Source organism: Hippichthys cyanospilos, chromosome 3, assembly GCF_059441005.1.
Source record: "Hippichthys cyanospilos isolate Australia breed blue-spotted pipefish chromosome 3, RoL_Hcya_1.0, whole genome shotgun sequence".
Lineage (NCBI taxonomy): Eukaryota > Metazoa > Chordata > Actinopteri > Syngnathiformes > Syngnathidae > Hippichthys > Hippichthys cyanospilos.
This window is the reverse complement of record NC_142371.1, coordinates 8,285,001-8,405,241: the sequence shown is the minus strand read 5'-3', so window position 1 is coordinate 8,405,241 and position 120,241 is coordinate 8,285,001. Positions and strand designations below refer to the sequence as shown.

The following is a 120,241-nucleotide window of genomic DNA, read 5'->3' as shown; positions in this document are numbered from 1 at the left end:
AGCTCCCAAGGAAAGAGAAAACATTTCGCCCCCCCCCCCCCCCCCCCCACACTCGACGCAATGACTATATATAACAATTTCATCTCTAAAAATTGTATTATATCTAAACCGGTATCCATTTTACCATTAACAAAAAAAGCAACTTTCAACAACTGTTATTTTTTACAGCGTTCATACGGGTTACAGCTTTGTCTAAAACATAATCAAATAAATAAACAAATAAGTGAAAGTGATTGAAAGAAACAAAAACATATGAAAATTCTTAAGTTATTGCAATTACACTTTTCATGACAAAAATAAAGCCTTTACCCAAGGGTCACCCATTTGTACCGTATCAAAGATGCACCGCCCCTCCTGACCCATTTGTACTTCGCACTTACTCCGGTCCACTAGGGGGCAGGAGACTAACCTGTAAAGTAATAAACGGCGGAACTCCAGCGTTGATGCTATTGCTAACAAGGCGGCAAATGTGTTCACTACGGTTTTCTCATCCGCTTTTTTTGACCTTATAATTACGATTTTGCATTGTTGTCATGGTCTTTTAAGAAGTACCGCTTTGGTTAACAAGCAAATAATACAGCTCGATTCTTACCCTAATTTTAAGATAATGAGGGGGACCACAACCAACTACCATTAAAATTGTATATGCTAGCTAAAGCATAACCTTCACAAGAGGAGATCCTTCTTCGTGTAGAGAGAACCGCGATTGCAAACATAGGTAAGCAAATAAAACGCATTTGAATGTATTCGTGAAAATAAATGAAGCTTAGCTGGTAAACAAAACTTGTATTATGAATATAAGCGGCGCAGAAATGGATGGCCGATGACTTCAACTGTATATACATTACACGTTAAATGAATGTAAATAAAACACCCAATCACATGGTATGAGCTAATGGACTTCTGTAGCTATAGTAACGTGCCCAATGTACCTTGTGCGTCCTAGCTATGGCGATCAAATCAGGAGAGGAACGTCTGAAGGAGATGGAGGCGGAGATGGCTCTGTGAGTACCGCTTACTAGTTTTGAAATGACTCCGGAGATGCAAGCTTGTCAAGCTTAATCAAATCTGTTGTTCTAGGTTTGAGCAAGAGGTTCTTGGTGGAGCTGTGCCCCTCTCAGGAAACCCACCTGTCATGGAGGCTGTACCTGTAGCCCTGGCTGTTACAGCGGTACCAGTCGTTCGACCAATTATTGGCACCAACACCTACAGACAGGTTTGTATTCTTTCAAAAGTTTTGAGCGAATGCCATGCCTCGTGCAACAAGTTGCAAAGCATGACATTTGTCTATTTGTTTCCACATTGACCAAAGAAGCTTTCAGAAAGCCATGCAGTTCTAAATAAGACTGATACCATAGTAACACCCGTCAGATTAGGAGTGTCCTTTTGAGAGCTCTGGTCATCATCTGCATATGAAAATATGCATTCTCACTTGTTTTTCTTTCTTTGTCAGGTCCAGCAAACATTAGAGGCCAGAGGGGCTTTTGTTGGACCACCACCAACTTTTGTTGGACCAGGTAAATATAATTCAAACAATAGGGGAATGTCATTGTAATTTGTTGTTCTAAATACTACCGTTGTAATTATTTGATCAAGCTTCACTGCCCAAGTAATAACAAGTAACGAATTGGTGAACGATAAGATTTATTTTTAAACGCGTGATTAATCAACAAGCGATTATTTTTAATAATTGATTACATGTTTAGAGATCTACAAATGTTCAAATCCTGAGAAATTCAGCATCTCAACAGTGTCGGCTTTCTTTTGACGTTTATGAAAGCAAACGGATTATTGTGGCGTTGAATAAAAATAAGGCGTTTACAAACATCTCCTTTGAATTTGAAAACTAATTATATATATTTTATCCAATATTGTGATGTTACTCACTACTCGAGTCCTTTCTTCATTCTTCATTCTGAAGTGAATGAAATGGTGAGGAGTGAAAGAAGTCAAAAAGAGGCCATTTACTGACATTGAAATAAACGGGAGTTGCCAACTAAGCAAAAGATGTGCAAAAGACACACTAACCCTCATTCCTCCTATTAAACCGGCCCTTCTAACTCATAACACGATCGTCTGCTCCCAAACACATTTTCTACACTTTGTAACTAATAAAACTGTTTACTCAGACGACTCGGTGGAAAATCTCTCCAACACCAGAATGAAAATGATAGGAAAAACATGATGAGTAGGCCGTGTATTTACTTTTGCGCTACGAGGACCTATTCTTGTCAGAATGCCTATTATTGTATATGCTCGCGGGGGGGCTGAATAAGTAAGGAATTCTTTGATATGCATCAATGGAAGTAAAATAACACTTGAGGGTGTTTCAGGTGAGAACTTGAACATTGTAACAAAGTTAAAAGCTTCCGAATGTTGAATTTCAATTTAAGTTGTCAACATGAAGAAATTTGAATATTCAGTTAGGAAACTATACAAATAGATAAACTATATTTGCATACAGTTCTATTTAGTTTTTGAAAGAGTCTTAACTGTAACAAACTGTTTGCTTGTTGACTGTACATCAACTGTTTTGATTTGTCAGCCACGGTGCCTCCGGTACGCTCTCCCCCTCCCCCGATGATGAGGCCGGCCTTCGTTCCCCATATTCTACAGCGACCAGGTGACATTCACCCCCTCAAAACACTTTAACTACTCCAGTGTTTCAATGAACCGATCCCATCCTATTTGCGCGCGCGTGCTCTGATGTCGCAGTGGCACCGAAGCTCCAGATCATGCGCCCTCCCGTAGCCCCTCCTCTGCCGCGCCCGCCTCCGCCTCCACCCATGATGATCCCGGCTCCCATGCAGAGCCCAACGTCGCCGAGCGCCGCGCCGCCCGTCCAGCACATGAGCCCTGCTCCTCCCGTCACTGTTTGTATTCGCCGCTTTACTTTTACCGTCTTGTTTGTGCACCTTCGGCTTCTCCTTGTTAGCTTGTGGGCGCAACGCATGACGCACCATATGGTAGTAATGATAACTAACTGCTTGAAATTTTATGAAATTTTTTTTTTCGCCTTTCTGATGCTTTTTGTGACGTTTCATTCGGTCGTAAAAGTTTAATGCCGTCCACTCGGCTAGCTAAGAGGCATCATATTCATTTGGGGTAACAGCATCTGTTGATATCACAGCTCTTCGTTTGCTTTGTTCAGGCCAGCGACGTGATGCCCATGGTTTCGTCACCGCCCAGCAGAACAGCAGTCTCGACTACCATCAAGCCCCCTTCGGTCTTCCAAGGGGCGCCGGCCGTTTACTCCGCCCCGCCTGTCACTATTTCGCTCCGGAAAAATGACATTAGGGCTCAGCGGCAAGCCAGAATGGTACATGGTGCTGTTGAGTCACTATAAAGCTTCTAGCAGATATTAACTTGCGTAAAATCTATTTTATCGTCAGTATTTCATTGCACTACAGGCCCAACAAGCTAAAAAAAGAAAGAAAAAATCCCATCCCATCCCATCCCTATTACTTACTGCCTGGTATGCAATTTTTAGTGATGTCACTGCAAAAGAGGAGCTATTCATATCTGATTTTAGGGCTGAGCTGTATTTTATCCCCGCATGCTAAAGTTGTCTGTCGCCGTGTCAGGAGGAGCTGGCGGCGCGGGTTGCCGAGCAGCAGGCCGCCGTGGCGGCGGCGGGGCTGCTGGACAAGAAGGAGAGCGAAGACGGCGGATCAGTCATTGGACCCATCATGCCCGAGCGAGAACCGGTGCGCCACGAGGTAGCCACATGCACACCTCCATGAAATGAAGGACTTTCAGCAAACTTTTGAGCCACGGCCACGCACTGGGAGCTAAGCTACTTGAAATGGTGGAATGGATTCCAGCCCGAGCGGCCCTTAGTCCCGCTACAAAGTTCAGCCATCAAGTCCAAATCTTGAAATCCAGTTGAACAAGTCTAAATTTCCTCATTTACCCAGGAATCTTTTTCCAGCCCATGTGTGTCTTGTGTATGTGTTGAAGCATGTAGAAACGTCCACAGAAGACAAAAAGAGCAAGCCCAAGTCGGAGAAAGTGAAAAAGTGTATCCGAACGGCAGCGGGGACTTCTTGGGAGGACCCCAGCCTGTTAGAGTGGGAGCCAGGTAGAGCTACTTGACGTCACGAGCATGACGTCAAGCTTGCTCCGTCTCACCGTGTCGCATGTCTCTCTCTGTTTTAGATGACTTCCGTATCTTCTGTGGTGACCTAGGGAATGAGGTCAATGATGACATACTGGCCAGAGCCTTCAGCAGATATCCGTCGTTCCTCAAAGCTAAAGTAAGTTTACGCGCTCGTCAGCTGTTCTTTTTCGAGGTTGCAATGATTCTCCGACATGCAGCGCAGTCTTGGAAATCCCCATTTCAGTGGTTTAAAAAAAAAAAAAAGTCCTGGCTGGGTCAGTTTGACAACTTTTTGTGATGCCTTTACACCTCTCCAAATCAGGTGGTGAGAGACAAGCGCACAGGAAAAACAAAAGGCTACGGCTTTGTCAGCTTCAAAGATCCAAATGATTATGTGCGAGCCATGAGGGAGATGAACGGTAAGTGGCTTTTCTTATGCTCCATATTTGTCACCTTCACAACAAAACAAAAATAATCCACTGTCCTTTGCTCAAGTGCAAAATGTTGTTCCTCCCAACCCAGGAAAGTATGTTGGCAGCCGCCCCATCAAACTGAGAAAAAGCATGTGGAAAGACCGCAACATGGAGGTCGTGCGAAAAAAGCAGAAAGAGAAGAAAAAGCTGGGCCTTAGATAGTTTTCCCAACATCTGTCTTGTCTGTGAACATAGATGCATTTCCCACCTCCCCCTTTTCAATAAATCTTAAACATGCACATCTTCATTTTGTTCCTCCACTGTATATTTGCTTAGAGCACAATCTCATCCATGGTGTACATTCTTCAGCTTATTCCAAAATTGCAGTTTGTACAATTCCTCCGGTAAAAGTTAAGGCTTCGGTTCAATACGCTGAATAGTAAGTAGTCTTTACAAATGTGCAGCTAATCACTCTCAAAGCGCTTTTTCCCGCTTAAACATAGATTTCCATCTTTTATTTACACATCGCTGACATCGAGTGGCATCCTTGTACGTCCATAACGGCCCCTTTACAGAAGATCCCAAAAACGGCATGTTTGTTCGACCACTAATATTGCGGCATAAGCAGCTAGCCATTTTCAAAACTTTCCATCGGTCACTAAGTTGTGAGAATAACACCCATGCCTGGACTGACCAACGTACCAATTCACCAGATTTTGACATAAATGGTTGAAGCTTGACAATGGCGATTTGTCACATTTTTCCCTTCATTAACGCGATTGTAGTTAGAAAATAAATTAAAAGTTCATTATTGGATCTCTTTTCCCAACAACTTTTCTACAGCTGTCCTTGCACTAAAGATGACATCATTGACAGCCACGCCATCGTAAGAAGAACCGGTCAGAGAAAGTGACAGATCGTTGTCCTTTATGAAGCTGCGCATGTGCTCTGAAAATGGAAAAAGACAACACATTCAGATTGAAATACTGCAGACGTACAGAGCAAAATAAGCAACATCCTGACTTGACTTCATACATACCTACTCTGCGAAAGTGCCCCTCATAATATTGAGGTATACAATCCTGATGAGAGACATGCATGAACATAGCAATTGAAGAAACATGTAGGCCAAATAATAGGAAGAAATACAATCAACGGAGAGTGGGTATGGTCATACCTTATGGAGAGCGACCCGACTCCAGCTGGGTTCCGAGGCCACTCCCAGGTGACGGCGCACCGCCTCGGTGGCTCGCTCTAAAAGACGCTCCTCTGTTACTGCGTCCGAGGAGCCAAAGGCTTCTTGGAACCAGGCGCCCCCCATCATCACCTAGACAACAGGCATGGCCGCAAGGTGGGTGTCAATCCACCGCTGTCAAGAGGTGAACTTTCTTCCAAAAACCGCTGCTGTACTGTCTGCTAACCATAGGTACATTTTCAAAAAGGACCATGCATTAGCATTGTAAAAAATCTCAAATACTCATTTTAGCAAAAGACGACAAAGCTTTGAACTGTACAGAATCTCGAGCTGCTGTGAGTGAAGATAAACTGGGGTCGGAGGTTATTTTTTTGCAAAGATTGGAAATGAGACTACATCAAAGTGCCGTTTCGTTGAATGGGTCATTTCAAAGTTAAAGGAACTTTTCTGAGCGGTGGAAGCTAACCAAACTAAAGTAAGCAGGTCAGGGGGTGCCAATACTATATCAGAGACCAGCGATTACCGTCAGTCTCGTTGTGGGTCCTTCAGATCTGTTGTGCTGAGGGAAGGGGACAGAGTCATAGACCACGCCCAGTAAACCCCGATCCTCTGATGATGGAACCAGGTGCCCAAACCCCTGATGAGAGACACACATTCATCACTTCACCAAGTGTGCACGTTTTTGTCTTGTATTCTAGATTTTGAGGGCTCCAATCCAATTTTTTTGAGGACATTGGCTTTTGCACTTTGCTCTCCTTACATTGAGTTGCCGTCGCCTTGTCTGCTTTTGTGAATGGAAATTGGCTCACTTCTGGCTGCAGTGTGAATGTAGCCTAATATAGGTAGACAAATGTGTGCGAGTCTGCGTGTGTGCGTGCGTCGTAACGCTACTCACAGTCACAGGAAGGACAGAACCCTCATACTGCAGATTTACAACAGCAACCGTGACAGAGCAGATGCTTTGTAGATTTTGGATGAGAGGCTGACAGGAAGATGGCAGGACAGACGAAAGCACTGAGGGCACAGACACACAAATTTGTATCGGAAAAGGTCTTCTCTCAGTAACACACGTTGTTATGAAAACCAGAGATGGGATTTTTGACAGCGAGACTACGGAGCCCGTGTCGGCCAAGTGAGACAAGTTACTTGAAGCGACGCCTCAGAAGCCTTTCTCAGTAAGTCTCGTGATCACGCGATGATAAAGTATGAGGTTTTGATTGACAGATTTCCTGGCCAGTCGTGTTCAAGCTGTTGACCGCTGAGAACAGTGGCGCATTCTTCGAGTGACACTGACATGCGATTAAGAACCGCAGCTGAAGCAAAGCATTGAGGACAAAAGAAATCGATGGGAAGATGTTACCTATAGCGCTTTTGTAATAAATTGAAATTTCTAGTGTAAACTTTGCTTTCTTGTTATTATGTTTGGTCAGCTACAGGCGCCAACCGGCCCTCCGCGTTCCCCAACTCCAGCCAAAGGATGGAAATTGGAAGGGATAACAGTACAGTCACTGTATAAGGCTTCATAAATTTAAGTAGATAATAGATTTAAGTACATATGTGTACTGCAGTAATCTTGGCTCAAATATGTAAAGTATAAATACATTTCACATTTTAACATTTCTGGTACACACATATGCATACATGAAAATTGCCGGGGGGGGGGGGGGGGGGGGGGGGGGGATCCTACTTTGAGAATTTTACTTTTTGCAGGGTTGTTTCTGGCTCCCGTTAACTGCAAAAAATGAGGGAACACTGTAAATGAATTTATAATTAGGAGGCTTTTCAATCTTATTATCCTAAACACACAGTCTCCCCATATCAGAATAGTTTGACCCACACTGTCATATCCCCTCCTAGAAAACAATGAAGTCAACGCTTACTTTATGAAAGGTTCTTTAATTTGATCCCAAACGACACTTTATGCTGAAAGTAAACTTTCTGCACAAATCCATATTGATATTTTCCATTTTTTTAAATTATTTTTATTTTGTGGCTTATAGCTGCTATGACTCTATCTGATCACCAGATGTCACCATTATGGCTATTTTACAACGCTTCGAGGCACTGAATCTTCAAAATCAACACGGCAAGCACATCAAAATTTTCACAAGGCTTTATCAACCCAACTCAAATAAAAATGACTTTTTCATTTAAAAAAAACTTCTTTACAAGAAGTAAGCAATTTGATCCCATCTTTGTGATCCATTAACATGAGATTTTTTTTTGAGGGGGAGGGGGCAGGTGTTACTCTAGATCAGCAAATTTCCTTCAGTTTAGTTTTTATAACATTTCGCACAGCAACACTTCCTTGAAATTGGGCTTGTCAAATGACATGTTGTTCTGACTGACCTTGAGCAGGCAGAGAAGAGATGATGTGGTCGGCTGTTATGATCCCGTCCTCCAAATGGATCTGAACACAAAACACATTTTGATTCAAACTATACAATTGGTTCTTCAGCTGCACAATCAGGATCCAAGTTCAATAATTGATGAGGCGAACTGTCAGTGTTAGTTGGCGGATGTTATTTATATTCATTCCACTTCTCGCAGCGACACGCAAAAATAGCTAAAATACAGTCTTGCATACTTAACGCTACATTCTGCACGTGTTACAGCAGTGTGGCTTTGAACTAATAGAGTCCAAGTACTAGACTGACATGTCTGCAGTCTTGACCCGTCTCCCATTGAAAACATGTGGAGCATTATAAAAGGCAAAACATGACACTGAATACCCCAGGCCGTTGAGCAACGGATGCTGTGCATCAAGCAAGAATGGGACAAATTTGCACCTCACTTCCCCAACGTTAATTGAGTGTTGCCATGTTAAAAGGTGACAAAACAGTGGTAAAGAAGCCACTGCCCAAACTTTTTTTTCATTTGGATAGCGTTGGAAAATGAGTAAATAGTTTAAATATAACAGTGATAATAATAAAGAATCAGTTTGAAAGACAAATCTTTATAATGTTGAATTTAGGTATAAAAGGATTTGGAAACCATTGTATTCAGTTTATAATTTACATTTTACACAACGTCCACACTTCATTGCACTGAGGTCAGTATATACATACAGTAAAGTCAAAGGAAGCCAACGGAACGTGGGGACATAGCAGGATAATAAAAAGAGGAGAATGTGTGTTTCTTCTCTCACCGTCCAACCTGCAGCTGCAGGGCTGATGCGTTTTACAGGCGCGTTTCGGTGTAGCTGCACCCTCCTGCTCCTTTGGAGAAAGTCCGTGATGGACTCCGGGAGTTCTTCCAACCCCCTTCTGAGGGACCACTGGGCCCACGACTCTTTTGTAGATCTTTGGCTCAGAGGACCGGGAGAAACAACTTGGGAGGGTCCTGCAGGTTTAAGCCAATAAAACTTTAACATTAGATTTCCTGCAAATAATAAAGAAAAATGGACGGGAACACGTGGCAATACCAGAGCCCAGGAGCATGCCGAGCGTCACGGAACCTCTGCGTTGCTCTGCGTTGTAGAGAATGGGAAAGCAAGAGCGCACACTCAACTTCCGGCAATCTCCCGCAAACACCCCCCGACACAGACTGTCCACAGCAATGTCTGCAAGCTAGTGCCACACACACACAACAAAGAAAAAAAACATACACAAACTGTCATTGTGTAAAAGTGCTTAGTGTGTACTAATGGGACATTGAGAAGACAATATGGTTCATACATCAGCTAGGATTGGCACTTGGACATTAGAGAATTTAAATGGGTTCCTTTTATCCTCACCTCTTTTCCAAGTCTTCGAGACACAAAAGAATGGACAGATTCGTCATCCTCTTTGCTTTTCTTGGCAAATATCTCTGTGCCAATGCTGAATAGCAGGGGGCGTGAGAAAGGTGGCACTGTCTGAAGAAGGCCACTGGAAAACAGCAGCACAAAAGAGGAGAGTAGAGTTCATTATATTTGGTGTAGGTTATTTTTTTTTTTGATGATACATTATATGAGGGCTAAAGCCTCCTATTTGTAAATGTAAGGTTATAATTTATTATAGAACAAAAACACATTGTATAAAAGAAATTGTGTTAGCGGTTAGCAGTTTTGTGTGTTGTAACTCTAATGGTACCTCCATTATTTATTTTTGCTTTTTTAATTTTGAACGAGTTATATTGGTTACACAAAAGCAAAGCTTAAGAACTTTCAGCTTTTGTTTTATGGTGGCCACATTGGGACAACAGTTTTCATGTTTTGCCTGAAGTAAGACCCCATTTTCCATAAGGACCAGCGCATAGTATTGTGAAATCCTGATCTCTTGGTTGCGCGCATTTAGACTGAATTACATTTCTGTTTCCAGTGGCTGTGTGATGGATAAATAGTGATGGGGTCATGACCATAACTCTAGCTAAATAATATCATACTTTTGATTCTGTTTCATGTCCGGTCAACAGCTTGATTATTCACATTATCGTTATGATTTGAGCATCAATGTTTTCTTACTAGTTGACCAGAAACAGAGCCCAAAAAGCATCAGTCGGAAATCCCTCCTTGTCGTTGAGTTCACACCACCAAGTGAAAGCTGGGCCATGGTTGATCTTTGGCTGTTCATTTTGGTGTTTTTCTACCTTCTGCCATGATAGCAGTAATCACTCTTAGACGTTCAAATCAACTGCTGTATTTGTCACAAATGGGGAATCGGGACATACTGTACAAATGCCATATAGCAATCAGCACATTTGTACTTATTTGCAACCTTTCTCAAAATTGCATAGTGCCAGTCAAAGCGATACAGACCCCCTCCGATGTTCCATCAGAAGGGTTATGGAAATATTTTATGAAGGCTGAAAAGTTTCTTGGTGTTGCTTTAACAGTCAAAAAAAGAGTTCAAATTATTATTTTTTAATATAACAAACTTGGTATTCATACAAGGGTAAGAAGACTTTTTTAAAAATATTTACAGTACATGAAAATAAATGGTAAATGGAGTGGATTTATATAGCGCTTTCTACACCATAAGGTGCTCAAAGCACTTTACAAAGGCTCACATTTAACAATTTGCAAACACATACACAAAAACATATAAAATATAGACAATACGTTGCAAGCAGTGTTTTACCTTATTCCTGAAGGCATCCTATGAAGTTGTTTGTTGACATACAAATATCTGTTCTTGGATGCCTCGTGACTATAGGTGACAGGCAGGATCTCCCCTGAAAGACCCAGGTCCTCTACCTAAACAAACATACACTATGTATTGACATGGTTTTCCCTCACAGTTTACGTTTGGTTAACTTGTACTTCATCTGCTAATAGAACACCTTCCAAGACTGAAATCCCTAATGCCAAAGGAATGACTACTGGATAATATCCCTCCAAAGCATTTTATTTTTAGAAAGGTTACACCAACACACTCATGACTACATTTAGGCTTACCATATTAAGGGTATTTCGTCCCACTGCCCCAGCGGGTCGAATCCCTCTAGGTCCATGTTCAAATACCCCTCCATCAGACCTCCTGGTGGACCACAGCCAACCTCCAAAACGACTGCTGGATTCGAGTAAAATGACCTTGGGAAGAAAAACACACAAACGCTGTCAATGGCTGAAGAGAATCTGCAAAAAGAGAAAGAAGCATAAAAATCTTGGAAATTATTTTGTGGTTACCTTCGCAACCTGGGGGCTTTTGCAAAGATAGTAAGATGCCGCCAATCCCCCAATGCCCCCTCCGAGGACCGCAACAGTCCTCATTTGCTGAATGACAACACAGTTTAGAAATAGTAACACTTTGAAGAAAAAGCACGATGAATGAGGGTGTTGTAACGAGGCTAGTAACTATGAAAGGGTGCGACGAGCCTGCTGGTGATGATATGGAGCAGTTTGCTTATCGGATGTTTCAGTCTGTCGCCGGGTCATGTCCAAATACAACGGAAAACCCGCAGCAAATTTTACCGATGACACCTGTTTGACTGTCACTGAACATGTCCTAATAATAACAAATTAAACATCGGCGTTGTCTTCATTTGGGCTAGAACTGTACTTGTGAAAGCTCTTTTTAAAGTGCCCTTTCAACATTACGTGGTTTTACAATTGCGAACGAGTACACACGCACCTTGTTTTAATGTCAGTCCGAGTTGTTAAATAAGCTACAACATATATTTGAAAGTAAACGAATATGAAAAACTAGTCAGAAAACAAATCCATCTGACATACAGGGTACAGAAAATTGATGATTGGGGGGGAAAAAGTCACCTGTCAGACGGTTAGCTTGCCCTCCTAGATTGAGAACGAGACCTCAGACACTCCATGGTGTTTCTCTGTACACGAGAACGCTTGCACAATGTGACAAGATCGTTACCTTGCTGTCATGTGCAAGCGCAGGAAACCGCAGTCACACAGCGTCTTTCTGCTGGCGCCTTTCTTCCTCGTTTTAAATCATGTTGTACCGTAAAAACTTGCGCTTGTTGTCGCCACCCAACGACGAACTACAATTACTACAACAGTAATGCAAAAGTCTGCATTTGACTTTCTGTGAAAACAAAAACAAACAAAAAACATTTGAATCACTCTTTCCATTAATAAAGCCCATGTTTTTTTGTTTGTTTTACAATGTGATTTATGTATAATTATACACACAAGTCCTCCTTAAGAATGTTCCCCATTATCACGAACACCCATATATCGTTCCACGGTGTGTAATAAAAACATTCAGATTTTGATAGTGGTCTGCTTATTACAAAATAAACTTACTCGTAAGCAGTTGAAGATGTGCAGACAGGCTTCGTGCTGACAAGATGTATGGATAGGGTTAGTAGGAATAAAAGCGGAGAGCTGATGTTTGTTTGACTTTGGTGTGCAAAAGTATACTCTTTATTCTTATTATATATCCAACTTTATTTTGCCCCAAACCCTCCCCACCACCCAGCCCCCACAGTGACATTGCCACGTCACTAGCTCGTCACTGTTACAATAGCCAATCAGAGTTCACCTGCAGAAAGAAGGCAACCAAACAAAGAGCAGAAAAAAAGGGTTACTTTCAGTTTGTTTTTTTTTCTTGTTAAATAGTAATAAATACATTGAGATGCAGTGGTTCTTTATCCTTTTCTCTTAAGCAGAAGAGTTAAAAAGTTTTTTTTTTTATAACTTTCTGTTTCTATTCTTTTTATTTCTTTATTGATCTGTGTTGGATCTTTAGCAGCAATCCGGACCAGTTGTCATGGTGATTAGCAGCACAGAGAGGAGGAGCTGTCTGGAGAAGAAACAATACGAGGAACAGGAGAGGAAGACAAGAGGATGTGAAGGAGATCCCTATGAGTGCCAGGAAGGCATCAGTGTCCTGTCACCTTCTCTTCCCTGCACCTACCTTTCTCCCTCTCTATACACTGTCACAACCAGGCTGACCGTGAGAGAGGAAAGACAAAACCAAACAAAAAACGCATTACACACGAGAGAAAATCCAAGTGTCCTGAATTACCCACGTTGACTCTCATCTCTCATGTTAAAGAGATGCATATGTATGTGTCTGTGTGTGCCGTGATCGCTCCTCTAAACACTGTAAATGAGAAGATACAAATGTTGCAATTTGTAAACATGAAGTGTGCTCTCCTTCCACTTTCTGCCTCTGAATGGAGTGAAACAGAAAAGCCAGGGCCCTCTATATCCTCTTCATCCTCTTCCTCCTCCTCTCCAGGCTCAAACAACCAATAGAACACAGAACTCCTCAAACCACAGAAAAAAAAAAACAAAAGAAAATCAAATAATATTAAACAACAATAATAATATTAATAAAAACAAACTTGTCACAATCATTCCTTTTCAAATGACAGTCGCAACAAAAGACAAAAAGTAAAACAGGATAAAAAGGAGAGTTTTCCCAGCATCCTCCTCCTCTCATGCAGTACAGACTGTCTCCTTCAGCACAAAGTTAATGTCTTTGTCTCTGAACTCTGGCTGTATGTGTGTAGTTGTCGTAGTTGTAGTTAAAATTGTATGGCTTTAGGGCATGGTTCAGGTTTTATCAAGAGTTGGCTGGCCCCTCGTCTGAGTCCGGCCTCCCTCTGCCCCCTGCAGCGGGGTTATTGTTGTTGGAGGCAGGGTAATAGTCCTCAGGGGGCGGGGCTTGCGGCCCAGGGGCGCTGGGGGCCGTCCGAGTCCGGAAGGCAGACAGTCCGATTGGCAGAGTGAGGGGTAGGGAGGCGGAGCCGAACTGAGACGCCTCCATGGAAGACACCGCCCCGAGGTGGTGCAGCCCTAAGGACACGCCCACATCCATGCTGTCACTCATTTGGGGCGAGGATCCCTGCTGGCCTCCCCCGCCGCCGATGCCCGTCTGTCCGCCCTGTCGAAGGCCACGCCCGCCGTTCCCATGGTGGGAGTAGGTGGGGTGTGGATGATGGGGCTGGTCCAGGAAGTGGCGCTGGTGTTGTTGGGAGGCAGCCGGCTTGTGGAGCAGCAACTGGGTGTATGCTGGGTCCTGACCCCCACCTCCACCATCACTGCCTGGCCACATCCTCATCTGCTGCTGGGATGGAGCCTGGCAGGTGCATTGGGGGAGGAGCAAACACAATGGTGAGTCACAGACGTGGCCAGTTGGCATCAGCGTCACTGGATGCCTTTTCCAAACAACACGAGGTTAAACATTAAGATGAATGCTGCAGGTGTGACAAATGAAATATATAATGAGTTTATGTTACGCATTAGACAAGATACTAACTAGTGGGTTAGCAGCTGCATTATATAAGAGCAGGTTTTTGGCTCTTCACCAAAATGTAGTACTGTAATCTTACTTCACAAAACATGAAATGGCATTTAATACATGAAATGGCATTTAATAAACTAACGGTTTCTGAGGTTGGCCTATTGCAGTAAATTTAAAGTCATTTCTTTTTACATTAACATGTTCTACGTGCCAGCGCTAGTTTGAACATGGACCTCTGATCAAATATCAAATAGAAAAAATCCGCCACTTTTTCTCCATTTCAGAGGGCTCCATTTTGCCATTTGCTGTCAACCGAAAATGACATCACAGACGTGCAAGTCTCAGGTAAAAAACAATCATTGCTCAGCTTCCTAACATCATGACAAAACTCATAAGAAAGGGTAAGCCATGTAGCCCCAGACATTGTTTCAGGGTCACCAACTCGTATGGCCGAATTACATTTCATGTTGTTAGTTACTTAACCTTTGAAATAAAGTTGAACTACCAACCTTCTACACTTACCTCATAAAATAGTTAACAGTAAATACTGTGGTCAACTCAGTGACACTCTTGTTTTTAATTCTCAGAAAAAAAAAAAAAAACCTCCACTCCATTTAATATGTATGCTGTCTATTATTTATGGTTTATATGCAAGTTTTTTTTTTTTTTTTTTTTTTTTGAAAGAGCTAATACCTAGTATGATACACATGAAGCCTTCATTATGCTGTTGTTTGCTTACCTGTGGGCTCGTCATCTCATAGTCCGAATGTGTCACAGCAGAGTTGTAATATCGGTTACTGTAGCGATAGTTGCGGTTGTCATTAGAAGAACCACTGGAGCCACCTGTAAATAAGAGAGCAACTTCAATGGCAAATCAATTTGATTTGGCTTTCCATGCCTATTGTTGGGCAGCACTGCAGTGATATTGGTTAGACCATCTGCTTCACAGCCGAAAGGTAGTGGGTTCCAATCCTAGCTCAGGCCTTTTTGCATACTTTGCATGTTCTCTCCATGCTTGTGCAGGTTTTCTGCAGGCCCTCCAGCTTCGCATGCTCCAAAAACATTCAGGTTAGATCAGTTGTAGACATTACGTTTGTGACGTATTTGATTTTTGTCGTTGAAAATTTCTCTTTGTTTCAAATCTATACACTACGCGTAGATTGTGCTCATTCAACCTACATGTCATCGAAACCCAAAAATGGGGAGCGGGGGCTCTGGGTGGGAGAAGAGGTCATAGACTACTTTGTGGGTATGGTAATAATTTAATTTGCCAACCTGAGTAGATGTGTCCGAGCCCTGACATATTACTTGCATGAACACTGTGCCATGTGAATTTTTGTTTTGTGCTATAAGTCCACTTTGACATATCAGACTTATTTATAACAGAAGTGTAAAAAAAAAAAAAAATCAATATTTTTAAAGTCATGTGCTGGAGTAACGTAGTCTTAATTGTCCACAGACGTTTATCTATGTATGTGATCAGTAAGTGAGTGGTGACAGTCCACTGTGTATCCCAGCTATCTCCCAAAGTCAAATGGGACAATCCTACACTCAGCCACAACCCTAATGAATAAGACCGAGTCTAATGAAATCCTGTAATGTGTTTGCTCGGCTATTACACAAAATATCCATCCAGCCATCCATTTTCTATAGCCGCGTATCTTCACTAGGGTCGTCGGCTTGCTGGTGCCTAACCCAGTCGCCTTCAGGCAGTAGGCGGGGGACACCCCAGACGAAACCCTTCAGATACTTTCTAGTACAGGTTAGGTTGCACTATTTTGCTGCGGTTAGCTAAGAGAATCACTTTTCTAATCTCTTCTAGTCTATAGGTCAAGCGTGATGAAGAAACATAGTGAAGAACATTTGAGGAGCAGAATGTGCACAGTATGCTTACCAGAGCTAGAAACAGAGCTAGTAGTGGAGGTTGAATGGGAGTGGTCCATGGCAGGAGAGGTGGATGTTGATGAACTAGTGTTCGTTCCTTCATCTGTGGTCTTCTTGAAGAAGTTGTGCTGCAGGGCGTAGAATGGCGTGATGCGACTTTTGGGGTCATAGTCCAACATGCGTAGGATCAGGTCTAAGGGAAGACACAAAGAAAGCATGTGACAAACCTGACACACATGCTGGTTGTTGACCACTCAGATTAAGGACAATTGATGACAAAAAGCTGTGAAAACAATGCCGTTTGGTGGTAGCGAAGGAAATTGTAAAATGTATTTTGATAGCGTTTCAGTAGAGGAAAAAAAAAAAACCTAACCTAACAGGTGAAATTTTGACAAGACACGAGGAATCAAATTAGAAAACAAGAAAAGTCTAATCCCTATTAAAATGATCATGTAACAAACACTGTAGTATTGCCCCACTAACATAGTGAATGTGAAATATTCCCTATAAAAATAAATAGGAAGCATATAAACTTGAAGCTGAATTAGTTGAAACTAGAGTATCCAATTGCGTCTATTTATTGCACATAAATGCATGCCAATTTTTAGCAATTGAAACCGTATGGCGTATCACAGTGCAGTATTAGTCTCTGTATTTCAGTCTAAATTTATTGCTGGGCAATGACTCGGGCTCCAGGAAATAAGACGATCACTGATAGCTCTGAACCAGTGGCTCACTGCTCAACATTTGTGGAATCAAAGTTCATGGAGTTCAAATTTGAGTTGAACAAAAATTCTCATCGGGAAAGTTTGAACCAGTTGACGAACAAACCGACTTTTCTACCTGCTGGATTCATTTTCACTTGAACGCATCTGAAGAAAAATACAAGTCAGAAGCAGCAATATGTCAATGTACTAACCTTAACACCAATTAACCTGTGAAGATTTACCTTTAAATTTCAGGTAGTCACAGGGGGCATGTCCTGGTTCACCTGCTCTCCGCCCCCCTGGACCTCCAGTCTCTACACCCAAAATTTCATGTAGACGCCGAGTAGCTGGGGGCTTGTACTCCTGAAAACGAACACGCACATAATTAGAAACAATGCAAGTGATGATGGCTGAACATGCATCCATCCATCCTTTCACTGAAGGTCATTTTCATTAGGGTCGCGTGCGTGCTGGAGCCTCTCCCAGCTGTCATTGGGCGAGAGGCAGGGTACACCCTGAACTGGTTTCCAGCTAATCACTGCATTAACACATTTTATTTCTCGACTCATTAAATTACAGAAATCATGAAGGTTCACTGAGTTCCCAAACTTGACATGTGCAGTTCCAAAATGACTTGAGGATTCAGACCTAAACACATCTTAGGGCCTCTAAGTAAAAGCAATTTCCCTCTCAATGTTGAATAATGTGCGATTATTTTTCAACCCAAGTATTTTGAACACGCACAGGTAATAAATTTATATTACAATCAAACATCATATTTATAAAAATTACATTTATATTTCCAATTAAAAGTGAATCACCAACCCCCAATTAATTCAACCTAGAGTTGAGAACTGTGCAGTCTCGTGAGTTTTGTTCAGCAGATTGTACATTTCAAAATTAAAATGATCTCAACAAAAGAAACATTTGTACAGAATGTTGTGTGTGAGCAGGGTTTATTGGAAAAATGTCAGAGTGGTCCTGAAATGCGATACCTTCTTGATGTCTTTGTTCTTCTTCACTGTCCACAGTCCATCCGATAGCTTGTCAAAATACTTCCTGGCTTTAGGAGCCGCATCTAACATGTGGCTGGGAGGGACCCCCAACACTTCAACAATTTTGTTCATCTGGTCAACCTAAACAAAGGAGCACACTTTTACTATGTGAGTATTTTAAATCAGAAAAACATCTTGAGGACAGCGATTATACTTCAGCTCTTAGGACGAATTCTGAGATGGCATGGCTCGATTTTTTATTTATTTTTCTCGCTGAACAGTTTTGTGATTCTTTGACTCAATTTAAGGATCAATTTTCAAAATTTGCCGAGTTTTTTTTTTTTTTTCGCAGGTTAAATCCAGGGAACTGAGGCAACATTTTTTTCACTAAACAATAAAAATATGACATTAACAATCATTATTTTTGCACTTATTGTTTTATGCATCTTTTGCCTTTTTTACTGTTTTGAGCTTGACATGTCCAACTGCATTTGACTGCACCATACTGTATGTCTCGATTCGTAGCTTGCCAATACTTGTGCCATAATCACACAATGACAGTGTAAATGATGAGCAGTTTCTTAGTGTCCTTAGTCAGCAAATGACTATGATTATTTAATGACGGCATGTTGATGATGGTAGCTATGTCATGTGATGGCAATAATAATTTGAATTCGTTGGCCGGCTCTTGATTCTATGGTTTAGCGACATTTACTTCGCTAACAGTCATGCAAATCCGCATATTTCGAGCCTTGGGTGGCATTAAAAAAAGTTGCAATAATTGTGTCTAATACAGATATGAACCTCATTGGAGCCACTGAAGAGAGGTTCTCCTGTGTGCATCTCTACCAAGATGCATCCTAGAGACCACATGTCAATTGCCAGGTCATATGGCATTCCCAACAGAACCTCAGGGGAGCGGTAAAACCTGCTCTGGATATACTGATAGATCTGATGGGAGGATGAGAAAAGAGTGGAATTAGTAAACCATGCAATGTGTATCTCAATAAAAGTACTGACAAAAGGCATTTTGGCAGCATGGTTGACAAATATGTTAAAATCATTTGTTGCGGTGATTGCTTCTCACCCTCTGCCCAAGCTGGCAGGACGATCCAAAGTCGACTATCTTTATGGCAGATCTCTTGGGATTACACAACAGGATGTTTTCTGGTTTCAGGTCGCAGTGGATAATTGACAGTTCTGGCGTGGCCAGGAATAATAATGCTGTGCACAAAGAATTGTTTGGGTTAGTAGTGAGTAGATATAAAAGATGATGATAATAACATTGATGACTACATGAATGACTAAATCAGTTGCGGTTTTACTCTTGGGGTGTGGTAAAAAGAGACCATTTGAATTAGATGCAGGGTGTGGAAAAATGTGCATATTGCTGGTATTGGGCCAAAACCTGAGAAGACACAGTTTGGTCAATTTCATATTTCTTCCAAAAAATATGTACTATTGATCAGTCCACACGTGTTTTTTTTTTGCATGATCTAAAGTGTTAAAAATGGTTTGCTCTCTTTCATGATTAAACGTTAATGGCTGAACAAACTTTTCATTTTTGGGATCTCCTGAAAAACCATGATTTTGAAGATACAAAGATTCTGCCCAACATCAGCACGAGCCAACATTTTTCCACCTTTTGGTATTATTGTGATAAATTATCATTTCTCAGAAAAAAAAAAAATGAAAGGCAAATGCAGGATATAGGTACTGCATGTAGGTGATCCCAAGCTTTTTTGAGGTGTTGGAGGATGTCTGCACTCTATTTAGTGCATTCTACATGATTTAATCTATTTACACAACCAGCATCAACATCTCAACAAGCTATGACAATAAAGTAACAAAGTTTTTTCCGTCAAGAAATCTCCTGGGGGGAGAGCTAGATTCAGAGTGCAGGACAGGACTTTAATAACACAAAATAGGATAACTCCAATGCAAAAGGGGTTATGGCACAACTTCACAGCTTACTGTTAGAAATACATGATGTCATGGATAGGATGGGTTTCACAAAATGCAGGTTCTGGCCACATATGACCATTGCAATCACAGATTGAGGATTATTGTCATTGCCTTAAAATCTTTACACGTACAAAAAGCCCATATACTGGTAAGTGGGTGTGGTAATTGTGAGGATCTGGAAAAAAGACATTAGCTTGAGTTTAACTCCCACCAACTAGCATGTTCCTCTAAGATTACCCATGCAGTGCTCACTACAGCGTCCCTTGCCTGACATTTTAGTCAACTATATTTTTAGGCTGACCCAACAACGGGCCAAAAGCCAGTTGGCCGATAGAGACACTGGTGCACTCACTGCCCTGGTGTGTGTCTTTGTGCCTGTGAGTGTGCTCTACTGTCTAACTTACCTGTACAGAGCTGCTGTGCAAATTTCCGGGTGAGGTTAAGGGAGACCCCTCTGAAGTTGGTGTTCCTCAACAGATCATACAGATTGTAGCTCAACAACTCAAACACCAAACAAAGATGGTTCCTAAACATAAAGTGACGCTTCAGGTGGACTACACACAGAAACGGACAAACACACAAACACAGAAGGGAGAGAAGTCATTGAGTGACATACGAATAAGGTCAAGCAGATGCAGGAAAATACTTTCCTCTGTGAAGAATATCCTTCAATTTGTAGGTGACACAAACAAGTTTCAAGACTTTCAATAGCTGGACAAAACGCTTTTATTTGCCCTCAATTACGTTTTCAACTTGTTTTATCATCATCAGATGCAGATGGAATTGGGTCTTTTGCATTTTGCAGAAATGTTGGGGGTACACGTAACAGTAATACATTACATTTATGCAGTAAGTGAAGTAATATAACAACCTGCTCATATTATTGTAATATTAGGGTCTTGTAAGTCTTGTAAGTAAATAAACATTCTCTTGTAAAAAAAACAAACAAACAAAAAAAACAGTGTGTTGCTAATACAGTAGGGTACACATGGTGGCAATATAAATTGTTCTTGCCCTGGTGTGTAAATTAATGTATGATTAATCATTTCATTTATGGAGTACAGTCTATTTATTTACTGGACCAAATATCAGTTCCGCTATCCATCCATCTATTTGGTGCAGCCACCTATCCTCACTAGGGTTGCTGGCTTGCTGGTGCCTATTCCAGCAGTCTTCAAGCAATAGGTGGGGGACACCCTGGACTGGTTGTCAGCCAATCGCAGGGCACACATTGACAAACAACCATTCACACTCACAATCACACCTAAGGGCAATTTAGGACTGTCCAATACACCTACCATGCAAGTTTTTTTTTTTTCAAATGGAGGAGACCGGCGTAGCTGGAGAAGACCCACGCAACCACGCGGAGAACATGCAAACTCAACAGAGGAAGGATGAATTCAATCAGAGACCTCTGAACTCTGAGGCAGACGTACTAACCAGTCTTCCACCGTATTGAAATACAGCTTCTTAGAAATACAAGTATTATTTAAAAGTAGCAATCGCCCAAAAGTTGAAACATTTCCGATTACAGTTAAAGTTAACTTTACCAGCTCTGATTGTAAATTTTGCATTTTCTTTTTAAAATGTCAAAATAATTAAATGTATTCATCCTTGAGAGAAAAAGTAACTTTAAAGTACCATATTTTTCTGAGTACAAGTCGAGTTTTTTTCTCTCAATTCCAACCCCCATATTAGGGGGGTTGACTTATAACCGCATAACCAGACAAATTTTCTCCACATCTGTGTTTGAATAATAATAATTCAAATGCAAAAAAAGTAATATCGTATCATGTACAAGGCCTAAAATATTAAAATGATATATGCTGCACCTCTAATTCGATACAGTACGCATCCGTTTTAGATTGTTTGCACAGAACATTGCAAAAATGCACTTTTGTCAAGCGCAGCCTAATTGCCTCTTTGTTGTGGACAGCGAGGCTGCGTGGCTAATTATTTTCAGTGGACTTTGACGCATTATGAAAAGGAAAAGACATCTTGACTTGTCCGCTCAACATAAAAATGCAAGAGCAGTGGCACGCATGGATGTCAGCAGGTGGGGGGGAGAAACACACAAAGGGCAAACTTCCAGGCTCTAATCTCACCACAGTCATCACTTGGGTAAAGACACCTTCAGCAAAAAAATTCTGGAAACCTCCATTTTAAACTAGTAGCACAGGGTCCGAAGATGACTACCCATGGAAGAATAATGAGGATATTTGAACAAATGACGAGGAAGAAGAAGACCACCTTCAGGAGTTATAGATACATTGAAAATGGAGAAGGTATTTGATGTGTCAGACAATGATGATGACTTTTAAGACACATTAATATTCAGCTTTATCAAAAAATGATTTGGCAACTTGTCCAACATTGCTAAACCAAAAACAGAAAACATGAACTTTTTTTTTTTAAAGTGTAGTAAGCAAACGCATACTAAAAATGCATCCATAAAAGCCTATAAATACACAGAGCTGTGTCCCTCCCGTTCAAACTTTCAGACTCACCTATGTAATATTTCATCTCCGTATCATGCTTGTTCATGAGCTCTAGCAGGCGAAGTTCAATCTGCGCCTGGTTTAGAAATGCCTTTTTGTTCTTGATGATCTTGATGGCAACCCATTCCTGCTCGTGGTGGTCGTAGGCCTTCACCACCTGCGCACAAATTGTAAATATGAGCTTGGGCGTGTCATAAGCTTGATATCCCGCACAATTATCCAGGGGCTGATTAATGAGACTTTCGGAAATGAATGTATAAACTTTGTCCTCACATGTCATGAACCACTTCATACAGTCGACAGCAGGGATCAACATGTATGTTAATTAAGTGGAAATTCTAAACTGTAGGTGTGAATGTCTGTTTCTTTGTGACAGGTTGACTATTGATCCATCATGAATACAATACAATAAGTGGTATAGAAAATGGATAGAAGGATGGATGTTCGATTGATGGATGGATGGATGGATGTATCGATAGATAAAACTGTTTCCAGAGATTTAGCTTCTGTTTTTTCATATCACAAGGTACAAATTTTGAGATTTCACAGAGAAGTTACTCGAGCCCTCACCTGTCCGAAAGAGCCCTTCCCAATCAACGAGTCTATCTCATAGCGGTCCAGCCACTTTTCTCCATTTTTAACGATGTAATCATAATTGTCATCATCATAGCCATCATTGTAGACTTTCCTCTCCTTCTTAGTACTGCTATCTTCAGGAGGAACCTGCTGGGCCCGCCGCTTCTTCTTTGTATAATACACCTGAGGACAAAGGAAGCTTAGTATCTCAAAGCACGATAAGTTAAGTTAATTATTTTCTCCTTCTGCATTGCATTAATAACAAGTATTATTCATTTTATGGTAGTATTTTATATTATAACATTATTAAATCATTTGTTTGATACTGTTTAATTTTGCATTAACTTTAGTTGAATAAAGTGTTTAACATTTCCTGTTTTGATTAGGTTTTTGTAAGCATCATTCACTGTTAATAGTGGTTCTCTTCCTGATTTTTTGATTGATATGAAACTAGTTTGCATTATCAACCCAATTTTAATAAGTCAGAACAAACAAACATGAATTATATGAATAAACATGGGGAAAATAATTCAATTAGAACACAGCAACCGAGGCAACTACTCTAGGCATGTACAATATGTATGTACAGAATTTAAGTAGTGATCACATTTGCTTCTTGAGCCCAAAAATCTGAAATACAATAATAATAAACAAGTTTTATTTATATCATAAACCAGAAATATAAACAAGAAAACACAAAAAGTGGAGGTGAATATGTACTGTATAGGTTTCTATTTCCGGTCTCATACCTCATTAATGTGCTTGTATGTTTTGATGAGGTCTACAGAGAGTTTCCGCAATGGGGCACTGGCAGGGTCTCTGAAACTAGGGGGGATCCTCCGCTGGAGTATGGTCATATCAGACAGCACCTGTGAGGAATAGCAACACGTTATCACTCAAGTCATGGAAAAAGCATAACATTAGTCTTCAAAAATTTTTTTCATTTTTATTCAATGTTGGTTCACCTCTCTATACAGGTCAATGAAAAGTAGATCAACAGGAGCCATCATTTCATTATTTTGAACAAGTGAAATGAATCAAATGTTCTATTCTAATACTAGTTAAGCACCAAGCATGAGTTGTCATCATTAGCCTGTGAAACATTAAGGTAAGGCGTGCAGTCTACTTTGCAGGTAACAGGTAAGAGTGAGTGATATGGATTAAAATGCAAATCTTGAAACAGATACATACACAACGATAACGATATACATACTGTATAACCCAATACTCGATTTTTCCATATATAAGAAACTACTGTATATGAAATCTTGTTTCTTATGCCCATGTAAAGTAGTGGACCAACAGACAGAAAATGGTATCACAGACTGACATTTTTTTTTTTTTTATAAAGACCTGATCTATGCTATTTTATTGTATCAGAGGAGAACAAAGACTGTTGATGTTTATCTACCATTACTATATCAGGGTGGATGGCTATCACCAGTTTGTCAGTCTGGATCACCTTGATTCTGGGACCTCTAATCCATACTCGGAACAGATGTTATGGTACACTATTCCTGCTACCAGATTACGCCACTCCATGTATGCCTTGCTTGCCAGCATCTTACACCCTTCTGTGATGTGTTGGGGCTTCTTAGTACAGCCTACACCGAGAATGGTAGACCCCGGCCTCTATTGATCTTGTGTTTAGGGCATGTTCTTGTGCTGCCATGATTGGCATTTCAATGTCAAATATAAAAGATATATCACTATATCACAACTCTAGTAGCATGTACTTACAAGTGATTGACATAGGCCATTTCCAAATCCTTGTTCATTGACACTTACAGTATAAACACAACTGTCAGTGACGACAAGTTTATGTTGCATCATGAGACCAGTGAGTCTTATAGAATATCATTATTAGCAGCAAGTAGACAGAAGCATAATTAATTGTAGTTGTACATCAAATTTTAGTTTTACAATTAGTTTTCAAATTATGTTTCTGTTTGTAAAAAATAAATTAAAACATATATTATGTTTCCCTCCCAGAAAAATGTACAAAAAGCCCTCTAGAATCACATGGCGTTGGGGAGGGACTAGGCATATACAGTAGCCTATGTCATATTAAAACAATGGTTCTCTTATTTTAATGCAGAATTACAGCCTTGAGGCGCAATGAAAACTAATACATTGCTGCTCAATAATAACACTAAATGATTGGACTAATCTGAGCATGTCTGCCAGTACACCAGGAGAAACCCAATCATTAGCTTTTTGTAAAAACACATATTCCTACACAGTAGATTTAAAGACATACAAAATGATTGGAAGAACAAGAGAGAGGACTCGATTAAACGCAACCTAATTTTCTATTAAAATGTTATGAATGTTCAGGAAGTTCTTCTATAAGGAAGAAAACACTGCAGAACCAAGGAACACAGCAACCGCAAGGACCCTAAGCAGTTTTTGAGACCAACCTTTCAACAAATATATGGGCGTAAACTGCACGGTAATTCTGACTGAAAAGACAGCAGGAGTAAACAAGATTCCATATGACCGTGAATGTCAGTCTTGTCAGTGATGGTATTGACTCATGCCATGTTCCTCTGCCAAATATATTTTTGGCAGGACAGGACCACTGCATTACCTGCTGCTGTTCGGCCATGGAGTGGATGGAGCTGAAGGAGGGGTGTGTATGTGTGTGCTGGCTGGTCATGGCTGGCTCAGCGAGGGAGAAGCCCTGGGCAGTAGAGGAGGAGGAGGAGGAGGAGGAGGAGGAGGTGGAGGTGGGCGGACATCCTGAGCTGCTTACACCTGAAGAAGAGTAAAACAAGAGACATGATTTAAATAGGGAATCCCCAACATTGTAGTCATTCAGTACGCTTCAATGTCATGAAAAAAATAAAAACAAGTAAAGAGTATTTGTGTTTAGAAAATTAATTAAAAAACACTCATAATCTGTATCTTATTTTTGTTTTAAGGCAGTGCTTGTCAATTAATTTTTTGCAAAGCCCACCCTCCAAGGAAAGAGACACTCCCCCATTCCGCCACTCCCACTCGCTGCGGTGATTATGAATGAAAGCATTATTTATTAAAAATGTATGCCAAAAATTGTATCTTTTTAAGATAACCCACTTAAATCAACTTCCAGCAAACAACTTTACTTTTTACAGGTTTTATAAAGGTTACAGCATATTCTGAATCGAAAAAAAAACAAAAAAAAAAACAGCTTACAGTGCATCAAAGTGACTAAAATAAAAAAAATATCAGTCCTTATTCAAACATTTTTGACCAACTAAACCATTTGATGCGGAAAGAATAAATAACAATGAATGTAATTTGATCAGAAACATTAATATCAATATCTTAAAACATTTTATCCTGAAGAACATGTTGTTGACAGCAGTAGTTAAAGTTTAGAACTCGCACTTTGAGGCTGCCTCTTACTGGCTTAAACCTGGAAATGGATTTTTCGTCAGTTGAAAGCTTCAATGCATTTGATAAACCGTATCTGGCGACTTCAGCACTACACGCAATTCTGCACCGAAACCAGTGGCCGAGACTGGCCACTCGTAAAATAAACTTTTGAGTGTACAATGGAAGCGAGCATAGGACAGTTGATCCTGTTCCAATTGACTGGTGACTGTTTTAATCAGAGGTCTCCCTATCGAATATTCATATTGGACATCGGTCCGATCGGCAAAAAAGGATCGCGTTATATTGCTACACATCTCAAAATTCCAATATCAGCATACATTCCAGTTTCCAGTCCATTCCAGTTTTTGCTCTTTTACTCCCTCATGCCTACTGTTGCTGTCTATCAATTATTGTTTGAATAATATTATTTGCTCAAGTCTCTTCTAATATTTCTTACTACAAAATAAATAAAAGCATCCACCATTCGTGTTGATATCGTAATAGATCAATATTGCACGGTACTCTTTGCTGCACAGTCGGTATCAGATCAGAAGTGAAAAAGTTGCAACACTACTAGTTTTGATGTAGAAGCAAAAGCAGACAGGGCAAGCAAGCCCGAGACAAACCAGGGGCAGGCTGTTCTAGAACCGTTGATAGAAAAGTGCCTTATATCTCCTGGCTGGTTTGGGAGCACATTAGGATACCTCAGAAGAGAGAGCTGCTAGCTGAAGTGGCTGGGGGACAATGAAGTCTGAGATTTTCTTCCCTTTAAGATCCTGCTGTTGCAACCTGACCTAGGATAACCTGAAGAAAATGGATGGATGGATAGATAGATGAATGAATGATTTTTTTCAGACCTGATGGCCCTAATTTAAGTTGCGGCCCACGATGAAAATGACTTAACACCCCTGCCATTAAATAGTACTGATTTAGTACAGCTAAACAGATACTGCTCATTAACGTAGGACATTAGATTTTTATTGTTTGTGAAATGTTCTAATTGTATGGTCATATTAGTGGTATTTACTTTTTAAAAGACGGTGAATCATTTGAACTTTTTTCGTGTTATACAGTACATATTGTGTGGTCCTTGTGTGAGTCTGCTACTTGATACCCATGAGGCTTCTTTTCTGATGCAAAACTGCAAATACAGTACACTAAAATTATATTACGTTTTAAACGTGTCGATGCCTAATTTTGATCGTCCATCTTAGTTGTATCAGTTGTTTTGACGGAACTAGATTTTTAGTACAACTCAAGCGCAACTCATTTAAAAAATCGTGTTGATATTCTGCAAATGTGTACTACTGTTTGCAATAAATAAACATGTTAATTAAACAGATAATGCTAAATTTTGTGATCAAATCATGGATCTGTGATTGTTTTATACTTGCTAATGGGTGACTGGTCCATAAAATCCTCATTGTTTAAATAATCTTTTACTGTTTGTGTCAAAAACTAATTCCTTGTTTTTTTTTCTCCAAGAAAATACCAAATAAATTGTGCCATACAATTAATTCACACTTTTAAAAAGAGGTCAAAATGCTGGAGGAAAAAAAGGAGTACTACTACAAATGTCATAAATTAACTGAGGTAAGAATGGTGCTCTTGCACTTCCAAAAGTACGACTAGAACTATGCACAGCTTCAGAGAAGCAGAAGGTCTGCTTCGAAAACAAATTCATTGAAACGTTAAGGACCTACTTTGTAAAAGTAATTTTTGACAGCGTTGGCAAGTAGTCGGTTGTCAAGTGTCCTGCTTCCAAAAAAGAAGGTCAGAGGAAGCACACAGCAGGCTATGCTGGGCCATTGAGGCCAGAATTAGACCTGCATACACCCAGATTGTAAACCTGAGCTGCTGCGTGTTAAAAACTTTTTTTTTTATGTCTACTTAGAAATAGGAATTGGATTCAGTCAAAATCAAACCATTTTGTAATGCAGCTTAAATGCTCAGTTAAGAGTTATCATAACTTAATTGCCCTTTTTCCCCCCCAAAGGGCTCAAAGTTATGAATTAGTCATTTATAGAAATGTAAATTTAAAATATATATAAAACCATTCAGCAGTGGTGAACAGCAATACTGTATGTATTCATTCACATGCATTCTGATCTTGCATGAAAATGCAGAGAAAGAATTATCCAATCAGTGTCTGAGAGTCACTGTTGTGCTGCTTTGGGTCCTGGCCTGCTTACAGACGTGACACTGCTGAAGAGAGAAAATATCTGCCTAGTACTGAGAAATTGGCACCGTGTCTTTAAGAGGCTGAAAAGCACTCACAGAACTTCCTCACTCTGACATCCCCCTTCTTGCGCTGCCATTGGTTGGGCCCCTCTCTTTCTCCGTCAGCTGATTGGCTGCTGGTATCTAAGGGCTGGCCGGCCAGCACTCTATAAATAAACTCTGTGCTGTCTCAGCAACCAGCCTACAACACTCATTAGCTACTTCTCTTCCTCCTCTCCCCTGCTATGCATGGAGCTTCCAATAGCAGGGCTGGCTCTCAGTGGCAGGCTGCTACACTCTCCCCTAGCAACCCAACCCACCCTACCCTACAAGCCACTCTTCTCCTCCCCCTTTCTTTCATCATCATCCTTCCTTCTTTCTCAAACATCTTCTCGAAGTCTGCCCTCTCGCTTTATCCTCATCCAAATCCATAAAAGAAGTGATTCCTCACTTCAGTCTTCCCTTCTATACAACTTCAAACAGCATTTTTTTTTCTAAAATAGTCTCCACAGGTGCTGTGAAGATGCACAAGAATGCGACACTATTTAGGACACCATCGGAAAGCCACTTCTGAAAGTATGTCAACGCACAGAAGTCAGAAGCAATGTTTTCATTAGAAAAAAAAAAAAGTAGCTCGCCGAGTACCCTCCATCATGATTGACATTACATACTCTATAAGTGTTCATACAAAAATAAACAAGGCAGAATTTTATTAATATTACCGAAGACAATAACAATATACAGTGAGTGTACCACTCACACAGAATATCAAACAGATTTACTTCAATAGTGGCTACATCAAAATGCATTGTGTATCAAAATCAAACAAAAAATAATGAGAGAAAAACATATAAAAGGCTGTCTGAATCACTATGAGTAGAAATCTACACTTTATCCAAAATTTTAATGCCTACTTTATGGAGAAGCAGAAAACAATTGTTCCTCAAATAAGTGGGTTCTTGGGGCTGCCCCCACAATTCAAGGGAAATTCAACCCAAAAAAGTTCTATACAATAACATGTTCTATGTATTCCCATTAGTCTAAACACAAAATTCTGACAAATATTGCAATTGTGGAAAATGAATAAAGCAGCAAATTCCATTCTTTTTTTAATCTCTCTCAGGGAGTAGCCATTTTACCACTTGCTCAAGGGCTCAGGTAATGACCAATAACTCCATTGAGTGTGAGTCCTGCTTTCCAGAAAATGAACAAGTTGACAGATAACACTACCTTGTGTTGATGATGTATGGTAACAATCACAAATGTAAATGGAAGTTTATAGTTTGGAAAGTTTTTACAATTTATTTCATCGAAGGACATGGCAATGAAAGTAAGAAAGGCCTTAATAATTTTTATTTTTTTTATTTATTTTTTTTCCCCCTCTGTTAGCACCTGCTCGGTTTGCTCTTGTTATAACACTGTCTTTGCTTGGACAAAAGAACCATGACGAGCAGTGCGCTATCAACAAATTATTTTAAACCAAATGATAACGGTCAGCCATTATCAAGCAAAGATTAAAGGTCATGGAAGAAAAAGAGAATGGAAGCTTTTAACCATATTACGATGTTAATTTCTCATCATAAACACCTCTGAAGTGACGTTTATCTTTATCGGTGCATTTTTCTAAGAATTCCTTGCTTCTTCTTCGCGCTCAGCAGCGGCCCCGCCCGAACAGATAAGGGACGTCCGTTCTTGCGTCTCTATGTAATATCTCATAGCACCTCTACACCGCCTCCATACTGCCCGGTCAGCATAAAAACACGCCGACATGATGTGTTATTATTTTTTGACTTTTTTTTTTTTTTTTTCACAGTCGGCCAACTAAACAACAACGTTTCATTTACTATTTAAAATGATTTTATTCTAGAACATTTCAAAGTGGCAACAATGTGTTTGGAAGCACACAATTGCACAAACATTTTTCTTCTGCTACTAAACTCGTAGGTTTCTCGGGGTACTGTTTACATGTACTTTTGAGTTTCTTGACTTAAATCATAGCTGTGCAATTTTATATAGGTTTTTTCTACTTTGGAACAACGTCATTAAGGGGCAGAGGCAACCACACAGTAGGAGGCGCGGTTTCAGTCAACAAGACGTTTCACTTCCTGGTTAGAAATGTCACAGCCCCATAAAAACTCATATTCCAACAGAAATTAAATCGACAATGTGCCAAAGATAACATTTCATTATTTATATGCATACGTATATTCAACTGCAGAATGTTGAAAAAACTATGATACAAGGCCTTTAAACGAGTACTGTATTGCCCACGACCATCAGCCGACTTCTCTCCAAAAAGTGCTAAACTCTTTCATCCAATCACAAATGACATTTGTTTACCTTCATGGCCTTGTAGACAATTGCAAATGACAGGACTCATGAATAATTTGCTCAGCGCAATTGTAGGCTTAAAATAATATATATTTTTTCTCTTTTCCAGTACAATTAGCAGGGCTCCTCTCCATTTGGATTTTCAAAATTCCATATCCTAATTTCCAGGCTTCTAAGTATTTTCCCCACATGTAAATAAAACATATACCGTGTTTACACGAAATTCTGAACAGCAAATACCTCTTAATGCAATGTGAACATAGAATTTCTATGCAACACAGGAGTCAGGACAAACTTTGGTCTTAACTTTGGATATAAAATTAACCCTTTGAAAAAACAACACACGATGGGCCTTAAAAGTCACCGGAACATTGCAGTTGTCATGGAATTAATAGTGACCTGAAAAATTACATAGTCAGGACCAAGTGATGAACGTTTCTGTAATGTTCCATTGAAATCCCTTCAGCAGATTTTGAGTTTAAATTCAAAGTATAAAAGTTTATTGACAACGATGGATGGTAGTAGATCACATGAACTAGAAAGTGTCCAACACTTAAGTAAAAGAAATGACCAGACTGCATGTGGGAAGTATCAAAGTGAGAACCACCAAAGAATTCTTCTTCACACATATGCGCGCACACACACACACACACACACACACACACACACACAGGCTGCCTATCAATAAGCTAATAGAGGTAGGATGGTTGCTCTCACATGGACTGTGCTTGACCTGGCATAAAATATGATCTTGGATTGATTATAATTACTTAGGAAAATAGATAACAAAATTTGTAATTTAGAAAACTGTATTTTGGAACAATCATACTATTGTGGAAACATAAACATTTTCCATACAATATTTTTTATTTTACATACTATTTAAAGGGAGTATGTGTAATTTTTCGCACGTGCCTGTGGGAGCTTTAGGGGCATTACGGTAAATGCAGCAATATACACTCGTCCTCTGGCTGTCCGTAGCTACAACAGACATGGCAACCTCTGGAGGAGTGCCACCCCTCTATGTAATTTAATTTAATGATAACTAGACCGACGATTATATTTAAAACTTACTATTGGTTGCTAAAACCACATTTATTTGCAAGTTTTTGAAATTTATAATTAAATGTATTCATTTTTAATCAAAAAGTCTAAACAGTGTCACTTTAATACCTGGAAACTGATCAAATGTTTTGCTACATTGCCATACTTTTCAAACTTGACTACCACACTGGGAATTGCTGAACTAGATTAAAGAAAGTAAAACATTATTCATCAGGCCAATAGACAATACACACATACAATCGCACACTTAACAATTAAAATGATAAAAGCACAAAAAAAAACAAAATCTCACACTCATTGAGCAACACCTCAAATGAAGACAAAGGGCAATCCAACTGAAGTGTCGGACAGACCAGTGTTTCCCAACTGCTGAGCAAAGTAAACTATTTTGGATCAAACACGCAAAAAAATGAAAAGTTGCTATTTGCGTCCCGTTTATGAAGCATACACCACATTTTTTAAAAGCAATTAATTAACTGCACTGAGTCATCAAAGAGACAAAACGAGAGCAGAAAAAAAAATCTTAATTCTGTACTTAGTGGGCCAAGTCTATTTTGAACAAAAGCTATAACTGTAACTTGCTGCTAAGGCTAATTTTTAATTAATGCTTATCACTGATATATTACTATATTACATAATATTCTCATATTGTTATTATTCTTATTATTACTACAGTGAAAACTAGGAAAACCTGATGTGCTAGAGAGAAAAACGAAGGTGGATTGGTGCCGCTATGTAAGTCCGTGCAAATTCAATGTAGCGAAACGGTGCATGGCAAAAACCTGCATTTGCTATTAGAGAATATGCATTTGCGAAAGTAGCAAAAAGGTTAATAGGATTAATCATAACAAGAAAGTGATAGTTTTAAAGTGTCCTCATTATTCCTTAGGTGGTAGCCCATTTTGTATCTTGTGTAGTATCTCTAAAAAATACTCTGGACTTTACACTACAGCGCTATCCTTACCTTGCATTTTTCTACATTTATTGTACTCGAGTAAAATATTATAATTACTTCTATTTACTTTCTGGAATTTGCCTTATTTGCCCCGAAGGTGGCCAACAGGAAGATTTCCCATTTCCATGGCAACACATTGGGAATGATTGCTCACAGCAGTCTTTGACCAGGTTGGGGACCACAATGAGGAGGAGGTGCCAGACTAAGTATTGTTCTTCAACATGCTACTGAGGCTCCTCATTGTTAAATAATGAGTTAAAATATTTTGTTCATAAATTATGTCATGTTTGCCATTTTAAATCTTCACATATGCCAACAGAAACAATTATTTTCCAATCACTGAAAGATTTGCAAAGGCCAAACATACTCACCAAGTAAATAGACAAGATGAACTGTACTATAAGGCAACATTCAAAGCATTGAATGAGCAAACAAACATCTCCTACAGTATTTACAAGAAGCAGCTTCCGGCGGCCAAATTCCAAACCCATCAAACCTGAAAGGGTGACGACAAGAGATATGCTATAAAGCCACACAATCAATATTCATAGAGAAATACAGTCTGACTCTGTTCATGATTCCTTGCACTCTAACACATAAACACGATTAATAGATGTTATCTTCCAATTGTAATTTTTTTTATGTTGTGGTGTTAATAAGTATGGGATACACTGATTCAGCTATAACACATTAAATGATCATTCACGCATGAATTTAAAAGTAACTTATTTTAATAATTATACCACAGACTTGACTTTCTGGGCTGTTCCTATTTTCCTGTTCTCCACAACTATTCTCTAAAATGCCACCTTGAGCACCATATAGAGTCCACCAAGTCCACCATTAATCATTTATCATTATTTTTAGTACATTTACATTTGTAAGTTCATAATTGTTTTGTGTTTACACAATTACTGGGGTGCTCTATTGATTTGCTGATAGACTACTTCCATTCATAAAATAAATAAGAAGGCGCAGAATGTGTAGGGGTTGAATCTCTTAACTTTAAGGTCTGTTGTGCAGGACCTGAAAGCAACAGCAGCATATCACTGGTCATGAGAATAATCAAAATTTGATCAAATTAAAATTTCCATTAATCTATAATATTTGTCAGTCCACATATGTGGATGTAATTTTCAAAAATAATAACAAGGGGACCGCCATTGGCATTGTTGGCTAGTCGCTTTTTTTTTTTTCGAAAAACAGCTGCGAAAAAAAGTGCAAACACGTTAAGTGAAGCAACAAGTGGTAATGTGGCACTGGCAACCGTATTTGCTCTGGCTACTAATGGTTAGCATGTATTGCCAACACACATCCAAATCAAAATAAAATAACTAATGAGAACATAAGTTATGTTTTATTTGAACTCGAGGACTTGCACGGAGGAAGGGGGTTAGCATGTATGCCTCAAAGTTCAGAGGTCCCGAGTTCGAGTCCGGCTCCGGCCTTCCTGTGTGGCGCTTGCATGCTCACCCCGTGCACGTGTTGCCCTTCTCTGGGCACTCGGATTTCACATTCCCCAAAGCATGCATGGTAGGTATATTGGGACACTCCAAATTGCCCTTAGGTGTGTTTGTAAGTGTGAATGATTGTTTGTCTATGTGTGCCCTGCGATTGGCTTGCAGTTCAAAATATCCGCTGCCTACCGCCCGGTGACGACTGATATAGGCTGAGAGGATATCCTAGCAAGGATAAGCAGCTAGGAAAATAAATAAATAATTAAACAGATGGATGGACGAATGGACTTAGTCAGGGCCAATAGGAACCTGTAGGAACCAGAGGTGGCTTATAGGCCAGGCAATAACCAGCTAAGGAAAACCATTTTGAAAAGAATGATGCTGATCAGAAAATGTGAGAAAGCAGTGGCAACAAATTGTTTAATCTTTGACTCCAAATACCAAGAAAATGATTTTATTCTTTATAAATTAGACAATATAAAACCATTAATATATTTTAGAACATTAGATGAGAATTGCTACTAGTTATAAGGATTACCAGAGGTTGCTGTTTAATGCTATTTTTTTTCCCCAGACACCAGCACCCAAAAGTAATTAAGTATTCAGCATTGGCAAAAAATGTTCATTTTCTTCTGTTTCATGTTTACCAGTGAGCACATGTTTGGCTAAATGTAGACTATACCATTGAGTAGAGATTGACCGATTGTTTTTTTCATTGTGCTGATCATTCATGATTAACAACACCGATAACAGCTATTTAGAGTCAGTTATTAATTTTCAGTCCAGGCGTTGAAAAGAGTAAAGGCAACTCTAAACTTTTTTCAAATGCATTTAAAATGATGTTTAATGATCAACTTTTCAAATTGCAAAAAGTCTGGGTCTTTTTTTTTTTTTTTTAAAAACCTTAGAGAAGACAAAACATGAATGCTTATTCAAGGAGATCCCAGTATTATCAGCACGCCTTCAAAGGTTGAACTGAAACTAGAGTAATTAGTCACTTGTAAATACATTGCTAGTTTTCTACAGTAAAAGAACTTTTACAATTTTTCTGATCAACTAAAATATACTCACTTATCTTTGTTTCAATTTTACTCTAAAAGATACAGAAAATTTCCTGGGTTAGGAGCATCGGTTATAGTTTTACAGTAAAATTTAAATAGTTCCCACAAGATAACACAGTTTTATATTGATCTTTTATTGGACATCATATTTTTACAAAAGCCTGATGCCGATATTTGTCAAAATGCAGACTATCGCTGTCGATAATTTGGCTCGGCCGATATTGGGCATATCCCCACATTTGAGGATCCAATGGCTCGTCACTGGAGCAGTACCCTCAGAGAAACACCATGATACCATTTACTGTATATGGTAGAAATGCGAGAGTCCTACTATTCACTTTTTTTTTTTCTTTTTTTTTAAGAGGATAATAAAAGCACACGAGGTGACAAGCCATTGAACCCTTAAAATGTACAAATTTAACTTTTTCTGCCAGTGTGAGAAACAGTCACCTGAATTGTGTAGCTGGGAATTATTTTTAAAATTTACATGCTAATACAGCAAAAAAAAAAAAACAAACAAACAAAAAAACGGACCTATTATAATATTAATAAACCTAAGATGGTTTAGCATGTGATAATGCAAAGTTCATTTATATAAACAAAAGAAACGGGAGAAGGATGACAAAATTCTAATGAAACTGTATAGTGATTCTATCCCAAGCTGTGGTCACAAGACTCACTGTCCAGATCACCACTGCCACTCTTTACAGTCTGATTTGTATACAGCCATTCATAAGAGGCATGCCAAATTTTTATGAATGAGGTTGACACATTCTGCATTGTGCCTCTGCTTTTTACATTTAGATATCATTCTTCAGCATTTACTTCAGCATAAAGTAACATTTGTTTAAAATTACAGATCAAATGCATAACAGCTAAATTTAGCCATGAAACTGACTTTGTACTATATACATTTGGCGCTTTGTATTCATGGCCGTGGGTATACATGCATAACATGGCCAATTTGCCAAGAAAGGTCACACAAATGGATTTTAAAAAATCTTTAAATAACTTAAATCCCCAAGACATTGAAATGCAACTAGATTAGTTACCCAATATCAATCAGACCTTGTCTCTGTCTTTTTTTTTTTTTCTCGTCACAAAGCAAATTCACTGACGAGCTTCACCACACAGCAGTGCAGCCTTTGGAAACCGCAGGGGATCTTCCTTTTTAGATGCTCATTCATCACCATGGTGATGCCATGAAAGAGATTTTTGCAGTGTATTAAATATTTTGGGTGAAATGTGACCCGACTTTCAGACTTTTGCTTACACCGATTAGTCATCACACTTCATCACCAACAATGCTTTTGTGCACATCACGGATGATGATGATTACCACTGCTGCATGTAAGTCACAGACAAGGATTACAGCCAGTACGTTAAGTGTGACATGTGGCAGGTTCAAGAGAAAAACAAAGGACCAATCAAATAAATGACTCCATCCGTCCATTAACTACCACTTCATCCGAGGTCAGGTCGCACGGGCAGCAGTTTCAGCAGGGAAGCTCAGACTTTCCTCTCTCCGACCATTTCTTTTAGTTCTCGGGGTGTTCTCAGGCCAGCCAAGAGAAATAGTCTCTCCAGCATATCCTGGGTCGTCTCAGGGGTCTCCTACCAGTGGGAAAAGGCCAGAACACTTCACCAGGGAGGCGCCCGAGGCAACCTAACCAGATGCCTGAGCCGCATCAGCTGGCTCCTCTCAACACAAAGGACCAACAGCTCTACTCCGAGTCCCTCACGGATGACAGAACTTCTCAATCTATCTCTAAGAGGACAGCCCGGACATCTTGCAGTGGAAATTCATTTTGGCTGCTTGTATCCACGATCTCATTCTTCCAATCACAAACCACAGCTTGTGACCATAGGTGAGGGCGGGAACGTTGATCGACCAGTAAATCGAGAGCTTTGCCTTTGGGCTCAGCTCTTCCTTTACCACGAAAGACCATTACAGAGGGCGCATCACATTAAACGCTGCAGCAATCCACCTGTCATCTCCCATTCTATCCTACCCTCATGAACAAGACCCTAAGAGTCTTACTTGACTCATTGTACATTAACTTAAGGGTTGGCAATTTTGATCATTGATGTTTTTATGACTAGTATTTAACTAATTTGGGTTGCTCCAGTATAAACACATATGCGCTTACATATACAGAAAGAACTTCTATAATTTTCTGTACACTCACACACATTGTTTCCTGTCTTTATTTTGGTCACACTATTTGACTGTCACACATGACAAGGAACCATTGAACAGACTGTGATGATGTTGAATGTCTGATTTGGCTTCTGAGGCATACTAAATTTGAATACAGAAGAATACACATACTATTGGATTGGAACCCACAAATGTGTATAATTACATAATCTGTGTTTTTGAAATGGCAATTAATTACATATAGATTTGTACTTTTTGCTGACTGGTCCTCATCGTTGGTGAATAAAGTGGGTACTCCAGTCCACTTTACTTGAGAAAGCCGTCAGATGACTCTGCACACTTTGATTCTGACAGCCTGACAGTTGCTGTTTTGCTGCTGAAAGCAGAGGACCTCACGATCCTTGCTGCTTTGAAAAAAATCGTTGAAGGCAGTGGTTCTCAAATGGGGGTACGGGTACTCCTGGGGGTACTTGAGGGACTTCAGAGGGTAGTCAACAGTTTTCAAACAAACATGCAAAGGAGGACGTTTTGTTTCCTATTTTTCTGTGGACAAATATTTATTTATAATTATTTCTTTGTGAGAGCAGAGTAAACACTTTATGTCAATTTTTTTTGTGGAAAAATATTTATTAATAATTATTTGTTTTTGATAACATCTCTTCTATCCAAAAGAGGACACTTTATGTTGATTATTATATTGTGGACGAACACACACGAAGTTTGAATTTTTGATAAACTTTAATAAACCAGACACTGATTGAATGTTTTGAGTGTTCTATTCATTAATCAAAGTATTTATTTGTTTATTCATTGATTAATTCTACCCCCAAAATGCTTTGCACTGATTAGAGCGTACTTGGCTGAAAACATTTCCACAAGTACAGGAATATCACCGAAAAAAGGTTGAGAACCACAGTTTTAACAAACCAGGCTGCCTCAAATGTGTGTTCTGTGGTTCTGACTGATATCACTTCAGCTTGACCAAAATGAATGGGGAGACAGTTATCTAAAATATCATTAAATATTTAACTAGAAAATTGTTGATTATCAAAAAAATAAGTGAATAAAAGTTTGTCAATTTTAAGTAAGTGGACATTGGTTATTTGGTCTTTTGTGTTTAAATTTGCTTTTCACAGCGAAAAATACCATATATATTTAATTTGTTCATTACAGTCACAGTATTCGCAGCCCTAAAGAAGAAAAATAGTATGCTCCAATTCTTTCAAATCACCTGTGGCAATATTTTGGTTTTCCATTTGAAGACAGTAAATATTGGCAGATATGACAAACACGGTTTAAAAACAAAACAAAACAAACAAAAAAAAAAAACGCAACTTGCAAGAGCTATATACATTTTGTTAAACTACATTGTTATTAGGAAAGAACACAGCTGTGGCTGAAAAATGAAGCTGGTTCTTGGCTCTTTTATATTTACCTTTGCAAACGAGAAAACTAAATCATTAATTTCTGGCAGATTATGTTTACTTCAACTTGCAAAAAAAAAATTAAAATGAAAAGGTGAACTCTCGACTGCGGTTCACAGACAATTTCACCACATTTAAGTTCAGTTGGTCACATAAAATGATTCTCAAAAATTTAATCAATCAGCCAGAACTAATACAGCCCTTTAGAAGTAGGGCTGCACAATGAATCGAATTTTAATCACGATCAAGATATTGGCTGCCACGATTAATTAAGATGATCCTTGGTGATATTAACATTAAAACGTGCCCGCTATCCGCGCGGTTCCACGCGTCGAATGACGGAATTTTGGCAACCGTGTGGAGTCTGCGCAGCCAGATCTTCCGCATAACCTTCCGAAATTTCTTCACCCTCCGGAAAACATGCCGGACGAACCGTTGCCTATGGAAGTTCGACAGTACAAACCCCGGATTCGAAAAAGGAGCTACTAGGACATAAATACCGTACACAACTCCTAGTGAGCACGCAAAAAAAAAAAAAAAAAAAAGGTTGGAAGACGCTAAAGTTGGCTTCACTGCGCCCTCCCTTGCTTTCAGTTTTCAATCCCACCTTAAAAGATGGCAATGTTTTGCATTACAAAAGCCTCTGCTTTTTAATCACCCGAATATATGATTTACCAGTGTGAGATGGCATTGAGTTCCTCACCTAATTCCATACATATACTATGCTAGCTGTCAATTGAGACCCATTTTGAAAAAGACAATTGGCAAAAAAAATTGAATTCAGTTTGAAATGACTGAAAATGACATTTTGACTGCTAATTGATTAAAATTTCCTTAAAAGTAAATAATGTGCTTGGTTCTAAGTAGGCTTTATTTTTTTCATTGGTTATAACTCAAGAAGGTTGGCTGTGTTGCCCTGTGTGCCAAGTTTTTGCCATGTCGTGATTGTGTTTTATGTATTTACTTATTTTAGTTTATTATTATTTGGAAGTATCAAGCATTGAAGCCTTGTTTATATACTGCTTGTTAAAAAAAAAGAGCAATAAAGAGACATGTTTGACCAAACATACTGATGAATAATCGTGATTCATAATTGGGATTTCAATATTGACCAAAATAATCATTCTTATTATTTTGGACATAATCGTGCAGCCCTACTTAGAAGGTATTTAATAGGGCAGAAAGTTTGATGTACATGCTCCATAGATGCTTTTTTTTACTCTGATCTGGCTCAATCCCACGAGGCCACAGCTATCTGGAAGTTGGAAACCACTGGTGCACAGTATGGAAATGTCTAAAACCAATTTGCAACAGTGCAACTTAAAATCAGAGATGAAAGCCAGCATTATGGTTGCTTTGTATAAGAATAACTTATGGTAGATAACTAATACTGTGTGAGTGAACGCCTCACATATCAAAAATGTTGCGTGTGTGATGTGATTTGTTTTCACAAAACCAGGCTTATTTAAAAAAAAAAAAAGATGAAAATTGACAAAGATAAAGTTATTTGAATATTGACATGATTAAATCCCTTGATTTGAGAAAGACTTTAAAAGTTTTGGCAAATTCTTTTAATGGTGCAGATCATCCCTTATTTTCATACATTGATTTAAATCTTTAGCCTACTGGGAAAGTAAAGACCTTAAAGGGACAATGTGTAATGGTTTTTGAAATACAAGGGATGCACTCAGATTTGTGAGCTGCCACCGATACAAATGTTGCTTTTTTTAACTCGATGCCTAATTTGTTATTTTTTTGGTGGATAGATTTAGTCTTTCTGTCATACATCCCCTAATTGCTTGCAGACTGTTTTATTTATTCATTTACTTTTAATTGAATTGGTTATCAACTATAATCAAGCAGGTTGCGAACTGCTACCCAGGTGGCATACGTGTTTTAGTAAACCTTCTCCTAGCATAATCCTATAAATCCAAGAAGGAAAAAAATATTAAATACATCTCAAGGTTATAACAAATACACAATATTCAAGCTTGAGTCAAACATGACATACACCAGGGGTCAGCAACCTGCGGCTAAGGAGCCGCATCTGGCTCTTTCATCCTTATGTTGCGGCTCTCTGTGGTTTGGGAAAATGAACAATGCTTGGTTCAGTTCGACGATGTGGACGGCGTAACAAGCGTTGCATTTTAATTGCAGTCAATGACGTTAGTGTGATTGGGTGATATAGCGAGATCTTAAGATGTGTTTGGTGTGACAAGACACGAAACATGCCGCGAGACAGCCAATCAGTTTCAGGGAGCTAAAACAGGAAACAGAAATTTAGCGTGACCTTCCAGATTAAAAACACATTTTCAGAACAAGATACTGTATAACTGAACATTAAAAGCTGAAGCTCAAAGAATTCCTAACACAAAATAAATATCTTAATGCACGTGAGCAAGGACGGACAATCTGCTAGTTATTTTCTTGATACCTAAAAGGTAACGACCTTTGTTAACAAGAACACCACTAAGAGCAAGATGACGAACAAAGAACGTAAACAGGAAATACAGCGCGGCCAGATTAAAAGCAGATATTTAAAAAAAAAAAGGCGACACATGTAAGTAAACAATACAAACGGCTATGAGTTTAAATGTTTCAGTTCTGCCTTTCAGGCAAGTTTCAGTTCATTTGTTCTCAACGACTCTTGTTTTGAAGCTATGCCTTATTTTGCCGCAAGCTGTGTAAACATATAGTGTGGTGAACTTGCGAGTGTGGGAGTTACACGGTTAGGGAAGACACGTGTATTAAATCCCTTCATCGGCAACACCTGTATGTATAATATGGTTTGTTAAATTGTTAAGGTGATATTTGAAAGCTAAAGTGACGTATGACGTTCATTTAAGGTGCTCTTTTACATCTGCTGTGAATTTGTGCTATCGAAGAACATGGCTGATTTTGGGTTACCGTCTTCATTTTCAGTTTCACTCTGCTGATGTTGATGCCAAGATGTGCATTCAAAGTTACAAACTATTATGAGGGCGTCTTGTGTCACCACTTCAGAGTTTAGCTTGCTGTCTAGCTCGCACTAAGCCTATACTTGTCTCCACAAACAGTTTCACTTTGCTGTTAAGAAATAGATTGTATTGGAATAAATGAGCTAACCAAGAAATAATATTCAAACAGAACATAAAGCAAATGGTCCGTAATCAACACAACACAAACTTTCAGCAAGTGCACAAAACAAAACTAAAAAATATAATATACAAAACATTGTATGCCCATTCATCACATACACATAAATGAATGAAAATACTGTCTCTAATGTACTAAATAACAGGTTACAAGCATTTGTGACTGATAATGCTCCCGATATGCTCAGAGATGAACCAACTGGCACACATTTTCCCCAAACCTGTAGGCAAAAAGGCCTGTTGAGCTTTTTTTTATCTGCTTGTTGGACCTGCTTTCTCAAGACTGGTATTGACTAAAGTTTCACTGAGTTGGAAAAAAAGCTGTTCACACAGACCATGCGCTTTGCTCTCACGGACTTGATTTAGCCCATGAGCCACTGATTGGGGCTCTCCATTTGTTAAGCTATGCAACATTAAATATAGCCAATACAACAATCTAAAATGTCCTGAAAAAGAAACTTACGGGTGTTCTGATCAACAAATATAAAACAAGTCAGCTAAACCTATTCACAGCAATTGAGGGACACAGTGACAGTTGTGAAGAAACACTCAAGAAAAGTCAGTGACATCACTGCCAACTTCCACAGAGCCGCAGTGACAGTATCACAATCTTCTTGACTGAGAGAATAAATACTTTATACAAATGCAAACCACGCAGCAAAAAGAACTGGAAGGCCATTTTGTACAAAGTTAGAGATGACTCACAGAAGTTATGGACTGATGAGAAAAAAAAAAAACCTCTGCCAAAGTAATGGCAAGTACGGAGAAGAAAAAAAAAAAAAAACATCTGCTCAAAACTCAAAACACAAGCTCATCTGTGAAGCATGGTGGAGAGGTAATGTCATGACCTGAATTTGCATGGCTGCTTCTAGAATGGGCTCAACAACCTTTACTGATGATGTAACTGATGACGGTAGCAGAATTAATTCTTAAGTCCACAACACCATTTACAGAAAAATGCATCCAAACTAATCAGAAGAACCATCATATATGACAGAATTTGATGGCACGGCCCCTAAGGATGGAATAGGTCGACTAAAGCCCAGAAGGTCAGCATTTTACATTTTTTTAGTCTGTCACTCATCAGTGACCCCCACCCCCTTCCTCACCTCCCGCGTCATTGTTGGTAATTGTCCTTAGGTGTGGTTGGGAGTGTGAACGGTTGTTTGTCTCTGTGTGCCCGGCAATTGGTTGACAACCAGCTCAGGATGTCCCCCGTCTACTGCCCGAAGACGGCTGGGATAGGCACCAGCAAGTCAGTGACCCTAGTAGCATATGCGGCTACAGATAATGGATGGATGGATGTAAACTGCAGTAATCTTTATGTCTCAAATATGTAAAGTATCAATACTTTTAAGATTACTGACACCAACATTGGACAATGAAAATATGATATAGAAATTTACTGTTTGGAATTGATTGTTGTACACTGACACTGTAATTATGTTCTTTTGTACTGTTTGTAATATGGGTGTTGTTTAATTATAAAAAACTCAATAAAACCCAAGTTATTACAAAAAAAGTATAAACACTTTTCACATAAAATATATATATATATATATATATATATATATATATATATATATATATATATATATATATATATATATATACATACATTCTGCTACCCACATACACTTGTATGAAATTCCTGCAGGGTAGAGGGAAGGGTGGGATGTCCTACTTCGCAGATTTCGCTTTTCGTACAAGGATTTTGATCCCCATCATATGAAAAAACGAGGTAACACTTTGCATGTTTTACACTTCAACGGTCCGAATATCTCCAAAGTTATACAAAACATTAAGTTGAATCGTTCACATGCCTGACAACCTTCTCTGAACGGGTCTTTCTTTAGAAAATTATGAACCTTTCAACAAAGGACATCAGTTAGTAACAATGTGACACTTGCACGATTAGCTCATCCAAAACAAACCCATGTCCGATGTACTCTACGCTCAACCTAGTAGGTAGTCAGGTGTCCAAAGATTTAGGATTTGGCTAAAAAATTGCGCTGTGTACAGCTAACACACAAACATCCCCACCGTTGATGAGATTAGCAGACAATGGGAGGTGCAACCTGTTGCAGCTGCTTTGTCATACTAATATAAACAAACTGCCTTGTGTAATGATACATTTAAGAAAAAAAAGCTATGTGGTACAAAACATGTGAATTAACAACTTAAAAGTCGAAACACTGATGTTGGAAATATTAGTAAGTAAAAAGTAACAAATTATATCATCTCGACTGTTTGCGGTCTAATGAGGAACGTGGATATTAGAAGAGCGAAGGTGACCTATGGCTGTGCAGACACCTGTTTTGGCCCTTGCTCCTGGTAGCAAAATTTTGATTGACCCTGGTGCGTGCACACAGAGAGAAATTCACTCATCTGCTTTACAATTTTAAAATCCATTATTATTTACTCAGTTGGTCAAGGAAGTTTTGTAAGATCCCCATCTCAAACTCATTGCATAATGCATTGCATTGCGAAACTTACATGCATTACTTTGTTAGTGTTTCTGAATCTAAAAAGTGTGCATGCGCGTGTGTGTGGGAACTGACTTTTATTGTCACGGTGAAGGGAAGAGGCAATCCAGGGTTGTGATTGGACCATTCTGCAAGGGGGCACAGTCTTGTCCTCCACAGATGATGTGATTACCATGGAAACACTTGGCAAAAGGTCAATCCAGAAGGGAAACCCAATCAATCAAATGATTTCAGGTGGGCAGCCTTTGTTGGGGGTCTTAAGTAACCTTCATGAGGTGTTTTTCAATCCCAGAGTTTGCTCAAACAGTTTATCCAACTGACTCAGTCAACCTTGAAATGGTGGGAAACCAACCAATCAAATTAAAAGGCACCGTCTTCTCTAGCTTGTTTCTTTGTTACTGTGGCTTCTAAGGCAACCAATTGGTGTACAGGCAGCTTGTCTATCTTCAGTAAAAATATAAAGGGTGTAAAGAGTTACACTATAGATATAGAGATCTCATTCTACATATATATTTTCTTTTCTATTGTTGGGGGATGTGGGAAATATTTGGTTAGCGTTTGCTTATTTCTTAGAGATGGAAGTTTGAACTGCTCCAGATTGCTGGTAATTTATTTTAGGTAGTCAAACGTAGGTCCTACTATTCTAGAATACTAAAAGAGTTCTACTGTCATGGATCCTAATGGCATGATGGCACAAATATTGACCTGGGTAGGATTAATCCAAAATAGGAAAGAAGCAGTTCATCAGACATTTTTAATTTGTAATCCACAAGGATTTTTCTGTCCAGTGCAGCCTTTAGCAATAAAATCCAGTGCAGCAGGTATTCCCAGGCTTGTACAACTTCCGTCAAAACTGTTCTGACTGATATTACTCAAATTATACATTAGACGAGGTTTGTCACACGTTTCATTGTCTGCCTTGTCTTTTGTAAAACAAAAATTGCTGTAGTTCCTTTGGAACCGGGCTCCCCCGCTTTCTGCTAAATGGGCTGATGGAAGGGGTAGAAGAGAAGGAGGGGAGTTGAATTTCTAGCTTTCTGCTTTTACCCCATCCCTCCCTCTAAAAATAGGTCCAATTACAGGCGCTTTCTGGGGGACTGTGCACTGGTCAGTGTACGACAGTGTTGAGAGAGGTTCTCTCGTCTTAAAACGTTGACACTCACTGTCATCTACTGGCAATATCACAGGCAGTGAAGACAAAGCTCCGAGAAGTCTTCAGGGTAGTGGTCACTTAGCAGCCCATTACCTGGCTACAGAGGAGGGTGGCAGGCCTCTGCCAGGAGAATGAGCCCCTTTATACACCAACAGAGAATAAAGAAAATCCCACGCAATATCCAGAAGGCTGGCTGTCAACTAACAGTTGACGAACTCGAAAAAAACAAAAGCAGTCCACTTCAGCTTGTATAGTTCCACAAAAAAAGTTCCTTAGAAAGAATATCCTTACTCGCACTGCAGCAGCGTGTCAGGCGGTGGTGAACTAGAGAAAAGAAAAATGAGTTTTCGAATCCAGGACTTGGTGCTTAATGCTGAACGCTCCTCGTGTAAGCACACAAGAACGGTAGCGATCAAGCCGCCGGTTGTGTTTCCAATCCGTTCAGCTAAACGCAAATCACTCAAGGAAGAAGTAATCGCAATCGCACTCTAAACAATCGAAAAATACTCCAGGCTCGTCTTCAAGTCCACCGAATGCAGCGAAGTTCCTGAGTTTGCTGTCAGTTACCCTGGGTGCCTTCTTGGCGCGCCTCTATCCTCCGTTTCCGCTCCCCTTTCGTGCACTTCAATATCCTAGCCTTCTTGTCTTTGTGCCTCTTCTGAACATTAAACACGTTTATTTAAGTAGTTTTTCTAATCCTTCGAGTTGGTACCCTTCAAAAAGGCAATCTCCAGTCATATTTCTTGCCCATTCCCTTTCCCTTCGGCCAGTGTTACTCCGTTACAGGGAATCTGTGCTCACATCCACGCTGCTCCCCACCCTGCGTTTGGGGCCGTACCATGTCACAGAGCGCGGGGGGTGGGGGGTGCCAGAAGGAGCGATTTAGCAGCCCCACGTATCACTGCTTTTATTAGTAAGTGTGACGTAATTCAATAAAGCTGACGATCGCGATGAGTATTCAAACTTCAGGTTTAAAAAGAACAAAACTGCAAACTGACTTTGTGGCGCGAAAATTAACAGGACAAATGCATTGGGCAAACGGGACAACAACCCTATATTTGTTCGAAGTAGCCTCTTCCAGATATACCCCTCTCTCCAGTCCTGTCCATTTATAGTAACAACGGAGTATTTTTACTGGAACTTTATATTCACATATATAGATAACATTAACTTAGACCCGTGCCACAATTTCATGAATAAACCCCAACTATATTACAAGCGCTTGCCGCAAATCTGATGACAAAAAGGGATTTTTTTTCAAAATAAAAGTGACTCAAATAAAGGGGAAATTGTAATATATTACAACTTTTTTGAAAACGAAATTCAAAATGATCACGTGAGATATACCATTTCTGAGAAACGCCTGGAGGTTTGACAACTTAACGCATCAGGTTTCCATTAGTGCATTCTGTATTGGCGCTTTTAAATAAAAACTACAATGGTTTTAGAACAAACCACGAGCATGGGAAATTATAAACGATTGTAATAATAAAAGCGGCAAGAAATAATACACAAAGCCCCTTTTTAAATTCAGTCATCTAGGTTGTTTCTACTTCTCTGTACTTAGGGTGGGGGCAGCCTCACCCTCACTCAGCACGCGCCCTCCCACAAGCTCTGTTGCTACCCGACGCCATGGCAGCTGTAACGCTATTGGCTACAGAAAGTGTAGTTCCCGGCTGTGATTGGACACCGAGTTGGACTGTGGGAGGTGACTTGGCTCGGTTTCCCAGTGTCTCTTCAAACGGCGCGATGCAGGAATGACGCGGAAATAGTTTGAGGATGTCAGGTAGAAATGTAAAGAGGGGCGCTGGGGGTGGGCAAACTGTCGGGGAGCAGCGAGGAGAGCAGGGCAAAGGGCTTCAGAGCGAACATGCTCACTAAGTGACTACAGCTGAGATGTGACTTCCCCCTCACCAACCAGCCAAAGCTAAAAGTTGTTCCTGTTGCTATCCGAGCATTCCGGCTATATCAGGCACAATGCTGCCTGGGAACAGCTCAGCGCACCAACAGTGTCATAAACCAGCTGACAGCTCCCTGGCTTAAAGGGAAATTCACCCTCAAATACAGATCACGTTGCATGGAGAAATGTGTGTCAAATTCTTGTTGATTCAGTCGCAATTTTGTCACACCGATCTTTTCAATCTTTCAAACATAAACAGTCGCTTTAAAGTGGAATGATTTGCAAGATATTGCAAGAGTCTCACCATTAAAAAAAAAAAAATCATTGTGGTGATTAATTTATAACTAACCTTTAAAACCTGAACAATCAAATGGCATTATCCTAAAATGACTATTACTAGGTAATTAATAAGGTCATGTATGTAGAAAAATCTTATTTCCTGCTTTCTGTTTACAAAGACCAGCGTTTTATCTGCCAATTCCTGCACCTTTCTTTTGCAAACAGCTTGAAACACGCACAATCATAACACTCCCGAATACTGACACACAGCTGACCAGTCATGGCTAAATTAAGACTACATGGACTAATAACGTGCTATAATTACAGATTACATTTAAAAGCAAATTTTATACGTAGCATTCAATGCCTATTCAAAATACAGTGGGAATCATGCACAGAAGTATCACATGCGTATGAAACACTTAAAGCCCAGATCAGACTGACACAGACGTCCATAGTTGCACAACAATTTGCCAAGTGTTATAATTACTGAAATTGTATTCCTTTCATGAAACTCTATTTCGTTTCCTAATTTACTCATTCCAAAATATAAATACAGTACATATATTTTTTTTTGCTAGACAGAGCAGGGGTACCTTGTTAATGGCTTTGAAGGTAATATAATTGTTCATTTGATTATTTATCACCTAGCAATAGTTTACTGTATGTACTTTTGTATTTACACAAAAAGCATGTTGCCACACCTAATTTTGTTTGTAGATATGATTACTTCATTGCATATACGATACCACATCCTCTCGCCAAGTATTTCTTTCACATGGGCGGATACGTTTGCCGTTCCAAACCTAAAAGCAGATGAGCAACAGGTGGCATAGTGTGTGAGTGTTCTTGGTCATCCCGTGGCACAAACACATAGCTAATGGACCTGGAGCCTATCCCAGCTGAATTGGGGCAAATGACAGGATAGGCCTGATTTGTCATCAGTCAATGACAGGGAAGACATGAATAATAAAAAAAAAATGTATATTTATGTATTCTGTATGTTTATTTAATTACTGCTCATTTAGAAAAAAACTAATATTTATTCATACTTAAAAGAAAAAATATATACAACTTTAACACAAAATAGAAATAAATGTTCCAAACAATTCAAACGAATAAAAAAAAAACAATTAGACATCTTTATGGGAATTCATTCCAGATACTTTATATCTACGAATTTTACATGAGCAATGAATGCACTTTTCTATTTTTTGTTCATTTCCGATAAATACGTAAAACAATGATCTTATATGGCTATATTCTTGTTCATTGTGAGCAAACTAATTTATGATGTTTAAAAATCAAATCTGAATACTCTCCATTATTGTAAAAAATAAATGCAATCTGAAACTAATGATTAAGAGAACAGCATATTAAATCGGGACAGTGCAGGCTTAGGGTGTTTGTTTAATAATAATAATTATTATATATATATATATATATATATATATATATATATATATATATATATATATATATATACACACACACACACACACTGAGTGGCTTTTATTAAATCACATTCTGCTGTACTAACGGTCAGACAGCAGAGATTACAACAGTACTGTGTGGAGGGAAGCAGACTCTGACACTCACGTGCCTTGCAGCAAATTTCCACCCGGCAACTATACGCTGTACCATGGCAACAGCTCTGCCATTGGTCCCCGGTGCGTTTTCAAATGACCAATGGGATGGCCAGCAGCGGGTGATGCTTGTTGCTAGGTAAACACGATGCAGAGGAAAGATAGAGGAGCGGAATTACCATGCTGCTACTGCAGGGTGCTTTCAGAGCGGAGTGGAGGGGCGCTTTACACGCGGATATATCATCCTCTTTCTCAGCACTTGGCGGTGCCAGAGAGACAAAAACAAAACCAAGGAGGTATGACACAGGCATTGAGGAACCAAATATAGGACGAGTTAAAGGCCTCGGGGGTTTCTGTTTCGATGCATTAGCAGCATTGTTTGAAATGCTCTGTGCCTATGCGTGAACAACGATCAGGTAATAATGATTCTTAAGTGTGCAACAAAAACGATTTATTTCTTCTAAGATGATCATTCTAATAAATTAAGTATAGACAAAAATGATTATTACATAACCCCCTACGGTCCAGCAATTCCACAGCAACATGCTCTATTTCATTATTTTCTGAGAAAACATTTTTTCTGTGATTTTATAGAGGTGAAGACCCCAATTCTAATTTTATGCTAAAGGAGAAATATTATTTTTGCTATGCCTTTAATTAGAACGGTTTTAGTATATCCCCTCAAAAAAAAAAAAAAACTACAAAAAAGAGTAAAGCTCTCATTTCTTATTTAATATGTCAATTTAAAAGTTCTTGAATGCAAAAAATTAGCTTTAGTGGATGAACGACATGCATCTCAGACCAGCCCAATGAGTCAGCTCAAATTCTGATATAAAAAGATAAATTCAGACTGAAGTTCATCATACCCATTGAAAATAGTCGAAGCTGACAACAAATAGAATTTGAAAGTGTATGCATTAAAACACTTAATTATGCTAGATGATCTCTTCTCTTTTTATATGACACACCTAATAAATTTGTTGCACACGTCATAGTTTTAATAACTACAGATTTGTGAATAATATATTTTGAGTAATTATTTTTTTAAAATAAACAATGGAAGATAATGTGGCAGGCTAATGCAGAAAACTGTCTTTAGGAAGCATACGCCACCCTAACCCTGAGATTGTGCAATCATGATGTACGTATTATAACCTATTGACATACTTCTCAGATGTAATCTGTGATGCCAAATAAAACAAATCAGCACATTACTTTTAGGATTGGTCACATAAAACGGATTCCTGCAATCTGAAATGTTTGCTCATTTTCTGTACGTATATGGAACATTTAATTGATGTGTATCATATGTATGGTCTCTTTTAAACCCATCTGTTCAATTCCTCACAGGTTAGGGTTAGGTTTAAGGTTTTATTTTAGAGAATAGCAAATGGCTGCATATCTTCGCGATGACTTTTTATCAGAAAATAAACAAATGTAAAACAAATAAGGGGGTCAACATTCAGAATGGGAAAGGCAAGTCTTGGTATCATACAAACTGATCTGTGTATTTCAAAAACATAGCGTGTACTGCAATACTCCGCATGAGGTACACATGAACAATGCATGCTTATGACAACTGGAATTTGAATATTGTATTCCTATACAAGTCTGTCATCACGTTTTTGGGAGGAATAAGTCAGGCAAGCCCGAATATGAGATCAGTTCAACTGCCACAACAATTGCTTCCTAGAGCCAACTTCAAAATAAAAGCCAGGGTAGGCATGAATATTATTGTTTACTACTGTATTACTTATTTGGCTGTGATTTTGAAGTTGCCCCTTCTGAAGATCCCAGATCATTATTACCAGGGCTAATTCATCTTACTGTGTCAGAAATAAGGTTGGTGCTACTGTTAGCATGACAACCAAATTTGCCAATATTGCTATGCTATTACACTAAAAACAAATTGTTATTGTTTTTTTTTTTTTTTTTTTCTTTGCTTGCACTATTTGTGCACATCAAAAGAAAAGCAATGTGCGCATGACATTCTGTTTTGACTTCATTGAAGATGAAGAGACTATGGATAGGCTGAATGTGACCCACGGGCCCTATATAGCTTAAATGGCAGTTTTGTATTAACCCGGTTGCACACTGAGATAGCATTGTTTGGCACAAAAAAAAAACAGGGGCCCAGATTCTGCATTTGTGCAATGAAACTGCAGAGCCTAACTCACTACGAGAAGCTTGCAGTGTTCAGTTGATTACCGTCCCCATCCTACTTAGTGCCTGTTGTAATAGAAAAGCAAAGGAAGGCAATGTGGTGTGGTGCCGGGCATGGTGTGGCGCAATAACAACTCGATTATTCTGAGATATACTTTTTAAAATCCAATTTATTGTAAATAAATAAATAAATAAATAAAATAGGTCATGTCTTAATTTGTTTTATAAAACACTTATGCTCATTTCAGACCAAAGACTCTTTTGTTCATCAAGACTGTTGGTCCATGTATAAAATAAGAGGGTATCCAGCCTTATACTGTATTAAACGTTTTCCCCTATAATCTCTCAGCTATATTTGACTTTTTTTTCCTTATTTTTACTATGCAAAATCATTTTATGAAATAAGAACTATGTTCTACTTATCTTCATGATGTATTTGTGTTAAAGAGTGAAAATATTCTCAAAGTGTAATTTAAAGCACATCCTTTTCATTTTAACCATGAAGAGTGAATTACAAACAAGCTAGCCCACGTCCACATCGTTGAAAAAATAAAGCAAAGAAAGAAAGCCAAGAAACAGACGTCTGACTATGTAATGTTGTCAGACGTCAACTCATAGTTAGCAGCTAGGAGCGGCTAGTTTCTGCCTGCAAACACAAAAGTAGACTTGAATACTACATTACATTTGTACATATGATGTACATTTGTGGATGTTACAATGATGACATCAATAACTACCATTTTTTTAGTGCCCTAAATTAGTGATGAATAGGATTTGTGTTGCCTTTGGGAGCAACTAAGTAACAGCAATTAAAAACTAGGATAAGTAAAGCAAAAATGGTGGGATGACATCTCAAGCTAGTTGCTAGCTGTCACACTACCAAGCAGTCTAATTTAAAATTAAAAACTTTCCATTGCTATTGCATTTGCAGTCATGTTTCATGGGGTAAGCTTTTTTTTTTTTTTTAAGTTAGCCTTTCTTACAGATTGTTAATTAATGTAGGTACTTTCATTTATTTACAACTTATTTAAACTTTGTCTACTTTTAGAAGAAAGAGCTTCCAAAATCCTGCACAAGACTTCATTTTTTTAAGTCAGAAAATTATGACCAGAGATATTCAAGTTCAAAGGTGACAATTAATGGTACTCTTCACTAATACTTTTTACACTGGAATCAAAACAAAAAAATGACGGTTTTTCCATTGTGACAAAAATCTGCCGTAGGATGGGTGATTAGGACAAACAGCGTCTCAAAGTACATTCTTCAGCTTGATTGACTAGATAGTCTTCGTCCAGATAAATGATAAGAAAAAGATAAGTGAAGACAATACTGAAATAAAAGCTCATATTGTGGTATATTGTTGCCTTAACTGCCCCATGGAGGTATGGTTTGGGGTGTATGTTGAGGTGGTGCTTTTGCGTGACAGACATCAGGTGATGTTCTTTTTGTTCTTGATCTTCGCCAGAAGATGATAAAAAAGTGATCAAACATATATACGAATGATATTTGGAGGCATGGGGTAGCCTTACAGCGCTGAATTCTGGTTGTGAAAATGACCTTATTCTGTGAAAATTATTATTTTTGAACGAAATAGATTTGGACAAAGTGTTGTATTCAAATACAGTGGGCCCCCGTGTTAAGAGGTGAATCCGTTCCGCTGTTGGGCTCGTAAGGTGAATTCACCGTATGGAGGGTAGCCCAAACCTATGTTAAATAGCTAATGCGTTTAGAACCCGAGGTAAAAACATAAAAATTGTACATACATATTAAAAATTGGTACATAAACAGTATAGTAAGTGCTATGGATATATGGTATACATGTATACAATCAGAAAACATCATAAATAAAAAAATATAGAAAGGATTTATTTACCTTTGAGTGTCCCTTGTTATGCCCATATCCCCTAATAAGCCTAGGCTAGCCTATATTTCTTAAATATCTTAAATATTTAGAGCTGGCTGCTCTAAATGCCACATCATCCTTCGCACTATGTACGTAATATATGTAATATCAACAGCGGTCAGAGGCGGCGCCAAAAGTTCTCAATGTCGCAATCACGCAGTGGCCGAGACCCTGCTAAATATTGTGCTGACGATGCTGCGCTATCGTTAGCTTAGCACTGTAACCACAGTTCAACAGCTGTTAAGTGGAGCAAGCGCTGGACATACCAGTTGTCCCAAGTTCTCGCTTCCGCCTTTCTACAAGCCAGGTGAGGGCTCTTGCTTGGTTCTGTTTTGTATTGAAAGCTCAGCTGGCCGTTTTGAATCGCTCCCGGTGACCGCAAAGTGGCCGCCATGATTAATTCCTGCCCCCTGTGTGAGCCGTTGAATGTTCCCGAAGTTGATTGGCTGTCGCAACGCGAAACGCGGAAAAAGTAATAAAAAAAAAAAAAAAAAATTAACTTAACGCGAAAGGCAAAATTTCGCTTCTCGTGACCGGGGGCGGCCATTTGCAACGCTCCATTCGCAACGCTCCATTCGCGTCCATCGCGTCGCCCGACATGCATTCGCGCCCAGTCACGCCAACTCCATTGACTACAATACAAAACTCTCCGCTTTTTCGCCATGTTCCCGTTCGGTGTGCACGTACCATTAAACTAAATCATCTCCAAAACATTATTTAGGGTGCAGCCCACACGGCCCGGTACCAGTTGATCCACGGACCGGTACCGGTCCGCAGACCAGGGGTTGGGGACCACTGACTTATATGATCCATGAGGGTTTTAAAGTTTTTCTGCCTCGGTTATGGAACGATTGACTATGTATTGCTCATGTTGCCTTCATGTGAACAAGCATATTTTTTCTCTTTTTCTCTCCATCTTCCAATCTGCAGATCAAACTGTGGCCTTGTCTACACGTAACTAGGTCTAATTAAACCCACATATTCTCCTCCACTTCATGAGTAAAAATAAATATCTAAATAAATCTGTCCACATGGCTTTTATTGGAAGAAAAAAAAAAACGATGCTACACAAATCCACATAGTGTGGTTTTATTTACAAGCATGCCAAGCTGCTAGGCAACCGTAGTGTCACCAAATTCTGTCCAATCAGAAAGAACATCTTTTTCTTAACATCACCGGAGTCGGTGTCATTGGAGGGAAATGCTTGCTTCACAGAAACGCAGATCTGGAGAATTTGGCAAGTCTCCACTTTGGCGGGAGTTTTTGATGAAAAAAAATGGGCACATAGAGCAGATAGGGCAAACCAGAGACATATACTGGTTTGCAGGAACCCCTGCTATGTGTAGGCTATGCCTGAGTGTGTGATCTTTACAAATCACAGAAATAAATAATCCAATGCACTACTAGTACACAACAGTTGAATGAGCGATGTGACAGGGTTTAAACAAAAAAAAAAAAAGAAAGAAACATGATCAAAGATGAAACAAGTTGGAAAAGTCACTTCAACCAGAATAAACCACAGCAAGATTTGTGAAAATCAAATGAAGCTTTCCAGAAAAATTAAGAGTTACATATGGGTAAATGTCTTTTTAGGGGAATGTTTTTTTTTTGTATTATGTTATTATTATTATTATATATGCATGTAATCCCCATAGTCCTGAACCGTCATACTCCAGTCTGAAATGGCTTGTGTCTTGCATTTTTCCAGGTGTTTCTTTGCAATACACCTGATTCGAATGATTAGCTCAAATGAGGTCTGCGGGAGCTTCATAATGATCCCTATCAATTGAATTAGGTGTGTTGCAAAGAAAAACTTGGAAAACATGCAGGACATAGGCCTTTGTAGACTGGAGTAGACACTTCAGGACTTGATCAAAGTCAAAGTAAAAAAAAACAAAAAAACACATATTCACAAATAAACAGAGTAACTTCATCATTTCACAACGGATCTCTGAAGAACATCACACGATTTACTTGTAATGTACTGAATTAACCCCGAATCCTCACATTTTGACAAAAAAAAAAAAATAACATGACTTTTTTTTTCCCAAAAATAAAACAACAAAGCTAAGTGAATAGAACTTCAACATAATATTAGAGAGTAATTTCATTTGAAAAAAAAAATGAAGAACATTTGAAAATATCAACCTTGGTTACCACGGTAACATAAGATGCTAATAAATTTACATGAATTCACTAGTACCGTTATTACTTGTAAATTGATTTGGTTGAAACTAAGTTGTTAGCCACCTACCAACAAAGCTAATGCATCCATATTTGTTAACTGGACATGATGCTATAGGTGCCAAATTGTAAGAGGCCCACAAAAAGTTTTTGTTCATTAACTTTGACAAAAATCTTGCGTAGTTATTTTGAAGGGTTGAAAAATTGGGGAAAGTCTCGTGAAAAAGCTGTGAATATTTAAAGCACTTTTCTTGAGCTTATTGATCCATGCTTACATTTTATTTAGAAGTACTGTACACCACTTGTATGACAGTAGCTTATAAATGGCTATCCTTGTGCTGCACTGAATCTGTAAACTGAACTAACTCACTGTGGACTAGAAGTATACGACTAAACTGCGAGCGGTGTATATGTAAATGAGTGTCCGTGCACGATCTAAAAACGGATTGGTGAAAAAAAATTATCAATCTGTGGTGCGTTCAAAAATTTACTCATGCACTACTCTTGAGTGCAGTACTACTCTGTAGTGCAGTGTGTGCTCCCCTTTAGTTAATTTCCCAATGTGGATTGTGTTCTCAACCAATCAGCAGACATGCTTGACCTGTTACTTGCTGCACTGCTCAACGCACAGGCGCACTGGGTTTCCAGTCAGAGCTTCATGTGTGCGTACCGTCACTCTGTTTTCGGTGCATTCTGAATTTCTGGACTGTACATTTGAGCAATGCACTGAATTTCCGGAGTGAAAACTGGAGAGAACCAGTGCGCACTTGTGAGAATATTTTCTACCACACACAAAGTTTGTTACACTGATTTTGGTTAAATTAACCATTTAATTGTTCAGAATTTGACCAATCTGGTTGGCTAAGGGACTACCACTTTTACTGGACAGCCAAACAATCAATGAAATATGTAACAGAGTACATTTAGCTACCTAGTTTGTAACAGTTTGTAGCATTACGTACATACAGGGATGTGCTGGCCATTGAGAATTCCCAAAGCATGGATGTAATTTCCAAGACAGCCATTGTATTGGGGGCGAGTGATCAATGTAGTTACCCCAGAAAAAGTATGTGTAGCCTGATATGGGAAGCGTACAAGCATTAAGTGAAAACGGCGCAGAATTAATTGTTTGTTTTCATGAAAAAACATGATGAAACTGTTTGTTTTTTGTGATTCAGTTCTATAAGCAAGGTTTTACAAAAAGAAATGAAACTAAGTGCTGTACTCGCATCCGCCAGTTGACTCACAATGCAATCAGTGATCACTCACACAGTAGGACATCTCAAACATTCATAGAAACACTCATTCAGCACTGAACAACAATGTTTACTTTATTAAGCAGAATAAAAGAAGTACGGTACATGGAAAGATGTGTAATTTATTCGAAGCACCAAAATCAGACCAGCCACGTCAACTCATGTTGCCGGGGCAGGGGTTACAATATTTTTCAGGATTAACCACATTGGCACAACACTGGTCAAGGTGGCTGCAACGCCAGAACGGGCTCCATTGTAAACGATGGGACTCCGGCAGGCGCGTCATCTTTACTTACTATGCTATACACGATATACTGCTGAAAGTGGGTCTCTGGAACAAGCGTAAAAGCAAAAACAAACGAAGTGCACTGCTTTAAAGTCCTGGAGAAATGGGCAGAGGTGAAGAGGCGGAGCTATGGGCAGAGATGAAGAGGAGGAGCTGCCAGAGAACTTGCGATTGAGTACAAGTGAGTGGCTACTTTCTTAATCAGATAGACGTGAGTTTTTAGCATACATTTTCAATACAGTGTACACACATGTGTCAGTCTGTGTAAAGTGTTCTGCTGGAAAGTGTTATACTTTTAAAAACTTAAATTTGTTCCAATTTAGCATGAGCAAGTATTAAATTGGTATTTTTTGTGGAAGACTAAAAGAACATAATTATCATGATTAAAAACAGAGTATACTTTATATACTTATAGTTATATGAGAGTGTACTTCTGTTATAGTAATTTTTGAGAAGCAAACTCCTTGACCCCATCTTCGTAGCTGTTAAAATTTGAGCCAAAAATATCCACAAATGAATGGATATGGTACAAAATTTCCCTAATATTATGTTTCAAACGTCGTTGCTTGCCCTAAAAAAACACAAGAACAGTGTAGGCATTAGAATAGATCATGAGCTTTAGTTAGCAATTGTTCTCTAATGAATTGATATGGTATAGGGCATACCAGTGGTGTTTGAAGTCCTAAGGGTCTGTTTTTTTGAGAAAATTCCACCAAAATGGTGGCTCCTTGTCACTTCGGTATTCAAACACAGCTTTGGCTGACCAAAGGTTATGGGGGAAATAAAAAGTTACTGAATTAAAAAGTAAAGCACACGCAAATAAACGATGAATAACAATACTCATTTCTGTTTTTTCCATTTCTGTATTTTGTGGATTGGTTGGAATACTTGAAAAAAATACTCAGTGCATTCATTTTAGCAACACATTTTTGGCTAGATTCACACTGCAGCCTGAGGTGACCCAATTGCGATTTTTTTTGCCCCTATTCGACCTGTATCAGGTTTTTTGATGGCAGTGTGAATGATACATATCCAACTTTTTTCAAATGCAACCCAAGCTACTTGGGCTAGGTGCAGGGGTAGGGAACTCGAGCGCCACATCCTGCCCCGTTTTTGATGTGTCTCACTTTCGACACACCTGACTGAAGTGTTCAGGATTGTTATCAGGCTTCCTCAGGGCTTGCTGATGAGCTGATTATTTGAACCAGGTGTGAAAAGCAAGGGAGACATCAAAAATAGGCAGGATATGGCTGTCGAGGACCCGGAGTTACCTACCTCTAGGTTCATACTGCAGCGTAAAGTGACCCAATTGCTATATTTTTTCGCCGCTATCTGACCTGTGTCTGATCTTTTGATGGCAGTGTGAACTACATACAGTATATCTGAATTTTACAAACATGACCCCGGCCACGTGGGTATATGGTACTATATTTGATATAAAAATGTCACAATTCTGTGCTCAAAAAGGTAGAAGCAGATTGGTGAAAAAAAAAATGCTGGCTGCTCTAAAAACCACATCATCCTTCTCACTATGTATGTAATATCAACAGCGGCCAGAGGCAGTGCCAAAAAAACAAAGATCAAGCTCAAACATATGAACTGTTAAACTAAATAATCTCCAAAACATTATTTCGGGTGCAGCCCACGCGGCCCGGTACCAGTTGATCCATGGACCGGTACCGGTCCACGGAACGGTGGTTGGGAACCACTGCTGTATACAACTACTAGACTGCTCAGTGTGTGTTTTGAAGGTTTATAATTGGCAACTAGCGTCTGTATTAATTTGAATGAGCATGCCCAAAGGTTGTTTTACATGTCAGATTCACAGTAAACCAAAGCTGCCAGTGACAAATAAATATATAGAAACATGAACCTTTTGCCTCTTGCTTGCAGGAGTGCATATAGCCACTCTGGGAAATAACTGATAAGACTGAAATTGTACTATTTTACATGCAACCCAATCAAATAGCCTAGAGTGAATTAGAGAATATGTTAAGTTCATTTACCTCCTATAGCACAGTAACACTGTAAAAATGACTCGCTATGACTACTACACCATGACTGTAGTGCAAAAATACAAAGCAATAACAAAATTATGTACAGTTGCGGCGCACCTCAACCAATAATATGGTGCATGGAAGTTTATCTTTTTTTTGTTGTTGTTATTTAAGTTTTTTTCATAATTGTCTGCCAACAGCAACATCCTCTCTTTAACAGACTGAACATGCCTGCATGTTTAGTCCCAAAATATTTATAGAAAATGGATGAATGGATATTTTCAACACAAACAGAATACTGTTAGTTAAATAGCAGTTCAAAATCGAAATCAATACTTCAATAGCATCTTTTTTTTATCTCCCTTTGTTTGATAGATTATTTTAGTGAACATAAAAACACAGTGCACATAATTCATATATACAATCAGAAATACAGAGATAAAATTATATAGACAGTGTACTGTAAATACAATTTACACGTCACAAATTTACCCAAAATTTTATACATTCTCTTATTCAATTTAGAAATAGATGTATTTGTAATAATATATTTTTAAAACTCTTCGAGCACAGCCATTGATTAACATCTTTTCAGTTCTATTTAATAGTTGTTTCATAAATTGAAACCTCGAACAGATACACACATTTGCTTATAGGTGGCAAGCAAAAAAAAATAATTAAAAAAATACAGATAAACCGCACTGGACTATAAGCCGCAGGACTCAAATCATAAGGAAAAAGTCACGTCTTATAGTCCAAAAAATACGGTAGTTTGTTTTTAATTGAATGCTAGTTTGTTTCTCTCCTTAGTGCCATTCAGTTGGACAGGTGTGAACACGCCAAATTAACTCTGGTGTTGACCAAATTAACCGCCTGCAAGTGGCGGTTTCGATCTACAAACACACAATTAGTGCTTCAGGTAAAAGATGGACCTTAGACTGCTAAAGACATGCTGATCCTGATTTTTGTAGGCTATTTATTTTTCATCAATAATATACATACATATATATATATATATATATATATATATATATATATATATATATATATATATATATATATATATATATATATATATATATATATATACACATATATACACACATATATATATATATATAAATATATATATATATATATATATATATATATATATATATATATACATATATATATATATATATATACATATACACATATATATATATACACACATATATATATACATATATATATTATTATTACATATATAGAATAATTATATATATATATATATATAAATAATTATTCTTCATGTCATATTATAGCCATGTGGCTTTGCTCCTTCCAGAGTTGTAGTTTGAGCCACCTGGCCACACACATTTGAGTAACTTATACGGTTTTGATTCAATTGTCATATGGGGATGAAAGCTCAGAACAATTACAAATAGAAAAAAGTAATCAGTTACTGATCCCTTGATCTTTACATTTTAAAGTCTTACAGATTAATTTTAGATTTGGAGGCCATAGTTCTACAACAAGTACATTCTCCTTATGCTGGTTTCAGACAGAAACATTTAGGATTATTGATGGATTGAGATGCCTTATTATTGATAATCATTGCCATTCACAAGGCAAGTAAGTTTGTATGTAAGTTTTCAAGTTTTGTTTTTGTATGTCCTGGGGCTGTTTGCTACAGCTGAGAGCAAAATGGAGACTGACTTACGCTTGAAAATGACATACTAATAATGTGTAAGGTATACAACGAAAAAGATAAAAACATTTACCAAAATGTAATCTCTCTCACAAACTAACATTGCTAGTGGTCTCATCTCAAATGATCCAATCCATCCATTATTTTTACGGTTTATCCTCCCTCACAAGGGTCACGGACATGCTGGAGCCAATCACAGCTGTCTTTGGGCAGTAGGCGGAATACACCGAACTGGTTGCAAAGCCAATCGCAGGCACACAATGACGACGAACAAACATTCAGTCTCACAAACACACCTAAAGACAATTTAGACTATGCAATTTACCTACCATGCATGCACTATGTGGAAAGCAGGAGGAAACCAGAATACTTCAAAGAAAAAAAAACAAAGCAAAACACAGAAGCATGGGGAAAATATGCAACCTGTACACAGGAAGTGAAGGCCCGACCCCCGCATGTGGGGTGGACATGCTAACCAATCTTCCATTGTGCAACCCTTTCCCAAATTAATCAAATTAAAAAGTTAATATCAAATTATGTGAGTTTGAGTTTTTATTTTCTATACTGCTTGTTCTAATCGGGCTCACTGTGCCCTGGAGCTAATCCAACTGAATTTGTGTGACTGGCAAGGCACAACCTGAATCGCTTAAGTGCTGGGTGATATGGCCCATATTTTATTTTTGGCTCATATTTTATTTTTATCTCAATAGTCAAGCCAGATATTGTGATAACAACACAATATCAATATTATTACCACACACACACACACAGACATACAAAATATTAATCGAAATTCCTTGTTGGGAAATACTGCCTTTGAGTAACAAGGTTACAAAGTAACAAAATCTCCACTTTGCAGCAGTGTTCTGTTTTCTTATGCTTAAATAAACTCGTCTCCTTACTGGCCAATAGACTTGCAGAGATTTTATTTTACTTAAGTCAAGATTTAAATCCAGAAAATATATCAATGGCAGAGAGAGGGAGGAGAACGAGAAAGAGCGAGAGAGAGAGCGAGAGGGAGAGAGAGATCTGTTGCCAGGCGAGAGACTTGTTCAGCGGGAGACCCACAAATATAGTCCCAGTAAGGACAGGTGGAGGGGCTCCGTGAGACATCCCACTTGCCCAAATTACCACCACAGGAAGACAGATTGACACATTTGCAGTGAGTCAAATGAAGTGAAGTCATGCAAGATGAGAAGCTAACCACACTTGAAAAAGAATCACCTAACAAAGTAGCTGACATGGGTCACAGTTTATGTGGTATATGAAACACTAGTTTCTTAGGTAGCTCTAAATGGTCAGTCTTGCAGATACATGTAAGGGATAGGCAATCAGATCCCAATGATTCTGGATGTGCGCTTCAACATATTCAACACAACCTACAACCAATTGAAATGCATACAAGCTTTCAAAAAAATAAAAAAAACAAGAACTTACTTTATGTGTAAGAAAGAAAGTAAGTGGGCCTCACCAATACAGCATATTCAGTATGCAGTTATCCAAAACAATGGCACCCCTGTGCTTGGGTCAAATAATGCACTACTTCTCCTAGTAAATTGTAGCAATTACAAATTCTTCATCATTAAATTGGAGCATTATCCAAATTTTATATTACATATAGTATATTGGGCTGAGTGCAATAAAGCTGGGCCTCTGTCAGAGGTCATGTGTCTTATAGCAGGACAATGACTAAAATGAATCCAGAATGACTTGAGATGACGCAGGGGACAGTTTTGTCGTGGCCAACAGTGAGTCCAGATATACATCCCATAGAAACGCTGTAGAGTGATCTCAAAACAAGAGTCCATGAAACCATTTACAGAAAAATGCATCCAAACTAATCAGAAGAACCATCATATAACAAGACAGAATTTGGTGACACTACTGACGCCTAGCAACACCTCATGTTACAGGTAGGGAACATACTGTACATCTCAACAACTCCTAAGAATGGAATAGGTAGACTAAAGCCCAGAAGGTCAGCATTTTACATTTTTTGATAGTCTATCAGTCATCAGTGCCCCCCACCCGCCTCCTCACCTCCTTTGTCATTGTTGGTAATTGCCCTGAGGTGTGATTAGGTGCGTGAATGGTTGTTCGTCCTTTTGTGCCCTGCGATTGGCTGGCAACCAGTTTAGGGTGACCCCCGCCTACTGCCCATAGTCAACTGGGATAGGCACCAGCAAGCCTGCAACCCGTGAGGATAAGTAGCTCTAGAAAATAGATGGCTGGATGGATACGTTTTATGAAGCAGACAGCAATGACACACACACACACAACACAACAAAACTAGTGATTATTTGTGCTGGTGTGCCTTTCAAGGCACATGACCTTCTAGTAAGCTACATCAGCTCTGACTCCAGCTCCTGTTGGCCTTACCATGCTGGTATTTCAGTGTTTGCATCTGTTTCATGCACCTTGTGAGTGTTTTCATTTTGTATTTGTGTGTATGTTTTGTCATTTACGGCTGTGTACCCACATCAGATTGACACCCCAAGATTGAATCCACTCCACCAACGAGAGACCTGCTGTGAAATACATCACTAATACAGTATCAGCCCGACACTGCTTGGTACCTTGGTTGACAAGGTACTAGAAATAGTATGTTGAACTTGTTATGCCTGCTTTTGCCAATGGAATCACATCCGTTACAAGTGCAGCTTTGCCAAGCTTAAAAGGTACTGCCAAGACAGAATGCACTAGTTAAAAAGATAATGACATAAAAGGTAATTTTTTTATAGTTAACTCATATTTTCACATTTGTGAACCAAAATATTAAAAATGGGAGGGATGAGGAATATGTGTGACCGACTCTACCTTCACATTACAGTTCAAATTTGGGTTCTTTATTATTCTTAAACTTTAATAGTAAGTTATTCTGTGAACAGTATGACAAATAATACAGGGCAAAAAAAAAAAAAGATTTAATTGCTGATCGCATTTTACCTCAGAGATTCCACTGTACAGTATTATTCACACCAGGAGCCAAGTTACATGATGGTTTATCTTTAAAAAAAAAAATACAAAGGACGGAATGATTACTACGACTAGTGGTACACTTTCAAATTTCAAATTCTTTGAGATATGATTTGAGAATTATATATATATATATATATATATATATATATATATATATATATATATATATATATATATATATATATATATATATATATATTAAAATGAGATTTTATTGAGTAGGCTGCAATAAACTATCTATGTGTAAATGGACTTTCGCTTTTCAACCTTGGGTACTCAAAGCGCTTTACTCTAACTAGTCATTTACCTACTGATGACACAGCATCAGGAGCAACTGGGGGTTCAGTGTCTTGCTCAAGAACACTTCAACATGGTCAGGGGATCTAACCAACAGCCTCTCGGCTAGGAGACTACCACTCTACCATCAAGCCATGCAGCCCCTGCAGTGTGTGTGGCTTGGTGGAGCAATGGTTAGCACGTCCGCCTCACAATTGAAGGACCCAAGTTCGAATTCCCCAAGCCCGCATTTGTTCTCTCTGGATACTCTGGCTTCCTTCCACACTCCAAAAACATGCATGAGATACTAAATTGTCTTTAAGTGTGATTGGGTGAGTGGATGCTTGTTGGGCCCTGCAATTGGCTAGCAACTAGTTCATAGTGTCCCGCACCTAGTGCTTGAATCAGCTGGGATAGGCACCAGCAAGCCTGCGACTTCTGAGGATAAACGGCTATAGATGATGGATGGATGGATTTTATGAAGCACAGACGAGACGTTGCTGGAAAGCTTCAAGAGAAGTGTCGATAAGCAAGGCCAAACCCCTTGAACTCAGCTCAGTCACTCTTGACATCTCTCCTGCCCTCTCTCCTGTTCTTTGTGTAGAGTAATGCCCGCAACTTAGAAATACAGTACAGAGTGTAGATGAGAGTGAATGTTTTTTCTCGTTTCTCTTCAAAATAGGAGACCAATGAAATAAAACGGAGTATGCAAAGGGGGCAATAGCAAGGTAGGGCTGAAAAAGTATACATTTGGGTAGCTAAGAATGTCCCAATAAACATGTATTTCAATATTTCAACATTTTGCTAAGAGGAAGAACCTGTGTTCTCGGTGAAAACTCAGTGAGCATCGGGAAGGGCCAGTACATAGCAATCTGTCTTCCAACAAGTACAAGGACTCACGAGAAACCATCTCCCGGCTCCTCTCCAGGGCAGGGTAGGGGCTGGAGCTGATGCGGTGGCTAAGCTAGCAACTAGCATGAACTGCCATAGATGAAATGCTGCGGATGTGCAGAGGACAGCCGGAGAGCCGTGCGGCTTATACGTGACACATCAAGCAGCGCCGAAACACCGAATCAATCATGTATGCCATCTTCAGCACATCACCACTCATATTAACCATCATCTGTCGCTCGAACGAACAATTCCACATTCCTTCCCCCGATTTGTTCTGCCGGCAACCTCTTCCACGCCTGGTGTCGTGCGTTACAACTTAAGGCAGGTCGCGGTATCAACTGAAACTTGCCTGGACACATACATACACGCACGCAAACACACGGGCGGTTACATCTGACTATTTGCGTCGGTAACCACTCGCTCAGTCCTCACCGGTAGGCGAACCATTAGAAAGTCTTACAATTAACGACATGGAGGCGGCGTTAATAAAGCTAATCTTAGAGGACGCCGCATGACGTGAAATCTGGGTGACAGCCATTCATCATGCTACGCTTCTCTGGTTCCGTGGTTACGTGAGCCTGTCAAGTCCGAGCAGCTAACGAGTTTTATTGTCCGAAGCAATATGTTTTATCGCAGCCAGCCTAAACATGACCCTTCTGATGAGCAGTGGCAGAGATGACAAGAGGCCGACTGAAAGGGACCAGTATCGTGATGCTACCGATTGCTGAGAAGCCCCTCATTGATCGTCAAGCCTCGTGCACAAATATTCAAATGCGATTAAGAACCCGTCAGCCCATGGTCCGTTCAGGTGTATGATGGAGAAGAAGAAGAGAGAGAAAAAACAAGAGCGGCTATTGCTTACCTCAGGCGGCGTGTCGAACCAAGTTCCGCGTAGCAGCCATGTTCGGAACCCCACTCTCCCTCCGTCCACAAGAGCAGAGTCCCCCTCCCCAGTTGCCCGTCTTCCGCCAGAGAAATCCCAATACGCGATAGAATACACCAACGATAAATCCCAACGATATTGATTTTCGGCTAATTTTTATTCTTCGGAGATCGACTGGAGCGTTGTCAGTCAGAAAGGGACTGTTAACCGGCGCAACTCATTTAGCCGTGCTTTGGGGGAGGCGGGCAGCCCACCACCTCAACCACGGACACCGCGAACCCCTATTCTGTCAGTTTGTCTATGTAAGCTTCTTGGCCGGTTCCTCGGAGAACACATGCAATGTAATCATTCCACGAGCATAGCGAGAACCACTTGGTTCGTCAACTCCGTTAGCTTATTTGAGTTAGGTGAAAGGCTAACATTGGATAGCTATTAGCTGACACGCTAGCTAATGATAAAACAGACATTGGAATTAAAGTGGAAGACAGCCTGCACACTCCGTGCTGCTTAGCCTTTGGGGGTTAGCCAATGGACTTGTCAAGCATAAAAGCAAAGATTGAGGAAAAACTTCCCTTAATTTTGGAAGGCACGGCTAACGCTAGCTGTGGGCTGGACAGCCCCTCCGTGATGTTAATTTCGGTCGAAGGAGAGGGGCTGCAATAGGGGCGCACTCCCGATGCCAAGCAAGCACGGTCCCGCGCGCTCCAAAGAAATTTCCCACAAAATGGCTGCCAAAACAAATCCACGGCGGATACTTGCAGGATTCCAATCAATTACATCGCTTACAAGACGTGTTCCCTATTTTTTTTATCAATTCACAAAAGCGATCAGGAAAGTGTCATGGTCAATTCTAAGTATTTGAAAAAGTTTGGAGGCTAGTAGAAGCCTGCTCGGTTCATGTCGCAAATTGAAATTTAAAACCAATCAACACGTCCCCGGTGTCGGAGGTCATATTGTCCCAAAATAGGGACGTTGTGGCCTTCGGTTTTGTTGTCCGGCTCTGCTGTAATGACGAATAAGGCACGATTGTAATGTTCGTCCTCTGTACCCACTGAGACCTACCAAACCAACTTGCACTGTAAACACTGCATCAACATTCCACTACAAGGAAACACGTTTTATTTACAGCGGGGAAAAAAAGTCTTGACAGTCTTACAAGATTTCAATCATCAGAGATTGACAAATCAAACATGGTTATGCACATGGCTGTCTCCAGCTTTATTTTGGTTAGATGACCTAATAGTTGCCAACCAATGACTTGCTAAGGAAATTAAATGTTTTGTCACCTTGTCAACAATGGGGTGGCATTGTCTGTAACACCCTAATTGGTCCGATATTACATATAGTTCCTTATATCTTGAAAAGGCTTAGTGAGGTGCACCTAGTATATTTGTCGGCCCATAAGTCATTTATAACTTGTTACTATAATCTTTCTATTACACTGTTCTGAGTATGGTTTGTGAGATCAGAAGCAAGGGACTGAAGGAAACCAACTGATAAAAGTATTCAGAAAAGGTACCAAAAAATAAAAATACTGCTCACACATTAAAAACAACTTCCGACTGTCCAAAACTTCGATTTTTCAACCCTGAACAGAGCACAAATATAAAATGTGTGTATCTGCAATTGTGAAATGCAGCTCAATTCAGATGAACACAATTTTAAACCAACAGGACAACAAACTGGGACCCAACTGTTATGTAATGTCTTGACAGACAGTTGAGTAGATGTGCACGGATGAGATTAAGAGCCAGCAACATAAAACAAAAACAAAAAAAAAGTGTAATTTGAAAGATGGTGGTTGAACATTTTACAGCTGCCCCTGAAGTCCGTCAACATCTTATTTCTTCTGTTTTGGTGGAGGTCTGAGGAAGGACAGAAAAATGCAAATCAGCATCAGTATTCATATAAAGACAAAAACATTAGTGTGGTATTTCTGTAAGCATACTAGATTTGTCTATTTGTTCTTAAGACTTTGATCAAGTTCAGATCACATTCATTCCTAATTAATGCAGAAATCCAGATAATCCTAATTCACATTTTCTTGCAACTGTACGAGATTGCAACTATGAGATTATTATCTATAAAAATTGTATTTGTATACCTAAACCTATATCCTTTTTAATTTTAACAAGAAAAAAAGCAATATAAAGTTTCAACAACTTTTTTTTTTTTTTTACATCTTTTTAAAAGGGTTACAGCAGAGTCTAAAACTGAAAAAAGTGCATCAAAGTGCCTGAAACTTAAAAAAAAAAAAAAAAATCTTATTTTATTGCAATTACACTTCAGATGACAAAAACAGAGCCTTTCCCCTGTGGTCATCCGCGCCCCCTCTGGCATCAGCTCGTGCTTTCCCAACCTCCTGTCCTTCACTCCTTTCCCCCCTCCCCAGCATAAGAATCGGAAGCTATTATTATTATTATTATTATTATTATAATTTAGAAATTAACATGCCGCTGACCGGCAAGCCATTTTTATTGTCCTGGACTCCTGTTGTTACCTCCTGCCCTGATGCTAGACATTTAGCTTCTTGATGTGATGTGTACAACTGACATGGAAGCTTGGGTGATGAGGCAGTTTTGGTAGAGTGGGTCAACCTGTTTCAGTCCGGCTGTAAAGAAACATTCTAGAGAACTGATTCCTTCTAAAATGTCTGCTGATTCTGGATAATGCTTCATTGCATCAAGAATCATATCCTTTAAGAATTTCCTTTCATCAAGGTTCCTTACCTTCTAACGAACACCACCCTCCGCCTCCAGCCCATGGGCCAGTAAGTGATTTAGAATTTTAAGAAACTTCCCTGCTAAGGCTTTTGAATGTTGACTCACTCAAAATGTTTCTTTTCTTTTTCTTTTTTTAGGGGGGTGGGGGTTGGTGGCATAAATTGGATAATTTACATAAGAAAGTCAAAAACAAAATATGAAAAAAAATATTCACTATCCGAATGCATTCCAGAACAAATTCATTGTGTCTCAAAAGACCACTGTATTTGGTGAGTCTGGAAATGTTTAAGATTTGTCCACCAGATGGAGCTGTTAAAATTAGTAGCTTACAAAAAAACCCGAGTGCCATAATGTTTATTGTTCTTCTTTATGCAAAGTACTTAGTGTAACGGCATGCTGGTCAGGTACCTGTAGATGCCCACCACCACAGCGTGATCTCTTTCATAGGGCTCCAGGGTGAGCTGCTCCTGTGGTTTCATATTCTCTGCAGTCATCTTCTTAACTTCTGAGGCAAAGACCGCCTCTGGTGCAGCTGTCGAGTCTATACAGTTAGCCTGTTTACATAAAGTTGAAGAGTGTCTAAGTGTTAGATTGGATTAGTTATATTGTGCTTGTTAACTTAAAACTCAATAGGATTTTGAGTCGCCACCTGACCATGACGTTTCAACTTTTATATTTTTAAATTTACTCAAGCAATAGGATATCCGTAGTGTCAGCAAGAGTAAGTAGTTCAAAAATTGAGTAGATTTAAGTAAGTAATTGTTTGCAAGAAATGACAACTAGCTAGACGTTTCAAACTATAAAGAAAAGCTAATATGTATGATGTTTAATAAAAACTCATTTCTGCTGGATGTGTTCATTAACTTATTACAAACAACATAACTTATTCAATTTTGAGACAAGAGGTTATTGAGGTACCTTAATGGAGATGACAAAGTGTCCGCCATTCTTCAGGAAATTGTGAGCATTCAAAGCAACAATCCTAGTCTGGTCCGGCTGAGCAACATCAGCAAAAATGACATCCACCATGCCTATAGCAATAGCAACAAAGCATTTTTTTAAAACACTTATAAACATCACTACACAAAATGTTGAGGGGTCTCACAGGGAGTGACATTATACATTTATCTTTATCTGTTTCGAGCATGCGTGCAAGAATAGAGGCAAAGTAAATAGTCAACCAACTTCAAGCACAGATAGAAAGAGGGATGCAGTTGCATACGTTTCCAAATTCAAAAGGCACAACGCTGTGTGTGTAGTATCTATATCTTACGAGGAAACCACCCGAACCTCACAAAATCTGTAACTCAAAAATCTATATTCCACTTGCAAAAACATGACAACTTGGAAGCTCAAAGCCCTAGAACAGTCTACTTACCAACCAACATTCTGTACTTGTGTGGGTGACGCGCATCTTCAATGATGGGAATGATGTTGGTGCGTTTCTTTGCCACATTGAGCAGATCACGACCAGATCTGTGAGAAAACTCTACTGCATACACCAGCCCCTCCTGAACACAATATTGTATGCATATATGATGTTATATATTGTTTTGGTACATGGTAATTACATCCGCAGTTAGTGTTACGGACGATCTTCTGAGTGGATATTTTAGTTAGTGTCTTTTCACCCATTACTGAAAAGATTCATGTGCAGAAGACAAAGGTTGTTTTGGTCTTTACATTTTAAGCACAAATTAAAAATATGTAATAGAAACAATGGGGACAAATAACTAGATTTAATTTAAATTTTGAATTCATCAGGGTTTTGAACCTGAATAATGTTAATTTGTTAAGAAGCTTTAGTAAATACACACTAGCTTGTTAGCCACCATGATCCCAGAGCATGACCCGTTAGCCATATCACGTCAAAGGATAAAAGGACAAACAAGTTTTTGCAAGTGGCACCGTGCATTTTGTCTGACAAGGAAGACATCCTGTCACCCGTTTGTCAGTCAATTTTGTAATTTTCAAATTCATTCATGTCTACAAAGTCCACTTGTTAATTGTAGTTGGGGAAATTGACTTCAAACGGCAAAGGCAAGGACCAAAGCTGCAAAAAGTGAAGTGCGAAGTGGCGAGGGAACATCATATATTCACATGTCCATTAAGCTGCCAAGATCAGTCGACCAGCTAGGACTAGTTTGACAAAAAATGATAATTAACCTCATTTAAAAAATAAAGAAATACATTAAAAAAAATAAACAATTGTTGTTGCAATACCTTGAAATGGACATAAGTTTAGTGAAAAAAAAAAAAAAAAACGCTGAATTTGAACTGAACAACATTCATTAAGGAATGTTTGATTTCTTTTAGTTTAAATTTGCCAGCTTCAAGTCACTTGTGCGGTTTAAGACATGAAACAGGTTATCAACAATTCCAACATTCCAATTTCGAGGCAAACGACTTGCACAATTTAAAAAAATGCCCTTTGGTCTGCCACTGATCAGGCTACGATGCGGGATCCTGGAGGTTAAATTAAGTTATATTAAACTAAAATGATCAACCTTTCTGTGTTCTAACACGCTGAGTCAACGAGCCAGTGTCTAAGTGAGAATAGTGAATATGGTTTTGCAAACATCTGATCAAGATAAAGCGCTACACAAAGTAAATGGATTCAATTTACCATTAGGATCAAATTTTCACACGTTGGACAATGACTTTCTTTTTTTTTTTTTTAAAAAAAGGTACATAGACAAACCCAATAGCAAATAGCCAATGCAGATCTCGTGCAAGTCTGAGCTCTAACTGCAATGTTGTTCTAGAGACTGACTGTGTGTGCGCGCAAAAAAAGTCCATGCACTCAACACGGATTGTGGCCAAACTGGGTTCCTCATGGAAAATCTGTTTTTAAATGGATAAACTACAGTTTCAAGGGAGAAGTTTTTGTCAACAATTTTTTCTAGTCAACTTGGCTGATTCTCCTCCACCCCGCCAAAGTTGGAACATTCAATTCATTAGTGTACATTACTCACAAATGAAAGCCACAGGAACTAAACTTCAGTGCATCTTTTGTGACAGATTGACGGATTAAACTTACCGGTCCAACAATGTCAGAGACATGAGAAACCGTTGTACCAGAGGCAGCTCCCAGGTACATGACTTTGGCTCCTGGTTTTATATGAATCTGGTCAACTCCTCCCAATATGGCTGCTGCTAGCTTTGAACGGAATGGATTCCACGCTCTGTATTCAATCTTAGTCTCTCCTTCCTAAGAAAGTGTAAAAACAAATCATTCAAAGTAAGAAGGCTGCAAAACAGCAGTGACGACAATGCACATCAGACTCACCTCAACACTCATCCTCTTTTCACCATACACAGATTCTCCGACCACCATGTTCTTGGTCACCAGAGCATCTTCCTTCCCCCTGCAGATGAACACTCCTGAGGAGACAAACAGGAGTTAAGATCATTGATGAGATAAAGGGTATTTACAATAATTACCCAGCCAAATCACTGCCTATAATGATATATTCAGGAGGTTTCAGGTGCTGTTGTAATTGCCATGGAAAAAATACTTAAACAAATACAGCAGGAGTGTACTCATATTTGACAAAGAAATAAAGTGTTGTGGAGGTCTTCATCTCAGGATAAAATATGCACTGTCGGCATGCATGTAAACAGACATGCAGGGTGAAGACTCGACATGTCTACAAACAATCCAAGCAACATTTAGCTCCTGTGATATAAAGCTCATCTCTCAGTCAAAATTAATCATTTTAATATCATGCCCATTCAACTTTTTGGAGCTTTTCAATATGTCACAATGTTCATTTTTCACCTTAAATACCCCAAAGTGTTATCTTCCTTCGCTGATGCATTTTTAAGAATTTTGTGCTCATTGTACTGTACGCTAGAAGCACCCGCTCCGCCCGAGCAGATTAACATAACTTGCGAGAGGCAAGATGACAATAACAGGCCCATGTACCAATTCTACACTGCCTTTGTACTGTACGTGTAAGAGCAAATCCATGCTCACCTCATCTGCAGAGACGGTCACGTTTTATTTTTTAACTTCAGTTTTGATTCTGAGAATGGGGAGGAGAGACTTTGCACTAAGTCAGCCAAGGAAATGGCAATTATTAGTTACACACTTGTTTTATAGTGGTGAAAATGTCCAAGTGGTGAAAGTGTGTGTTTGGGAGCACACGGCGGACAACCAACACTGTACTATATGATTCACCTAGAATTGTTGTCATGAGTCGTCATCTCTCGAGGGGTCTGATTTGGTAGGAGGAACGGGTGTGTGCTCTCTTGACATGTCCTTTGCTTTGTTGGCAACTCCATTTAATCTCCATGTCAGTAAAAACGCCTGTTTATGGCTTCTATATTCATCCGCCTGTGATTCCCATTATTGATCACTACACTGCTGTTGTCGTGGCAGTCGACTTTAGAATCACGGCATGAAAGGAGTGCAGCAGCCACACAGTCACAGGCGGGGTTCAGTCAACAAGCTGTTTCATTTCCTGGTTGGAAAGCCAGTCCCCAAAAAAGAACGTCATATTTCATAAAAAAAATTGAAGTCCTAATGTGTCAAAAATTACATAATTTTACGTGCATATATTTAACTGTGGAAAGTTTAAAATCTCATGAAGGGCCCTTGAACATACTTTTAAATGCCTATTCCTATTTAGACAGAAACGCTGGCTGAAGAAAAAGAGCGGCTGGATGGAGGCGGGATTCTGCAGCGTTAAAATCACAGACAGCAAATATAAGATATTTCAGCGAATAGAGGGTGATGTGTTCCCCTGGCTGCAATTTATAGATAATTGATGAAACCTTGCTTATTTGCAGTTGCGCTCTTCCTCGACATCTAAGGGTGCAAACTAACTATGTTAACATAAATTGTTGTCGTGTGTACATACAAAATCAAATCTGTAGGAAATGTTTTTTTTTAATGTTATACTAGACAAGTTTGAAATTGTATTTCATCACTTTAAGGCCAGTGGGTATAAATACAATTAGAACAGTTTTAGGGTTGTCAATTACTTGCATTATTCAAAGTATGGATCTATGATTTATCTCTTCAAATCATGGGAGGATGACCATCAATTGTACGGAGATAAACAGATGAAAAACACTCATTTATAGCCAGGCTGCTGACTGTACTTAAGTTTATATGGTTACTATGCAGAGTAACATTGAAAGTCAGCCATACAAATAGGGAGAATAACCTTCATGTCTGTGTGGTTCCACCAACACTTTCTTTCCTCCTGCAAAGCCTCCTCGTCCACCACCCCTTCCTCCTCTTCCTCTTGGAGTACCTCTGCCTCCTCCCCGGCCCCTGAATCCTCCTCCCTCTGGAGACCGGAATCCACCTGAAACAGTAACAGCTCATGTCAAGTTTTAGTTATTTAATCATTGAATACACAGAAACTTACAAAAATGTTTTGCAGTGAAGCGGTTGCACTTGAATTTGCAATCCCAAATTCAAAGTCTTACCTCTTCCTCTGAATCCTCCACGGCCTCCTCGATCACCGAATCCTCCACGGCCTCCTCGATCACCGAATCCTCCACGGCCTCCACGATCACCAAACCCTCCTCTGCCGCCACCACCTCGACCTCCTCGGGGACTGAAACCTGTTCAAGAAGCAGAGGCAGTGGAATAATATCAGAAATCACATTTGGATTTTCTATCAAAACTACACCAATCAACAGTCACATATTACCCTGTTAACAAAAGTGACATAACTGGACAAACACAAAATATTATATCCGCAAGAAAATAAACGAAAAAGTTGTAAGTGGATAAGTAGAGATCTAGATTTGTTAATAATGTCTAGCAATGGTTTCTGATTATTTAATATACAGCACCTTTGTAGAACAAATCTCAAATGACAACAGAATGCTGTCTTGCTGATGCCATATATCATAAAAAGGATCAATTATTGAAACAGCACATGAATACGTGTCTTTAACTCAAGGCGATCGTGTTAAGGACACCACATCCACATATGCCTTCCACATATGCCTTGATTCTGAGGACTTACCATTAGATCTGATCATTAAAGGAGGACACCTATATTATCGCAAACTGTTGAATATCGAGGCAGTCATAACGAAACGTTTTAACCTAAAAAACAAAATCACTTCAACACCAAGTGTGTGTGTTTTGATAAAATGTTTAGAACGTTGTCATGTAAATGCAATGAGGCACGATCCATTTATGCCGATATCTGACGATACGAAGAAAATTAAATCCAGTAATCATATAATTGTTCACAATTACCAGTTCAACGTGTATATTCGGGTACGAAGAAGAAAACGAAACACAACAGTTGAAATTGTGCTTTGAGTACTTGACTATAGCGTTGATGAGTGCAACACGTGCGTGGAGGCATTATGCTTTTTTTCTAGCGACAACAAATTCATATCAATATACAATTGCAGTGACTTGTAACTGACAAAGAAGAACATCTGCAGATACTTTAAATTTTTGATTGTAAATATTATAAGTTCCACTGAGCTTGAAGAAAAAAACAGGGCCACGTGTAAATACGCCATCGGATAGCAATTACGCACAAGAAAAACAAAAGAGAACTAGTTTCAAAAAAAGCAACGTAATTTTCAATACCTGGTCTCATAATAGACTACACGTTGCAAACCTCGGTCGATACAGGAAAATTTTCGTCTTGTTTCCCAGTACGTCGGCGAACATTAGCCAAACGAGACCACATGTGCGACTACCGGATGAACATTACTTTTTCCGTTGCTCGACTTCTTCTTCTGGGTTTTTTTTTTTTCCCAGAACTGTTTGGCGGCACTTTTAAGTCGTTACTGCCCCCCATTGACCGCATTGTAGTTAACACGATTATGATGATCATGAAAATAAACACCTCAGTAAATATTTTCCCTTTTGGCAAATACTTTTTTTTCCTGCTTTCTAAAATGCTGTCACATTCAGACTTGCTGTAACGACAACATTTTGTCTCGTTAGTTAGTTAGTTAGTTAGTTAGTTAGTATGACTTTTTCTTTTTGAATAGCCGAAATATTGTTAGATTGATATAACGATGTACAAACAAATTCAAGAGTGGAAATGTGCAAAAAGTAAAATAAATACACATACATACATACATACATACATACATACATACATACATACATACATACATACATACATACATACATACATACATACATACACACACACACACACACACACACACACACATACATACATACATACATACATACATACATACATACATACATACATACATACATACATACATACATACATACATATTGGAAAATCGGACAAATTTGTTTTCAGACTTTTTTTTTTTTTTTTTTGCCATTTGATTGTTTGGTTGAACGAGGTTAATGCTTATCACTGACAGGTACAAACCACATTTAAAACAAGGACATTCGTTGTTAAAAGCTCCATACTGGATAAGAATCAACAAGAACATTATTGTGTTTCATGAGCATGACCGATCCCGGATCGAGCTGAACTGTTTGGGACAAATCGGCGCATGCGCATTAACGATAAGTGCCCACTTGATGACGGAAGTAGTCGGTATGGGCTGACACGTCACGGACGAGGTTACTGAATGAAACATGGCGTGCACCTACGAGAGTTTTAACTTGTAAGTACTGGGGGCATTCTTCCAATATCTCGTTGCTTTTGTAGTATAAGACAATATAGGCGTGATGCATCTGTTTCACTACCTGTATGATTAAGTCACCGAAGTATGGCACGTTGACTTCCTACGTCTGGCCTTGTACTGTTTTAACGCGTACGTCACAGGTTCTGCGACGAAAACACGTTTGACGACAAAGTTTTATTGCTCAATCTTACGTTTTTTGTCTTTGATACCGATTATTTCAGTACATTCCAATATGTTGATGAATGACGCTATATGTTAGTCTTTAGTTAATCCATTTTTGTATTTTCGTTAATCCATGTTTGTATTTGTTTGTTTGCTGATGTCGTTCTCAAAACTAACTACAGGTTTAACCGCGTTTTTCAGTCAGTAATTATTCTTTACTGGCAGAGACTGCCCGTTTTAGTGTTCTAGTTTGTTTCTGTGAAATTACATTCTTTACTAGCTATGTTAGCAACTTTTTTTCCTGCTCATTACAGGCGCACTACAGCTGATAAATTTTACATCGAGCCTTGCGATGATGGCTCTGTGGACGTGTTGGCCATCGATAGAGTGTCAACTGAGATGACGCTCACAAGTAGGCATTCAGTCTGTAGTAACGTTGAAAGCAATGAATGAGTTGAACTTCACATTTACTTGTATTTACGAATTAATGTTTGGATTTTCTGGACATTAACTAGTTGGGTGTCTTGGCTATGGTCCACAGTTAAGAGAGACATTCCTGTATCTGCTGAGACCAGGCCAATTTGTGGACTCATGGGGACAATACGCTTGGTGGCAGGTAGTATATTTAGTTGTAAACTGTGAACTATCTGTACTTATATTCTCATTCTTCCTGGTTGACTCTCATTCTTCCTGGTTGTGTTAGGTATGTACCTGATCATTATCACCAAGAAGAAGAAGGTGGGAGACTTACTGGGCCATGTTGTATGGAAGGCTCTGGACTTTGATATCATCTCCTATAAGAAGACTATACTACACCTAACAGACAACCAGGTGAAATGTCTTACTTTTGCTGCAACGGCCAAACACAATTGTTCCAGATTTTGCAGCAGGCGTAACATGCTGCAAAAGCCTGTTGTTTCCTGTGGTACTCAGTTGTAATTCTTTTACAGATGCTTGACAACAAGACCTTCTTGTCCATGATCAACAATGTACTATATACAGACAGCTTCTACTTTGCAACAGACTATGACTTGACCCACACTCTGCAGCGTCTGGCCAACACTAGTCCTGAATTTCATGAGATGAGCCTACTTGAGAGGGTGCATGGTTTTAAGTTGTTACCTGCCTGTTGTCGCGTCAGTTTTTAGATTGATGAGTTTTCACTGACCTGTTTAAATGAGTTATGAGCAAGTTAACATTTGAATTAATGTGCACTCCTTCTGGACATTTTATTGATCGTAAACAGTACAGTAGTTTTTTTTTCCAGAACACCCCATCACAAATCTAAAGCTTTTAACAAACAGTACCATTTGTTTTCATGCATTTTTTCCCTTTTTAAATTATTCTAAGTGATTACATCAACCCTGATCTGTTTTGCAGTACTTTTTAGAATTGTTTTATTGATAGAACAACCACTGAAATGTTTATCGACATTAAGGGTGAACTTAAACACATTTTGTCAGCAATAGCCTCATGTCAAGGAGGAGTAACTCTTTATACAATTCGGCAAAATGGGAAATCTCTTTTTACCTTTAATTACAGGCAGATCAGCGTTTTGTCTGGAATGGCCACCTGTTGAGGGAATTCATTGCACAGCCTGAGGTAAGACATTTGTAATTACTTGAAATAATAGGCTATCGAGGAGTGATCCTTCTCATGTCACTCATCCTGCCTAGAAACATAACTTGAAGAATTCAGGTGTCAAATGAATGAAAGCCTGTTTGACAATATTTCCTGCTTTTTTTTTTTTAAACAGCTACATAAGTTTGTGTACCCTATTGTCCATGGATGTATCCTTTGTTGTTGTCTGATGGCAACTATTTATTCCTCCCCCAGCCACATTTTGCCAACCGCCTGGCAATTTGCCTTCATATAAACCAACAACTACTGCTTTTGTTTTTGTTGTTACACTTTAAATATAATTGTAAAAATTTGAAGGAGAGACTTGTTGATGCTTGTGATCTGTGAAAGTATAACTCACCTCTCACCTAAGCCACTTGGAGAGCAGGTTGGGTGAGCTCTATCCTTGGCCAATTGCATTGACTGACATTGCAGTTATGCTCTCTTAACACACTCTTTTTATCAGTCATCACCATAAATTCAAGTTGTATCAATGGGAAATTGTTTGACTGGAGTATCATCTCCAGAAGGAGCTGTTTCAGAGCTGGTGTTCGCTACTATGTTCGAGGTAACTACTCTTATCCGCACTGTCATTGTCATTTTGGCAGCAGTCTTTTGGTCTTAATATTAACATTGGCATAAAGATGATGACCGTAAGAACAGCAGCGTGTTAATAACAACTATGTATAGTAGCATGTTTGTACTTTTTTCTTTTTTTGTCTCAGGCATTGATTCAGAGGGCCATGCCGCCAATTATGTGGAGACTGAGCAGATAGTGCAACACAACAGCGCTAAGGCTTCCTTTGTTCAGGTGAGCTGATACTTTTGTTTGATGGTTTTCAATCTTGTGTATGAATAGTTACCTAAATGTATAAAGATGTATACATTATCTCCTCAGACAAGAGGCTCCATACCCTTCTACTGGTCTCAAAGACCCAACCTCAAGTACAAGCCAAAACCACAGATCAGCAAAACAGTCAACCACGTAAATTACCGTTTTGCATTACTGTACACATTAAGAAATTTCATTCTGATAGTCAGAATGACTAGCATATGAAAACTCATAGTTTCTTTTCATTCCACTCTTTATTACTTCAGTTGGATGGATTCCAGCGACACTTCGAATCACAGATTATTCTTTATGGGAAGCAGGTCATTTTGAATCTGGTAAGATAGTAAGATTTAATTTGATTGTGATGCTATTTCTTACCTGATGGTGAGAATTGTTATACAGTGCCCCTCATTAATAACACACATAAGGTTACTAGATTAGAATGAAGAATGACAAACATGTTCTGAGATACGAAACTGCGGTCAAAGAAGAAAGGCCTTTCAGATTTTTTCTTACTCTCCTTTCAGATTAACCAGAAAGGCTCAGAAAATCCACTTGAGAAAACCTTTGAAAAAATGGTTGTCACCTTAGGGAACGGAACCATCAAGTAAGCTTCACCCATTGTGCACATTCCTTTTCACCTTGCGAAACTGTCATCCCTATAGCTTTTTGACATTTTTTCCAGATTTCAGGCTTCAAACTTAAAAGAAAAACATTTTGTTTCTACAAATGAAAAAAAACTGAAGTGCAAAATTATTCTCCCCTTTTCCTTACGGTTTAATGGAGAGTGTTCACAGCAATTTTCAGATCTTTCCACAGATTTTCTACAGCAGGGGTGTCCAAAGTTGGTCCTCGAGGGCCGCTGTCCTGCATGTTTTCCAGGTTTCTTTTCCTGACACACCTGATTCAAATGATCAGCTCATCAGAAAGCTCAGCGGAAACCTGATAACGATCCTGATCATTTGAATCAGGTGTGTCAGGAAAAGAAACCTGGAAAACATGCAGGACAGAGGCCCTCAAGGACCGACTTTGGACACCCTTGCTCTACAGGATTAAGGTCTGGGTTTGACTTGGTCATTCTAGCAACTTTATAAGATTAGTTGTGCGTTCAGTTCAGTTTTGGTCTCATCTGACCGGGGCACCTTATTTCACGTGGCTTCTGTGTCATCCATGTGGCTTCTGGCAAATTCCAAACAAGCCTTTTTATGGCTTTCTTTCAGAAGTGGTTTTCATCTTGCCACTCTTCCATAAAGGCCATATTTGTGCAGAGTTTAACTGACTCTGAGACCAAAACAGTACAGGTGCATTTACTGTACAATACTGAGAGTAGATGACACATGGGGTGGACTCGTCATTTAGATCAACATTGGATCATTCAGAAATCATCAGCGATTTTTTTTTTTTTTTTTTTGAGTCAGTTGGCTGCACTGACAGAATAGGGGAGCAATATTCTTGCACAGCATATATAATAAAAACTTGCACATTACAGATTTTTATCAAAAAGAATACTACTACTATACTATTTAGTGAATTTAATTCCATTTCACCATTGTGTCTTACGTGATATTGATTCCTCACGAATGTTTCAAAATTTTTTATCATTATTTGAACTTCGAAATGTAGTAAAATGTCAATGTTATAGGTAGCCCAATACTTTCGTAGCATACAGTCCATATTGTATGCCTCAGTTTTTCTTTCCTCCTCAACAGTTCTTGCTTTTCTTCAGGTACATAGCGTTTGACTTCCACAAAGAGTGTAGTCAGATGAGGTGGCATCGTCTGCATATCTTGTTGGACATGGTTGCTGAAATCCAGGAGGAATTTGGGTCAGTTTGCTTCCGCTTTTATTTTTGAGAGAACGCTTTCTAACAACTTCGCACAAGAAATTTGGTCAAGCTATTTAACTGAAGTGCTCAATCCAGTCTATGTACACTGCACAGGTGTTGCTTCTAATACAATTTTAAAAGACAAACATTTACCTGACCTGATTGATGGTTAATGGTAACTGAACTATTCCGTGATCAAGCTTGTAACTCAATTTCATTCCAGTTTTCTTAGTTTCCAATTTTGATGTTTAAAGTTTTAATAAAGTAATCACAAAAAAAAACAAAAAAAAACAGGTCATTTCTTAAATGTTACCAAAGATGATTGGGTGAAATAATAAATATAAATCAAACTACTGGAAGCTGGACAGCCAAGACACTCAAAAGGAAATGAAGATAATAGACGGTTGAAAACAAATTACTAAAATATCATGTATCAATTTTATTGTAAATGTGGATGATACATGAATTCGTCCCAATGATGTTGGGTAAAACCTATGAATTAACCACACACTTAAATAGCAAAATGGATTTGGGGTACAGGTACTTCCTGGTGGATTCAGATGGGAAGGTGCTGTTAACCCAAGAAGGAACATTTCGGAGCAACTGCATGGATTGTCTGGATCGTACTAATGTCATCCAGAGCCTCCTGGCCAGACGCTCTCTGCAAGCACAACTACAGGTAGGACACACTTGCTCCAAGCTGTAAATGTTGTTGAAAACAACTGATCAAGAGATACATCTTTCAGCAGTATATGCCAATGACAAGCATGATAGACATGTTTGTACAGTGTACTCTGGATGGTTCTTTCTTCATTTCTGTCTGCGATCTCAAAAGAAGTCATTTTTTTACCAATACAGTAGATAGCAGCACAGGCATGTCAGTAAAACTGTAAAAATGGTCAAGTGATTTGTTCCTTATATGAATGCCATTGAATAAGCAACCCAGTGGTTTATTTAGTACTTAACCGTGTGCTGTGTCACCACAGAAAATGGGGGTCCTCCACATGAACCAGCACATTGAGGATCAAGATGACTTTGAAAAGATATACAAAAATGGTAAGCTGCCGACCAAACAATGCTTTCAGTTTGGCTACTTTTGCTCAGGCATTCACTTTATTCAAGTCCAAATTGAAGAAGTATGGTCTTCCTTTTGACCGATTTTCCTTCCTTCTGTACCTGCAGCTTGGGCTGACAATGCAGACGCATGTGCTAAACAATATGCAGGCACCGGGGCTTTGAAGACGGACTTCACCAGGTCAGTTATTTAAAACACCTTTCATCCATACATTTACACAGCTGTCCTACTAGTCGACTTCACTACAGTGATTCACCTAATGAACAATTGCCAACACTGTAATTTGAAAAGATGCATATGGACTTTAGGGTAATATAAAGATAATGCTTATTCACTATCCATATTGAACTTTATTCTAGCGGAACATTTGTATTTAGATGGGTTTTTTTTTTCTTTCTCAAATAAATGCCCCATTTCACCAAAATGATTCTTATGACCCATTTCAGTCAATGATTTTGTTTTTCTTTAGGACAGGCAAGCGCACTCATTGGGGGCTGCTGATGGATGGCTGGAATTCCCTGATCCGATATTACAAAAATAACTTTTCAGATGGATTTAGACAGGTACGGTATGTCCAAATCAGGAATCACCAAACATTTTGAAACTGCTACTATTTACTGAGCAATATGAAGGGCACCAGAATATGTGAAGATACTGATCATGTTGATAATTTCTCACAAACAATAATTAAGAAACAGCTGCAGTAAATATGTAAATCAAGTGAAATATGTTATGCATACATGTTTGTAAAATTCCTAGAAAATCAATGTTATATTACGTTAACCCATTTCAACCCACAAAATTCTATTTGAGGCTTTATAAATGATTTTTCAATCATTTTTTTCATTAAGTACAGTACTGAATTACCACAATGTGTAGATGAAACGTGTGCAATGTCACATGTTTAGAGAATATTGTCACATGACCAGAGCTGCTTACTTTGTGGTTGCACTTCGAGAGAAAGATGACAACCTCAAAGCTTCCAAACAAAAGGTTCATATAGTATGTTAAAATAAACACAGAACAAAGATTTTTCAAACACATGATCTTTAAGATAATGTATGCATTTGCACTTACTCAAATTGGTTTGGTGTGTTTTCACAATGGGTAATTACATTGTTGTGACCGGTCATAAAACACACCTTTTCATCAACTATTTCACTTTAAACAAAAAAAAACAAAACAAAAAAACGTCTTTATTATTTCAAAGGGTTACCAATGGCATATGATTTCGATGTTTTCATGTCCAGGAAAAAATTGGGCTTAAATGGGTTAAGCTAGCAGCACAGGCCTGCGAGCTACTCATTTGATTCTCGGGTGCTATCTGGTACACGCAGGCACTACGTTGGTGACCCCTGATCCAAATTATTCAAAAATCCAGACTTCTCTTTCCCCAGCCATTTAGTCCAACTTCTGGGTCGTCCCTAGCACCTCCTCTTACAGTTAGTGACTAGGAACGTAGAGTGAGAAGTAAATAAAGAGCTCTACCTTTGGTCTCAGCTTTTTAATCACGTCAGGCCGATACAGAGTCTGCATCACAACAAGCTAGGGCCAATCCACCTCTAGATCTCACGCTCCATCCTGCCCTAACTTGTGAACAAGACCCCATGATATTTAAACTCCTTCACTTGAGGCAGGACCTCCTCCCCAGAGAGAGCATGCCACCTTTTCCTGTCTGAGGACCACGGTCTCAGTGGTTGGTGATCTTCACCCCAACTTGTTTCACATTTGGCTGCGAACCACTCCAGTGAGAGTGGGAAATGACCTGAAGAAGCCCACAGTGCAACATCATCTGCAAAAAGCAGAGGTGTAATCCTGAGACCACCAACTGATTGATAGACAGATTGGGCAAACTTTGTTGTCTTTGCTAATGTAAGCATTGAAATCCTTCAGAATGAGTGAGTCCCCCAAAGGAAGTACTCTCTAGCACACCCTTCAAGGACTCCAAAAAGGGTGGGTACTCTGAACTGCTGTTTGGGCCTTAGGCACAGACAGCAGGCCCGACATGGGCCCCGCCCTTGGCCACCGCCCAGCTCTCCACCCAACTACCTTGGACCCCACAACAGATGGCGAGCCCTTGGGAGTAGGGGCCCAGGTTGCCTCTTTCGGGATGTGCCCGGCCGGGCCCCATGGAGGCAGTCCTGGCCACTTGGTGCTCGCCACCGAGCCTCACCTCCAGGCCTGGCTCCTGGGGGGGCCCTGGGGACCTGCGTTCAGCTCAAGGAAAATATGGTCCAATTATTTTCTTCATCGAAAAGGATCTAGACAATCCCCAAGAAATAGAAATACTTCATCATCAATTGTATTTGCTTAACAAGTGATAGTTTTTGCAAAATGATTGAAACTGTAAGACTCCAACTTATTATACACAACAGTGTGAAAGAATAATGAAGTTCTCGAATATAAATTCAGTTTACCCCTCCCCCCAAAAAACCAAACCAAAAAAAACCACGCATACAAACTCAAATCCTCAAACATTTTATCAAATACAATTTTATTTTGCACAATGTGTTGACAAAGCTTAATGCTTCAGACCTGTATGGTGAAAGTCATTTTATTTTTTTGTTTGTTTTTAACCACAGGACTCAATAGACCTGTTCCTTGGGAACTTTGCTGTGGATGAATCTGATTTGAGTACGCCACTACGTGACCCAAAGGACTGGAAATTTCTGACGGTGAGAAGTAGGCAACTTAATGCAGTTTCATTTTTTTCTTTCTTAGTTTTAAAACACATTGTTTTTATGTTTCTCAGTTGCCGATCATCATGGTGGTTGCATTCTCCATGTGTATCATCTGTTTGCTAATGGCTGGTAAGACAATCATTATTGAAGTTTGAGGGAAAAAAAAGATTGAGTACACCGAACTTTAAATGTTTTTAACATTTTTTTTAAACCGAGTTTAAAATTTTGTTTTCCAAGGGCTGAATCAGAAATCATAAATCCTAGGATGCAAGGGCCATCATATTTGTTTTAACTTTAATTTACAAGGCACAACAAAAGCAGCCAATCAAGCAATTGCATTTTGTTCACATATCACAGTGTAATATGTACCTTAATAGTAATTGTTATATTCCGCTGTAGGTGACACATGGACGGAGACTCTTGCTTATGTTCTGTTCTGGGGAACTGCCAGCGTGGTTACATGTGGCCTCATCCTCTTCAACGGACGGGACTTTGTTGATGCTCCAAAACTGGTTCAGAAAGAAAAGCTGGACTGAATGTGTGCGTGTGGAAAGCAGCTCCGCCCTTGTGAGCTCACCCCCTCATCCTCTGCCAATTCATCGCTTTACCCCCAGCATCATCATCAGGCCTGGAGCCTTTATTAGTACGGTGGGGAGATTCGAGGATGGTGGGGAGTCAGCAGGGCCCCCACAGGGACAACAAGGCGCACAAAACAGACCGTGTGTGCATGGACCTGCTGCTATCCACACAGCTGCAACACAGGCATGAGGACAGTCTGGCACAGGCTGACAAGTAATTAGCGCTTATCCAATGTCACTCCATTTTTGTTTTGGGACAACTGTGGGATTTCACTTTCATCCTACTCTTTGGGATCAAACTCGAAAAAGCTGAAAATCATTTACTGTACGTCAGGGTTACCTTTTTATATATTACTATGGCTACATACACCGACCAGCGACTACATTATGGACACATTCGCGGTTTCATGATATCGTAATAACAAATATTCTGCCGTCACTGAGATTTTAGTGTGCAACGTATATTTGTAGTTGATGGTGATGTCGCTCTGTACCGCATCATACTGCTAATGAATCAAGTCAACCAGAAATGGCCACAATTCTAATAATGAATCAATTCTACACTCAAAATTGTTTAATGACTACCTCTCAAATGTGTCCATCAGAACTAAGCATCGCTTTGGCGGAATGGTCAAAATTACATAGACCATTTATGCTCAATGATTGCTCTACAACTGTAATGTGTGCCCACTACATTACACTGAAAATCAAGTCGACATTTTATTAATCGGTGAAAAAGTAATCAGTGCCGGCTGGCTTTTTTCACATTTGAGCAGCATTTTGCTATCTGATTGAAACCATAATCAATAGTCCTGTGATTTAGGTTTTGCACTTTTTGTTTTTGTTTTGTTTTTTTTTAGATATGGAACTTTTGTCTATTATGACAAGCCTGTTAACATCAATGGCAACTATAAGCATAACTTCTCGATCAACAATGCAACTTAATTTGATTAATTTCACATACAAAGTGACATTTTCTGTATGGAATTCACTGTTCCACGATCAAGAAATTAGAGCTCAGATTTCCAGGTTTTGCTGTGGTGGGTGTACCACCTAATATGCAGAAACTGATTTATTTCTCTAATAGTACTACAAAGTACTTTACAAGAGCGTTGAGCATGTGGCTTAATAAGCCAGTGCCAAAAAGCTCCTTTCTGCCTGTTTACTTGGGTACATACGGAAGACACATGCCCTTTTAACAGTATTCTCACAAGAGATATTAGCCCAACTGTATTAGCCCAAAGGTAAATGCATTCGCTTTTCAAGTCATTATATTCATATTTGTATTTCCTGCTTGTCCTCTTTTTGGTTTTCCAACTGAACTTGGCAGAAAGTTGCGGTTCATGAATCACTAGCAACTATTGACACACATTTTCACGTATAATCTATGTAGGCTGGGCTGTCAAACTCATTATTTAGAGGTCACTGATCTGGACCAATCATGACATAATATGAATCAGCGGCTGGAAGTGTTAAAAAGATGAAGATACTTCACTGGATCTTGTATGTTATGGAATGTTTGTGCCTGTTGCCACAGTAGAGTTATTTAATATTTGACTTCTCTTGTTGAAAGAAATACTTTATGTGTAAATATATTAAACTATGCAAAAAAAAAAACAACCTATAATCAACTATATTTTTTGTTAGGAGGATGAAATTGCAGGTTTGTAGTTAGGCTTAATGCTAAATTTTGATGGATTTTTAAATTTGTATATATATATATATAATTTAAACTTTGATAATGCACAGCTGTGAACCGAAAATTCAATCCAGGTCAGACAGGATCATTCAAATCAGAAAACAACTAAAAAATTACCTAGATCAGCAAAGCTATCATCTGGACAAAAAGTCCATACATATATATATATATATATATACAGACAAAATGAAAGTCACTGCAAGCAATTTTAAGAACTTTGAAAGTGTCCCCTCTTAAGTTGATAAAACTGACTCATTCCAGGAAAGTCCCATGGTTACTTAAGTTACTTAAGTTCAACAGTTATCAGCCTCAGAAACCATGAATCAGGGATGTCCACACTCAATTCTCACGTCCCACTACCCAGCATGTTTTTCAAATTTCCATTAGGGCTGCACCATTATGGCCAAAATAATCAAGATTATTTCGGTCAATATTGCAATCACAATTATTCATCATGTTTGGTCAAATGTCAATTTATTGCACTTTTTGTTTTTAAACTTGCAGTATATACTGTATAAACAAGGCTTGGTACTTAAAAATAATAAAGTAAAATAAATTAAGTAAATTATGGCAAAAAACTGAGTGTAAACCATTGAAAAAATGGAGCCTACTTAGAACCAAGCACATGCTACAACAGACTGTCAGAACACCTACAACAGCACTAAAGTTTTTTTGCAAGAAAAAAAAAAACTGTACAAAAGTACCAGAATCACTCAAAGTGAGTGTGGACTTAGCAATCTGAATGTCGTTTTTGGTCATTTCAAACCCAATTTATTAGAATTTTTGCCAATCGGATTTTCCAAAACGGGTCTCATCTACTGAAACACCTGCTATTTTAGAAAAGAATTCATTAAAAGTTTTTTCTTTTTTTTTTTTTTTATAGCTTCAAAGTTTTATACACAAACCAATCTCTTTAATGCGTGACCACTAGCGCTGAGACTGCGCTTAAAGTATTGAACATATACAGTACTTGAATAATGATGCCTTCAAAACCACCATCCTGGTGTTGCTATCCCAGTGATGTATTTGACAAAGTCGATTATAATGTGTTACTAGACAGACTATAGAACAGTGGGTGGACTTTCAAGGCACTGTGTTACTTGCTGGTAAGGAATATATTTTGTCAATTTGTACTCATCATTCTGAGTGGGGTTCCACTAGGGTCCATTCTTGGACCAGGGTTATGGTCACCTGTTAGGAGCATTTCCACACACTCACAGGGGCCCCACCTCTAGCTTTTTTCCCTTCCTGTATTGTCATTCATGCAGTACGTTGCTTAGCAACCTGTTCAGTCAAACAAAGTGAAGCCGCATTATGCTCCTCACCTGTGAAACAAACTCATTGAATACCTGAAGTATGCTCAGACTGTCAGCTGATGTACTGTACTGTAATAGGTTTACCTCACCTCGTGATTCAGTTATTATTGCTATCACATCAAGTCTCTATCCACATCAACACTGCCACTAAAAAAACACAAACAAACAAAAAAACTCATTAAGGATGCTAAGAAACTGCTTTTCAATAACATTGTAATTGTTTGATATGGCACATGTCTTCCGCATTAGGGTCAGCCCCTGACTCCGTGGTCAAATCTATGCATTATATTTTAATAAGTGCTAATATCCAAACAATGAAGGCTTTCTATTAATCTTAAAAGCTGCCCAATAACAAGAATGATGGGGGTGATATTACATTGATATTTTTTTGCATTATGATAAACAGCCAATCACGTCACTCAGGAATCAGTCCATTGTCTATCAGATCATTTTGGATCAAAAGTTGTTTTGAGTCAAATCAAGTCTGAATCGAATCGTAGACTCAAAATGTTCAAATCATAAAGTAAAAAATTCCCACCCCGCTATTTAGATGACCTCATCGCATTTCAAAATACATTACAAAAACACTATATTACTGAATGTGGCTTTAAAGAACAAATGCGTGATTTTGCGTATTTTGTTCTTCATTGAAAACCAACGCATTCAAGCTCATCCAAACAGGGATGAACAGTTGGACAAGTGAATCCTTTCCTTCCCTGAGTCCCACAGCTTTTCAAAAAATCACAGAGGGCAGAGGAAAAATGGCATCCCAGAGGTTTATTACACACCTAACTACAGATTCTAGTGACATTCAGCAACATTTCCATACAACAAACCAGTACTGGGCCAACTGTCAACAAGGTGGGCTGCGATCTACAATTTCTGGTGTTTGGTGATCATTTTCACTTCTCTGGCACCTTTATATATATATATATATATATATATATATATATATATATATATATATATATATATATATATATATATTAATACTAATAATTATCATTATTATAAAATGCTGATGGGACAAAAAATTCCAGGGCCTGTAACCTAATCTGTGTGTTGTCCGTTCGGTCCCTTAGCCATAGTCAAGGGACACAGGGGAAGTCTCTCTTCCAGGGCCGGGAGTTGCCCTTCCCGGCGAACTGATCTCGCATGCTGGCTTGAAGTGGTGCCCACAGTCGACAAAATGGGCAGCGGGGAGGCAGGGCCGTTATTTTCAACTAATTTTCCAAGCAAGTATCCCAGACTTATAAACAGTAATATATACCATAAGTTTTACCATGGGTTTAAAAAAAAAAAAAATCAGCATTGAAAGGGTTAAAGGACAGAAAAATGAAGGGGTTTCACTCTGACTTCCTTGGCACGCTTACCACTTGAAACAGTTTTTAAGAGTATGGAGTCACACCTTGTCACATGGGTAAGACAAAGACCCGTTTGATGTTATAGACCGGGAGTGTTGAAATTCCTTCGGACACTGTCAATGATAAATCCCCAGCTCACCCAATAGTATATCTTCAGCCTCATCTACCAATCAGTGCCATTTACTCCACTGCTTCTTGCTATGCTCTCTATGTTCCCTCGCTTCTTCTTCCTCAAGAAATTTCTAGTCTTACGCTACGACTTTTTTGCTTAATTGTGATTTGGAGTTGAATTTATAGTCTTTTAGTTACTTTTCCCAAGTGGCCATGAATGTGCCTGAAGTGAATCAGTGGGTTATCACTTTTTGGTAGAAAGGCTCTCCCTTTTTTAGTTTGTTTGATACTTTTTCATTGGAAATCCGGAAAGTCTTTGACCACCCCATGTGGGTAATGAAGCGAGATATCGCCGTTATTCAGGTGTGCAGGTCCACGCTGTCGGTCATATTTTCTTTCATTGAATTCATAAAGTAGGCAGCAAAATGTGGGTAGGCTCGGGCTTAAGTTTCCTGTTTTCCCATGATTTGTCTGAAGAAACTAAAGATGAGTTAGTGACTTGAGATGACCCTTTCTCTCTCAAAGATTCTACACTAATTTTATTGCTATTGAACCTCTCGGCTAGATCCGCCTCTATGGCCTTACAATCTAATCTCCGAAAGTTCAATCCAAACCCAGCCCAAACACTTATACAAAAACAAAATAAAACAGTTATTGGGATAATAAAGCCCTTCCTACTGCTCAAGTTCCAGCCACAGCTGTTAAAAGGCAAAAGGTGGTCAACCGCCTTACAGAACCTGTTGACGAGCCTCGCAAGTCGAGACGTTGACCTAAGAACATGGAAAAAGATGCTCGACCTAAATGGGACAGTCCTTTGCAGTTCTTGTTAGCATGTGTTTCCTATGCGATTGGACTGGGGAACGTTTGGAGATTCCCATACCTGTGCCAAATGCATGGTGGAGGTGAGACTTGAATTTCCTTTTCATCATGGTGACTTGCTGCATCTTAATCAATTAGTAAAAAAAAAAAAAAAAATCAAATTATTAAGCTTGACTATCTTTATAATTAAAATAAGCAATCTACTGTATTACCTTATGAAGTGTAAAAAACACAAATGATTAATTTGCTCATCAACAGGTGTCCAAAATTTGTCAACTTAATGGGGATGAAATGGGGATGTTCTTGTGCGATTGAGCAGTGAGATGTCAGTGTTTGCCAAATGTTTGTTTACATAGTCTTGGTATTTTTTTCCAGCACTTTTCTTTCTTGACACTAAGGTATGCAACGTTAATGTAAAAAGTTTGCGAAGCCCGCAAAAATCAAAATCCTGCATATAACTGAGGCCCATTGAACTGCATCAGGAAAATGGAGGCATAGCAAAAAAATGAATTAAAAAAAAAAAGACAGTGAGCTGAACAAATATCTATAAACCTGCAACTCAGTGGTTGCCTAACAAGAATGCCGGCGGATCAGGGCGGGCGTCCCAGGCACCAGATGAGGTGCACCCGACGGGGTGAGTCGGGCGGGCTTCCCCATTCAGATTCGTCAAAAGAAAAAGGACCAGGAAAACCAAAGTGTCGGAATAAGAATCAGAGAGGAGATTAACAAAGGGGCACAGTCTTCCAAATGAAATAAATCAGAATCTAAAAAACTGTGAAGAGGCGAAATGGCTGTGTAAGGTAGCGCAGGAGGACTAACCAAGGACATGGTTGAAGGAAACAACGAGGAACAGCACAGAAGGCTTACAGTAAGTACATGAGGGGAAACAGGATGGAAGGCAGCATCTTGTCCGACTTTCTGCTGGGTCCTGTCTTAGCCGGGTCATTCTGTTGTGTTTCAACATGGTGAGTGAGATGGCGGAAGGTTGTGGATCCATACGCCGGGAGGCAGGTTCCGCCAAGGAAAATAATAATTTAATACCAGAACTCGAAAAGAGAATTTAAAAAAAAACAACAAAAGTCTAAAACAGAAAAGAACAGAAAACCTTGATAACAACTCACAGAGCACTAACACCAACAGAACATAGCAGGTAATGACTTTAGGTAATCAATTTAATCAGTATACGCTATCGAGACTGTTATCTTATTACTAGGTTTATAACCTATAACATCTTTGTAGCAGTGCCATATCAAATCATCTACGCTAGGTATCAAATACACGTGTCACTGATTGTCACTGAAGGTATATTGCTCTCGCTAAGGTCACTATAGTTCATAAATAGGGATTCTGAGTCAATTAGGTCACAGTTTGCAAGACAGAGCCAAGAGGATTATTGAAGGGCTACATACAGTATAATACAGAGCTACAAACTCAATAATAATACATATTGTGCGATCAGAACAAAGAAAAGGCTTTATTTATTTGGCCATTCTTCCAACAGGGGGTTTCTTGATTCCATATCTGCTTATGCTGTTTATTGTGGGTGTGCCCTTATTCTACATGGAGATTGCCGTAGGTCAAAAGACCCGCTTGGGATGCATTGGGGCCTGGTCGGCTATGAACCCGTACTTGGGAGGTGTGGGTAAGTATTTGAAACAACAAACACTGTTGTTGCCATCCATAGCCGCTTATCCTTATTAGGGTCGCAGGCTTTCTGGTGCCTATTGTTTCAGTTAGAGCCGCATAAATGAATAAATGAAGAACACCGCAAACTACCTTATTTGGATGTGTAGTAAACTTGTAAACTATAACTATAACTATAAATGCATGTGCCTGGGAGGTCCAATATTTTACATTAACATCAATTGCAGTGACTTTGTCATGTACTGAACATGATTTTTTTTACTTATTTACAATGTTGACTTATTGCTACTTTAGCCATGCAGAATTGTTTTAAGAAGCCAGAGCAGAGACATGTGCAACACTTTCCTGTGGTGTAACTTGTAACCCTTCTGTGTTCCTTGGCTGTAATCACATTTTCTAGGTCATGACTAGTTCTTTTATGTGGAGCCATCACACAATAAAAATAAAGCAACGTAACCCAAGTAGCCACTTGTGTGTAGTAAATAAGTAAGTAAGTTTTGAAGCTTGCTTATGTCTAATGTGATGGTTCAAGCTTCATTTTTTGAGGCACAATTCAGTACCAAAATATTATGGATTACAAATTATAGGATTTTGGAGGTATGATTGTAGCAACAGATATTCAGGAAGTGAAAAAACAATATATCATAAATCATTTATATCAGGGAAGCACCAATCACTAATATCAATACCATTAGTCGTACAGTGTTGCTACTCATAAAAATACTGTGATAACCAGAGGTGGGCACTTCCGTCAGTCTGTCGTCGATGAATACCCGTTTTGCTGACGGACTGACAGGTAAAAAAAAAAAAAAAAGGTGAATTAAAAATGTCAGAATTGCAATTTTCACCCTTCGTTGTAATTGTCAGGATAGACAATATTTCAAATGTCCGTCAGACGTCCGTTATATGTCCGTCGGTCTGCCACGCCCCTTTTTGCCTACCGAAATATAATTCAACTGACTTGCATGTTTATCTGCTATATGGCTGTATATTTATAGTACACACTGCATTACGAATGACGGACCAGGATAAAAAGTCAAATCTTGCCCTCTAGTGGTGGCAGAGGGTTGTGCTAAAATACAGCAATGAACTGATGGACTGACAATTACAATTTCGTCTGGCTTGAAAAAATGACGACCGACGATGACTGAAAGGGGACGAGGCTTTGACGAATGATGAATGTCGGATCAGCAAAACAATCTAATTAACCCACCTCTGATGATAACATACTATTCACCATCCGATACCAGATTACCAGCCTGGTGCAAAGCTACCGTTTTAGGAGACATGCCAGATGTGTGCATGTGGAAACACGGATGACCACACTTTCAGATGACTGCAATATATGCTTTGCACAATGTAAAATGAACTCTGCCCAGGGAGTGTTGATCACCTTTCTAGAAGCAAAATCGACCTCTTGCTCATGAACACCTGCATATTTATGAAATATTCCCACTGCATTAAACCTATCACAGAAGCGCTGTTTGTCTCATGTAATTAACATCACTTGTTGCGAATGTCTCATGGCAATTACATGGCTCAGCTGTGACATTTGTTTTTATTACTATCACTCAGATATCTGTTTAAAAAAAACAACAATCACACATTTGAATGAAATAATCATCTCCCCAAGTCAAAGCTGTGACTGTTCTCTTTTTGATACAATATAACCGTCACTGAGAAACGTGTAAAATAAAATCCACACATTTAAAGTTAATCGTCTAAATTTCTATTTTCTCATTTCAGGTCTTGCTAGTGTTTTGGCATCCTTGTATGTCTCCCTCTACTACAACCTCATAAATGCATGGAGTTTCTGGTACCTCTTTAATTCATTTCAAGTGAGCTACTGAATAACGTAGTAGATGTAATTAAACTTTCTTTAGGTAATTCTGAGCTCCTTGGGGCCTTGAAAATAACCTCTTATTGGTTTTCATTCACAGTCTGTCCTGCCTTGGTCAGAATGCCCAGTTAATTCCAACCTGACAGGATCTGTAGAGGAGTGCCAAAAGGCTTCTTCAACCCAATACTTTTATTTTAGAGAATTATTGAACATTTCTTCTTCAATTGAAGAGATGGGTGGCATTCAAAGAGGCCAGGCTTTGTGTCTCCTGGTGGCCTGGGTGATTATCTATTTGTTCATTGCGCATGGTATAAAGTCATCTGGGAAGGTAAGAGAAGTTGGCACAGGCATAACATAAATGTCATGTAAACAAACAAACTAATTGCTTTGCCTTCTTTTTAGAGTTAATGGCACGACAGAATGCACGTATAGCCTTAATTCTCATCCTTCTCTCCATACAGTACATTGTGTTGAGGCTGTTCCTTCTTTTTGAATATACATTGCAAAGAAGCAACATTAAACGAACACGGGTTGAATTCTTCAAAAGTTTGACAGAATGGGAAATTTGTTGTCATCTTTCTCTGCAGGTGGTTTATTTCACATCCACATTTCCCTATCTGGTTCTCATTATCTACCTCATCAGGGGTTTGACTCTTCCTGGTGCTATCCATGGTATCAAGTACATGTTCACACCCAAGGTGAAGATGTATTAACTATGACATTATTACATTATATCTCACAGAAAAAAAAGTACACCGTTGAAGTCGCCTCAGGTACTTTCGGCATATGTTCCGATTTTGGCCAAGAAAAGTATATAACTTGTTTCTGAATGTGTTCTGCACATGCTGACCCATACATGCATCTTTTTAGATGGAAGAACTGGCCAATCCCACCGCGTGGATAAATGCTGCCACTCAGATTTTTTTTTCTCTGGGTTTGGGATTAGGCTGGCTCATAGCGTTTTCCAGCTACAATCAGTACAACAACAATTTTCAGCCTCAGGCCTTCCTTGTCCCCCTCATCAACAGCGGAACATCTATCTTTGCTTCTATTGTAACCTTTTCCATCTATGGCTTTAAAGCCACAGTTAACTATGAGAACTGTCTGGAGAGGTGAGTGTATTTTTTCTTATGATTTCTTATGTTTATGACTGATGATCCAAATAGCAAGTGCAGGTTTGCTCTTGGTTATTAAAGCAGCACTCAAGAACTTTTAGTTTTCCTTGATTATGGCCGCACCATATGGACAAAAGTGGTACTGTTTTGAGTAAAGGAAGACCACATTTCACATTAAATACCAGCGAATAATATTGTAAATCCTGATCTCTGGGACACCTGCAGTTGAACTGACTTACATTTTTCTGTCCAATGGCTGTGTGAAGGATGAATAGCAATAACGTAATGAATGTAAACATTTCCAAACAATAACATTCTTTGAGTTTGTTGTGTGGATGCTCATGTCAGTTTTGAACTGCAGACTATCCCTCTGTTGGCTAATTTTTGCGGCCACATAATTTTGGATAGATAACATTAACATTATCATTGGATTTGAGGTTCAAAAGCTATATTAGCCCAACACGAACAGAATCAGGGCATCTTTGGTCGGAAAGCTGTCATCAACTTTGAGCTCATGCAAGCAAGTAAAAGCGACAGCAAGGTAGATCCTTGACTGATCCTTCATTTTTGTCTCCTCAGACAAAACTTTTCATTAATTCAATTGCAACTTCTGTCATGACAGCAGTAATTGTGTGTAGAAGTTGGCGTTTGTCTTTGTAACGAATGTTTAAAGGGCAAGGTGACCAATGCCGCATGGTAGTCAGCACATTTGCAGTTTTTTGTGTGATACAAAGTGATACAAACCCCATCGGAATATGATAACCAGTTGATGTCTCATTCGAAGAGTTATGAAAATATTTTATGGAGTTTTAAAAGTTCCTTAGTGTTGTTTTAATACACACAAAGGAAATATTGAATGATGGCGTCAGTGTTGGTGTTAGGCTTAGTAATAGTAATCAAACGTTTGTCTGCCGAGATTGAATAGTCTAACTGTCTTCTTCTCCAGAATGCGCACATTGCTGCTAAATACCTTTGATTTGGCAGAAGATACCATCGACTTGAAGAATGTGTTTGACTGGATTAAAACACTCAATGCCACATACCCAGAGCAATTTGCTGAGCTTGGCCATAAACTGGAAGCCTGTGACCTTAATCATGAACTTGACACAGTATGTTCTTCATCAATTTACTCCTCTTGCATTGGTGTTATTACACAATCAATGCTTTGTTTTTATTAATTTGTAAAAAAAACAAACAAAAAAAAACCGACCAACTCTGAAGAACACTAGTTTACAACGAACGGAAACTACCAACACTTCGACGGCAACACTTCGACAGTGACCAAGACCCGACAAAAACTGAAAAGAAACAGGGAACTAAATAGACTCACAACTAATGAGACAACAAGGAGCACCTTGACAAGACACAATTGGCTGACACAAGGACATTAACGTACCCGTGTGTACACAATGACACTGAGGGGACATTGACACGAGGGGAACAAAAACATGAATTTAACACAAGTAAACAAAACCCCACAACTCAAAAAGACAATTAAAGAAAAGCAACAACATTTCCAAACAGTACCATTTATGTGCATCCATGGTTATAGTGCCTGAAATGTGTGGTCATCACTGTAGTGTGATGAACAGTAATGGTCAAAGCAAAGACCGTTATGCAATTCAACATCTTTACATTTGTGCCTCATTCTAACATTTATAATCTGATATTAATTTGACAAATGTGGATAATTTATATTTTAATCATTGAAGTTGGGTTTCAATTTAGTTATTTATTTTTCTTTAAGATCTTTGCTGAAATCAGTTATTATAATCATATCCCCTACTGTTGACATTCGATTCATGTACCTGTGACATATGATTTTACTAGGGTGAGAGAGAGAGTGCATCAAAAATTATGTACAGTATATAACCACAACAAAAGTTGTTTGTTATATTTGTGCCAGTAGTTGCTGTTCACCACTCCTTTATTGAATAAAATCCACCATAATACACAATCTTTTCAGATGCTAAATCAAAGTAGAAAGAAGTCATAAAGTCTTATCGTTGCATTCTGTTTCTTTCCTCCCATCTGTTTCAGGCAGTAGAAGGGCCTGGTCTTGCTTTCATTTTGTACAGTGAAGCCATTCAAAAAATGCCCCTGCCTCAACTATGGTCTGTGCTGTACTTCTCCATGCTTCTGATTCTGGGATTGGGCAGCATGCTGGGCAGCGTAATTTCTGTCACCACACCGCTGCAAGAATTTAAGATACTGTCTAAACTTAGCAGTGCGTTGCTAAATGGTAAGATTTGCTATTGTTTGATAAACATTTTTGTTGGTTTTTGTTTTTCATTTCTTTAGTAATCATAGTATGTGTACTTATTTCGTCAAGCCTGTCAAATCATGGAAATTATTAGTTATTCTGCTGTAAAAGTCCATGGTTTAAATCTTTGTAGTTTTTCATGTATATATTATTTTTGGACAGTGTAGTAGAAGCTATATACCATACATACCACTGTTGACTGGATGCAACAAACCTTTAAAAATCATTTTAGCTATGACAAATTCTGAATAGTGACCGGAGTAAATTCAGTTGATTGGTCATTATTTGGAAAGGCACTTACCTTTCTCTGTCATTTCCTACATTTGACTGTGCATATCAGAGCACAAGCACCAAGCGTGAAGTCAAAGATCTGTAGGGCTGCACGACTTGATTGTCTTGAGGCACAAATCTGCGAAGGATACAGAAAGATTTCTGCTGCTTTGAAGATCCCAATAACCACAGTGGTCACCATTATTCGTAAATGGAAGACATTTGGAACCATCAGGACTCTACCTTGAGCTGTCTAAACTGAGGGATCGGGGAGAATAGCCTGAGTCGGGTAGGTGACCAAGAACCTGATGGTCACTCTATCAGCGCGCCAATGTTCTCTGTTGAGAGGAAAGCTTTCCCGAAGGACAACCATCTTTAATTGAATCCTCCAGGCAGGCCTGTATGGTAGAGTGGCCAGATGAAAACCACTCCTGAGTGAACGCAACATGGCACCCCATCAGGAATTTGCCCATAGGCACGTGAATGAATCTCAAAATACGAGAAACAAAATTCTCTGGTCTGATGAGACAAAGATTGAACACTTTGGTGTGAATGCCAGAAGTCACGTCTGGAGAAAAGTAGGCGCCTCAACTCTGACACCAGTCAAGTTATGTGACGCGAGTCAACCAACTAATAACTAAGCCAATCGCGAGTCCAGATTTTGTTGAATAACAATCAGTGCCAGCTGCACTCTCAAAGTCTTCCGTCTCATGGACTGTACAATACCTGTGTGTTTTCCTTACAGGGATATTGTGTCTGATCTGGCTGCTGCTTGGCCTGGGCTTGACCACTCCATCTGGAAACTACTGGTTTTCTATTCTCAATGAATACGGAGCATCTTTCTCCATGCTTTTTGTTGTCCTCATTGAGGTTCTAACTGTCAGTTACTTTTATGGAATTAAAAGGTTTGTGTATTTGCATTTCTATGAGCAAGACATTGACATGCTTGCTGAATGATCGTCTGCTCTGATTGTAGGTTTGAAAAAGACATAGAAGACATGCTTGGCTACCGTCCAAACTGGTACTTAAAGATCATGTGGTGGATAGTCAGCCCCCTTCTCTTGATAATCCTCTTTATCTTTTATATTGTCAACTATATCAGAGGAGGAACACCCACCTACCAAGCATGGAACAAGGAGCTGGTGATTTTTTTAAATTACTCTATTTCTTCAAACTCTTAAAGTCCTAACTAATTTAAATATGTATGCATTTTTATTTTCAATGAATGAATGCGTTTTTTTCATTAGTACCTGTATATCACGTATATAATAATAGGCCAGGCCTGCATGGCCTTACAAGACATAAACATAGGGTTAACTGTATGTTGTTAAATGTCATTAAACATGCAATGCCATTAAACATGCACTGTCTCAGAACATCAGAAATTGTACATGTAGATTATTATTTTTTTATTGTCTTCATCTTCCAAAAACTTACAAAAGCTTCTTTTTTTTTTGGACAAAGGAGGCTCATGTAATTTGCTCCACTTGAAAAATACATTTTAATGTCTTCTACCTTCTCCTGTACAAACCAGTGATTTCAGTGACATAACATTTGACACTTTGGTTGGGTTGATCCAGGATCCCAGTCCATAGCACGTCGAATGCCCAGGCACAGAGCAAATTTAGGTACACCTTGACAGCACGTACTGTAATAGCTCTATTCTGTAAAGTATCTATAGCAGAGGGTATTGGCCTCACTCATTCAGTGTATCATCATTGCATTCAAATGACAAGAAAAACATTAGGAACATGGGACATATATTTTCGGTTGAGCATCTTCAATTGTTCGCTGAAGGCTGACCTCTAACTATGTATCTATTCTTTCAGGGAAAATCAGTACTGACAGACTATCCTGTTTTTGGTCAAGTGGTCATTGCCCTGCTGTTGGTGTCTGTAGTCAGCTGTGTTCCCCTCACAGCTTTCTATGTGTACTGCACGAAGAGGAAACGTCCTAGTGCTCAGATTCTTAAGGATAGCCAATCAGCCAGCACATTATCTGCTTAGTGGATTTGAATGATAAGTGCGCCTTTCATGGGGATAACCTCCCAGGTACCACTTAGCTCCCTTTCTTCAATTCTACAGGTGATGGTATCAAGAGATATTTATGAAACTTGTATAATTTTTTTTTATCACTGTGTTATTTTATTATAGTCACATCTGTATCAATGGGATGGGGAGTCCAGAGAGGGTCATGCCAGCCCACTAAGATGCTTGTGCCCATCTTCCCATTCGAGGCATGGACTTCTAAAAAAAAAAAAAAAAAAAAAAAATATATATATATATATATATATATATATATATATATATATATATATATATATATATATATATATATATATATATATATATATTATTGTATATTTTGATCTTATTTTCTATTAGCTTATTGTGTAATAACGAGTTGTGTATCACTAATACATTAAAAATGTAAAGAAACCATGTTGTGATATTGCTTGATTGATGGACAATCTTATTTACAACAATTAATCACGGCCTGACTGAAAATGAGGTTAGGTGCGTGGGAACAAACACGTCATCGTTAGTGTGTATGAGTCGTACACATTTTTTTAACGTGAACCTGGAATTGTTTTGTGTGGCAATGTGGCAAGACTTGTCTGTACAATATGTATGTAATTGTAGACAAGAGCCAAGGACACCACAATTGTATGGCGCTTGGGACAGCAATCTAAGACTTAATTGTAAAAAAAAAAGACTGGTTTAATATGTTGAACTACTTCAATCATCACCAAAATATATGCTGAGGTTGCTACTTATGTGCACATCAACCTCTGAAACGTCACTAAAGTGGAGCGCTTTCCTCATGAAGTTACACAAGCTAGATATTGAGCGCCTCAATAGAGAGCAAAATGCTACAGCCAGAAAATCTGAGAAACTTTGGCAAGCTTTTGAATGTTTTCAGAGCTTGATGTGATCATAAGTAGAGATGTCAACACAAATTTTGGTCACAAATGATGCAATTTTTAGAACTTAGGCGACAGCTTTCTGTATTACATGTTCATATGGTCTCTGGCACAATCAATTTATGGCAAGTGAAGAGGAATATAATATAGTAACTGTGTCGGCGAATGAAAACAAAGATAAGATAGCTTTTATTATAATTGCACCTGCAGTACAAGGCAATGAAATTTTCACATAGCATAATGAGCTCGAACCACCCAAGAAAGAAACATTCAACACAATGGACTGACGGGAAGACAAGAGGTCAAGGACCGGTGGTATTCGCCGTGAGGAGGCGCTCCGCTAAACAGCTGGAAGACATGTTACGTAACGAAACTCGGGGAAAAAGCGAAAAAAAAAAGTCTTCGGCCATGCTCCAAATGAAGGGCATGCCCGGGAAAAAAAAAATCTCTCCACATGTGCCAACAGAAAATGACACAACAACATATCTCGCACAAACATGTGGATGGGGTAGTATTAGTGCTGGAGGGTAGGGGGGAGCCATGACGTGGCCAGCTGGTAGCAGCTATCAGTAGTCCCAGTGCTTTCACAAGCGTAGTCATGTCACATTAGTGGACCAGCTACGATGTTGAAAGTGTTGAATGTCTGTTTTGAAGTCTGTCAATGTGTGTGTATGTAAGACTGTCCAGTCCAACCAACAGTCTTAAGGCCACCTGATAGGAATGAGAGCATCTTGAGAATTCTTTGTCCTCCAGGGGAAGACAGTCAAAATGACGGTTGTTTTGGAAGCAGGCCGATAAAGTGTGAAGCACATTCAGTCCATAGCATGAGACTCTGAACGGGTTTAAATTAGCTGAATTAGCAATAAATCCTTCAAGCCGTGCCTCCAACTTCTCCATGACTACAACCGTTTTGCTCAAGGATTCAGGAACCGTCAACTTAGCGGATCAGGTCACTTGTAGCATGAGTCTCGAGCGCTTGCCCAATGCCTTCAAAATGGAAATTTGGTTGGATGGATGACATATTACAATCAAATGGTTTAATGTCTCAATAAGTTCTGATTTGACGATACATCAAGAAAAAGTGAACGAGGCATCGTCACACAGATTTACATACACATTCAATATGGCTGTGGCATTTGTGGCACACAAACATCCAATCACACCTACAAACACACTTAAGGACAAATAATTTTTAGGAATGGGGGACAAAACCGGAGTATCCGAAAAAAAAAACCTAAGGAGGCACAGTGGAGCATACTTCCACCAGCCTCTCGATCAATGACCTCTGCACTGACTTGCGCTAACTCATTTTCCAAAGTTATTTATTTTCAACCCAAAATATTTTGTGCTGGTTAGAGGTACTTGACTGAAAAACATTTTGCAGCGGGTATACAGTATTTTTGAAAAAAGATTGAGTGCTACTGAATCATGACGCTCACAGCTGTTCTTCCAATGGATTTCAACAGGAAACTAGCAAATTCAGCTATTTAAATAACAATATCATTGACCATGTGAGATTGAAACAAGCAAAACAGTGTACAACTAAAATGGATCATCATTTAATATAATCATTCGTTGTTGTTTTTTTACATTTTTGTTTCACTTTTCCCATGCAGGGGAGAAAAAAGACCACTAGGGGGGAGCAATGCCCTTACTTTGGCTGACCACCAATCCTGAGTCCTTTTTGACTCAAATGGCCTTCCACTGCTTTTTTGATTAGATCCACCACACGATAGTACGATAGTATAATAAGTCTAGATATATTATTTGACTATAGTTCCACCCATCCCGGATATTATGCAGACCTACTGCTTGTACTTAATGGGTTTCAAGTGAGATGGAGTGTGTCTCGCTGATTTTGGCTGAAAGTTATGGGGTAATCCTGAACTGGTTAGTCATTCAGGGCACATATACTCATTTCAAACGGTTCAGAAGTCAGTAGTGACAAGTAAAATGAATGCGTAATTAACAGAACTCAGTTGCCACACAAAAGCATTTAATTTGTGATATATATACTGTATATATATATATATATATATATATATATATATATATATATATATATATATATATATATATATATATATATATATATATATATATATATATATATAGAAAGTGCATTTTTTTAATTTATTTATAGATAGATAGATAGATAGATAGATAGATAGATAGATAGATAGATAGATAGATAGATAGATAGATAGATAGATAGATACTTGTATATAGACTGTATATACATACTTTGTACAGTATCTATTCTATCTCTCAGACGAAGGGAGGCTCATGATATTCAGTTTTGATTGTGGAAATCACACATGCACAAGAACAATAAAGAAATAAGGAAACAGTATAAAAGGCTAGAATGCATTGTCAACTTTATTACTTTTGATGTGTCACAATATCTTTACGATATGATCCTGAGATATAAAACTAAAGTATTTGATTTGGTGTTATTTAGCAGTTATAAAACATTTGCTACAATGCTGAACTCGTGGAATGAATGAAAACATTTTGTCATTCATGTTTGCTAGGAATGAAGTTAAGAAGACAGAAAACAGCAAGTTTAAAATGCCACTTGAGATTAGCCTGAGAAGGCCTGGGAGTTAGAGGCGTGCTGGGTAAGCGGGCTCAGGTCAAACCTTTGACTCACAAAGGAATTTCCCTCCTTTCAATGAAAAACTAGTCATGATTCAAAGGTCAGTGTGGAAGAAACACAACAACAAAAAATTAGGGTTGCTGTAGGGCATGTTGTTAACTGACGGTGTGTAAACCAAATTCAAGTACACAAATGATGCATATAGAAAAAAGTATTCAGAGACACTAATGAGGAGTTGGATCATTTAACCTTCAAATTGAGGAATATTTGGAAAAAAATAGAAGCAATAACATCAACTTCCACAGAAGCGTTAAGGCACTACATAATTTGAAAGATTTGTTAACTTGTCAGACACAGAAAGTATAGTATATGTGTGGGGTTCTTTTTGATGATTTCAGAAGTGTTGCTTTCTAGCCTTTGGACAGGGATTTGTTTTTGCCTTGTCAAGTGCAATTGCAATAAAATAAAGATTGGCATCATTTATTTTTTATTTCAGGAACTTTTCTTTTTTTATTTATTTTTCTCTTTTAGACCAAACTGTAATCTGTATGAACACTGTAGAAAAGTAGCTAACAATTGTTGAAAGTTGATTTAAATGACTCTTTTTTTTTTATTCTTTTGTTAATGTTAATGATAGTTTTACTTAAACAATTTTTATACTGTACATAAAAATCTTATCTTAGTTTGGACAGCAATTGGAGGTGGGCACGAAAGATGTTCTCTTTCCTGGGCGGGGGCTTTGCAAAATATAATTGAGAAGCACTTATACCTACAAAACAAGTTTTGTCAGATTTCATGCACTAAATAACTAGTTTGATCCATACACCACAATGGGTTTGAAATAAAACCACAATTGAAATGTAGACTTTCACCTTTATTTGGGGTTTCCCCCCCAAATATTGTTTTTACCAATTGAGAATTACAATATCAATTTTCAAAGGCTCAAAATGATTCTTTGTATTCAGAGTAACTGAAGTTAAAAGTCCACATCTCCAAATCCCAATCCCATGTAGCTAGGCTTTCACTCATGTACTGTATTCCTACACGTACCAAAAATTTCCTCTGGTCTCTGTCGTGTTTTGATCATTATACTGCACTGAATGTATGTATGATAAAGCAACACCCTATTTTGCATTTGACTGAATTTGAGGACAGCTCTAATCCTATAATACCTCAAATTATGTCTACCTACTGTACATATTGCCTTTTATTGTCTTACGCTGAATCTTGACTACTGCTAAACATTCAACCACATGGACAACAATTCTATTAGTTATTCAAAAGTCTTTAATACAAACATTCAACTTTTGCAATATGTACAAGAAACAATATTAAAAACGTCTTTAATGTGAAATGCAAATTAGATTCATATGACGCTCCTGAAATTGTGTCTGAATATTGAATGAACAATGCGATAAGAATATTGGTCTCAGACTATTTAAACAAGTGACACAGCTATCTACATTATGTACATAGTTCACATTTCACATTTCAGAACACAAGGCAGATGTGTCAGTACATAATCATGCGCTATGCTGTACAATAAACAGCAGCTGGTTCATAAAAGATATCTCATATTGTAATAATAAAATACCAAATGGGATACACAACATAATACGTTGTTAATAATACATTAGAGGGAAACAATTGATACAACTATTTCAACAACCGGCCATTCAGCACCTTTCCAGATGGTTTAGCTCAGCTCTACTTTAGTCATTTGCAACAGTACCACCAAATATTGACAATTGTGCGTTCCAATTAACTTTGGCCGACAGGAAAAATTCCACTTGATCAGAAAGAAAGCTTGTTTTCCAGGCTGCACAGGCAAGTTAAATGATGCTTCAGTTGCTGCTCGAGTTGACTTGAACTCTGGATTCTTCCTGTGCTCTCTGCTTTCGGAGCCTCAGCATTCCTTTCACCTTTCTCTCCTTGCCATTCGTGCGCACATATGATTCCAGTAGGAGTAATCCAGCAATCTCATTAGCTGTTTTTTTATTCTCAGAGGAAATTTTTCCGAGCTCACGTGGCGGCCAGGAGTGTGGTTTTAGACCCGCTGTGACCTGCGTAAAGTGCCTTGGGAATACCGTTGTGAAATTGTGCCACATTTACAAAACTGAATGGTATTCAGGAAAGAGCTAAACGGACCTTGGGAGTTTAGTCCCACGACTGGGGCGCTGTATCATTTGATAGTAGGTGGCACTATGTAGATATGGTGCTGACCGATTGACTATCCTTGACAGCAATAGGACGTTTCCTGTTCGTACAGTACACGTGGAGAGCTGTGAGGGGAACACAGCAGACTGCAGACAGCAACAGCATGGCGATGAAGACTTGACCAAAAAGAGGGTAGTCCATCACAATTGTCTTTCCCTGAAAGGATAGACACCTACTGTTAGTGGTCACATTTAAGCAAGCAATTGAAGACGCTTTAACCCACAGTATACACTCCGTGTTCGTGATGACAAGAAATCTTTGAATGCTGTTATACAAAATTGAAATAACTTTTGGTCAAAGAGACAACGTGATGTTGACACCACAGAAAAGACTTTTGAGTTGGCCTCGTTGCCCAAAAGTGTTAAATAAGGTTGTTTATGTTTATTAAATTGCCTTTGAAAAGTAATCCAAAGACCCGTGCCAGCTGATATGGGACACGTGAGCACTGCTAAATGGTGGCTTATTCTTGTCAACCACTGCTATAAATGAAACCAACGGGTGTTGTACAAAAATTGGTCATCTTAATTAAGTTGTTTTTGCCGCCCTTAATTGGCAATGGACCGTAACTTCCGAACTTCCATGCTTCTCTCATAAACAAACCTGATTCAAATGATTAGCTCATCAGAAAGCTTTGCAGGAGCTTGAAAATGATCCTAATCATTTGAATCAGATGTGTTTAAGAGAGGCATCGAAAACATGCAGGATAGCAGCCTTCCAGGACTGCAGTTTGACACCTAAAATGTGGTGAGAACGATAATGTATAGACACGAACATCTTGGTGTGCTTTTATTTTGAAGTGTATCGTAACAAAGGCTAATTTTTTCAACTTCACCAACTCTTACTCCCAGAGTAAGTCGTGTGTTGCTGCTCTCTGTATAACAAATAACAGACCATAGTTGGTGTTGCTGCTCTCTGTATAACAATTAACAGACCATAGTTCAATTAAGTTTTAAGTTAAAGGGTTGTTCCTGACTCTAGAGGAGGCAAGTCCAAACGCGGTCCTCGAGGGCCGCCTATCTGGCATGTTTTGGAGGTTTCTGTCCTCCAAACACACCTGATTCAAATGGTTAGCTCATCAGCAAGCTCAGCGAAAGCCTGACAACAAACCTGATCATTTGAATCAGCTGCATCGGATGACGGAAACATCAAAAACATGCAGGATAGGTGGCCCTCGAGGACTGGGTTTGGACTTGTCTGCTCTAGAGTCAGGCACAACCCTTTAACTTAAAATTTTCATTTGATTTTATCCATTAATAGTTGAAAACTAAGTAGTAGAAATAAACCGAATCAATGTTTAGTGAATATACTGCACTGTCCACTTTTTTTTTTTAATCGCGCGAGGAGAGGAGAGGGGAGGGGAGTGGAGCGAGCTTGCTGTGCACGGTATGGAAGAGTTCTACATGAGTACGCTGCCAGGCGCTAGACCACACAAGCACACAGATTCGATAATTTCCCACGGCACACCTGACAATATCTCGCAGCACACCAGTGGTTGAAAAACACTGAACTAATGTAATACAACACACTTTTACATATAACATAATGAAGACATCAATTTCTAAATAGTGTTGTACCTATAAAACTATGGCAAGAGTTTTTGAGAGTTTGTAGTAATGAAATAGTAAGAAAGATTACCAGCTCCTTGTTCCACGCTTGGTAAGTGGGGGTCCCTCCTCTGATATAATTGACAATATAGAAGATGAAAAGGAATATTAGGAGAAGGGGACTTATTACTTTCCACATGATCTTCAAGTACCAGTTCGGACGGTGGCCAAGCATGTCTTCTATGTCTTTTTCAAACCTACGATCAGAGCACAGGATGGTTGCAGCAGGCATTATAGTGTCATTGTTGCATTGTAGTAGTTAAAATGCGTGATTATGATGCGAACATACAAACCTTTTAATTCCATAAAGATAACTAACAGTCAGAATCTCAATGAGAACGACAAAGAGCAGGGAGAAAGATGCTCCGTATTCATTGAACATCGTAAACCAGTAATTGCCAGATGGGGTGGTGAAGCCCAGGCCGAGGAGAAACAAGATTAGACACAGTGACCCTGCAAGAAAAAGACGAATTAAACATGTAATGCATAGCCAAAGTGATAAAAAAAACACCTTGAGTGAGTGGTGGGCCAATAAGGTGTGGGGCACTCTCATTGTTTTAAGTCAACTAGTTCTTTTCTGGTGAGTCAGCTATTTGCCCACTTTGGAGAGGAGCAGTTGACTGAGATAGAATAATAGTTTGCTTATACTCCTTGGTTTACTCCTGCACAAACTTATCAAAGCCAAAATAAAGTGACAATTAGAACAATTCTCTATCGCTAGATGACAGGAGGTACAATGAACCTGTTTCTGTTTGTTCATAGCAGAGGTTCTCTACCTTTACTACGGATACTACCGAGCCCCTCTGGTGCCAGGGTATAAAAAATTACATATTTGCACTAATGCATTCCCTCAGTTTACTAGACCGTTCACTCAGTTTACCAACTTGTTCGCTGAGTTTACCAAACCGTTAGCTCGGTTTCGTAAACCGTACCCTCAATTTACTGTAAACGCTGTACTGTATCGAAGGGAGGTGTCCCGGGGTGATGCCGTGAGAGCGGGGCGACGAGAAGGAGCGTTTTGAGTGAGTATGGAATAAATTCCGCTCCCCAAGAACTACAAGTTCTTTGTTTCCTTCCTGTCTAACGAAAAGTGTTTGGAACACCTCACGCGTGACACGCTACATTACTAATTCCTAAGTAAAGATAGTACAGTACAAAAATTACAATAAGATGAGGGTACGGTTTACTAAACTGACCATAGAGATTAGGTAGTAAACTGAGGGTGCGGTTTGGTAACCGAGTGAACGGTTTGGTAAACTGAGTGGTTTAGTCATCTGAGTGGATGGATTACTTAACTGAGCAGAACGGATTAGTGCAAATGCTTTTTTTTTCATACCCTGGCACCAGAGAGGCTATGTACTTTTCTCATTGGTCCGTACTTTTCTCGTTGATTTATCCCCTGGGTTTTTTTTTCCAGCTAAGTACTTCTTTGTGTTCGAAGCTCGAGAACTATTTGGAAATGAAAATATATAATTAAAAAAAGGGAAATAATTAACTTTCTTATAAAATAAAGATTAATGCACATAAATAGTGTCCTCTTTCAGAATCATAGTAAGAATCTGTTCTAAAAAGGAAACCAATAAAACAGTGATTTATTTTCCCATTGCAGCTATTGGATGAATAATACAGCATTGTACAAGTACCCCGAGTGGTTCAAAACATTTGTTGTTTGTGGCAGAGTATCGTTCCAATTTTATGATATGCGAAGCAGTGACCAGGAGAAATCCAAACCTTTTCAAGGGGTTGACTAGAAAAAGCACCTGCTCATACATTTTATTAACCAAATGAAAAAAAAAAAAAAACACAATAATGTGTTTTAAACAATATCTACCAAAGTCTTACCATTTAACACTTCAGTGCTAACTTTGGAGAGTATCTTAAATTCTCGTAGCGGGGTGGTGATGGCAGTCATGTTGCCCAGCATGCTGCCCAATCCCAGAAGCAGAAGCATGATGAAGTACAGTACAGACCATAACTGAGGCAGGGGCATGTTTTGAATGGCGTCACTGTACACAATGAAAGCAAGACCAGGCCCTTCTACTGCCTGAAACAGATAAGAGGAAAGAAACAGAATTAATGATAAGACTTTATGATACCAAGCTACCTTGATTCGGCCTTTCCGAAGATTGTGTCCTAAGATGGACTTTACTCAACAAAGAAGTAGTAAATGCTAACAAATGGCACACATATATATCAAACAAGTCTTGTTGGTATACTCAGTAAACAATGCCTGAAAATTGATTCTGAAATGTATGACAGCTGACATTTCTCATATGCTATACTGTATTTTGATATCCACTTGTTTCTTGATTAGTGCCCTCATGTTCATATCCCATGGAAATTAACCACCACTTCCCATTGCCCTCTATAATGCGGGGCCAACACTAATTATGTTTCGGCATGACAACTAGGAGAAAAAAAAGAAGTATTGTGACTAGAGGTTTCTACTTGTACAGTAAGTATAGTCTACAGTATGAAGGCAAAGTCAAATCAAAGTCATTGAAAGCATTGAATTAAATTTCAGTTATCCTAAAGCCCCTATCGTAAACTTTGGCCGGTGTCGGCAAAGGTAGCAGCTCTTTTGGTCATTCAAGTTCACCGATGTTTGGCAACAGTTGTTTTGTTTTTTTTTTCCTGCCCTGGTCGCAAAGAAATTATGAACATGTTCAAAATTAGTACAAGCAAAAAATGGTACAGGTGAACAATTTGACAACTGGGTAACCTCTGGTGACATTTTAGCAAATGTAAAGGTGATCTTGAATGAACCCTGACAAGATCGAAAAAGCCGCTACCTTCACAGACACTTGCCAACATTCAGAATACCTCAATGGGATGAGAGTTAGAGGCTTAAACACGTGATCACCAAGCCATCAAATTACATTTTCAGTTGGGGTGTCAAACTCAGTTTTGTCACGGGCCACACTGTAATTATATCCATTTTTAATCACTACCATATGTTACCACATATACATCACACCACAACTACTTTTGAAAAAAAAAAAAAAAAAAAAATAAGAGTTTGTCCGTTCAAATTAATGTAAAATGTTTTGTGTCATATTTTGATGGAAGTTGATTCATTTGATTTGTTTTCACCGGCCACATGAAATGATGTGGCCCCCGGACCTCGGATGTGACAACTGTGGTGTAGCGGATCCATACATTTAGCACAGATAGCAGAAAGATGGCCAAAATCCAGTGACCCAACAATAACACGATGTAAATGTAAATTATTCAGTATTTTAATAATTTAAATCACATTTGTCAAATCAACGTTCTGCAACGAGGCGAGACTGTAAAGACGTGGAATACCACAAAGGATCTTGGATTTGATGCATTATGTTACATCACAGTAATATCAACATTAATAAACCACTGATGTCATTAATGCATGACATCTAACTTTGTATCACAAAAATATGACAAGAATAATCTGTTGATCAAACTTTCAGTGTCATCAAGTTACAGAAATCAGAATGATGTGATCTTAACAATTAAATGAAGATGAAACAAAATTATTGTACTTGGCGCCAAACTCAATCATAAAAGTTTGATGATATATTGAAGCTGTCAACAACTTTGCTTTGGAATGACTCCCAAGAACCTTGGAGTTTCATTGATAAAGTTATGTCCCACCCTTGTCACATAAAACAAATGTCAACTAAGCTACAGTATTTTATAACACATTTGTTTGCGGGGCCTTCACTATTCAAGAGGAGTGAGCCACAGCCCCTGCCAATTTTAAGTAACGCGTGACTCAATAAAGGCCTGCCGCTTTGAAAAACTAGTTATGATCCCCGCTTTAAAAACGGAGCATAAAACAGCATGGTTTTGTTGTGTTTTCTTGCTCAGTAAAGTAACACAGTTGTTTTTTTCAAGGTAACTGGCAAAAATCTTCATCGTCATTCATACTGTACTGGGTTTCAATTAACAGACAGGAGCATAGGTGTGAGACAATGGTGAATACCTCCACCAGGAATAAAAAAATGCAGGGTTAAATTTGATTGTGAGTTGTTGGTTGGTTAATTATCCAAAAATTGATACATGTAGAAAGATGAAAAACATACTGTGTCTAGTTCATCATTTAAGTTGCAGGTTTCCAGTTTGTCGCCGAGTCCAGCAAACTGCTCCGGGTATGTAGCATTGAGTGTTTTGATCCAGTCAAACACGTTGTTAATGTTGATAGTGTCCTCTGCCAGATTAAAGGTATTTAGGAGCAATATTCTCGTCCTGTTTAAGAAGAGAGTAGAACTTTTAATTTTCTGAACACAGACATTTGACAAGTACTAAGCTGGAGCACTATGACTTAAAGGGACAGTGTGTAAGATTAGACAATTTTTCATTAAAAACAAATACAATAAATAGTTGTAAATTTCAAAAACTTGCAAATAAATGTGCTGTTAATGACCAACAGTATGTTTTAAATATAATCATAGATCTGGTTATCATTAAATAACATTACATGGGGGGGTGGCACTTCTCCAGAGGCGGCCATGTTTGTTATAGCTGCGGACAACGTAGACGCTCCTGCTGGCCGTAATGAAAAACGCTCTAAATCTTACACAATATCCCTTTAAATGCATAGATACACCAATCAAATGTGAGCGAGGCCTGTGGCGTCGGCCAGACTGTCGACACGTCACACCGAAAAATGATTGCAATACACCGCGACAACGCTGACTAAGTCGCTTCTGAGCATACGTGAGAAGTATTTGGTAGTGCCATACAATTCCATTGATCATAGGCTCTTACTGAAGGTGACGATGCGCAAACTGAAGGAAATCGTCAAGGCTTTTCTTTGCTTACAGTTAATCAAAGTTCGTTACTTCCTGCTCTCACTCTCTGCACTGATTCACTAGCTAACAGCCAATTGGAGTGGGCAAATGTCACGGCGGTTCGATGCAGATTCAACATGCTGATTCCGCAGAAATGTCCAACAATGTCAGCTCTGACATAACAGCTGTGTTTTTTATAACTAATCTGATGCCGCATAGAGACTGTTCCAGACTTCCGACGTCGGATTGGTGCATCTAGGCCAGAAGACTAACAGCAGTTATTCAAGATTTCCTTCCTAGCAAACTTGCACTCACTACATTTGAATCATCAGTCATAAACATAAGAAATCATAATAACAAATAAACTCACCTCTCCAGGCAGTTCTCATAGTTAACTGTGGCTTTGAAGCCATAGATGGAAAAGGTGACAATGGAAGCAAAGATGGAAGTTCCGCTGTTGATGAAGGAGACTAAGAAAGCCTGGCGCTCAAAATTGTTGTTGTACTGATTGTAGCTGGAAAAGGCTATGAGCGACCCAAATCCCAAACCCAGGGAAAAAAAAATCTGAGTGGCGGCATTTATCCATGCGGTGGGATTGGCCAGTTCTTCCATCTAAAAAGATGAAAACATACATGTATGGAACATTTTCATACACAAGTTGTATATTGGCCAAAGCAGAAATTCATTCCAACAGTTACAGGAGACAGATTCAATCCAGTGTTGATTTTGTTGTTGTTGTCTACACACTGTACGTGGAAGAATGGCATAATGAATGCAACCTCACCTTGGGGGTGAACATGTACTTGATACCGTGGATGGCACCGGGAAGAGTCAATCCCCTGATCAGGTAGATAACGAGGACCACATAGGGAAATGTGGCAGTGAAGTAAACCACCTGCAGACAGTCAAACAACAAATGACCCATTTTGTCAATTCTTTGAACAATTTATTCAGTTCCCTGTTTTGTGGTTTTTTCGTCCTCTGTGCAACATTCAAAAAGAAGGACTAGCCTCAAACAAGACTATAAACCGAAAGAAAATCAAAAACGCAAGAGGACTCGTTTATTCATTCGAGCTTATCAATAGCTGAGCATTTTTTGTTGTTGCCGTTTTACAGTAGTGATCTTATGTTAGGCTTGTATTTGAACTCCTCCTACCTTCCCAGATGACTTTACTCCATGGATAATGAAGAGGTAAGTAATCACCCAGGCCAGCAGCAGACACAAAGCCTGATTTGTTTGAATGCCTCCATTTTCTTCAATCGAAGAAGAAATGCCCAGCGTTTCTCTAAAAAAGAAGTACTGGGTTGAAGAAGCCTTTTGGCACTCCTCTACAGGTCCTGTCAGGTTGGAATTAGCCGGGCAATCTGACCAGGGCAGGACAGACTGTGAAGGCAAACCAGTGAGGGGTTATTTTAAACGGTCCTCATAAACTCAAATTTCTACTGGGAGTGTAATTACAATTTGTTTAAGTTATTTGGTGGCTCACTTGAAATGAATTAAAAAGGTACCAGAAACTCCAAGCATTGATGATGTTGTAGTAGAGACAAAGATACAGAGATGCCACAACACTGGCAAGACCTGAAATAATAATAATTAAAAATGTAGATGATTGCCTTTAAATGTGTGGATTTTATTTTACACATTTCTCAGTGACGATTATATTGTATCAAAAATTGAAAACTGTCACAGCTTAGACTTGTAATTGCCAGGACACATTTGCTAGATGCCATCGATGATAATCACTTAAAATGAACATAAACAAACAGACAGGTTCAATGCAGTGGGCAAATGTGATAAATACACATGTGTAGATTACAATTATGCTAATTCTACTTCTGGATAAGTGATCATTGCCAATGGATGTCCGTTTTATTGTATTCTTGTGACATTTTTCCCAAGTTCATTTTGTTCAGCGGGGATGGTAATGCTCTTGAACCGTCTTCGTTGATCCGGATGGATGGCTGGTGGAGCTGAGGATGAGGAGAGGGGCATCGGCATGGGGATCGGACGTCTATTTGAAATTCAGTCGGCGCTTGGAATGAAGGTATGTATGTCCTGTATGTCACTCACAGTGTTGGGCAAATTACTGTAATGCATTATTTATTACTTGTTACTGTCATTCCAAATTAATTCAAAGTATATACATTTCAAAATTATTGTATTTGAAATGTAAGGCTTTACACTACTATTGCATTACATTTATATTACTTTCAGCAACATAACTGGAAATATGGATTTGCCATTCTAAATGCAGCTCATTATGCTCATTACACAACCAGGGGAAGGTGGGCTTGAGCCTGAAAACAGTATAAATCATTAAATCTGTATTGCAAACCTTTAAAGACGTGACAAGTTACAAAAACTATATTTTTGTATTTTATTCCCTTTATTACTTATCTTAACAGCACAGTGATGCATTGTTTATGCTTGATGCCCAGTATTTACTTGTCCATTGTTTTATTTATTTTATTTTCATACAATTTTAACTACAGTTTTGTCTGCTAGGAAGTACAAATGAAAAACCTTAAGGGAGGTTATTTTTGGAGAATTCTCAAAACAAATCACTTTGTCCATTTGATCTATACTTGTCATTTACGTGCTATTGTTTTAGCTGATAAACATGCCCGTATGTTTATATCAAGTACTTACCCACTCCTCCCAAATATGGGTTGATGGCCGACCAGGCCCCAATGCTTCCCAAGCGCATCTTTTGACCAATAGCAAGCTCCATATAGAATAAGGGCACACCTTCAATGAAAAGCATCAGCAGATATGGAATCAAGAAACCCCCTGAAGGAGGAAAGCACAATCAGTCAGTCATTGGTTGCCTGTATGCGCAATACATAGAAAATATCAACATCCATCCATTCATCTTCTAGAGCTGCTTATCCTCACAAGAGTCGTAGGCTTGCTGGTGCCTATCCCACTGATTTCGGGCAGTAGGCGGGTGACACCTCGAACGGGTTACCAGCCAATTTCAGGGCACATAAAGAGTAAGAGCGCTGTCAAAAAGACATATGCCCGTTTAACAATTCGTATGAGCACCACTCTAAATTGTGTTGAGTTTGACTTTGCGAGGCACGACTTCACTTTTTTTCATGTATCTCTCTTTTGGACTCGTGGATCTGATTCTTTGCATTCATGGATCTAGATATGCAAATTAGGATGACGTCACACCAAGCTACCAGGCAAAGTCGATCTGCGAGTCACCCGCGCCACCATTAGTCAAGCAGAGAATGGCGCTTAGATGGGCTTTCAATAGCGTATCAGGCTTTTGTGTTAAGGCGCATTTGTAGTGATGTTCAAATTAAGCTCTTATTGGGATGTTTGGGGCCACTTTCTCAGAAAATTGCATCATTTTGGGAAGCTTCTATAACAGCTAATCACTTCTGCTGGCGAAACAAGCACTGCAGTTGATTTTGAAAAGTCCTTTGTCTTGGTGCACACACAAATGCTATTGTTTGAAAAGTCATTAATATGAATGATAAATTGTTCCGTAATGGCGGCGAAGATGACTGGCAGATCGACTTACTTTGCCTGGTAGTGTGGCGTGACATTATTTTAATTTGCATATTCAGATCCACAAATGCAAAGGATCAGAGCCATGAATCCAAAGAAGAGATTTATGCAAAGGTGTGAAGTTGTGTCTCGCGAGGTCATAGTTGTGCAAACCAGAGTTGTATTCAAAATACCTCTTACTCATATGAACTGTTATTCACGCATACGTCTTATTGACAGCCAGACTCGGGTCAATTAGTGGAGCCCAGATTGCAATGCAAACATGGTGTTGTGGCATTTATCTGTTATGCTGTGCAGAAATGTAAAATGCTGCCATTGAAAATCAAGACAACCCCAATCTGCTTTCAACCCCCCCATTACACACACACACACACCATTCCATGGATTAAGGTCTTTTTTAAAACATTAAAAATGTTTAAATCAATTTCTCTCTCTGGTGTATTAGTAATTTCAACAAGCTCCCGATTTTAAGTGCTTTAATGCACTTTATTGTTTGTACCTCTGTATTATCGACCACAAGTAGTCTGTCAATAAACCTTTCAGTTTTATCTTGTGAACTTTAAAATGATCATTAACAATTAACTCGCAATAGTTGCTAATTATTCGTGTAACTGCAGTGTGAACAGTATGATACCTACAAGGAAGATCAGTGACACATGTTTGGGATACATAAATTCTTTGACGTGACTGCAACACAATTTATTACAGTATTTATAGACCTAATACAGATTAAGATATGCAGATAACATACGCACACTGTGATGATCAGACTGAATATTTTATTGATTACTTGCAAGTTCAAACCAACAAATACTTTTAGATTCTCAATCAAACATATCAATGATCTTATGGGAGACAACTTATGAAATGTAACCTTTTAAAAGCAGCTCTCACTTTTATTTTAAAAAATGTCTCCAACATTCTTCAAACTACACAAAATTGCATCAGAAAAGTAGTTGTCATGCGCAAGTATGGTCAGGATTTTTTTTTTTTCTAAATAATAGATGTCACATGCATTATTTAGGTCTGGGTTTTGTGATGTATTTTATCTCAAAATTAAACATTCAGTCAAATCCTGACTTCTTTAGCGCATAAACGTACCTTCTGGGTTGGTATGGACAGAATATTATAGAGCAATGATTCTCAAACGTGGTACATGGGATCACTCTCGCGATACTTGAAACAGATAAAATAACATTGAATGCCTGACTGATGTGAAATGAAATTCTTCATTGGCACATATTTTTTTTCTCCAATTTTTTGCTGCTCCTGTTATGTTTGTGTATCACTTAAACGTTTATGTAATTTTATCTTATCACCTTCCACGACTGTAGTGCTTTAACAGGTGAAAGTCTGCACGCTGTACTGTATACAGCTCATTCATGTTTCAGTCCTATAGTTTGTGATATGCTATTGAGGTTAACAGCCTGCTTCAACTTTGTGTCAACTCAAACTCTGGGAAGGATTTGTTTTGACATTTTACAACCCAACAACTTGACATCACCAGAAGTCCAATAAGTATGCAATGTTCAGTTTATTGCTGGGAATGACAACAATAAACATTGAGGAAGTTTTGACTCAATGCTTGGATTATTGATGCCACATACGCACCAACTTGTAGTATATTGTTTTAGTATAAATGTTTTACAATTAATTAATTGACACAAACAAAAACAACTTAAAACAATTTTGAATGGAAAAAAGTGAGGAATTCCCACTTTCACTCACCATCAATATTTTAAAAAAATACAATTTAAAATTAGACCTCGGCTTAATAAATACTTTTCCCGTGGTTTAGACCTACATACGTATATGCATTTGGACATCCTTGACAAAAAGATGACCTGACTGTCAGTCAGTCAACCCCCGCCTACTCGCGGTTCGACGCTCGCAAATTATAAGTAAAACGTTAGTAATAAAGCGTTTTTAATTTTTAAGAGCACATTCGAAGTTGATGATTTTTACGAATAAGGAAACGTGTCACTGTTTCCTCAACACGCACCAACGACAAAAAAAAAACAAAATTAAAAAACGTCGGCATGCCTCACCTCCGCCGTGCATCTGACAAAGGTATGGGAAACGCCAAACGTTCCCCAGTCCCACCGCATAAGAAACACAAGCCAAAAAGAACTGCAAAGGACTGTCCCAGTTGGGTCGAGCATCTTTCCCCATGCCTTAAGAGAATGTCTTGACTTGTGGCGCGTCAAAAGTTGTGTGAGGTGGTTGAGTTCCTTGAGCCTTTTAATAGAACTGTGATTGGAAATGCACAGGGGCGTGGCTTCAAAGTATCCGCTTTACAATCACAATCATCGTTGTTTTATGATTTATCAGAGCTTGGGCCACATTGAACTTTTCGCATGAAACATTTGGAGATTAGATTACAATGTCAAAAAGTGCGTGCTTTTAATATTTTTAATTTTTGACAGTATATTTGGAATGGGCCTTCAATAAAAATCGCCATTAAAGACAGGCAAAAAAATGCTGAAGAATACATTTTGGTATAAAGCAGGTATAAAAAGATTATTTTTCCAATTTTATTTTATATGTTGGATTTTACCCATTATCTTTCATGGAAAACATTTTGAATGGTTATCAGCACATTTTGAATTGTTGGGTGGAAGAAAATTCATAACAATGTATTTCCTATTTTATTAAACCAACCAAGGAGCCATTCAGCCGCCAGTTGTGCATCCAAGTCTGAGCTCAATATGAGATTGCATGCTGCAATATGAGATTAAAAAAACTGCAAAGCTATTTACATGTATTTCTGGCTAGATTAAAAACCAAATTATTAATTACCAACGGTAATAAGAAGTTATTGGAGGACAGTAGTCTAACAAAGCCAAACACATAAAACTCCAACTACTCCAGAGCAGTAAAGAAAACTATGTATTTGAGGTATATGTGCACAACAGCATCTACTGTACATGCCCTCATTTAACCCACTTCTGCTTCACAGTTATGTAAATCTGATGCTTACAAACCTAGGTGTTGAACCTTTGCAAGGAATACTATAAATAAAGTATGGTTGAATATTGCCACTCTCTAAATGTTAGGTGATAATATTTTTTACTGTATTGTCAAAAAATAATTCAGGCATAATTGAGCACTCGGTACCTCTAACACACATATATGATGTGTGGAAATGTAGGTAAAATAAATACAAGGCTGTGTTTAAAAAATGCTTTGGAAGAGGTGATATGCTACCAAATACCCAATTTAGAGATGCCCTGTTATGTACTATCATGTTTGGTTGCGTTCAATCCATTTTAGTAATGTCGACTAGGCTTTCGTTTCATGACAGTTTGATAGATTTTATATGATAAAACTATCATTTTTCAACAAAAATATGGCTGGGTATCCAATATGCGCTGTTACATTTGCCCATTCCGTTGCCTAGCACTGTATCACGACCGTACAGTTTTTTTTTTAGCCTTTGTCATGTTTCCTGTTTTTAATTTTTGTTTGTGCTTAGGCGGACTTCTCCTTCTGCCATGAGGGGAAGGAGTCACCGGCCACGCACACCTGTTACCCATTGCAATCAGGAGCTTTATATGCTGGCCGGTGCAGGAGAGTGATTGCAGGGTGATTCTTTCGCCACGCTCCAAGCTGCCTAGAGCTATCGCCTGGGTTCCCCTTCTGCGTTCTGCCTTCGCAAGCTTCTTTGGTCTGTACTTTGTTCTCGTTTGCACTTCACTGTTGATTTATTTTGCTACTTTGTTCCAGTCGGTCTCCTGCTGACTGTCCCTTCACCGTTCAATTATCCCAGTTGGACTCGATTGCCCAGATGTTCTCGTCGCGCTTTTTGTTGGGACTTTAGAGATTTTGGTTGTACTTTGCTTATTGGACTATTTTTGTTTCCACGCTTGGTGTGCACCTTTTGTCAATAAACTCTCTTTTGACTTTTATCTCCTCGTGTGTCTGGTTGGGGTCCTCAACCAGCCCGGCTTCTGCGGTTATTCTTAAGTACTGTTGTGATAGTTAATATACAATGTTAATAAAGGCTGTTGAAAAACGTTTTTATTATAAACTGTCAATGATGTAATGATATAAGTGCCTTTTTTTCAGGCGTCTTTCCCCGATTTCAAATGATCAACTCATCAGCAAGCACGGCGGGCGCCTGATAAGCATCCTGATTAGTTGAATCCGGCGCATTGAGGAATGAAACCTAAAAAAACATACAAGATACCAACCCTAGAGTGAGTTTGGACACCCCTCTCTCACGATGTCACTAGTAATTTCACCCATGTTACTCTATACAGTAAAAGTTGTCATCGCCACTGGGGTATGATCTTTCATGCTGTCAGTGCTTTGTGTTAGTGCATGAGGCGTTCGCATAGTAGGAGGAGTAGAGAGCGTTATGGAGATGTTAAGCTGTTGTAATAAATTGAAATGAGTGTAAAACCTGCTTCCCTGTTATGTTTCTTCGGATACGGGCTCCACTCGAGGTCGACGTGCGTGAGTCGTTACTCAAGGGCAACTCCAGGCCCTCTTTGTCCCTCAACTATAGCTAAGAGATGAAAAGAGCCACAGATAACAGTACAGTTAGTATATAAGGTTTAATAATTAAAGATTAAAGGGACAATGTGAAAGATTTATAGCATTTTTCATTGAAAAGAAACAATACATTTCAAAAACTTGCAAATAAATGTGTGCTTAATGACCAACAGGATGTTTTAAATATAATCGTAGGTCTCATCATACAATGATATTACATAGGGAGAGGCACTCCTCCGGAAGCCGCCATGTCTGTTCTAGCTTTGGACAATGGTAACTGCAGCACCTCCTGCTGTCTGCAATGAAAACCAGTCTAAATCTTTGTCCCTTTAAAGCCGAATATTGTCCTTCAAAATTGTCATACAAAATATAATTTGTGGATTGGATCTACGACATTATTGATCACTTTGCCAATTATGACATTATAGCTGACCACTAATCTTACATAAAAGGGCAAAGGTTGACAGATGAAGATCAAGCCAATCAGATTGACACAATGTATAG

At 38.8% G+C, this 120,241-nt stretch overlaps 7 protein-coding genes across 10 annotated transcripts; 3 read left to right on the top strand and 4 right to left on the bottom strand.

Annotated features, from left to right (window-relative positions):
• Window positions 1–396: 396 nt before the first annotated feature.
• On the top strand, window positions 397–4,811 carry rbm42 (RNA binding motif protein 42). Its single transcript, XM_088409995.1, has 12 exons — window positions 397–718; window positions 947–1,004; window positions 1,081–1,216; window positions 1,454–1,517; window positions 2,546–2,623; window positions 2,716–2,873; window positions 3,152–3,319; window positions 3,585–3,719; window positions 3,961–4,081; window positions 4,159–4,256; window positions 4,422–4,518; window positions 4,622–4,811. Exons 2-12 carry the CDS (start codon window positions 949–951, stop codon window positions 4,732–4,734), a joined length of 1,224 nt encoding a protein of 407 aa, XP_088266121.1. The 5' UTR covers window positions 397–718; window positions 947–948; the 3' UTR covers window positions 4,735–4,811.
• Window positions 4,812–4,815: 4 nt separating this feature from the next.
• On the bottom strand, window positions 4,816–12,065 carry ppox (protoporphyrinogen oxidase). 3 transcript variants are annotated; one of them, XM_088409993.1, is made up of 13 exons: window positions 12,007–12,065; window positions 11,316–11,402; window positions 11,085–11,219; window positions 10,768–10,883; window positions 9,444–9,576; window positions 9,132–9,276; window positions 8,856–9,049; window positions 8,057–8,117; window positions 6,603–6,721; window positions 6,231–6,344; window positions 5,690–5,839; window positions 5,552–5,594; window positions 4,816–5,460 (listed from the first exon to the last, which is right to left on the bottom strand). In XM_088409993.1, exons 2-13 carry the CDS (start codon window positions 11,397–11,399, stop codon window positions 5,321–5,323), a joined length of 1,434 nt encoding a protein of 477 aa, XP_088266119.1. In that variant the 5' UTR covers window positions 11,400–11,402; window positions 12,007–12,065; the 3' UTR covers window positions 4,816–5,320. The 3 variants fall into 3 exon arrangements, with proteins under 3 accessions (XP_088266119.1, XP_088266118.1, XP_088266120.1); XM_088409992.1 differs by having other exon boundaries at window positions 11,901–12,059; XM_088409994.1 differs by lacking the exons at window positions 4,816–5,460; window positions 5,552–5,594 and having other exon boundaries at window positions 5,780–5,925; window positions 11,901–12,059.
• A 505-nt stretch (window positions 12,066–12,570) lies between these two features.
• Window positions 12,571–66,766, bottom strand: dyrk1b (dual-specificity tyrosine-(Y)-phosphorylation regulated kinase 1B). 2 transcript variants are annotated; one of them, XM_088409990.1, is made up of 13 exons: window positions 44,701–46,574; window positions 25,562–25,728; window positions 23,721–23,840; window positions 22,966–23,154; window positions 22,405–22,552; window positions 20,302–20,451; window positions 19,020–19,156; window positions 18,737–18,883; window positions 17,933–18,073; window positions 17,180–17,300; window positions 16,241–16,423; window positions 15,086–15,189; window positions 12,571–14,181 (listed from the first exon to the last, which is right to left on the bottom strand). In XM_088409990.1, the coding sequence occupies exons 1-13, from the start codon at window positions 44,798–44,800 to the stop codon at window positions 13,666–13,668; spliced, it is 2,223 nt and encodes a 740-aa protein (XP_088266116.1). In that variant the 5' UTR covers window positions 44,801–46,574; the 3' UTR covers window positions 12,571–13,665. The 2 variants fall into 2 exon arrangements, with proteins under 2 accessions (XP_088266116.1, XP_088266117.1); XM_088409991.1 differs by lacking the exon at window positions 44,701–46,574 and adding an exon at window positions 66,037–66,766 and having other exon boundaries at window positions 12,572–14,181.
• A 393-nt stretch (window positions 66,767–67,159) lies between these two features.
• Window positions 67,160–75,514, bottom strand: fbl (fibrillarin rRNA 2'-O-methyltransferase). The gene is made up of 9 exons (XM_088412151.1): window positions 75,355–75,514; window positions 74,223–74,360; window positions 73,955–74,098; window positions 72,070–72,164; window positions 71,821–71,991; window positions 70,159–70,291; window positions 69,699–69,811; window positions 69,189–69,334; window positions 67,160–67,922 (listed from the first exon to the last, which is right to left on the bottom strand). The coding sequence occupies exons 1-9, from the start codon at window positions 75,362–75,364 to the stop codon at window positions 67,898–67,900; spliced, it is 975 nt and encodes a 324-aa protein (XP_088268277.1). The 5' UTR covers window positions 75,365–75,514; the 3' UTR covers window positions 67,160–67,897.
• A 761-nt stretch (window positions 75,515–76,275) lies between these two features.
• On the top strand, window positions 76,276–86,784 carry LOC148425662 (phosphatidylinositol-3-phosphatase SAC1-B). The gene is made up of 20 exons (XM_088411643.1): window positions 76,276–76,370; window positions 76,868–76,965; window positions 77,095–77,169; window positions 77,257–77,384; window positions 77,504–77,653; window positions 78,096–78,155; window positions 78,310–78,343; window positions 78,640–78,741; window positions 78,899–78,984; window positions 79,072–79,158; window positions 79,272–79,340; window positions 79,533–79,612; window positions 80,732–80,830; window positions 81,371–81,509; window positions 81,817–81,886; window positions 82,013–82,085; window positions 82,375–82,468; window positions 84,488–84,580; window positions 84,658–84,715; window positions 84,986–86,784. The coding sequence occupies exons 1-20, from the start codon at window positions 76,342–76,344 to the stop codon at window positions 85,120–85,122; spliced, it is 1,761 nt and encodes a 586-aa protein (XP_088267769.1). The 5' UTR covers window positions 76,276–76,341; the 3' UTR covers window positions 85,123–86,784.
• Window positions 86,785–90,432: 3,648 nt separating this feature from the next.
• Window positions 90,433–99,844, top strand: LOC148425661 (sodium- and chloride-dependent transporter XTRP3-like). The gene is made up of 12 exons (XM_088410214.1): window positions 90,433–90,556; window positions 91,975–92,115; window positions 93,864–93,955; window positions 94,058–94,285; window positions 94,545–94,655; window positions 94,828–95,069; window positions 96,019–96,181; window positions 97,113–97,314; window positions 98,351–98,510; window positions 98,582–98,747; window positions 99,435–99,656; window positions 99,759–99,844. Exons 1-11 carry the CDS (start codon window positions 90,433–90,435, stop codon window positions 99,609–99,611), a joined length of 1,806 nt encoding a protein of 601 aa, XP_088266340.1. The 3' UTR covers window positions 99,612–99,656; window positions 99,759–99,844.
• Window positions 99,845–104,394: 4,550 nt separating this feature from the next.
• On the bottom strand, window positions 104,395–117,436 carry LOC148425660 (sodium- and chloride-dependent transporter XTRP3A-like). Its single transcript, XM_088411118.1, has 11 exons — window positions 117,289–117,436; window positions 114,371–114,511; window positions 113,208–113,299; window positions 112,877–113,104; window positions 112,505–112,615; window positions 112,091–112,332; window positions 111,013–111,175; window positions 108,791–108,992; window positions 107,242–107,401; window positions 106,980–107,145; window positions 104,395–105,500 (listed from the first exon to the last, which is right to left on the bottom strand). The coding sequence occupies exons 1-11, from the start codon at window positions 117,410–117,412 to the stop codon at window positions 105,330–105,332; spliced, it is 1,800 nt and encodes a 599-aa protein (XP_088267244.1). The 5' UTR covers window positions 117,413–117,436; the 3' UTR covers window positions 104,395–105,329.
• Between the last annotated feature and the right edge of the window lie 2,805 nt (window positions 117,437–120,241).

Excerpts from the sequence above, each read along its gene's own strand:
- rbm42 (XM_088409995.1), top strand. The coding sequence starts at position 949 with ATGGCGATCAAATCAGGAGAGGAACGTCTGAAGGAGATGGAGGCGGAG. Across the intron at positions 2,624-2,715 it reads CCATATTCTACAGCGACCAG|TGGCACCGAAGCTCCAGATC; the intron begins GTGACATTCACC and ends CTGATGTCGCAG. Across the intron at positions 4,082-4,158 it reads CCTGTTAGAGTGGGAGCCAG|ATGACTTCCGTATCTTCTGT; the intron begins GTAGAGCTACTT and ends TCTCTGTTTTAG.
- ppox (XM_088409993.1), bottom strand. The coding sequence starts at position 11,399 with ATGAGGACTGTTGCGGTCCTCGGAGGGGGCATTGGGGGATTGGCGGCA. Across the intron at positions 9,577-10,767 it reads AGGATGCCTTCAGGAATAAG|TGGCCTTCTTCAGACAGTGC; the intron begins GTAAAACACTGC and ends GCTGTTTTCCAG. Across the intron at positions 8,118-8,855 it reads CTGCAGCTGCAGGTTGGACG|ATCCATTTGGAGGACGGGAT; the intron begins GTGAGAGAAGAA and ends TTTTGTGTTCAG.
- dyrk1b (XM_088409990.1), bottom strand. The coding sequence starts at position 44,800 with ATGGTAATCACATCATCTGTGGAGGACAAGACTGTGCCCCCTTGCAGA. Across the intron at positions 23,841-25,561 it reads CCATGGCCGAACAGCAGCAG|GTGCTGTCTGATATGACCAT; the intron begins GTAATGCAGTGG and ends TATTCCTCACAG. Across the intron at positions 18,074-18,736 it reads TCTTCAGTGGCTCCAATGAG|GTTGACCAGATGAACAAAAT; the intron begins GTTCATATCTGT and ends TCCTTTGTTTAG.
- fbl (XM_088412151.1), bottom strand. Across the intron at positions 71,992-72,069 it reads AAAAGAGGATGAGTGTTGAG|GAAGGAGAGACTAAGATTGA; the intron begins GTGAGTCTGATG and ends ACACTTTCTTAG. Across the intron at positions 69,812-70,158 it reads CAAGTACAGAATGTTGGTTG|GCATGGTGGATGTCATTTTT; the intron begins GTAAGTAGACTG and ends CTATTGCTATAG.
- LOC148425662 (XM_088411643.1), top strand. The coding sequence starts at position 76,342 with ATGGCGTGCACCTACGAGAGTTTTAACTT. Across the intron at positions 78,156-78,309 it reads AATTCATTGCACAGCCTGAG|CTACATAAGTTTGTGTACCC; the intron begins GTAAGACATTTG and ends TTTTTTAAACAG. Across the intron at positions 82,086-82,374 it reads TTGAAGACGGACTTCACCAG|GACAGGCAAGCGCACTCATT; the intron begins GTCAGTTATTTA and ends GTTTTTCTTTAG.
- LOC148425661 (XM_088410214.1), top strand. The coding sequence starts at position 90,433 with ATGGAAAAAGATGCTCGACCTAAATGGGACAGTCCTTTGCAGTTCTTG. Across the intron at positions 95,070-96,018 it reads TATGAGAACTGTCTGGAGAG|AATGCGCACATTGCTGCTAA; the intron begins GTGAGTGTATTT and ends CTTCTTCTCCAG. Across the intron at positions 98,748-99,434 it reads AAGCATGGAACAAGGAGCTG|GGAAAATCAGTACTGACAGA; the intron begins GTGATTTTTTTA and ends CTATTCTTTCAG.
- LOC148425660 (XM_088411118.1), bottom strand. The coding sequence starts at position 117,412 with ATGGGGAAAGATGCTCGACCCAACTGGGACAGTCCTTTGCAGTTCTTT. Across the intron at positions 114,512-117,288 it reads TTGTCAGATGCACGGCGGAG|GGGGTTTCTTGATTCCATAT; the intron begins GTGAGGCATGCC and ends TTCCTCCTTCAG. Across the intron at positions 107,146-107,241 it reads TATCTTTATGGAATTAAAAG|GTTTGAAAAAGACATAGAAG; the intron begins GTTTGTATGTTC and ends CTCTGATCGTAG.